The sequence below is a fragment of the Oncorhynchus nerka genome, linkage group LG2 (genome assembly GCF_034236695.1).
Source record: "Oncorhynchus nerka isolate Pitt River linkage group LG2, Oner_Uvic_2.0, whole genome shotgun sequence".
NCBI classification, from domain to species: domain Eukaryota; kingdom Metazoa; phylum Chordata; class Actinopteri; order Salmoniformes; family Salmonidae; genus Oncorhynchus; species Oncorhynchus nerka.
The window spans coordinates 46,134,937-46,279,115 of NC_088397.1; the positions used below are offsets into that span (position 1 = coordinate 46,134,937).

Sequence of the window (144,179 nt, forward strand, 5' to 3'; positions counted from 1 at the left end):
ACAGTATGGCCAAGTGTCTGTAGGAGCGAACCCTTTTCAGGAATTGGGCGGTGACCTAATAAACTGGCCACCGAGTGTACACTGTTTTAACCAGCTTCATCACAGTTGCAGATTGCAGTTTTGCTCAATGACAGCACATTTCTGGTGGCCTTCTTCCGTTACGCACAGTTGTTCGGAGCATGCTAGATCGCTAATTATCACAGGTGGTCCCTCAGTCTTCCGTCTGTCTTCCACAAACAAAAACGATGCGTGTAGGCCAGTGACAAACTATTTAAATGTAAAGCCTTTTTAAATTCAGGCTGTAACACAACAACATCTGGAAGAAGTCAAGGGGTGTGAAAACTTTCTGAAGGCACTGTACCATGCAATCACCTTATCATGGAAATGTTGTATTCATGAGTTGTTACTGATTGTGTGTTTTGTCTGTTTCTCTGCTCAAGATGGCAGGTAATTTTAAGGCAAGCCGGAACACAGAGTGAGTCGCCATGGCGGCAGGAGTGGCTGCATGGCTTCCCTTTGCACGGGCAGCAGCTATTGGCTGGATGCCTGTGGCCAACTGCCCCATGCCCATTGCTCCTAGAGACCACAGAAAGAGACATGACGAGCTGATCATCCTGAACGTGAGTGGACGACGCTTCCAGACCTGGAGGACCACACTGGACCGCTACCCAGACACCCTGCTGGGAAGCTCAGAGAAACAGTTTTTTTACGATGAGGAGACAAAGGAGTATTTCTTCGACCGGGACCCAGACTCCTTCCGCAGCATTCTCAACTTCTACCGGACGGGAAAGTTACACTATCCTCGCTACGAGTGCATCTCGGCCTATGACGAAGAGCTAACTTTCTTCGGCATCATTCCGGAGATCATCGGCGACTGCTGCTACGAAGAGTACAAGGACCGGAAGCGGGAGAACGCGGAGCGTCTCCAGGATGACCAGGATGACAACAAGGACTGCAAGCTGCCCAACATGACATACAGAGAGACCATGTGGAGGGCCTTTGAGAACCCTCACACCTCCACCATGGCCCTTGTGTTCTACTATGTCACCGGCTTCTTCATCGCCATCTCAGTCCTCACCAACGTGATAGAGACGGTACCTTGTGGTGCCACGCCTTCACAGAAGGACATGCCATGTGGCGAGCGCTATACCATCGCCTTCTTCTGCATGGACACAGCCTGCGTCCTCATCTTCACCGTGGAGTACCTCATGAGACTGTTCGCTGCGCCCAGCCGCTACCAATTTATGCGCAGTGTGATGAGCATCATAGACGTGGTAGCCATCTTTCCCTACTACATCGGCCTGGTGATGACAGACAATGAGGATGTGAGCGGGGCCTTCGTCACGCTCAGAGTGTTCCGTGTGTTCCGCATCTTCAAGTTCTCCCGCCACTCGCAGGGCCTCAGGATCCTGGGGTACACGCTGAAGAGCTGCGCCTCCGAGCTGGGCTTCCTCCTCTTCTCCCTCACCATGGCCATCATCATCTTCGCCACGGTCATGTTCTACGCAGAGAAGGGGTCGTCGTCGACCAAGTTCACCAGCATTCCAGCCTCCTTCTGGTACACCATTGTCACAATGACCACGTTGGGGTAAGTCCTCCCTATTTCCCTCTTTCTCTCTCTCTCTCCCTGTCTCACTTCCATTCTCTTTCTCTCCCTGTCTCACTTCCATTCTCTCTCTCTCTCTCTCTCTTTCTCCTACTCTCTCTCTCTCTTTCTCCTACTCTCTCTCTCTTTCTCCTACTCTCTCTCTCTCTCTTTCTCCTACTCTCTTTCTCCTACTCTCCTACTCTCTCTCTTTCTCCTACTCTCTCTCTCTCTCTTTCTCCTACTCTCTCTCTCTTTCTACTACTCTATCTCTCTTTCTCCTACTCTCTCTCTCTTTCTCCTACTCTCCTACTCTCTTTCTCCTACTCTCTCTCTCTTTCTCCTACTCTCTCTCTCTCTCTCTCTCTTTCTCCTACTCTCTCTCTTTCTCCTACTCTCTCTCTCCCTGTCTCACTTCCATTCTCTTTCTCCTACTCTCTCTCTCTCACCGTCTCACTTCCATTCTCTCTCTCTCTCTCTTTCTCCTACTCTCTCTCTCTCTCTCTCTCGCGTTCTCTTCCTCGCTTTTTATCTTTCTTCCAATCTCTTTGTTTTTTTCCTCGCTCTCTCTCCCTCTCATTCTCTCAGCAGTTTGGGTTCTCTCTCTCTCCACTTGTGTGGTTCATAAAACAAATTGTGTGTTCTGCATTGGAATGATGCATGCTGTCCCCAAGAGATCTCAAGATGGTTCACAAATGTTATCTTCAAATCAGGAGCTCTCAAAAAACCTTATTTGGCATCACCAAATCACAAATATTGATTCATGTTGGGAGTTTTGGTATTCTATAAAAGTTAAGAAGTCAACCATCCAAGGTTGAATTCAAACAACAAATGTCTTCTGAAGAGGCTTTAGTTAGTTATACAACTATAATTCACTTCAACATGATGAATGCACCTTAAAAAGTTGATTAGCAGATTTGATCTGGTGCCAAAATGCTTGCCTGTGTTCTACTGCAAATGTGATACCTTGGTCTATTGTTTGGATGTCCTGGATATGTTTTCTGCTGTGTGGTGGAAAATGGAATATGGATAAATGCCAACAGCTTCCTCACTTCTTCAATAGACTAGTGGGTGTATGTATGATGCTGCTGCCCATTTGAGTAATGGTGGAGAGCCACCACTACATTTACAGTACCTACCTGACCTACTAGTATAAACTCTAATGGCAAAGTGTTTACCTCACTGTGGGCTGGCCGAATGCAGTAGCTCCTGGGAAAGTGTGTGTGTGTGTGTGTGTGTGTGTGTAAGCACGCACGTGCCTGTGCTCCTGCGGGCATTTGTCCATGTGTGTGCGCTTGCCTGAATGTTTTGCGAGGGTAGAAGGAGATTTGTGTGTTCCTTTTATGTCTTTGTCTAGTGGGTGTTTTGTGTCTAGTGTCATTTAAAAAATGCCCGTAATCTAGTATGCTCTGGGACACATAATCACAGAAAACAATTATTGTAATAAGAATTGGGATATTGAATGCCAGTGAAAGGGTTTTTGTTTTTCTCACTAGATTAACGATTGGTTTTAATTTGTTCTAAAAAAATAACTGTACATTCTTTTCAAATGTTACATCTATAGGTATGTACAGTATGTAGATGTAATACTTTTTACAACTATTTTCCTTCTATTTATACTTTATCTGTTTCTGCCAGCTTCTCTTTGGGCTTTGTCTATCTCCACATTCTGTTAGTCATTGAGAATGACCTCTGACAACCAATGTCTCCCTGGTAGACTGGTGCTGTTAGAGACATTACTGTGCAGCCGTCTGATTCTTCACTGGCCAGCTAATACAGTGACCTTGACGCTTGATCGCCAAGCAGCCAGGAAGTCTCTCTCCAGGAAATAGTGCCAGGGGAAATAGCCGTTCAACCCTGTTCCTGTTCTGTTCTCTTCTGTACCCACCAGTTGCTTCATGAGTGATTCCTCAAGAAATAAGGTCACATGCGCCGAATACGATAGGTGTAGACCTTACAGTGAAATGCTTACTTACAAGCCCTTAACCAAAAATGCAGTTTTAAGAAAAATACCTAAAAAGAAAAAAGTAACAAATAATAATAAATAACTAACGTTTCCGTCCCGGAGCAAGCACCAACTAGCCTGGGGCTAGCCCATGCTAGACCCATCTCCCGGCTAGGGCTCCTGGGCTACTCCTGAAGCCCTCTCCTCGGTTACAATATCTAGACCCCTTCTACTGTCGGTACGGGGCACGGAACCCCGCCGATCCTTCACGACTGGAATACCGACATAATCTGCCCGAGGATCCCAACAGACCCCTCAGGCGCGACGTCCCCTGAAGGCCCATTCTGCTAACCACGGCCTGCTAGCTATCTATAGCATATTGGACTGTTAGCTGATCCACTGGCCAGTTTCTTGCGACTACTATACCCATTTTGCCAACTGGACTTGGACCCCTCTGCTACTTGGAACCCTACTACTTCCACGACTGGTCTATCGATGTCACAGCACGAGGAGACAAAAACAGACTTTTCCCCCATCCCTCTAAGGCCCTTATGTTAGCTTACTAGACCCGGCCTGCTAGCTTGCTAGCACAAGCCTGCTAACTGTCTGAATCGCCGCGTAACCAGCCAGCCCAACCACCACTGGACCTATATGATCACTTGGCTACGCATGCCTCTTCCTAATATCAATATGCCTTGTCCATTACTGTCCTGGTTAGTGACTACTGTCTTATTTCACTGTAGAGCCTATAGCCCTGCTCAATATGCCTTAACCAACCATGTTGTTCCACCTCCCACATATGCGATGACATCACCTGGTTTAAACGTCTCTATATATCTCTCTCTCTACATTACTCAATGCCTAGGTTTACCTCCAATGTAGTCTCTTCCTACCATACCTTTGGCTGTACATTATGCCTTGAATCTATGCTATCGTGCCCAGAAACCTGCTCCCTTTACTCTCTGTTCCGAACGTGCTAGACGGCCAGTTCTTATAGCCTTTATCCGTACCCTTATCCTACTTCTCCTCTGTTCTTCTGGTGATGTAGAGGTTAATCTAGGAACTGCAGTGCCTAGCTCCACTCCTACTCCCCAGGTGCTCTCATTTGTTGACTTCAGTAACCAAAAAAGCCTTGGTTTCATGCATGTTAACATAAGAAGCCTACTCCCTAAGTTTGCTTTATTCAATGCTTTAGCACATTCTGCCAACCCGGATGTCTTAGCCGTGTCTGAATCCTGGCTTAGGAAAACCACCAAAACCCCAGAAAATTCCATCCCTAACTATAACATTTTCCACTAAGATAGAACTGCCAAAGTGGGTGGTGTTGCAATCTACTGCAGAGATAGCCTGCAGAGTTCTATCCTACTATCCAGGTCTGTACCAAAACAATTCAAGCTTCTACTTCTAAAAATGCACCTTTCCAGAAACAAGTCTCTCACCATTGCCGCTTGCTATTGACCACCCTCTGCCCCCAGCTGTGCCCTGGACACCATATGTGAATTGATTGCCCCCCATCTATCTTCTGAGCTTGTGCTGCTAGGTGACCTAAACTGGGACATGCTTAACACCTTGGCCATCCTACAATCTAAGCTTGTTGCCCTCAATCTCACACAAATGATCAATGAACCTACCAGGTACAACCCCAAATCCATAAAACAAGGGCAACCTCATAGATATCATCCTAACTAATACACCTTTGCTGTTTTTAACCAAGATCTGAGAGATCACTGCCTCATTGCCTGCATCCGTAATGGGTCTGCGGTCAAATGACCACCCCTCATCACTGTCAAACGCTCCCTAAAACACTTCTGCAAACAGGCCTTTCTAATTGACCTGGCCGGGGTATCCTGGAATGACATTGACCTCATCCCGTCAGTAGAAGATGCCTGGTTATACTTTAAACGTGCCTTCCTCACCATCTTAAATAAGCATGCTCCATTAAAAAAATGTAGATCTAGGAATAGATATAGCCCTTGGTTCACTCCAGACCTGTCTGCCCTTGACCAGCACAAAAACATCCTGTGGCGTTCTGCATTAGCATCGAATAGCCCCCGTGATATGCAACTTTTTAAAGCAGTTAAAATATACACAGGCAGTTAGGAAAGCTAAGGCTAGCTTTTTCAAACAGAAATTTGCATCCTGTAGTACAAACTCAAAAAAGTTCTGGGACACTGTAAAGTCTATGGAGAATAAGAGCACCTCCTGAGCACTGAGAGAGCACTGAGGCTAGGAAACACTGTCACTACTGATAAATCCACAATAATTGAGAATTTCAACATGCATTTTTCTACGGCTGGCCATGCTTTCCACCTGGCTACCCCTATTCCGGTCAACAGCTCTGCGCTCCCCACAGCAACTCGCCCAAACCTCCCCACTACTCCTTCACCCAAATCCAGATAGCTGATGTTCTGAAAGAGCTGCAAAATATGGACCCTTACATATCAACCGGGCTAGACAATCTGGACCCTCTCTTTCTAAAATGATCTGCCGAAATTATTGCAACCCCTATTACTAGCATGTTCATCCTCTCTTTTGTATCGTCTGAGATTCCCAAAGATTGGAAAGCTGCCGCGGTCATCCCCCTCTTCAAAGGGGGATACACTCTGGACCCAAACTGCTACAGACCTATATCTATTCTACCCTGCCTTTCTAAGGTCTTTGAAAGCCAAGTTAACAAACAGATTACCGACCATTTCGAATCTCACCGTACCTTCTTCGCTATGCAATCTGGTTTCAGAGTAGGTCATGGGTGCACCTCAGCCATGCTCAAGGTCCTAAACGATATCATAACCGCCATTGATAAGAGACATTACTGTGCAGCCGTATTCATCGACCTGGCCAACGCTTTTGACTCTGTCAATCACAACATTCTTATTGGCAGACTCAACAGCCTTGGTTTCTCAAAAGATTGTCTCGCTTGGTTCACCAACTACTTCTCCGATAGAGTTCAGTATGTCATATTGGAGGGTCTGTTGTCCGGACCTGTGGGTGCCACAGGGTTAAATTCTCGGCCCGAATCTCTTCTCTGTATACATCAATGATGTCGCTCTCGCTGCTGGTGATTCTTTGATCCACCTCTATGCAGACGACACCATTCTGTATACCTCTGGCCCTTTGTTGGGCACTGTGTTAACTAACCTCCAAATGAGCTTCAATGCCATACAACTCTCCTCCGTGGCCTCCAACTGCTCTTAATTATATGCAAGTAAAAGTAAATGTATGCTCTTCAACCTATCACTGCCCGCCCGCCCGCCCGTCCAGCATCACTACTCCGGACGGTTCTGACGTAGAATATGTGGACTACTACAAATACCTAGGTGTCTGGTTAGACTGTAAACTCTCCTTCCAGACTGACATTAAACATCTCCAATCCAAAATGTAATCTAGAATCGGATTCCTATTTCGCAAAAAAAGCATCCTTCACTCATGCTGCCAAACATACCCTCTTAAAACTGACCATCCTACCAATCCTCGACTTCGGCGATGTCGTTTACAAAATAGCCTCCAACACTCTACTCAACCAATTGGAAGCAGTCTATCACAGTGCCATCCGTTTTATCACCAAAGCCCCATATTCTACCCACCACTGCGACCTGTATGATCTCGTTGGCTGGCCCTCGCTTCATACTCGTTGCCAAACCCACTGGCTCCAGGTCATCTACAAGTCTCTGCTAGGTAAAGCCCCACCTTATCTCAGCTCACTGGTCACTATAGCAGCACCCACCCGTAGCACACGCTCCAGCAAGCATATCTCACTGGTCACCCCCAAGCCAATTCTTCCTTTGGCGGCCTCTCCTTCCAGTTCTCTGCTGCCAATAACTGGAATGAACTGCAAAAATCTCTGAAGCTGGAGTCTCTTACCTCCATCACTAGTTTTAAGCACCAGCTGTCAGAGCAGCTCACAGATCACTGCACCTGTACATAGCTCATCTGTAAATAGCCCATCCAATCTACCTCATCCCCATACTGTATTTATTTATTTATTTGCACATTCATCTTCTGCACATCCTACTATTCCAGTGTTTAATTGCTATAATGTAATTACTTTACCACCATGGCCTATTTATTGCCTTTACCTCCCTTATCTTACCTCATTTGCACATGCTGTATATATCTTTTCCTACTGTATTATTGACTGTATGTTTGTTTATTCCATGTGTAACTCTATGTTGTTGTACAGTGCCTTGCGAAAGTATTCGGCCCCCTTGAACTTTGCGACCTTTTGCCACATTTCAGGCTTCAAACATAAAGATATAAAACTGGGACACAATCATGAAGTGGAACGACATTTATTGGATATTTCAAACTTTTTTAACAAATCAAAAACTGAAAAATTGGGCGTGCAAAATTATTCAGCCCCCTTAAGTTAATACTTTGTAGCGCCACCTTTTGCTGCGATTACAGCTGTAAGTCGCTTGGGGTATGTCTCTATCAGTTTTGCACATCGAGAGACTTTTTTCCCATTCCTCCTTGCAAAACAGCTCGAGCTCAGTGAGGTTGGATGGAGAGCATTTGTGAACAGCAGTTTTCAGTTCTTTCCACAGATTCTCGATTGGATTCAGGTCTGGACTTTGACTTGGCCATTCTAACACCTGGAAATGTTTATTTTTGAACCATTCCATTGTAGATGTTGCTTTATGTTTTGGATCATTGTCTTGTTGGAAGACAAATCTCCGTCCCAGTCTCAGGTCTTTTGCAGACTCCATCAGGTTTTCTTCCAGAATGGTCCTGTATTTGGCTCCATCCATCTTCCCATCAATTTTAACCATCTTCCCTGTCCCTGCTGAAGAAAAGCAGGCCCAAACCATGATGCTGCCACCACCATGTTTGACAGTGGGAATGGTGTGTTCAGGGTGATGAGCTGTGTTGCTTTTACGCCAAACATAACGTTTTGCATTGTTGCCAAAAAGTTTAATTTTGGTTTCATCTGACCAGAGCACCTTCTTCCACATGTTTGGTGTGTCTCCCAGGTGGCTTGTGGCAAACTTTAAACGACACTTTTTATGGATATCTTTAAGAAATGGCTTTCTTGCCACTCTTCCATAAAGGCCAGATTTGTGCAATATACGACGGCCAGGTCTTGGTAGATTTGCAGTGGTCTGATACTCCTTCCATTTCAATATTATCACTTGCACAGTGCTCCTTGGGATGTTTAAAGCTTGGGAAATCTTTTTGTATCCAAATCCAGCTTTAAACTTCTTCACAACAGTATCTCGGACCTGCCTGGTGTGTTCCTTGTTCTTCATGATGCCCTCTGCGCTTTTAACGGACCTCTGAGACTATCACAGTGCAGGTGCATTTATACGGAGACTTGATTACACACAGATGGATTGTATTTATCATCATTAGTCATTTAGGTCAACATTGGATCATTCAGAGATCCTCACTGAACTTCTGGAGAGAGTTTGCTGCACTGAAAGTAAAGGGGCTGAATAATTTTGCACGCCCAATATTTCAGTTTTTGATTTGTTAAAAAAGTTTGAAATATCCAATAAATGTCGTTCCACTTCATGATTGTGTCCCACTTGTTGATTCTTCACAAAAAATACAGTTTTATATCTTTATGTTTGAAGCCTGAAATGTGGCAAAAGGTCGCAAAGTTCAAGGGGGCCGAATACTTTCGCAAGGCACTGTATGTGTCAAACTGCTTTGCTTTATCGTGGCCAGGTCGCAGTTGCAAATGAGAACTTGTTCTCAACTAGCCTACCTGGTTAAATAAAGGTGAAATAAATTAAACAGTTTTAAAAAAGCAGCAGTAAAATAACAATAGTGAGGCTATGTACAAGGGGTACTGGTACAGAGTCCATGTGCAGGGGCACCGGTTAGTCGAGGTAATTGAGGTAATATATACAAGTAGGTAGAGTTACTGTCTATGCATAGATAATACACAGAGAGTAGCAGCAGCATAAAAGAGGGGGGCAATGCAAATAGTCTGGGTAGCCATTTGGCGCTCCAGTACCGCTTTCCGTACGGTAGCAGAGAGAACACTCTATGACTAGCGTGGCTGGAGTCTTTGACAATTTTTAGGGCCTTCCTCTGACACCGCCTGGTATAGAGGTCCTGGATGGCAGGAAGCTTGGCCCCAGTGATGTACTGGGCAGTACGCACTACCCTCTTGAGTACCTTGCGGTCGTACACCGACTGTTGCCATACCAGGCAGTGATGCAACTAGTCAGGATGCTCTCTCTGGTGCAGCTGTAGAACCTTTTGAGGATCTGAGGACCCATGGCAAATCTTTACAGTCTCCTGAGGGGGAATAGGTTTTGTCTTGCCCTCTTCACGACAGTCTTGGTGTGCTTGGACCATGTTAGTTTGTTGGTGATGTGGACACCAAGGAACTTGAAACTCTCAACCTGTTCCACCACAGCCCTGTCAATGAGAATGGGGGCATGCTCGATCCTCCTTTTCTTGTAGTCCACAATCATCTCCTTTGTCTTGAGCACGTTGAGGGAGAGGTTGTTGTCCTGGAACCACACTGTCAGGTCTCTGACCTCCTCCCTATAGGCTGTCTCGTTGTTTTTGGTGATCAGGCCTACCACTGTTGTGTCATCGGCAAACTTAATGGTGTTGGAGTCGTACCTGGCTGTGCAGCCATGAGTGAACAGTGTGTACTGGAGGGGACTGAGCACACACCCCTGAGGGGTGAGAGACGCACACTCTAGGAGTTCAGATGCAATAATTTAACAACCAACGTTTTGACAGACAAGCTGTCTTCATCAGGGTATACCCTTACCACCTGGGGGCGGCCCGTCAGGAATTCCAGTATCCAGTAGCAGAGGGAGGTGTTTAGTCCCAGAGTCTTTAGATTAGTGATGAGCTTTGAGGGCACTATGGTGTTGAATGCTGAGCTGTAGTCAATGAACAGCATTCTCACATAGGTGTTCCTTTTGTCCAGGTGTGAAAGGGCAGTGTGGAGTGCAATAGAGATTGCATCAACTGTGGATCTGTTGGGGTGGTATGCAAATTGGTGTGGTCTAGGGTTTCTGGGATAATGGTGTTGATGTGAGCCATGACCAGCCTTTCAAAGCACTTCATGGCTACAGACGTGAGTGTTACGGGTCGGTAGTCATTTATGCAGGTTACCTTAGTGTTCTTGGACACAGGGACTATGGTGGTCTGCTTGAAACCTGTTGGTATTACAGACTCAGACAGGGAGAGGTTGAAAATGCCAGTGAAGACACTTGCCAGTTGGTCAGCGCATGCTCGGAGTACACGTCCTGGTAATCCGTCTGGCCCTGCAGTCTTGTGAATGTTGACCTGTTTAAAGGTCTTACTCACATTGGCTGCGGAGAGCGTAATCACACAGTTGTCCGGAACAGCTGATGCTCTCATGCATGTTTTAGTGTTACTTGCCCCGAAGTGAGCATAAAAGTAATTTAGCTCATCTGGTAGGCTCGTATCACTGGGCAGCTCGCGACTGTGCTTCTCTTTGTAGTCTGTAATAGTTTGCAAGCCCTGCCACATCCGACAAGCGTCGGAGCCGGTGTAGTTATTGTTATTGTTTTTCTTATTGTGTTACTTTTTCTTATTATTTAGCTCAGTGCAGATGTTGCCTGTAATCCATGGCTTCTGGTTGGAGTATTACGTACTAGAGGTCGACCGATTATTATTTTTCAACGCCGATACTGATACCGATGATTGGAGGACCAAAAAAAGCTGATACCGATTAATCGGACGATATTTGTATTTATATATATATATATATATTTGTAATAAATGACAATTACAACAATGCTGAATGAACTAGAGGTCGACCGTTTAATCGGAATGGCCGATTAATTAGGGCCGATTTCAAGTTTTCATAACAATCGGAAATCGGTATTTTTGGGTGCCGATTTGCCGATTTATTTACACCTTTATTTAATATTTATTTACCAGGCAAGTCAGTTAAGAACACATTCTTATTTTTAATGACGGCCTAGGAACGGTGGGTTAACTGCCTCGTTCAGGGGCAGAACAACAGATTTTTACCTTGTCAGCTCGGGGGATCCAATCTTGCATCCTTACTGTTAACTAGTCCAACGCAATAACGACCTGCCTCTCTCTCGTTGCACTCCACAAGGAGACTGCCTGTTACGCAAATGCAGTAAGCCAAGGTAAGTTGCTAGCTAGCATTAAACTACTCTTATAAAAACAATCAATCATAATCACTAGTTAACTACACGTGGTTGATGATATTACTAGATATTATCTAGTGTGTCCTGTGTTGCATATAATCTGACTGATCATACAAGCATACAAGTATCTAAGTATCTGACTGAGCGGTGGTAGGCAGAAGCAGGCGTGTAAACATTCATTCAAACAGCACTTTGGTGGGTTTTGCCAGCAGCTCTTCATTGTGCGTCAAGCATTGCGCTGTTTATGACTTCAAACCTATCAACTCCCGAGATGAGGCTGGTGTGACCGAAGTGAAATGGCTGGCTAGTTAGCGCGTGCTAATAGCGTTTCAAACTTCACTCGCTCTGAGCCTTGGGGTGGTTGTTTCCCTTGCTCTGCATGGGAAACGCTGCTTCGATGTGGTGGCTGTTGTCGCTGTGTTGTTGGTACGAGCCCAAGGAGGAGCGAGGAGAGGAACGGAAGCTATACTGTTACACTGGCAATATTAAAGTGCCTATAAGAACATCCAATAGTCAAAGGTTAATGAAATACAAATGGTATAGAGGGAAATAGTCTTATAATAACTACAACTTAAAACTTCTTACCTGGGAATATTGAAGACTCATGTTAAAAGGAACCATTCGCTGTGATTCGATGATAAATTAACAGGCACCGCATTGATTATATGCAACGCAGTGATTATGTGAAGCTTGATTGTTTTTTATGAGAAGTTTAATGCTAGCTAGCAACTTACCTTGGCTCCTTGCAGCCACAAGGTCCTTTTGATGCTGCACTTGTGTAACAGGTGGTCAGCCTGCCACGCAGTCTCCTCGTGGATTGCAATGTAATCATCTGTAATCAGATTACAGATTGTTATGAAAACTTGTAATCGGCCATGTCTACCTCTACGTACGTACAGTCACTGTGGGGACGACGTCACCGATGCACTTATGAAGCCAGTGACCGATGTGGTTTACTCCTCAATGCCATCGGAAGAATCCTGGAACATATTCCAGTCTGTGCTAGCAAAACAGTCCTGTAGCTTAGCATCTGCTTCATCTTTTTTACTGACTGAGTTAGTGGTGCTTCCTGCTTTAATTTTTGCTTGTAATCAGGAATCAGGAGAATAGAATTATGGTCAGATTTGCCAAATGGAGGGCGAGGGAGAGCTTTATACGTGTCTCTGTGTGTGGAGTAAAGGTGGTCTTGAGTTTTTTTCCCTCTGGTCGCACATTCAACATGCTTGTAGAAATGAAGTAAAACAGATTTAAGTGCCATCATCAATTTGTGGTGGTAAATAGACAACTACGAAGAATATATATGAAAACTCTCTTGGTAGATAGTGTGGTCTACAGCTTATCATGAGATACTCTACCTCAGGCGAGCAAAACCTCAAGACTTCCTTAGATATCGTGCACCAGCTGTTGTTTACAAATATACATAGACCGTCACCGTTTGTCTTACCAGAGGCTGCTGTTCGTCTTTCAGCCACGACTCGGGGAAACATAAGATATTACAGTTTTTAATGTCCCGTTGGTAGGATATACGTGCTTGTAGTTCGTCCACTTTATTATCCAGCGATTGTACGTTGGCCAATAGTACTGACGGCAAAGGCAGATCAGCCATTCATCGCCAGATCCTTACAAAGCACCCTGATCTCCTTCCGCGATATCTCCATCTTTTTCTCCTACGAATGCCTGGGATGAGAGCCCCGTCAGTTGTCTGGAGTAAATCCCTCTCGTTCGACTCAAAGAAAAATTATTTGTCCAGTTTAAGGTGAGTAATCGCTGTTCTGATGTCCAGAAGCTCTTTTCGGTCATAAGAGACGGTAACAGCAACATTATGTACAAAATAAGTAACAAACAACGCGAAAAAACAAACAAAATAGTACGGTTGGTTAAGAGCCCATAAAATGGCAGCCACCCCTCCTCCTCCATTTCTTGTTTGTTTTCCCATTTGCTCTGTTGCTAATGCTTACAATTGGAGCATAACTCTAAATTGCAACAATACCACTCTGGATGAACTTGTGGATACCATTTTTATGTCTCTGTGTCCAGTATGAAGGAAGTTTGAGGTAGTTTCGCAAGCCAATGCTAACTAGTGTTAGTGCAATGATTGGAAGTCTATGGGTATCCGCTAGCATACTATTTTTGCCAAAATCCCGAAGTATCCCTTTAAAGTTACACTTTTTTGGGGATATATGGTATTTGAGTTGCCTCTCTAACAAATCCATTTGCTCCCCTCCAAATGTTTTTTAAATGAAAGTTAATTGATGCACACAATCTTCTATAATTTACTCTAAGTGAGCCTTCCCATTATTACAGAATGGATCACCACAGAAACTCAGTAGTCATTCAACCATCTTGTTCCGACACAGCGTTTCTAAAGCCTGCCACTTTGCTCACCTGCTGAAGGGGCATATGCTCAGGTGATGAGGTCACCCATTTCCCATCTGTCTTTTTATGTAAGAACCATGGATGCAAACCAAGCAACCATCTACCCCCCAAACACAAGTCACCAGTAAATCTTCCAATTTAGGTGTTCAGATTAAGATTTGTGGAAGTAGAGATAGTGTTGTCTTTTTAATTTATTTCCCTTATCTTGGAATTACATGTACAAAGAATGTATATGCGGTCATTCTCTGGCAAGCTAAAATCAGGGCCTGTCAGTAGGCTATGCTGGAGGACCCCATCGGCATACCATCAGCTGTGGTAATATAGTATACTGTATGTGTGGTAAATATTCCTCCCCTTCCCAACTCCGTTATCAATACCAGAAAGACCTTTACCGGGCAAACATGACTCTATTAGTGTCTACAGTTTAAGGTTTAAGGTTGAATTTATTTACACCAAATCAAATAAGTGATAAACAACGACACTGATAAAAACAAATAAATAAATAAATAAAAGCGGTGTGCAGGTGTGGTTGGAAGCCCAAGGGCTTACATAAAAACCACACCACAAAAAAAAACGACATACAAAACATAAGTAAAAAATATCAGAAAGGTTTGTTAAAACAGATTTTTTTTAAACACTAATCATAAAAGTACAAATGAATCGATCAGCAAACACAAAGAACTGAAAAACTGTATATATGTTAATTAAACGTGTGTGTGCATGTGTGGATGTGAGTGTGTGAGAGTTGGGCTATAAGGAGGAGATTACTGAGTTGACATTGAGGGATGATGAGGTTTTGCCAATGTGAAGATATGAATTCCAGAGTACGTTACCTCTGTGTCTGATTAGAGAATTGACTATGTGAGGTGTGACAGAGGGGAGGCTAGAGGTTATCGCAGTGTCTTGTGTTATATAGATGGATTTCAGAATTAGCCTGGAAGAATCCATTGAAGGGTTTAGGTAAACTGTCTGGGAGGTATGAGCATTTGTAGATGATAATGCATAATTGGTGTACATTAATGTTGTAAATAGACAAGATATTGTTTCTTAAACAAAGGTGTAGATGGAGCCAGGTAATTAGAGGAGATGGCTAGTCTTGCAAATGTCTTTTGTATGATGAGTAATTTGTGGAGGTAAGAGGCGTGTGTACTGGCCCAGACAATATTACAGTAAATTAGATTTAGGTAAATTAAGCTACAGAATAGAGTTAGGAAGCAAGCCTGATAAACCACACCGCAAATCTTTCTGATGATACCAACAGATTTCATCACTTTGCTGCAGACAAATTGAATGATCTTTCCAGTATCATTTTTCAGCAATTAGAACTCAGAGGAATCTAGTGGATGAGACTTGTGACTTTAAAAAAAAAAAAATGTGGATACAATAAAGATTTTACATGAAAGATAATTTGTTTATCTGGAACCAATCATACAATTTGTCCATGCCTGGGTTGGCTTCATTAATTAGTCAATCAAAATAATTTTATGATAAAATCAAATTGGTGTCATCAGCAAGAGAATGGGAAGAATGGTAGAAGACACAGCAGCAAGGTCATTGATATAGAGATAACAAAGGTCACATTATCCAACCCTGTTAGACACCACAGGATATCTTGACCCTGGTAGATGCACAGACATTTGCATAAACAAATTGTTGTCTATCATAAATATAACTATATAACCAATTATATCGTATAATCATGAAAAAGAAATATCAGAAAGTCATATTTCATGATCAACCGTGTCAAACACTTTGGATAAATCTAAAAAGATGCCAAGAGCGTGTTCATTGTTGTTAAGGGCTGTAAATATGTGACCCACATGTTGCAAAAGAGACATGTCTGTGGAGTAGTTTTTACGAAAACCTATTAGTGCTCATATAGAATACAGTGTTGATTTTAAATGTTTCAACATTCTCTTATACACTAATTTTTCTAGTATTTTAGAAGAATACCAGTTTGCATAGATTTGGTGAAAATATACATTTTGAGGCTCAGTGATCGAGGAAGACACTGATTTCACTAGAGGCACCAATCTCATCATGACCTCCTGCTCCTGCTGTTACCAATTACCTCCATCACATGGGCTCCTGAGTGGCGCAGCGATCTAAGGCACTGCATTTCAGTGATAAGAGGCATTACTACAGACCCTGGTTTGATTCCAGGCTGTGTTACAAACGTCCGTGATTGGGAGTCCCATAGGGTGGCGCACAATTGGCCCAGCGTTGTCCGGGTTAGGGTTTGGTCGGGGAAGGCCGTCATTGTAAATAGGAATTTGTTAACTGACTTGCTTAGTTCAATAAAGGTGAAATAAAAAAACATCAGGACGATCAAACTGGAGAAGAGAACGGAAATGTCCCTTAACGTAATCCAAGGGATTTCCATCAGTTTCCTCAATTCAAAAACGTTATGAAATAACACCAGGATCACTATAGTTCTTATTTCCAACAATATATTGAGATGGGATAGTTGTAGATCCCTTTTTCCTATTCAACAGTTGATTGATGATTTTGTCTATATTATTTAAGGATTCTGGAATTTCTATTATTAAAATATATTTTTGGGGATCTCCCCGAATATAAGTGTGTACATTTGTTCTTATACTTTTTGTAATTTGCAGAATTCAGAGGAAAGGGATTTGGGAGAAACTTTTTATAACTGAGGGTTTTTTAAACCAAGGTTTCCAGAACCCTTCTGCTGCTCTCTTTTAACTAAGGGAACGCAATGGTGAAGTACAGAGTTGATCAACATCTTAAAGCGCTCACAATGACTTTTCTTAAATATTTGTACATGTAATGCTACTAATCATTCCCACCTGTTCATTCCCAGCTGCCAACGAGAAGTGGAAAATTGTAAAGTAGGTCAGAAATGTCAGTATAAAGTATACCTGCATTAGGCACATTATTCAAAGAATTTGTAAAAAATATGATCAATAAGGGTGGCACATGAATTGGTCACTCTTGTGGGCTTATATATGAGGGAATACAGATAGATGGAGTATAAAGCATTCAACAAGTCAGATATCAGTGAGTGATTCTCACTTTTAAATACATTTATGTTTCAATCACCCAATAGAAAACATTGCACCATCATTATCAATCAAATCCAAGGTTCATGCAAGGATATCAATGAAACTACCAAATGTCAGAATCGGCTAGCCGATAGATGCATCCAATGACCACTTTCTTACCGCAAGAAAAGGAATAGGAGTGCCTTTCTATGAAAGGAGATTCAACACCAATGTCATCAGGTGTGAGTGTGAGGTCCCTCTCTCACAAAGAGTTGAAAATGTTTACGATCAAAAATGGACACTCCTCCTCCCACTCACAAAGTCCTACAGTGGTGAACAGCATGATAAGGAAACATGTCATAAAGCGAGGTTGTCTCTTCAGTCAACCATGTTTCTGAACGGGCAACAATGGGAAATTCACGACTGAGAGAAGATTTTTTAGGAAGACTGCGGACGTTCAAATGAAAGGTCGAAAACAAGCTTGTCCTGGAATGAGATACTGCTATACAGGTTGTTCAGTTGCGTAACACTACAGCAATCACAAGTGATAGAATTATTTCTAGTAAGTTTCAGGAAATGTGAATCTGGATCAACACAATCATTATTTATCGTTCGCTTCATTAATATCTAACGGGTTAAAGATCTCATTATCAGGGTTTGACATCTTCCCAACTAAGAGAGATATACAGCCGGGAATTGTATATACAGTCGGAACTGAAACATTGAAATGCGTGCCTCCCATACAGCCATACATTTGTGTTAGTTTTATCAATAGGGGTGCACTTCCTATGGAATGCACAGTCCACGTAACACCACTGCGGACTTCAGAGGGTTATGCCATGTAGAGCAATGTGTGTTTTTTGGTCATGAGGTTAGGGGAAACAGATGAACAAATAGAGTAAATATGCATGTATGGTTGTGAGTCCAATCAATGTACTATAGCTGAGTCACTTGCCATATACCTACGAGAGGGAGGGTGAACGACCAGCTGATCGTACTTCAGGTACGCGATATTGCCTTTCTTTTGTTCTTCAATTAGTCGTGGCAGCAGTTTCTTTCTTCTTAGACGTACTTTTTTTCTGAGAAGTCTTCATTGATGAAGATTTTGGTTCCCTTCAGGCACTTGGCTCTCCTGAGAATCTCCTCATCTTTGAACCTGAGCAGTTTCACCACTAGTATGGATCCCAGATTGGACCCAGATTTTCTAATGAAGGAGAAGTTTTTTATTTTTTAACAACCAAATCTCTATTTATGATGTAAATGGTTTGTTATAGAAGGGTCCAGACACCTTTTGGGGGATTTCCCTTCTTTTCTCATCCTCGTTGTGCAGTATGTTGGCCAAGAAAAAAACATGAACAACGGCTCCAAAAACATCAAAATACGTCCTTTTAGAACTGGCAAAATCTCCCAGTATAATGATGCAGGTCTTTTGATGTTGTACACATGAAATTGTGTCATTCCAAACTTTATCCGCAGCGTTATATTACATTGATTTGTGTCTTGAGTGATACTTCGCCGTCCATTCTACAGGTAGTTCCAAAATAAAGGAGTTGATGAGCGATACAAAGTATATTGAAAGCAGGTGCTTCCACACACAGGTTCCATACTCATGTAGAATCTATGCCAAGGCGCATTGAAGCTGTTCTGGGAACTCGTGGTGGCCCAACGCTCTATTAAGACACTTAATATTGACGTTTCCTCTATTTTGGCCTGTAGCAGCAGGTGACACGGAGTATGGAACAGCTGGATAGGGGAAGCGGTTCGAGTCGCACAAAAGAGAATATACTGCTGCGGGTAAAGTTTGGAATGGCACAATTTCATGTTTACAACATCTAAAGACCTGCCTCACAATACTGAGAGCTTTTGCCATTTCTAAAAGGACATAATTGGGTGTTTTTGGAGCGTTTTTCAGGACCCCCATACTGCACAATGAAGATAAGGAAGTGATTCCGCTGTTTTTGGGTGTTGATCAAGTGAAATCACAAAAAAGTGTTATATATATATGCATAACATCCCATTTACATACAAAATTTAGATGTGGTTGTATAAAAGAAAACTTTGCCTTTTAAAGAAGCAATTTGTGTGTGTACTTGTGCGTGTGAGTTGTGTGATGTGTGTGTGTGTTGTGTGGTGTGAGTGTGAGAGAGGGAGATTGCGGAGCCTGACTCCTACGACAGCGATGGAGGGCTCTGTTCTACAGTGTGTGAATGGAACCATTACATCACTGAGTAGGAAGGAGCCCAGTCTGGTTAATAATGCATTGTGTTTTATCATAGAAGACAGTAGCTGTAACATTTTTTCAAAAACATACGGCATTCCTGTCACTGATACCCTCTCTGACACCATTAATGGAAGACGTAGTAGGCGATGTGTGATTATCATATTTACCAACCAGACTGTATTACGTTTGTCTCTCCATTTTGCTCTGTTCAGTTTCCTACACTGTGAACGGGTTAATATACATACAGTGCATTCTGGACGTATTCAACCTTAAGTCTTCTTGGGTGTGACGCACACCTGTATTTGGGGAGTTTCTCCCATTCTTCTCTGCAGATCATCTCAAGCTCTGTCAGGTTGGATGGGGAACATTGCTGCACAGCTATTTTCAGGTCTCTCCAGAGATGTTCGATTGGGTTCAAGTCCGGGCTCTGGCTGGACCACTCAAGGACATACAGAGACTTGGCCCGAAGCCACTCCTGCATTGTCTTGGCTGTGTGCTTAGGGTCATTGTCCTGTTGGAAGGTTAACCTTTGCCCCAGGTCGTGAGCACTCTGGAGCAGGTTTTCAACAATACTCTCTCTGTACTTTGCTCTGTTCATCTTTCCCTTGATCCTAGTCTTCCTATCCCTGCCGCTGAAAAACATCACCACAGGATGATGCTACCACCACCATGCTTCACCGTAGGGATGGTGCCAGGTTTCCTCCAGACGTGATGCTTGGCATTCAGGCCAACGAGTTCAATCTTTTTTTCATCAGACCAGGGAATCTTGTTTCTCATGGTCTGAGAGTCCTTTAGGAGCCTTTCAGCAAACTCCAAGCAGGCTGCCATGTGCCTTTTACTGAGGAGTGGCTTCCATCTGGCCACTCTACCATAAAGGCCTGATTGGTGGAGTGCTGCAGAAATGGAAGGTTCTCCCATCTCCACAGAGGAACTCTGGAGCTCTGTCAGAGTGACCATCGGGTTCTTGGTCACCTCCCTGACCAAGGCCCTTCTCCCCCGATTGCTCAGTTTGGCCGGGCAGCCAGCTCTAGGAAGAGTCTTGGTGGTTCCAAACTTCTTCCATTTAAGAATGATGGAGGCCACTGTGTTCTTGGGGACCTTCAATGCTGCAGAAATGTTTTGGAACCCTTCCCCAGATCTGTGTCTTGACACAATCCTCTCTCGGAGCTCTATGGACAATTCTTTCGACCTCATGGCTTGGTTTTTGCTCTGATATGCACTGTCAACTGTGGGACCTTGTATAAACATGTGTGTGCATTTCTAAATCATGTCCAATCAATTGAATTTACTACAGGTGGACTCCAATCAAGTTGGAAACAAGGATGCACCTGAGCTCAATTCCGAGTCTCATAGCAAAGGGTCTGAATACTTATGTAAATAATGTATTTCTGTTTTTACTTTTAATACATTTGCAAAAAATGTCTAATAACCTATTTTCACTTTGTCATTATGGGATATTGTGTGTAGATTGAAACATTTAATTTAATCCATTTTAGAATAAGGCTGTAATGTAACAACATTTTGAAACAGTCAAGGGGTCTGAATACTTTCGAATGCACTGTATATAACCTTCCTCAGACTCTCAAACCCCTCCAAGGACAGACTATCCACTTTCCATCTCAGACCCTCCCTATTCAGGAAAATACCTGTCCAACTACATCCATGCAACCCTTTTTGGCAACCACTTTTGATCCTGTCTGTTCTCTGTTGCTGACTGCCACCCTCCTCCGTCCCTGTCAGAGAGAAGACAGCGCAGCCATTTCTGGGTAATGGGATGTACAGGGGGCTAGTGATGGGGGAAGGATGTGAGGGAAGGTAAGGCTGGATAAACACACCTCGGCTTCAGAGGAACAGGGCTGTTAAATCAACTTCAGGTGGCTGATAAAAGGATCTCAATTGAATCCCAGCAAGAGCTGCTCCCAGCTGCCTGCCGGATAGATAGATTCCCAGGCATTGGCAGCCAGCAGCAGCAGCAACGGGACTGGACCCAAAAGATTGATGGGGATGGAGGAAGCCCTTTCTCTTCTCTTCCCCCTCTCTCCCATCCCCAAGTGGTTCCCAGGGGGGAGTGTGGCTTTTTTGGGCCCATCAACAGTGTGATATCTGTTTAAAAATGCAATCTGATGGACCCGCGAGTGGAGTGGGGAGCAATCGTTTTACCTGAGCACAGATGACGAGGCACAGGCAGGCCAAGCACAAGCGGTTCACTGGGTTGTGTCATTGACTCCCCAAAACAATAACCCAATAATGAGTGCTATATTAATAATAAGGTGTGCTGTGAACTACACCATGACTCTGGTGTTATAATTAGCCTGATTCTCCCAGTTGTAAAGTCCTGAACCAACGTACTCTGTGGCAGAGCATCGGAAGTGAGAGGAATGTTGTTATGCATGTAGGTCATGTTCCCATCTGCCTTAATCACTGGCTATATATAATCTGCTTCAGAGAGACGTTTAGCCCTCTCTCCTGTGTTGAGTGTCTTTCTGAGACATTTAAAGCAATAAGGTATCACGTCTCACTTCTTCAGCATTCAACATTTGTCCAGGGGGAGGATAAATGCAAAATTTTGACAGTTAAGTTTGTGCATTCATTGCGACTGGTTAAGGTAAGGTTTATGGTTCGGGATAGGGTTAAACCAGAAAACAATTAAATCAGTGCCTGATCAGTGCCTGATTTAATTGGGACTGAATCTGCAATCCTCAGAGCCGGATCCCACTTGATGGTAGTAGAGCCCAACAGTGGAGGTGTCATAATACCCATAAAACCTAGCGGTCAAACAGGGAAATGGTTCTAATTGTTTTTCCACCCTTCATTTTCCCCATAGGGAATTTTATAAACACTTAAAGTTAGGGCTGTGTTTCTTGTAGGCTTACCCTGGCGTGGAGTTTTGATAACCATGTAAATCTCTCTGGTGACTATTATCAATATACAGTATGCGGCTCTATTTATTCTCAGATTCGAAAATGCTAATTAGCATCAAAGTAGACATCATGCAAGAATACAAATCCCTGCCAGCTTCTGCACATCATCTCAATCGGACGCCTTCGCTAACAAGTATTGTGTTAATTTAAAACTTGCAGAAGACAGTTTCACAGAATTGTCCATTTAAAGACATTTAGCCAATTTATTCATTACAAAATTTAGCTCACATTAGATATTTAATCCAGAGATTCTTACCTTTGCCTCAAATTCGGCAGTCTCGTCCAGATCATCATGGCGTTTGTAGTTCTTTATGACACAAAAGCTGAAGAACGTACGCACATCCAGGTACTTTCCACAGGTGCTGGGGTTGTAGGCCAAACTCATGGAAAACAGGAAGGAAACCGCTGCACACTGCTCCTCATGCTCACATGTGATATTTATTTACAACAACGTTTTTGACCCTTATGTCTTCATCAGGCATCCATATACCAGGTGGGGGTGGAATGTCCTATATGTAGGGGCAGTTCAGTGACATCACTTCCTGAAACAGGAGGTTAAAAAGGTATGACATAGGTTTCACTATATGAGCATACACAAGGAATGTAATATACATGCACATACAATATTCAATTAGGATTTTTTTTTAAAGAAAAAAAAGATTTGGACATATTGAAACTATAAAAAAGGTTTCAAGTCAAACTCCTCGTTAAGGCCAAGAGGAGACAGTGTGTTGAGCCTGTGGATCCAGAAGAAGTTTCCTCTCAATGTCCCCTCCACTGCTTGATCTCTTGACCATTTCTATTCCAATGTATCTCAGAGAACTAATAGGATGTCCAGCTTGTACAACATGAACAGCAACCGGATGTGTTGTCTCACCTGTCTGTACATTGCTGCGGTGCTCACTGATCCGTGTCTTAAGGCTTCTATGGGTTTTCCCTACGTAAGCCCGACCACAACGACATTTCAACATGTAAATAACATTGGCGGACATGCAGGTAAAATTATATTAAATCTTTGTCCTGTGTGGGGGGGTTGTGGGTCAATTAGTTGCACTTATACGTGAATTGAGCATATTGGCCACATTTGTAATTACCCTCCGTAAGTTTCCCTTTTCTCTGGTGGGTAATCAGATTTAACCACAATGTCTCTCACGTTTGGGGGTCTTTTAAAGATCATATGTGGGGGATGTTTAAAAATGGGTTTAAATTGTGGGTCAGTATCAATAATGTACCAGTGCTTCCTGATAATGATCTTAAATGCCTTCCCCAATGGTGAGTATTGGGTGAAGCATGATGGGACATGATCTGCTTTTTCTTTAACTTTTGGTTGAAGGCCTTCCAACTGTGTTAGTCTTTCAAAACGATCATTGGCATGTTTTACCCAATTGTCTTTGTATCCCCTTTCCTTAAACCTTTGTGTGAGGTCCGTGGTCTGTTTCTAATAAGAAGCATCAGAGCTGCATATTCTTCTGATGCGACTGAATTGACTTATAGGGAGACTTTTAATGTGGATGTGGATGAAAGCTGTCATCTCTACGGAGGTTATTCTTGTCCGTAGGTTTCCTAAAGAGATCTGTAGAGAGGGAGGTTTTGTCCTTAATAACTATCACTTCAAGAAAACTGATTTGTGATAGGTCATAGTTAATGGTGAAATGAAGGTGTTCATTCATAGCGTTTAGATAAGCATGGAATTCTAAAAGTTGTGTCCCTGGATAGATCATGAAAATGTCAAATATATCAGAGTTAGGAGAATATTGGAGAGAAAAGGGTTAAGGTCTGAATTCAGCACCACCTGTTTTTCAAACATTCCTAGATATAGGTTAGCATAATTAGGAGCCTTAGAGCTCCCCATCGCTGCCCCTTTGGTCTGGAGGAAAAAGTCTCCTCTGAAGAGAAAATAGTTGGAGGTTAGTACCAGTTCAGCCATGTCCACAATACAATTGGTGCTGGGTAGAGCATTAGGGGGACGCTCATTGAGGTAGAACATGAGGGCCTCTAGGCCTCCCTGATGGGGGATGTTAGTAACATAGACTGGTAACATCAAAAGTACACCGAATACAATTTTCAGGTAACTGGTCCACAGATTTCAAAAGATTAATCAAATAAGTAGAGACTCTATTAGAGGTCGACCGATTATGATTTTTCTGCGCCGATAGCGATACCGATTATTGGAGGACCAATAAAGCCGATACCGATTAATCGGATGATTTTTTATTTATTTTTATTTGTAATAATGACAATTACAACAATACTGAATTAACACTTATTTTAACTTAATATAATACAGAAAATCATATTAATCATAAAATCAATTTAGCCTCAAGTAAATGTAAATAAATTTAGCCTCAAGTAAATGAAACATGTTCAATTTGGTTTAAATAATGCAAAAACAAAGTGTTGGAGAAGAAAGTAAAAGTGCAATATGTGCTATGTAAGAAAGCTAACGTTTCAGTTCCTTGCTCAGAACATGAGAACATATGAAAGCTGGTGGTTCCTTTTAACATGAGTCTTCAATATTCCCAGGTAAGAAGTTTTAGGTTGTAGTTATTATAGTAATTATAGGACTATTTCCCTCTACACCATTTGTATTTCATATACTTTTGACTATTGGATGTTCTTATAGGCACTTTAGTATTGCCAGTGTAACAGTATAGCTTCCGTCCCTCTCCTCGCTCCTCCCTGGGCTCGAACCAGCAACAGAACGACAACAGCCACCATCGAAGCAGCGTTACCCATGCAGAGCAAGGGGAACAATTACTAGAAGGCTCAGAGCGAGTGAAGTTTGAAACGCTATTAGCGCGCGCTAACTAGCTAGCCATTTCACTTCGGTTACACCAGCCTCATCTCGGGAGTTGACAGGCTTGAAGTCATAAACAGCGCAATGCTTGATGCACAACGAAGAGCTGCTGGCAAAACGCACGAAAGTGCTGTTTGAATGAATGTTTACGCGCCTGCTTCTGCCTACCACCGCTCAGTCAGATACTAGATAATTGTATGCTTGTATGCTCAGTCGGATTATATGCATCGCAGGACACGCTAGATAATATCTAGTAATATCATCAACCATGTGTAGTTAACTAGTGATTATGATTGATTGTTTTTTTATAAAATACGTTTAATGCTAGTTAGCAACTTACCTTGGCTTACTGCATTCGCGTAACAGGCAGTCTCCTTGTGGAGTGCAACGAGAGGGAGAGAGGCAGGTCGTTATTGCGTTGCACTAGTTAACTGTAAGGTTGCAAGATTGGATCCCTGAGCTGACAAGGTGAAAATCTGTCGTTCTGCCCCTGAACGAGGCAGTTAACCCGCCGTTCCCAGGCCATCATTGAAAATAAGAATGTGTTCTTAACTGACTTGCCTAGTTAAATAAAGGTCTAAAAAATACCGATTTCCGATTATTATGAAAACTTGAAATCGGCCCTAATTAATCGGCCATTCCGATTAATCGGTCGACCTCTAGTCTCTAGTATACGTGGGGAGGGAGATCGCCCAGGGTTTCACAAAATGGTCTACAAAGGTAGAGATATTCTCTGTCAGAGATCCGTTACTACACACAATGGGCCTGCCTGGCATAGGTGGTGTCATGCTCTTGTGAATTTTGGGTAGAGCGTATATGACAGGTGTGGTTGGGCAGTCAACTTTCATATACTCATATTCTGTCTTTGTAATTTCCCCATCATTCAAAGCTTTAGACAAGTTGTCATGGATCAGAGACTTGAATTGATTAGTAGGGTCCTTTGGGAGTCTTTTGTAAAATGCATCATCGCTAAGTTGTCTCAGAATTTCCTGTTCATAGTCTGCTGCATTTAGTATCACTAATGCACCTCCTTTGTCTGCAGGTTTTATAATGATACTGGAGTCATTTTTACGTTACATAAGAGATTCTTTCAATGCTTTGGACATATTGTGGCATACCTTGTATTCTTATTTCTTAGCCAGGAGATTATGTACATCTTTCTCAAATAGGCGGCAATATGTTTCAAGAGAGAGATTTCGTTTGGGTGGTAAAAATGTGTTTTTCCTCTTAAAATATGTATGTTCACTTGTCCTGTCCTCAGGGCGACAGTCAGGTTCATTGTCATTCAGGTTATCAATGGGAAACACATGAGCACTATTTCCTGTCTAGTTATTAATGTTGTTCAATATATGAACATTTTTCACCATATTTTGCAAATAAATTCATAAAAAATCCTACAATGTGATTTTCTGGATTTTTTTCCCTCATTTTGTCTATCATAGTTGAAGTGTACCTATGATGAAAATTACAGGCCTCTCTCATCTTTTTAAGTGGGAGAACTTGCACAATTGGTGGCTGACTAAATACTTTTTTGCCCCACTGTAAGATCTTATGTTATCTCTAGTGGACTGTATTGAAGGCATCTCCCGACGTCCTGGGGACCTGGACAAACGTTGAATACTGAAGTTGATCTGGTGTGATCTGGCTGAATTAAAGATGGGATTGGATGGTTGTGGATGACAGAGAGAAAGGCCAAGAGAGAAGGAAAGGGAGAGAGAGAGAAAGAGAGCGAGAGTGGACCGCTCATGTGCTCTGTTAACATTGCACAGGCCCCTTGATTGTTATTGTGAGTCCCCTAACCAATGAGGGATCTAATAGTCCAAAGACACACACACACGCACACACACACACACACTTTCTAACCTCTGTGTTTTTCCCTACCAAGTCTCAGTAACACCCACAGTGTACCTTAAACCATAAAGAGTGTTTCCTCCCGAGTGGCGCAGCGGTCTAAGGCACTGTGTTGCGGTTTCACTACAGCCAGCCAGCCGGCTGTGACCGGGAATCCCATAGGGCGGGAGTGTTTGGCCGGGGGGGGGCTAGTGACTCCTTGTGGCGGGTTGGGCGCCTGCAAGCTGAATTCGGTTGTCAGATTGCAATTGGAAATCATGAAAAGGGAAGTAAAATAAAAAACCTTAAAAAAGACAAGTGGCATGCTGCGTCTGTCTGAGTTCTACGTTGGTCGTAGATGTTTTGTTTATGGAAATGAGGTGAATTGCCTTTTTGACCATTGATCCCCACGGCACTGAGACACTGCGCTGAGCGAACGTGACAGCCTTTAGCCAGGGGTGGGGAAAGAAAAGCAATCATCTCATGGTTAGTTATGATGAAAGCTAATGTGGCTAGGGCATGAATGAAGAGGAATCAAAGGGAATGAGTGATTGGAAATAGAAGGTGGAAGGTGTGGATTGGTCAAAAGCAATCTGTGAATGGCTTTATTTCTTTCATGTCTTCTTGAACGGCATACACCATTGGTAAATGATTCAGTGTATCAATAGCTAGATGAAACACAATGTTTAATAAGCACAAGGAAGAAGTTTCACCTTGATCATTAGGGGGACGGGACAAAGCTAAATGATCCGCGATGGCAACCTGCCTTCAAATGGAATTAATGGTGCGTTTTGCTGCCTTACAGCCTCGCGGATCAGAATGAGCAAGCCTAGTAGGAAATTAGAAGTATCCCCTTTATCTGGCCAAGAAACTTGGAGCCAATTTCCCAACACAGGGCTCTTTAATGGGGACCTTTCTAACGATGGCTGTGGAATTTAATTTAGCTCAGTCGGCGGTTCATTTAGCACCTAAACTCATTTTAAAATAATTATACATACCGACGGTAGCTGTGTCTGACTGGAATCTTTAACGACCTGTGGCCTGCTGCTCTCCATTTTCTCCTCACTCAGGCTTGGCGCTATGGACCTACAACTTGTAAACCTTACCATACACACATACACATGCACACACACCTGCCATCCCCTCTGTCACCATACGGTCAGCTGGTCAAAGAAGAGGTCGGCAATTTCTATTAACACGCCAGGACATTTTCATAGTTGGAAGGTCAACATGATATAGTATTCTACGGTCACAGAATACATCTTGACCATAGTCAGCTGGTAGGTAATACAGTTCATATGCATTGATGTACTTCACAAATATATAATACCTGTGGTACCAACTGTATATGGAAAAAGCACCAGCAGGTTGGCCTCCTTAGCTACCTCCTCCACCCATTTACAGTGTCTGAGTCTGTGAGAGACAAGATGGGGTTAATGTATTCAGATTGCTGCTGGAGGTAATGAGGGTTTGCTTTGTGTTGCATGCAAAATTGGGCCAGTGACCGATGGATTTTCAGACCTTCGGTGGGAATGAATGGGCAACGTTTCCCACCTCCTCAAAAGTATATCTGCCATTGTGAATGTTAGACTCCACTCTGTGAGGCACATCAATCTGCTGGTTGACCTAGGTAAAACCAAAATATCTGTGTACGCTATCCCTGATGCAGTAAAACATTTGAAACATTGAATAATGAAGTAAGCTTTATGCGACATTTTTTGAGTGCCAACCCATTGCATCTCTTTGTTTGATTGAATGTAAGATCAGCTGTGCTCTCACTAGATGCTTGTTGGCTTGGTGAGACAGGCAGAGGTCATGCCAGAGACTGGGATGAAGGGAGTTAACTATACTGTAAACAGCCAGATGGGGACCAATTATATCCCCATTCAGTCAGTTCAGAGAGATACATTGAAATCCAATGAACTGATATTCAATTTATCAATTGAAATCACCCATTCTTTTTCTGTGTGGACTGTTCAATTCATGAAGAACTTCCTTGAGTTTAAATTGAATTGAGCCCAACCCTGGCTTTTTCCCTTCAAGATGTTGACGTTATAGCATCAAGCACCTTGAATTTCAGGCTTTGCCCAAAATAGACAGACTATTTTCAGTTGGAGCCTTATCTTTCCAAACAGCTGGCAGGGGTCAGCCCAGGTACAGAGAAGGTAGAAACCTGGTAACCTCCCATCTGCTACAGTATGGATAAGCATAAGGACTGAGCTAGTGAGCTAGTCTAAAGGAAGGAACCTTCAGGTTTCATAAAGATATTGTTGTCAGGTAAACTGAAATAAACTAGATGTTTTGTTGTTTATAGTAAGGATGATAACTGTGTCATGAGATTTATCAATGTGAAGTGGTAATGAAAAGGACTGATCGTCCTCATAACTGTTGGGTCTCTTTTCATCTCTCAGGGCCAAATCCTAATTTGAGAAACGCATGCGCAACACACATATTTGTGCACATCTTTGTGCAATTTGTACAAGTTTTGTGAGCATTTTTAAAGTTATGATTTCACTCTCAGATAGATAAAATTCCTATTCAACACAGCACACCCGATAAACCAAAATTCATCTTTCCACAGCCAGCACCTTGAAGAGAACAAATATGCATTGCTATGCACTAGGGCTATTTTCATTTTCCCCCTGTAGATTGAACTATATCAGTGTAATGCATTATGTATATTCATAAATCTAATTGCCCAATTTACAAGATTTTTAATACAGTTCCAAAACTCATCCATCCCAAGGGTACATTACATGGATAGGTGATTGTAGTGTGCGCAATTACTTATTGCTTCTCTGCTCAGTCTTGTTTGTGTGTTTACCTCTGCCCCTGGGGCATATGCCTACCTGATGTTATTATATGCTGCCGTCATGTTTATTCATGGTGAGCTTATGGCTTTTCGTTACCATCATAAATACAGCCAGAGATTCATAAGTCCTCTTCATCGGAGTTGGGGTCAAATATCAATTTATATGCAGAATTTTGCATATGTAAAATGTCTTGTTTTTTCCCTCTATCATTCAAATAAAGTGATTTTCTTTTATGGCCAAATGGATATGATGTTGTGGCTCGGTCTCATTCGACCATTCATGGTCAAGCGTTAAGATCTGTGAACAGTAATGGCCTTTCTGATTGGATCAGACTAGTGTGCTTGGCCAATCACCATTATTTGCGTCCACTCCTGAACACACATTTGAATTGATAGATTTCTCTATAGTAAACAAAGACCACAATATCTGCCATCTGTCAGTTGGCGCCGGAGATTTTGACTATTATAATTAGCCAATTAAGTTGTTTTGGATGTGTCTGGTGGTATATTAGTATCCATAGCTATTGCAGTTCAAGTGTTTACAAACGTATTGGATAAGTGCTTGCAGCTAAATTTCAGGTCGCTTCCTAACAACAAGCATTTTAGATGGTGAAAGTAGTCGGAGGCTAGAATTCCATCAAACATGCGCTGAGAGAAACCGAGAAAGCAGAGAAAAAAAATGAAGATCAGTATTTACATCACATAGACAGGTTCCTACCGTCCAGGGCCACACGAAGCCTCAATCTGCCATCTCAATATTCTCCACAGTACATTGAAGTAAATCAGCAGCATTTGTTAATCTATATGCCAATTATATAGATATTTCCAGTATGAAACTGTGACCCTTGTGTCTGTGAGGATCACTGAGGCTCTCTATTTTCTCAGGCGAGTTATTCCTCCAGAAGATACTGCTTGGTGGCTTTGTTTGTCACGACACAGTCCTGTGAAGACGCTGTAACAATACCGCTAGCTAGTGCCGCGTGGCTAATGGGTGTCTGGCAGGATCGCTCTGCTGATTAGATCAATCTCCATACAACAGATGAGACGAGAGACGTTCGATTTTTCATCCATGTCGACATTTCTCTGTCTAAGTTTGTTGCCGTAGCCCACAAAAGACTGGCTCATTACTGGGTATGCTCTTCTATCTTTTTTTGTAATGTGGAATATCGAAAAAGATAGTTTGTCTCGCATTAGGAAGCTAAGAAAGCCCGACACATGAAGGTACGTCCAATTTTCTATATGAAATCTTGAAAGCTCAATTTCTTTCACATTCTCCCTCGCCCAAATTAAAGGTATCATTTGACAAAGTTAATTTGCTGGGCTCCATCCATTCTCATGACTGCTTCAGGGAGCCTGAAGCATGAATTTCTTAGACTACATCTTCTTTGTTTAAAATCACAACTTAGTGGCATTTGCTGCTGTGGGAATGGATAAGCATTTCGCTACACTCGCATTAACATCTGCTAACCATGTGTGTGTGACCAATAAAATAAAATTTGATTTGATATGTTAATATAAATATGAATTGCTATTGAGGAGGACACAGGTCTCACTGTCATCTTACGCCGCCTGAAGCTTCGATGCTTTCAGTCTTAACTAGTTGGCTGTTATACTAGATGGCCGCTCATCTGGCAAGCCTGATGGATGAAAAACTGGGCCATAGACGGCAACCTGAAATTCGCTGGTTATTATTTTTTGCTTAATCACAATCTATTTACGTAGGTGGGTAAATCCAATAAAGGTTTGAACGGAGAAGGTCGACACAAAACAATTATGGCACACTGAGGCCCATCACGTTTCCTTATGGCATTGTAGTTTTTGAAAAACAAATCTAAATCTAAGGCAGCAATGGAAGAGAGACAGACATTGCTTGTAATTTGCCTGTTCTTTATAATAGACTTGCAATTCTGTTTTAGTAAATACTTTCCCCACTCAACCCAATTAGTTACATGACCTAAGTATGGGATCCATGCAGCATGTGGAATGTCCATGAGATGGTCTAAAACCTCAGCTGCCCATTTCCAGCAGTGACGGAGACAAATCTCCCTCTCATCTGTGCTCTCATCAGCTGAGCAGTTTCCCTCAATGTCAAAAGTATTGCCACGGACAACCACCTCAGGAAACTATTTGCATGTACTCATAAGGATGAAACCAATTTGTGTGTTCCAGTATTGAGTCATGGTGTCTAGACCTGGGCAGAAAATAGTTGTATTTTTCAGTTTATTTGAAAATACACAAATACTTGTGTAACGGTAACCGTTGCATGAAGAAGGTGTGAACCAAAGCGCAGTGTGGTATGTGTTCATGATTTTTATTTGACTGAACACTAAAACACAAAACATGAATAAACAAAATCGAAACAGTCCTGTAAGGTGCAGAAAACACTAAACAGACAACTACCCACAAGACACAGGTGGGAAAAGGCTACCCAAGTATGGTTCTCAATCAGATACAATGATAGACAGCTGCCTCTGATTGATAGACAGCTGCCTCTGATTGAGAACCACACCCGGCCAAACACACAGAAATAGAAAACATATTACAAAAAAACAGAATGCCCACCTCACCTCACGCCCTGACCAAACCAAAATAGAGCCATAAAAAGGATCTAAGGTCAGGACGTGACAACTTGCAGTAGTCGAATATAGTTTATATAGAGTTTCAACTAAAAGCAAACTATTTTCATTGATATTCAAATATAGGTCTCAGAAAAACAAATCATTTTTGAAAATATTTTGAAACCAAGTAATATTTGAAAGTATTTGAATATATGCAAGTTATAAAAAATATATATACAAAAAAAGTTTGCTGGCTAGCAAATATTTGATGAAGAACCAAAAACTACAACAGTTAGTTGAATTAGTCTAAACATATGATAATAAGCACATGGTTTTGAGGGCTTTTAGATGTGAATCTTAATATAGTCTATAGTAGAGGTCGACCGATTAATCGGAATGGCCGATTAATTAGGGCCGATTTCAAGTTTTCATAACAATCGGAAATTGATATTTTTGGACGCCGATTTGTCGTTTTTTTTTCTTCGTTCTTTTTTTTACACCTTTATTTAATCTTTATTTTACTAGGCAAGTCAGTTAAGAACACATTCTTATTTTCAATGACGGCCTAGGAACGGTGGGTTAACTGCCTCGTTCAGGGGCAGAAAGACAGATTTTCACCTTGTCAGCTCAGGGGATCCAATCTTGCAACCTTACAGTTAACTAGTGCAACGCAATAACGACCTACCTCTCTCTCTCGTTGCACTCCACAAGGAGACTGCCTGTTACGCGAATGCAGTAAGCCAAGGTAAGTTGCTAGCTAGCATTAAACTTATCTTATAAAAAACAATCAATCATAATCACTAGTTAACTACACATGGTTGATGATATTACTAGACATTATCTAGCGTGTCCTGTGTTGCATATAATCTGACTGGGCATACAAGCATACAAATATCTAACTATCTGACTGAGCGGTGGTAGGCAGAAGCAGGTGCGTAAACATTCATTCAAACAGCACTTTGGTGCGTTTTGCCAGCAGATCTTCGTTGTGCGTCAAGCATTGCGCTGTTTATGACTTCAAACCTATAAACTCCCGAGATGAGGCTGGTGTGACCGAAGTGAAATGGCTGGCTAGTTAGCGCACGCTAAAAGCGTTTCAAACTTCACTCGCTCTGAGCCTTTGGGTGATTGTTTCCCTTGCTCTGCATGGGTAACGATGCTTCGATGGTGGCTGTTGTCTTTGTGTTGCTGGTTCGAGCCCAGGGAGGAGCGAGAGGAGGGACGGAAGCTATACTGTTACACTGGCAATACTAAAGTGCCTATAAGAACATCCAATAGTCAAAGGTTAAGGAAATACAAATGGTATAGAGGGAAATAGTCCTATAATAACTACAACCTAAAACTTCTTACCTGGGAATATTGAAGACTCATGTTAAAAGGAACCACCAGCTTTCATATGTTCTCATGTTCTGAGCTAGGAACTGAAACATTAGCTTTCTTACATAGCACATATTGTACTTTTACATTCTTCTCCAACACTTTGTTTTTGCATTATTTAAACCAAATTGAACATGTTTCTGTAAGGGATTTCCTCCTCTTCGTCCGAAGAGGAGAGGCGAGAAAGATCGGAGGACCAATATGCGGCATGGTAAGTGTCCATGGTTCTTTTAATAAGAAATTGTACACATGAACAACTGAATACAATAACCGTGGAATGAACGAAACCCAAAACAGTACCGTGTGGTGAAAAAACACAGACACGGAAACAAACGCACAGCGACACCCAGGCTACCTAAGTATAATTCTCAATCAGAGACAACTAATGACACCTGCCTCTGATTGAGAACCATACTAGGCCGAAACATAGAAATCCCCAAATCATAGAACAACAAACATAGACTGCCCACCCCTGACCATACTAAATAATGACAAAACAAAGGAAATAAAGGTCAGAACGTGACAGTTTCATTATCTACTTGAGGCTAAATTGATTTTATTGATGTATTATATCAAATTAAAATAAGTGTTAATTCAGTATTGTTGTAATTGTCATTATTACAAATACATTTTTTTTAAATCGGCCGATTAATCGACATCGGCGGGTTTTTGGTCCTCCAATAATCGGTATCGGTATCGGTGTTGAAAAATCATAATCGGTCGATCCTCTAGTCTATAGGCTAGAATTAAATGGAGGCGGACATGGAATTTCCTCAACATTAGAGTAGACCCCTTTTGCAGCTTCAAAATGAATAACAAATATGTTTTCAGAATGAGTGAGACATAAGGTTATACAGTAACACTTGACATCAAGTTATTTTACATATGTAGTATACTTATTTATATTTATCTGTACAAAGTATCATTGGTTTTTGGTTTGACTTGATAATATGCACCTGGGGCAATGGACATTTACAGAATGTTCAGGTAGAAATGTATTGTGGAGATCAAATATGATTGTCAGATATATTGGAATAGTATAGACGGTTGTGTGTGCTCTATTCATTCTATTTCTATCTTCAACATGCAGTTCCAGATTCAGCCCTGCCAGTAGTTGAAGGCAACCAATCCAATAGTTTCTGAAAAGTAGTCACTTCCTGAGATCTGCATTAAAATATTCGTTTTTAAGTAGTTGCTTTCTCAGATCTCTATTAAAACAGTTGAGAAAAGTAGTTACTTAACTTTTTTTGTTCCCAATTTTTTAAAATGTACTTTCCACAAAGCATTGTTAAATCCATAGTTATCCCAGGTCTGATAGGTATGGCTATACCGTATCACTGGAAACATGCTCGTTACACAGATGTCCTAATTGTAAGAAAAAGATCAGCTATGTATGTGTCCGTTCTGTCTTGGTCATACCCCAGCCGGAGCCCTTCCCCAGCCACTCGTTCCCAAAAGGGAAGGTAGAGCCAGCAAATACCTGACTGTGTGAACCAAGCACAGGTAGGAATGGGATGAGAAAAAGAACGTCAGAGCGTAGTGGACTTGGGGTGTACCAAATAGCTGTTTGGGCTGGGCTCTGTTAAGCCCCCCTTTTTACCTCGGATCAAGTAAAGGAATACTGTACTGACTGTCCTATAGCTCGATAGAATGAGTTCTATATTAATAGAGCTATGTTGCCATAAGATTGCCAACAAAAAGATCCAGAGAAACCCAGTGGGTTACTGTGGTCTTCAGAGGGAACCCCTGGAAAATCTGTTTCCTTGTTTATCGTTATGAAAACGGGGCATTGTGTCAGCTCTCTTCCCTGCCTTGCTCACGTAAAGTGATAGACCTCCTGGTGGCAGTACCAAGGAGTTGCCCACGTGAGCCAGTTTTTACTGTTACTCACGCAATGGACAATTATAGTAGACATGGCCGTAAGGCAAGGGAAAGGGGCAATCTGTCATCCAGCTCCGTACGTCAGAAGAGACCGGAGGGAAAGCTGACATGCTGACTTCCATCCCTGGCTAGAACCTGAGAAGGTTTAGAGGGGAGAGTCCAAGGGGGGATGGCACTTGGAGGTAAGAGTGCATATCTTCCATCTTCCCATATGAAAAATGTCATGAAAGTGTTATTTGTCTGTTTAGCTCCAGGTTTGCCTCTTCAAGAGCTAAGCCTGGGTATTGGCAGTATGCTGTGTCACTGAGAGTTTTTGGCCCCCAAGGCCAGCTTGTTGCCCCCTCCCAACTGTGAGGCTGGGGCAAGTTGCAGTGACTAACGGGCTGCCATAGGGCCTGGGTTTGCCTGGCAGGCAGAAGCCAAACTTGTCGTGTTAGCTAGCCTGTTTCAAGCCATCTCGTGGACCGGATCATCGCATAATGGTGCCGGCTCAATTATTAAGACCTGGAGACCTGGGACCTCTTTCTTCTTTAAGGTCGCTGCCCCTATCATTGCCTAGCCTTTCTCTGACCTTTTTAACCTGTCTTTCCTATTTGGCGAGGTTACCATTGCTTGGAAGTCACCCACGGTGCATCCTTTATTTAAAGGGGGCTATCAAGCTGATCCTAACTGTTATAGGCCAAGTTCTATTTTGCCCTGTTCATCAAAAGTGTTGGAAAAACTTTCTTGATGTCTATAGTATTCTCTTGGCTATGAAATCTGGGTTCCACTCAGGTTATGGATGTTTCATTGCAACATTAAAAGTCCTAAATGATGTCACCAATGCCCTTGATTGTAAGCAATGTTGTGCTGATATTTTTATTGACTTGGCAAAAGCTTTTGACACGGTAGACCATTCCATTCTTGTGGGCCGTCTAAGGAGTATTGGAGTCTCTGAGGGATCTTTGGCCTGGTTTGCTAACTACCTCTCTCAAAGAGTGCAGTGCATAAAGCCAGAACATCTGCTGTCATAGCCACTGCCTGTCATAGCCACTGCCTGGGAGTACCCCAAGGCTTGATCATAGGCCCCACGATCTTCTCAATTTACATCAACAACATAACTCAAGCAGTAGGAAGCTCTCTTATCCATTTACATGCAGATGATACAGTCTTATACTCAGCTGGCCCCTCCCCGGATTTTGTTTTAAACACTCTACAACAAAGCTTCCTTAGTGTCCAACAAGCTTTGTCTGCCCTTAACCTTGTTCTGAACACCTCCAAAACAAAGGTTATGTGGTTTGGTAAGAAGAATGCCCCTCTCCCCACCGGTGTGATTACTACCTCTGAGGGTTTAGATCTTGAGGTAGTGACCTCATACAAGTACTTGGGAGTATGGATAGATGGTACACTGTCCTTCTCTCAGCACATATCAAAGCTGCAGGCTAAGGTTTAATCTAGACTTGGTTTCCTCTATCATAATCACTCCTCTTTCGTCCCAGCTGCCAAACTAACCCTGATTCAGATGACCATCCTACCCATGCTAGATTACGGAGATGTATTTATTTATTTCATTTTTAGGTCGGCAGATAAGGATGCTCTCGAGTGGCTAGACATCCTTTACCATTCGGCCATCAGATTTGCCACCAATGCTCCTTATAGGACACATCACTGCACTCTATACTACTCTGAAAACTGGTCATATCTGTATTAACTGGTCATATCTGTATTCCCGTCGCAAGACCCACTGGTTGATGCTTATTTATAAAACCCTCTTAGGCCTCACTCCCCCCTATCTGAGATACCTAGTGCAGCCCTCATCCTCCACATACAACACCCGTTTTGCCAGTCACATTCTGTTAAAGGTCCCCAAAGCACACCCATTCCTGGGTCGCTCCTCTTTTCAGTTCGCTGCAGCTATCAACTGGAACGAGCTGCAAAAAGCACTCAAACTGGACTGTTTTATCTCCATCTCTTCATTCAAAGACTCAATCATGGACACTTACTGACAGTTGTGGCTGCTTCTCTACCTTCTTGCCCTTTGTGCTGTTGTCTGTGCCCAATAATGTTTGTTCCATGTTTTGTGCTGCTAACATGTTGTGCTGCTACCATGTGGTTGTTATGTTGTGTTGCTACCATGCTATGTTTTCATGCGCTGCTGCCATGCTATGTTGTTGTCTTATGTCTCTCTTTATGTAGTGTTATGGTCTCTCTTGTCGTGATGTGTGTTTTGTCCCATATTCTTATTTAATTTTTAATTTTTAATCCTAACCCCCAGCAGGTGTCTTTTTGCCTTTTGGTAGACCGTCACTGTAAATAAGAATTTGTTAAAACCTGTTAAAGCGAGGGGTCCCTCTCAGGGAATGCCCCCCCCCCCCCCGTTCAGCTGAAACGGTGGCGCAGGGGATGCAAAAATATTCTTAGAAATATTTAACCTCCACACATTAACAAGTCCAATACCTCAAATGAAAGATAAACACCTTGTTCATCTACCCAGCATGTCAGATTTTTTAAATGTTTTCCCGCGAAAACACAGCACATATTTATATTAGACCACCACCGAAACAAAGACAAGAGGCAGCCATTTTGTCCCAGAAAATATACAATTATAAAAGCAGGATTAAAAAATAAATCATTGACTAACCTTTTGAAAATCTTCATCAGATGACAGTCATATGACATGTTACACAGTACATTTATGTTTTGTTCAATACTATGCATTTTATATCCATAAATCACGGTTTACATTGACGCCATGTTCATAAAATTATCAAAAATGTCCGGAGAAATTATAGAAAGCTACGCCAGATAACAGAAATACTCATCATAAACTTTGACTAAAGATACATGTTTTACATATAGTTAGAAAGATACACTGGTTCTTAATGCAACCGCTGTGTCAGATTTGTTTTTAACGTTACATAATTAGTTGACTATGCAATAACCTGAGACGGTGCTCAGACGTAACAATATTTCTCCGCTATGTTGGAGTCAACAGAAATAGAAAATTACAACATAAATATTCCCTTACCTTTGATGGTCTTCGATCAGAATCTAGTGGAAGGAGTCATACTTACCCAATAGATCGTTTTGTTTCAATTCTAGTGTCCATGTAGTAGCATATGCTACCACTTTCAGCTCAAATGCCCAAAAAATGACTTCTGGTCCAGAATAATTGCCCATCAAAACTTCCAAATTACATATTATAGGTTGACTAAACTGGTGAAACTAAGTGCAGAATCAAGCTTTAGGATGTTATAAACGTACAAAACGAATGGCATTCCACCCGGACAATCCTAGGTCATCTAGGGCTAGCTGGAACAAAGGAAGCTCTGTGCCCAATACGCGCCCTAACGCACATGGAAATCCTCGCGACACTCAAAGTTTTACGCCTCATTGGGTCAAAGTTCACAGCATTTGCACAATTACGCTCTACTGAATGAGGACATCTAGTGGAAGACATAGGAAGTCTTTCCAGATCCATAACTTGTTGGGAAGGGAGGGGGCGATGACGTCAAAGTTGCCCCAACTTTCAGGATCTCAAAACTAATTTGGAAGATTGCCTGCCCTGTGAGTTCTGTTATACTCACAGACATAATTCAAACGGTTTTAGAAGCTTCAGAGTGTTTTCTATCCAATAATAATAATCATTTGCATATATTAGCAATTTAGGACAGATTTTTATGCAGTTTACTATGGGCACGCAATTCATCCAAAGGGGAAATATCGCCCCCCTATCCTGGTAGACCGTCACTGTAAATAAGAATTTGTTCTTAACTGACTTGTCTAGTTAAATAAAGGTTAAATAAAAAATTTATTAAATTAAGCACAAAGCACTCAATGCTAGGTAAACTAAATACAAGAGCTAAGCTAGCAATATCCAGAATGGTTAGCTAGCTGGGGTTAGCCGTGAGGACTAGCAGCACTCCTTAGACTTAGCACAGGCCGGGTACTCTGTAAAACCTTACAACACTCTTAGGACTGGTTCGAGAGCTGCATGCGCATGTTAGTTTCCCATTGAATGGTCCATAATACTCCCATGGGAGGCTTTTGGTGTTAACTAGCTAGTGTTTACTTAGTTGGCTAATAGCTTATCTAGCAAGTACTAGCTGAAGACAACCGTGTGAATAGCACCATGAGGTGTAGCTGGTCAGTTTAGCCAATGAAATGATTGAACATTAGGTGTACTAAACGAGAGAAGCAAGCTAGCCAGTAGTACCTGAATTTCCAATATTGCTGTGAATTTGCTTTCACAGGTGTGTGCCAGCTCATTCGATGCAGGCAATGGCTAGCTGAAGTGAGCACTGTGTATGAAATTTCCTTTTCAGACATTGTTAGTGTGTATTGTTTATGTTCAGGAATTATTTTCAAATGAGTAACACTTTAGTGTGTTTGATTTGTTTTTTGGGGAAATAGTTTTTATTTTATTTTTGTCTCTGTGGCTCTTGATACATGAGCAGCTACCTGTTGAGCCGGTGGCCTGTGGATGTTTCTGCTCCTCTCATATCTTGAAATATCTTTCTCTTCCTCAGCGGCATTCAGTCTTCTTATCCTGGAATATCCTTGACATCCTTTTTATGAGGTTACTTGATAGCTTCAAACTGCTCTATATATAGTTGATCCCATAATGATGAATCGGTTGGACTGACAGAACTAAATTAGATAAAACAGCATTTTCGACAGGACCACATGCTCACCAGAGGTGTCCATTGAAGGGATGAATATAGACAGATCTCTTTCATTAAAAAACTTCCGCAGCACCTACTTACCCCCTATCGGTTTATAGCACAAGCTACAGTATCACTGAGGAGACCTAGTTTCACTGCAGAATAACAGACAGGGAAAGATTGACACAAAGACATTTATTTTTCTTAGATAACTCCCTAAGATACGCTGTTTACTGTTCCAATAACTCATGTTGATCCTAAAAGAGCCCGTGTCTGTCGTCTGTGGCTCTGTGTGTTTAGACTGCAGCGTCCCAGCTGGACTGAGGGGTCGTCATGGAGACACAGGGCTGTGCACAGACCTTTTAGGGGGCAGGTGCTAAAAAACAACTACAACAAAAAACGACTTTAATCATTCGTATTATCAAAATTCCTAACAATTTTAGGTCACACTTTATAATATTGTAATGGATTTGTAAATAGTTTGTTGCTAATTGATGATTTATTTATCCATTCATTATATAGGTCCTTATAAAGCATTCACTAATTATTAGTTAATTATTTTTTGCATAGCCTCATCTAAAGTGTGGGCTGTTTATACTTTCTAAATGGTTTGAGTGACCAGTGTAATTTCCCACAAAAAGATGGACGCACCTGATACTCATTCGTGTCTCAAAATAGCCTAGAACATATCAATGCTAAAAGAATAAGCATACCACACAAAGGAAATATTTTATTCACAAAAGCTGTTGTAAAACAACCATTGCAAAGACTTGAGGAAGAGTTGTAATGTAAACGTTTTGCTAATGTTGTCAACCTAATCATAAAACAGGGAGATGGAACCTAGGTGCAGTTAATACAGGTAATGAGTGGAGAACAGGAGGGCTTGTTAAAGAAAAACGAATAGGTCTGTGAGAGCCGGAATTCTTACTGGTTGGTAGGTGATCAAATACGTATGTCATGCAATAAAATGCTAATTAATTACTTAAAAATCATACAATATTATTTTCTGGATTTTTGTTTTAGATTCCGTCTCTCACAGTTGAAGTGTACCTATGATAAGGAAAACCTGCAAAATCAGTGTATCAAATACTTGTTCTCCCCTCTGTACATGTAGGTTGTTTCGCTCTAGGATGCCCACAGGCCTAAAAAGACATGTCTGAAGGTCACCCGGTATCAATAGAAAATATTTATGGAAGTATATTGGGAGACAGTTTAGTGCCAAAAATAAGGGATTAATATACATGTAAAAACAATTTTTAAAATATGTTTCCTGATCTTTCTTATATCTCTCAGGACAGACACTTCAGAACAAACTTCCTTTAGATTTTGTTCCATGTAGTGACTCTGTAATTCAATGTGTTTGTATGGGTTAATAGTAGTAAGGCCAAATACACATTTTCATCAAATCATTTTGTAAGATTGTTTTTGATACTTCGAGGGGTCTTCAAATTCAAAATCAAATGGCAAAATTATCCTTGGTATGACCTTCTTAAAACAATTCCATATAGCTTAGTAGAACCCCCTCCCCCGGTTTAGGTAGCGCTTAGACTGTTAAGGGCCAAAAGGAAGTGGTTAAATAAATGTACTTTTTTAATGTTTCCTGATCTTTCTTATATCTCTCAGATAGGACAGATGCTTCAGAACAAACTTCCTTTTTTTAGCATAGGCCTATTTATTTCTGCAACAACACACTTGTCACAAATTGTAAGAAGCTAGTTACAGTGCCTCCTAAAGACATGATTGGGGAATGGGGAAAAGAGAGTAAGCTATCAGCTTCTCATTGATGTTGATGATTGAGGTAAATCTGCTAGTTAGCTAGCTTTATATATTGGATATATTCTACTAAAATATTCATAATCTTCTAACTCATGATATATTACTGTCTGGCTAGTGACTTGTGTAGATATTTTAGTATATGTGAACGACCGGCTCGATTCGATCTTATGTAGCAACATTTGAAATTGTGTTTTTTACATTGGATACAAATAGAGAGCTAGAAAAGTGTATATCATACACTACAGTTGAGGAACAATGGGAAAGCAATTCTGCTTCGAAAGTTGATAAACTTGTGACCTCACTTTTAAGAAAATGGCCCTTGAATATTTTGGTACCTACTGGAAAGCTCTTCTTTGTCTACACCCATTCAGCATCGTTCACACCGTATCAAGCTTTAGGATTCTCTTTAAGGATTCACATGTGAGCCTATGTACTAACCAATCAAAGAGTTCTAGACTAAAGGCTGGCTTATACTACGTGTGTGTTACATTTGATCTGCAGTGCTAGAGTGTGCTCTGGGCGTTCGTATACTCAGAGCGTTGTCAGATTGGCCGTTTGTAAATTCAGAGCGTATCGCTCATGGCGCTTCAGAGCGCAATCTGGACGCTCTGGCCGAAAAGTAGGCTTGATCCGAATGTTCTGGCCTAACAACAGCAGTCAAGCACCCAATCTAACCGGCTAATGTTGGCTAGCTTGCTAGCTACTTCCAGACACAAATGAGAGAACAGCTCACTCTGACCATTTTACTCGCCCTAGCAGAGCTGGTTAGGCTGTTTTTATGTTATCCAGAGCGTTGGTGACTGCAATTGTGCTTCTGGCAACAATTTAATTACGCTTTTTTTTGCCAACGTTTACTGACACCCTGGACATATTCAACGGTTGTCGAGTGTTTGTAAATTCGTCAGTTATTCTGCGCTCTGGCACACTCAGATAAGAGTGCTCTGAAATCGGATTAGATAGCCAGAGCAAATTTAGCAGCTATCGACAGATGTCACAGTGACATCATTAACATTCTATTGAAATAGTTACTCTGGAACCATCAGGCACATTCCGAAATCGCCGTGTCTTTTTTCTCCTGTCAGGAAAGATGCACAATGCAATTTTCCTTTCGCTGTTGTTTATGTCATTGGTCATTGTCACTTTTCCCTATTTTTTCCATGTCGTTTCCCTATTTTCCATGTCTTTGTAATTTCCATGTCGTTTATACATTTCATACATGCTTGTTAATAAATTACTGTGGTTCTAAAGTAAGTGGTCTCTTTAGACAGTGAGATGATGTCATTGATTCTACCTGTAACCTCGACCCCACCTCTCTACAGTATGTATCCATATAGTGAGGTTTAGTAACCATCTGTTTCCACTGTCTCCAAACATACCTATTTAATGCATGGCTACACAGAGCAAACATATAGCCAGGATATAGCCAAATAAGCAGAAAGCCAGACGGGCATTGATGGCTAATCCTGGAACCTCTCAATGGGTGAGTCATCATGTAACATGGCCACTCAATATGTGCTCATCCACTCAACCATTGATGCACCTGGCTTGCAGCGGATCTGCCGACTCCATTTTGTTCTCCATTTACCCATAGATCAATGTCAACCCATCATCTCTCTCAGGAAGTAAGCCTTGCTGAGTAGCACAGCTAAATGCTAGAGTGAAGACAGGCGACCTTAGCATCTTCCGATAGTGTGAGAGTAATGATGCCGCATTGTGATTTAAGAGGCCTGCTTATTGAAAACATGAAAAATATCTCTAACTCTGACATGCTCTCAACGGTGACTGAAATCATGGATTGGAGCATGCTTTATCAGTTTTGCAGACTTTTGTCAAGCAGTTAAACCAGTGGGATGTGCATGCATTTTCTCCTTCCAGAAGTCTACAAATCCAGAGAGGGAGCAGACACCTGCAGAGGTTCAACAGTGCATAAAAAGTTCAAATAGGGTGTGCTTATATTTGTCCTGTTTCACACATTTACAAGTGTGTAACCTGTACAGTGGGTGGTGTGAAATGTAAATGTTTGTTTTGCATATCCCCCTCCCCCTGAGAACAATCTTAGGAGAGTGGGGTCAAGGCCAGGGATCAGCCATTATTGACAGAAACCAACGGCGTGTCCAGAACATTTTGAATGGGGTGGCCAAGGTAGGGCACAGATCCAGTTTAGGGGGTCCATAACATTTTGAAGCTTGATCAATGCACAGCGTATTTTTTAAATATAATTATGATGGTTCAACGCATTAAATTCTTCAGCTTAGGTTTGGTACATTTCCCTGATAAAATAAATCATAAATCAATTCAAAAAGTATTGTTACAGTGTTTGCAGTCAAGGTCATGATTTTATATAATAGTACTAGCATACAGCTTGAAAGTGACACCCAGAGTGCGAATTATACCGTGACATTCGGGGGGGGTATACATTTTTTTACGGGACCTCCTATGTCTCCACGCTTCTGAGCATGCACAAACATTTGTTATGGTGTTTGTAGTAAAGACGTAGATTAATTGTAAAAATATATAACTTTTTAATGTGTCATGAAGACTTTTTCCATCGGACTGCCAGATGGTGAAGAGTGATTCATCACTCCAGAGAACACATTTGCACTGCTCCAGAGTCCAATTGAGTCGAGCTATTCACCACTCCAGCCGATGCTTGGCATTGCGCATGGTAATCTTAGGCTTGTGTGTGGCTGCTCGGCCATGGAAACCCATTTCATGAAGCTCCCAATTAACAGTTATTGTATTGACTTTGCTTTCAAGGGCAGTTTGGAACTCAGTAGTGAGTGTTGCAACCGAGGACAGATGATTTTTTACACGGTACGTGTTTCAGCACTCACCACACTGAGCTTGTGTGGCCTACCACGTCGCGGCTGAGCCGTTGTTGCTCCTTGCTGTACTTCATCATAACAGCACTTACAGTTGACCAGGGCAGCTCAAGCAGGGTAGAAATTTGGAAAAGTGACTTCTTGGAAATGTGGCATCCTATGACGGTGCCATGTTGAAAGTCACTGAGCTTTTTAGTAAGGCCATTCTACTGCCAATGGTTGTCTATGGAGATTGCTTGGCTGTGTGCTAGATTGTATACACCTGTCAGTAACGGGTGTGGCTGAAATAGCCAAATCCACTCATTTGAAGGGGTGTCCACATACTTTTTGTATATATAGTGTATTACAAACACCATAAGCGTAATGACATTCCTCCTAGTGGTGTGTATTCATCGAGGTCAAGGAAAGCCAGGCTTACCTAAAAATGTGAATAAAACAAACTTTTTACAATTATTTATCATTTGTGTCTATCCGTGTTTCATAATTTTACTTCAGTTTGCAAGAGGCTGAATCTATTTCACCAGAGAAAGCATTCGAGTGAGACAAACAGCTCCCCTCTGTCTTAATATCTGTAGCCCATGTATCTGAGGGTGTCTGGACACAAATACTATGAAATGCCATTGATGAGTCTTGCTGTCGGTGTGCTTCTATTCAGAGACAACCAATCACATCTTAACATTTGGGATGGACACACCAATGACGGTGAACCCTGGAGTAATTAGGGTTGTGCCTTACTCAAGGACAGATCAACAGATATTTAACTAGTCGGCTCTGGGATTCAAACTAGCAACCTTTAGGTTATTGGCCCAACACTCTAACTGCTAGGCTACCTGCTGCCCCATCCATAGTCATAAACTAGAGCAGAGCTAATTAGCCATGTGACCTTTAGGGACGTCTAGACTATCATACTGACTGGTCTGTGAACTTTTATTGCTGAGCGCCAGTCTGTTTGAACGGTCATAATTAAGGCCAGCAGTTTCCCCTGACCATGTAATATTAAGGCTGTTTAGTATATGGTGGTTACACAGGAGGACGGGCTCATGGTAATGGCTGGAGCAGAATTAGTGCAATGGTATTAAATACATCAAACACATGGAGATAGAAACGCACAGTGGTGAGATATTCTGTAGCTAAAGGTAACGTATCAGCCTATTAATTATGAAAATATAATGCCCTATTACTTGGCTATTCAAAATCAAATACACTATAATTGTATGCTATCTCTGTAAGCTGCCCTGCACATTCAATGAACCAACATCATAGCCTAGGCCAGTGTTCACCAACTGGTCGATCTTCAAGGAATTCGTAGTCGATCACCATACATTTCTGTAGAAAATGTGTTGCGCTATTGGGAGTACGTGCACTTGATTCAGAAGCACTGCGCACCGGGTAGGTAAAGTGTTCCCATTTTGAACCATTTAGATTTGGCTTAAAATAAAAATTCTGCCAATCCGTGTTAAATGTTGATGAGTGTCATGAGGTGCTGGTGCACTTGACGATGGTGACAGGTGTGCGGGATAATCAGCAGCCTGATGACCTAGAGGCCGGAGAGGGAGTATACGTGACCGGTATGAAGACCAAAACATTCAACGTTGTGAGATGATACCTCCTCCACTGTTTCACCCACTAAAGGTTTTACTGTTACAATTTCACACCAGAGCGTTCACCATATTTGGACTATCACAGAGAAGTGGTAAGTGTGTTGATATAATCTGAGAAGTGGTAATATGTTAGGAATGATGATTGATTAATGACCTGGATGTATATTTGGCCAGGGCATCAGGGTTTCAAAGGTGGGTCAAGACACATCATTAAACCAACCTATTCTGTTCTTAGGACAGAGCACCCAAAAGTGAGAAAATAACTATTGTTCAACTGTGCAACCATTGAAAATATGATGTCAATGTGTTCATACCGGTTAGCTGAGGTAATATGTACATGTGGATAGAGTTATTAAAGTGACTATGCATAGATGATAACAACAGAGCGTAGCAGCAGTGAAAAAGAGGGGGGCAATGCTAATAGTCTGGGTAGCCATTTGACTAGGTGTTCAGGAGTCTTCTAGCTTGGAGGTAGAAGTTGTTTAGAAGCCTCTTGGACCTAGACTTGGTGCTCCGGTACCGCTTGCCATGCGGTAGCAGAGAGAACAGTCCATGACTAGGGTGGCTGGAGTCATTGACATTTTTTAGGGTCTTCCTCTGACATCGCCTGGTATAGAGGTCCTGGATGGCAGGAAGCTTGGCCTCAGTGATGTACTGGGCCGTTCGCACTACCCTCTGTAGTGCCTTGCGGTCGGAGGCTGAGCATTTGCCATACCAGGCAGTGACGCAACCAGTCAGGATGCTCTCGATGGTGAGCTGTAGAACCTTTTGCAGATCTGAGGACCCATGCCAAATCTTTTCAGTCTCTTGAGGGGGAATAGGATTTGTCATGCCCTCTGCACGACTGTCTTGGTGTGCTTGGACCATGTTAGTTTGTTGGTGATGTGGACACCAAGGAACTTGAAGCTCTCAACCTGCTCCACTGCAGCCCCGTCGCTGAGAATGGGGGCGTGTTCGGTCCTCTTTTTCCTGTAGTCCATGAAATATCCTTTGTCTTGATCACGTTGAGGGAGAAGTTGTTGTCCTGGCACCACACGGCCAGGTCTGTGACCTCTTCTCTATAGGCTGTCTCATCGTTGTCAGTGATCAGGCCTACCACTGTTGTGTCATCGGCAAACTTAATGATGGTGTTGGAGTCGTGCCTGGCCGTGCAGTCATGAGTGAACAGGGAGTACAGGAGCGGACTGAGCACGCACCCCTGAGGGGCCCCTGTGTTGAGGATCAGTGTGGCGGATGTGTTGTTACATACCCTTACCACCTGGGGGTGGCCCGTCAGGAAGTCCAGGATCCAGTTGCAGAGGGAGGTGTGCTGTCCTTAGTGCTAAAACATTGTATTGCAATTTGCATCCGACTGGCAATTTGTTTTCCTTTTTTATGTCTTTCAATGCACACATGTCTGGCAAAGTGATACTATATCTCTCTGTATGTTTTATTGGACAAAGGCTTGCATGGCTCAATATGAGATGATGACTAATTTGCGTTTATGATAGGCCATATCAGCTATCCTTTAAAAAAAAAATGATTTGGTCATGAAGGCCCCTCGCGCCGCACCTGCATTTCGCACTCACTCACGTACTGACGCCACACACAACCACATTATCACACATGTACACATACACCTACCATATGCGCTGCTGCTTTTTATTCTTATTTCTATATATCCTGATCCCTTTTCACCTTACCCCTGCTTACATGTATATATCTACCTCGATTGCCATGTATCCCTTACACATTGATATGGTATTGGTACTCCTTGTATATAGCTTCATTCTTGTGTGTTTTATTTCTCACGTGTTCTCCTTTTTCTTATTTAAAGAGCTTGTAAGTAAGCATTTCTCCTCTTGATTTCGGCGCATGTGACCAATACAATTGTATCTTATTTTATTTGCCATGCCACTAGAGCAAAGGGACGACAATAGATTCTTCATGCTGCTTTTCCAAACACACATCGACTTAGTATCAGGACCACAGTGAATCTGGTGGCTCCTCTTCTTTGAATGGTAGGTTCAATGGCAATTGATGAGCTATCTTCTGTTATTTGCATGAATTATTAGTCTTGCCTTGCAGCAATATAATGTACATGCCCAATTAAGCTATTAAAGGCTGTTTCTATCATGTTATTCTTAAACAACACAATCAGTTTTTCTTTTTCTTTGCTTCAATTAACGTCCCAATAGATTAAAGTGAACTCAAGCAGTTGTAAGCAAATCGGTTAAACGGAGCGCTTAGTTTTTCCTGCATGCGGGGGGAGACACAGCGATTAAAATGGCTTGCTAATTGTATGTGTTAAAAATAGTACTCAGAAAGCAGTTGTGTTTATGTGGGGGATGGATGGGTCCTGTTTCATAGGTGTAGATGGACACATTTGACAATTATTCTCACATACTGTATACTGACAAACGAAGTGAACTGATAAATGGTTGCTATTTACATTTCTTACAAATCAGCAATGTGATAAGTGTTTTTTTAATGTGTGGGACTACAGACCATAGACCTGGGTTCAAGTACTTTGTTTAATTTCAAATACTCTGAGCGCTTGATTGATTGAGTCTGCATGGAATGCCAGATATAAACAGGATTTGTAATTTTGGGAATATTCCATTGGTTCGCTACCACCAGGCAAGCTCAATCAAGCACAGCTAAAGTATTTGAAAGAAAGCAAACACTATTTGAACCCAGATGTGGTATGACTAGACTGTGCTAGGATGATTGGTAGATAGATCATGTGTCTGGGGAGAAGCTGCACTTCTTATGGAGTGAAAAGCACATTTTCAATTAGCGACAGGCAGAGTCTGAAGGACACCGAGTAACATAATAGATAATGTATGCAGATTGAAAAGATTACAATGTGTTGATGGAGGAGCCGAGATTAGAGTGGTGGAAATTTGAACGCATGAATGTAGCTCCTGATAGACCTCTGTTTTTGCTCCCCCACCCCTTTGTTGACTGCTAAGTAGGCAGACACTGTAGTATCGGAATCATCTAGTCTAACGACGTGGTGTTTTTCAGACAAAGCCATGTCAATTAGCTCTTCTGTATATTGTGCTCGGGTTTCTTGTGTGAAATCAATTTCACTGTCAAATCCCATGAACTTTGATTCTTAATATCTCTGTCAGATTACCTGAATGGAGCACATTTACTCTTCTATATATGACTCATGGACGGCCGTTTGGTCTTATTTCAGTAACAGTGAATTATTACAGGTGCAACATGCACAATATGGAAAACATGAGTCATAGAGAATAAGTGTTTTTAGAGATGTCTTTGAATGTCGCCCAGAGGTGTTTCACCACTGTGAGGTACAGAATACAGAAATACCTTTTACATCTCATCTAACCTACATAAGACATGGATGGTAGGACATGGGACGGAGTGGCATATCTACCTCACAACCTCCTAGGCATACAACCTAGTAGGGCTGTGACAATACCGGTATTGCAATATTTCTTCCATGGCAAAAATGAAAACAGGAAGCAGACCAAACTCTTTGGTCCTTTAAAAACCTGCTGTATGTAAAAAAATGGTGTGCTATAGCTTAGAAAATAAATACATATGACTCTGCATAACAACATAATGATGTTTGTTTCCAACATTAGGGCAATATTAGGGCCCTGTAGGGCTAAATAAGTTAAATCCGCTTTCTGTTTTGTTTCCTTGCCACGATACAACTGAGTATTGCAATACTGGTATCGTCCCAGCCCTCCAACCTAGCCCAGCACACCTCATCAGTTCAGACAGTGGAGTCAGTCTTTGTTCACCAGGAGTTAACTCATCCCTGGGTCCCCCCTGGGCCTGCAGCCACACAGCCAGATGAGGACTTGATCTGAAGCAGCTGCTCGCTTTTGCTTGATGGACCATATTGAACACTTATTGAACCCAGTCGTGTATTTTTAGATAATGAGCATTGAAATAATGTGTATGCATTGAGGATGGACTATAAAAAAGCTGGATGTTATTGTCATGGAACACGTTATTGTAGAGATATAGCATAGGTGTTACCTGCGCACATATTGGAACCTAGGTCTAATACTTTGCATTACTGGCTTGGGACTTAGCATGACTATATCACTAGGTAATATGTTTTGAGTTTGATTGAATCGAGTCGGACCTTGATAGATTTGATCTAAATCTAAGGCGAGTGATCATATGGTAGCCTACACAACGTTCTAATGAAATGCCTTTGCCCTTGTACCTGGCCTCTCTAGTCTAATTGGAAACCGCTCTGACTGAGGATTGGTTCTATTCCATTTTACATGACTTACGTTACTGAAAATATATTTTATTTATGTCAGAGAGAAGAAGCAAATTGGATTTTCACCAAGAAAACAGAAGATGCTTTATCTGATTGTATCCGAGTACAAATGAACAAAAACGAATCCAGCTTCAAAACTGGAGCCATTATGCACTGGTTTGAGAGGTACGTTTGAGAGGTACCTGGATAATGAGTTTGAGGCTCTCTGTCAGAACATCGGCCCTGCTAGACTTGGTTAAATCTGTTCAATCTACCAATTGCTCCAGTACATCTGTGCCCTTGACCCTGGTCATCACCACTGGCCTCCTCCTATCTCTAATGGACATCCCATGGAGACTGGCTGGTCCCCCCGAGTAATAGGAAAGCTCACTGGTGTTTCTCAGTTCACAGCCATTTCCATCTCTCCATGCATCTCCAGCTCTTTCCTCTCTCTACTACACAATGTAGCACCACATGCTGTACCAAGAGCCAATATATGTACGTGCAATTGGTATGTAGAGCTTGGACTGTACCAACAAGCTAGCCAAACTAACCATGTTAGCCAGGGTTCTTTAAGTTGTTCAGTCCCGGTAGTTGAAAAATGTATTTAGCTGGTTGTGGATTTCCGTGTTCTGGCTTCAGATCAGTGCAGCTTTGTTTCAGTGCTAGCCAGCATCCCAGTAATTGCGCGGCCATATAACATCAGTCAGTAACTAAAGCAATTTAAACTGATGCTGTGCAATGCCCATTAAATGACATTACTCAAGCTGACCTCACCTATCATTGGGTTTGTCACATTGCATTAGCGCTAACAGTCTTGTGTTTTGTTGTTAATCATTTTCATCAGAAAGGCCGGAGAAATACACACATGAAATGGAATGGCCCTCAGCTGCCTGTAAACCAAGATTGAATAAAAAAATAAATGAACAGCTGTGTATAATTTAATAGCACTATGTTTGATGATTAGTTGTTAAAGCAGAAGGAGATGGGTTGACAGAGTGCCTGACAGGCCTGGGTAGTATTAAACTAAAAAGGCCAGGGGTTCCCAAACTCTTATTTGCGTTGTGACCCACCAATCAGTATCTTTGCCCAGTTTTGTTCCTCAACACGAGGACCTGCTGCAACACCTCATTAGACGTCATGCAGAATAAAGATTTTTATTCATTTTGAAATTGTACATATAAAGTTTATTTTTTAAAGATGTGACCGTGTAGATATTTTTTGCTTGATTCTAACTCAACTTAATTGTATTTTTAAGTCCCCGCCATAAGGGTTGAGCGGTGGAAAAAAAACAGATCAAAGAATAAGTACATAATATCATTGCAGTTTCAAAGAAAATATGCTGCAATTCAACACATCCTGCCATGGAGCTGAGAGAACATTTAGCAGTTTTTAAGCCAATTTCCTGCAGTTCTAAACATTTTGCCATGGAGCTGAGAGAACATTTAGTCATTTTTAAGCTAATTTACTACAATTCTACATATTTTGACATGGCTAATGCTATGTTCTTACGCTCAAACATAACAAAATCAATGGAGGCTTTAGGTTTTATTTAGTTGATTGTACATTTTCAAAGATGATGGGCTATTATAGAACAGGGCTCCGGGCAGCCGAGCGGAAATGGAGGAAAACTCGCCTCCCTGCGGACCTGGCATCCTTTCACTCCCTCCTCTCTACATTTTCCTCTTCTGTCTCTGCTGCTAAAGCGACTTTCTACCACTCTAAATTCCAAGCATCTGCCTCTAACCCTAGGAAGCTCTTTGCCACCTTCTCCTCCCTCCTGAATCCTCCTCCCCCTCCCCCCCCCTCCTCCCTCTCTGCAGATGACTTCGTCAACCATTTTGGAAAGAAGGTCGACGACATCCGATCCTCGTTTTAAGTCAAACGACACCGCTGGTTCTGCTCACACTGCCCTACCCTGTGCTCTGACCTCTTTCTCCCCTCTCTCTCCAGATGAAATCTCGCGTCTTGTGACGGCCGGCCGCCCAACAACCTGCCCGCTTGACCCTATTCCCTCCTCTCTTCTCCAGACCATTTCCGGAGACCTTCTCCCTTACCTCACCTCGCTCATCAACTCATCCCTGACCGCTGGCTACGTCCCTTCTGTCTTCAAGAGAGCGAGAGTTGCACCTCTTCTGAAAAAACCTACACTCGATCCCTCCGATGTCAACAACTACAGACCAGTATCCCTTCTTTCTTTTCTCTCCAAAACTCTTGAACGTGCCGTCCTTGGCCAGCTCTCCCGCTATCTCTCTCAGAATGACCTTCTTGATCCAAATCAGTCAGGTTTCAAGACTAGTCATTCAACTGAGACTGCTCTTCTCTGTATCACGGAGGCCCTCCGCACTGCTAAAGCTAACTCTCTCTCCTCTGCTCTCATCCTTCTAGACCTATCGGCTGCCTTCGATACTGTGAACCATCAGATCCTCCTCTCCACCCTCTCCGAGTTGGGCATCTCCGGCGCGGCCCACGCTTGGATTGCGTCCTACCTGACAGGTCGCTCCTACCAGGTGGCGTGGCGAGAATCTGTCTCCTCACCACGCGCTCTCACCACTGGCGTCCCCAGGGCTCTGTTCTAGGCCCTCTCCTATTCTCGCTATACACCAAGTCACTTGGCTCTGTCATAACCTCACATGGTCTCTCCTATCATTGCTATGCAGACGACACACAATTAATCTTCTCCTTTCCCCCTTCTGATGACCAGGTGGCGAATCGCATCTCTGCATGTCTGGCAGACATATCAGTGTGGATGACGGATCACCACCTCAAGCTGAACCTCGGCAAGACGGAGCTGCTCTTCCTCCCGGGAAGGACTGCCCGTTCCATGATCTCGCCATCACGGTTGACAACTCCATTGTGTCCTCCTCCCAGAGCGCTAAGAACCTTGGCGTGATCCTGGACAACACCCTGTCGTTCTCAACTAACATCAAGGCGGTGGCCCGTTCTTGTAGGTTCATGCTCTACAACATCCGCAGAGTACGACCCTGCCTCACACAGGAAGCAGCGCAGGTCCTAATCCAGGCACTTGTCATCTCCCGTCTGGATTACAACTCGCTGTTGGCTGGGCTCCCTGCCTGTGCCATAAAACCCCTACAACTCATCCAGAACGCCGCAGCCCGTCTGGTGTTCAACCTTCCCAAGTTCTCTCACGTCACCCCGCTCCTCCGCTCTCTCCACTGGCTTCCAGTTGAAGCTCGCATCCGCTACAAGACCATGGTGCTTGCCTACGGAGCTGTGAGGGGAACGGCACCTCAGTACCTCCAGGCTCTGATCAGGCCCTACACCCAAACAAGGGCACTGCGTTCATCCACCTCTGGCCTGCTCGCCTCCCTACCACTGAGGAAGTACAGTTCCCGCGCAGCCCAGTCAAAACTGTTCGCTGCTCTGGCCCCCCAATGGTGGAACAAACTCCCTCACGACGCCAGGACAGCGGAGTCAATCACCACCTTCCGGAGACACCTGAAACCCCACCTCTTTCAGGAATACCTAGGATAGGATAAAGTAATCCTTCTCACCCTCCCCCCCTTAAAAGATTTAGATGCACTATTGTAAAGTGGCTGTTCCACTGGATGTCTTAAGGTGAATGCACCAATTTGTAAGTCGCTCTGGATAAGAGCGTCTGCTAAATGACTTAAATGTAAAATGTAAATGTAATGTAATATTATTGAAAAATATATTATCATTTTAAGAATGTGAAATATCAGAATAATAGTAGAGAGTGATTTATTTCAGCTTTTCTTTCGTTCATCACATTCCCAGTGGGTCAGAAGTTTACATACACTCAAAATACTTTCTATTTCGTTTAAGTTTACACTGAAAGCGTTTTTCCATCACGAAAATGTATTTACATTTATTTTGCAATGCACTAATAATGTCATCTCGCTAACCACCTGTACCCATGCCGCGACCCACAAGTAGGTCCTAACCCACCGTTTTGGAACCACTGGCCTAGGCAACCAAATCGATGCGGTATTATTTGTGTATTGCTTGTTTTAAATCATTCAATCTCAGAAGGGGGAATGTTAAGTGTCTCTCTGCTCTCGCTCTCTCTCTTTCATACAGTTGTAGGATCTTAACTTGATCACCCCTTTGTTGCTCAGAATTGTTCTGCACTGCAGGTAATGCAGATGAGCTTCATGGTTGTATTAACAGTATTGCACTTTTCATGCATCCACATTTTGGCCAGCTAATAGCCTTACAACCGATCAAGCAACATTATGGACTAAACAACAATACTGGTCAAATTAAGATTTCACAGAGACTAGTCAAACATTGACCGCTTCAGCTTTCTTAATGATTACATTTTGTCTACTGCTTCTTGGCCCCTTGTATATCATTGTGGAGGCTGTTATTTAATCAACGACACATGGCACTATGCAGAGAGAGAGACCTTCAGACATTTTTCATTCTGCTAGAAATCTGTTTTGTGAAAGAGAACAAAAAGAAACACAGATGTTTTAAATTAAGTTAATACGTTCCAACCACAACACCACAGGCACCTTGTGTCTCAGGTTGGGATGAATTAAATGTTTATATGTTTTATTAATCCTCCACATATAGGATTGCAAAGCTACAGGTAATTTACGACGCAATTACCGGAATCTTCTTTAATTTAGGTAATTAACCGGTAATCTATGGTAACTTTGGTCATTTTTACTTGAGTAACTTAAAACAATTTATTCATACATAGTATTCATTTTTTAAATATGTGGCCATATTGTCCATGAGTTTCTAGTGGATAGACCATATGGTTCAAGAGAAAAAAAAGTCTAATTTATGAAAAAAGCATCTAGTCAGTGATGGCATTATTTTGAATTAATTCTGCACGTCTTTTTTCACAACTGCCACCAAAACATTTACAACAAAGACACATTGACATAGTACAATAAACAAGTGTGTAGAAAAAAGATAGTTGAAGCCAAATACATTTAAACTCAGTTTTTCACAATTCCTGACATTTAATCCTAGTACAAATTCCCTGTCTTAGGTCAGTTAGGATCACCACTTAATTTTAAGAATGTTTAATATCAGAATAATAGTAGAGAGAATGATTTATTTCAGCTTTTCTTTTCACATTCCCAGTGGGTCAGAAGTTTACATACACTCAATTAGTATTTGGTAGCATTGCCTTTAAATTGTTTAACTTGGGTCGAACGTTTCGGGTAGCCTTCCACAAGCTTCCCACAATAAGTTGGGTGAATTTTGGCCCATTCCTCCTGACAGAGCTGGTGTAACCGAGTCAGGTTTGTAGGGCTCCTTGCTCTCACACACTTTTTCAGTTCTGCCCACAAATGTTCTATATGATTGACGTCAGGGCTTTGTGATGGCCACTCCAATACTTTGACTTTGTTGTCCTTAAGCCATTTTGCCACAACTTTGGAAGTATGCTTGGGGTCATTGTCCATTTGGAAGGCCCATTTGCAACCAAGCTTTAACTTCCTGACTGATGTCTTGAGATGTTGCTTCAATATATCCACATAATTTTCCTACCTCATGATACCGTCTATTTTGTGAAGTGCCTCCTGCAGCAAAGCACCCCCACAACATCATGCTGCCACCCCTGTGCTTCACGGTAGGGATGGTGTTCTTCGACTTGCAAGCCTCCACCTTTTCCCTCCAAACATAATGATGGTCATTATGGCCAAACAGTTATATTTTTGATTCATCAGACCAGAGGACATTTCTCCAAAAACTACGATCTTTGTCCCCATGTGCAGTTGCAAACCGTAGTCCGGCTTTTTATGGCAGTTTTGGAGCAGAGGCTTCTTCCTTGCTGAGCGGCCTTTCAGGTTATGTCGATATAGGACTCGTTTTACTGTGGGTATAGATACTTTTGTACCTGTTTCCTCCAGCATCTTCAAAATGTATTTTGCTGTTGTTCTGGGATTGATTTGCACTTTTCGCACCAAAGTACGTTCATCTCTAGGAAACAGAACGCGTCTCCTTCCTGAGCGGTATGACGGCTGCGTGGTTCCATGGTGTTTATACTTGCGTACTATTGTTTGTACAGATGAGCATGGTACCTTCAGGCGTTTGGAAATTGCTCCCAAGGATGAACCAGACTTGTGGAGGTCTACAATTGTTTTTCTGAGGTCTTGGCTGATTTCTCTTGATTTTCCCATGATGTCAAGCAAAGAGGCACTGAGTTTGAAGGTAGGCCTTGAAATCCATCCACAGGTACACCTCCAATTGACTCAAATGATGTCAATTAGCCTATCAGAAGCTTCTAAAGCCATGACATCATTTTCTGGAATTTTCCAAACTGTTTTAAGGAACAGTCAACTTAGTATATGTAAACTTCTGACCCACTGGAATTGTGATACAGTGAAATAATCTGTCTGTAAACAATTGTTGGAAAAATTCAGTGTCATGCACAAAGTAGATGTCGTAACCAACTTGCCAAAACTATAGTTTGTTAACAAGAAATTTGTGGAGTGGTTGAAAACAAATTTTAATAACTCCAACATAAGTGTATTTAAACTTCCTCATATTAAACTCAATTGGTACATTATTCACTAATATTATGGCTAATATTTAGGATAACATTTTACAGCTTTGTCATTCTATTTTTTATTTTAAATAATCTTATCAGATGTTTATATATTTTACATATGATAAAGCCACACAGAGGGACAGAGATAATTACAGACACCTGTGATAATATGAAGTACCTAAAAAGGCCACTAGATATCATCTGATCAAATTATATATATTCCTTGAAAGTACAAAAATTCTGGTAGTTTACTGGTAAACTTTTTTGAGGGGAACTCAGTCGGGGTCTCAACTTACTGTTCAGAGTTAGAATAGTAGAATACACCAGCTGCAATTTCTTAATTTGTTTGTGAATAAGCAGTTCTTCTCTTGTTATGTCAGTCACTGACAGTCACTTACTGTAATTAGCCTACATTTTTTTTATTGGTAAATTAATCTAAGCAGCTACAGTATCTAAACTTGTAGTAATCATGGGTGAATTGCCGACCAGGGATCCAATTGATTTTGTTAGTCACTCTCAAACCGATATCATATTGAAAACTGATCAACAAAATTTCACTTAGGGCCCCCAAAAGGCTTTAGGGCCAGCTCTTACTGCATGTGTTGGTATGGATAAGGGTATGCAGACCTGCAAGCCACTGCGGCCCCTCATGATGAGTTCAGATTTTTTGTAGTTGTCACACCCATCAAAGTTGCCTATCCCTGATTTAGAGACTGCTTGTTAAAAACCTGTTGTTGAGCCTTGGTCCTGACTGTTGCTCTAACGTTTTTCATGTATCGGTAGAGGAGGTGTAAAGCCTCTCAAAGTGGCCTGATGTAATTGTGGAATCTGCTATGGCTCTCCTCTCACCCTGTCTGTTTGCAGTAAGCAAATGGTTGCGCAGAGATCGGAACAGCTGGAAACTGCAAGCAGCCAGAGCCCAGACAGGAAAACAAAGGTGATTCACAGATTATATTGCCACTCTTCAGGTAAATTTCAGTCAATGCAATGGAGAGTGGATAGGTTGACTGGCTGATTTGATTTCATTGAACGCACACAATTCAAAAGAGCATAACATAATATCTGTAGTTCCAGTTCTCTTTATTTGTTGCCACCGCTGGTTGACACCGAAATGACCTTGCACATTTAACAAACCTTTTAACTTTGTAACAGGCACACAAAAGCTAAATCTCATTGAATGAATATGTATTGGAGCCTACATCAAAGCCCTTAGAACCATAGAAATAGAATCTCTATATAGATTCTATTTCTATGCTCAGAAAAGTGCTTTAGAATAGATCTATTTTGTTCTCTGCGTCATTCCTTTACCAGTAGTAAAAGGATCTCAATGTCTCTTCATTAAAAACAGAAGTTGAACATTTCACAAGCACGATCTGTCTGTGTCTCTCTTGCCACTGGAATACAGAACATCAGGTTCACAGAGAATTTAATTTATTGGACCCTTCAATTGCAAACCAGAAATGCAGTTCAAGAAGCTTTTACCAAGCCCTCTCTCCTCTGAAGAAAGGAAACACTTCGGTGAAAGTACAGAGATTAAGACAGCTAGTCTCTCCTCCTGTCTGTATGTGGAAAAGGTCGGGCCAGGCATGAAAGGGGCCGGAGTGAGGCCTCAAAGCCAGGGTGGGATCGGGGCCAGGTGGGGCAAGGCTGGCTGCAGACTCCCCTGCTGGGGTGGGCAAAGAGCTGTGAATAGTATGCATTTCTTTTTATCTACCTCTGAACTGAGTGGGATGAAATGAGGAAAAGAGGGAAAGGAGTGATGAAGGGGTTGAGAGAGAGAGAGAGGGGAGTCCGTACTCTTCTGAACAGTTCTGCCCCCTCCAAATTGTATACTCTGGAACCCACTGTAAAATACAGTTTAATACAAATATTCCTATACTGTCTGGCAATGTAATGTTTATTTGTGAGAAGAGAAGGCACTCTCACTACCACACAAATGTAATAGGAAATGTAATGTTTTAAGGCCAGGAACTGCGGCTACAGTGCATTCGGAAAGTATTCAGACCCCTTGACTTTTTCAACATTTTGTTACGTTACAGCCTTATTCTAAAATGTATTAAATGTATTTTTTACTCATCAATCTACACACAATACTCCATAATGACAAAGTGAGAACAGATATTTATACATTTTTCAGAAAAAAAACATAAGTATTCAGACACTTTGCTATAAGACTTGACATTGAACTCAGGTGCATCCTGTTTCCATTGATCATCCTTGATGTTTCTACAACTGAATTGTAGTCCACCTGTGGTGAATTTAATTGATTGGACATGATTTGGAAGGCACACATGCCTGTCTATATAATGTCCCACAGTTGACCGTGCATGTCAGAGCAAAAGCAAAAACCAAGCCATGAGGTCGAAGGAATTGACTGTATAGCTCAGAGACAGGAATGTGTCAAGGCACAGATCTGCGGATGGGTACCAAAACATTTCTGCAGCATTGTTTGTCCCCAAGAACACCGGGGCCTCCATCATTCTTAAATGGAAGAAGTTTGGAAGCACCAAGACTCTTCCTAGAACTGGCCGCCCAGCCAAACAGCAATCGGGGGAGAAGGGCCTTGGTCAGGGAGGTGACCAAGAACCTGATGGTCACTCTGACAGAGCTCCAGAGTTCCTCTGTGGAGATGGGAGAACCTTCCAAGGACAACCATAGTTTCAGCACTCCACCATCAGGCGTTTATGGTAGAGTGTCCAGATGGAAGCCAATCCTTAGTAAAAGGAACATTACAGCCCTCTGGGAGCTTGCCAAAAGGTACCTAAAGGACTCTGACCATGAGAAACAAGATTCTCTGGTCTGATGAAACCATGATTGAACTCTTTGGCCTGAATGCCAAGCGTCACATCTGGAGGAAACCTGGCACCATCGCTACGGTGAAGCATGGTGGTGGCAGCATCAAGCTGTGGGGATGTTTTTCAGAGGCAGAGACTGGGTGACTAGCCAGGATCGAGGGAAAGATGAACGGAGCAAAGTACAGAGATTCTTGTTGAAAACCTGCTCCAGAGCTCTCAGGATCTCAGACTGGGGCAAAGGTTTACCTTCCAACAGGACAACAACCCAAAGCACACAGCCAATACAATGCAGAAGTTTCTGAATGTCCTTGAGTGGTCCAGCCAGAGCCCAAACCCGATCGAACATCTCTGGAGTGACCGGAAAATAGCTGTTCAGTGACGGTCCCCATCCAACCTGACAGAGCTTGAGAGGATCTGCAGAGAAGAATGAGAGAAACTCCCCAAATACAGGTGTGCCAGGCTTGTTGCGTCATACCCAAGAAGACTCGAGGCTGTAAGCGCTGCCAAAGGTGCTTCAACAAAGTACTGAGTAAATACTTATGTAAATGTTATATTTCCGTTTTTTATTTGTAGTAAATGTGCAAACATTTCTAAATGTTTTTTGCTTTGTTATTATGGGTTATTGTGTGTAGACTGATGAGTGTAAAAAACGATTGAATCAATTTTAGAATAAGGCTGTAACATAATAAAATGTGAAAAAAGTCAAGGGGTCTGAATATTTTCTGAATGCACTGTATCACAAAGCTGAACTGAACCTGAAGGCAAACACTTCAATTCAGAACCATCTCCTGATAAATGCCACAGGATCAGCTCTTGAGTCTCGCTTTGTCTTTAGGTTAGAATTCCTCTCAGGGATGAGAGCTAACACTTTGTCCCAATCCCTACATTATCCAGGATTATCTCTGCCATCACAAAGAAGATTTCCTTTCTGATGAGCCAAAGAGCCTTTCTCAGGAGGTTGCTGTTTTTTGTTCTTTCTCAATTATGTGTTTGTTTTCTATTCTTGTTCGCTCTTCTCCCTGTAGGTTTAACAGACGAGCGCCACCCCTTAGCTGCAACCCTTCTAATTTAGTGTACCCTACGCGCACAACCCATGTGGAATTCTTGGTCTCCAGCAGCATTTGGAACTGCCAATCTGCGGTCCAGAAGATTGAGTTAATTTCAGCCTATGCTGCCCCTTTGTTTGTACACTTTTTGGCCCTCACAGAGGCATGGATTACCCCAGAGAGAACTGCTACTCCAGCTGCTCTCGCGTCGTCTGACTACATGTTCTCTCATAGATCGAGAGCATCTGAGACATGGATTACCCCAGAGAACACTGCTACTCCAGCTGCTCTCTCATCATCTGACTACATGTTCTCTCATAGTTCGAGAGCATCTGAGACATGGATTACCCCAGAGAACACTGCTACTCCAGCTGCTCTCTCGTCATCTGACTACATGTTATTTTATAGTAAATGCCATTTAGCAGATGCTTTTATCCAAAGTGACTTACAGTCATACGTGCATATATTTTCTACGTATGGGTGGTCCCGGAAATCGAACCCACTATACTGTATATGCATTGCAAGAGCCATGGTTCACCAACTGAGCTACAGAACGTCTGAGAGTTTCTGGCCATTGTGGTGCTGACACGGGGCTACCATTTCTCTAAGTGTATTTTTTATATTTTCCCATACGTGAAAATTTAATTTGTGGTCTCACGTGAAAAACTTTCACATGTGAAAATCGAGCTTTCACACGTGGAACTGCATTTTTACATGTAAAAAACTTGAGCATAATGTCACAAACCATGATGAGCTAGCCAGTTAAGTTTAATTCTGAAATAAGATATTAGTTCAGATAGACTTGAAATTGGCAAGCTAACGGTAGCTAGCTAGCTAGCTGTTAATTTGACAAAAAAATGTGGGGTAGGGGTAACAAAATACAGTGTTGCAAATTGGGTAGCCATAGAGCCATGCTTTTTGTTGTTGTCCTACCAGGTCCGCGAGAGGGTACTAGGTAGTGTATCCCCTCTGTTCTTCAAATGTTGTGGGATGTCTAGTTTATTAGGTCCCAGGCTCCCAATGACTGTTATGATTATTTATTTACCATTGCAATTCTCTCTTTAGCGCCATCTGTTGAGTACCTGATAAAGCCAATTCTAGAAGCTCTGGGTGCTCCTTTTTAGCGCCTGAGGACGTTCCCGTTTACTTTGTGCTGTGACCAGAAGCACATCCATTTAATTGGTGCGCCTGACAATATGCTACCTGTCCCCATTGTCTTCCGACAAATGGCGTCACTCCTACACGACACTCTTCCCTCAACCGACCTGTCTTGTAGAACGTGGAACTCATATTCAAATATACATATTTGTAATATTCCGGAGCATCCGCCATTCAACAATGAGAACACAGTTTCTCATTTTTTACGTCACTGCGCTCTCGTAAGACTCTCCATGAAATAGACAAAGTAACTTGCCAAATTATTACAAATATTGTGACGGTAAATTTTTCTACACTTCCGGGTTGGAGCGAGCAGTCGCATCCGCACTTCGGTCTGCACTTCGGTCTGCAGGTAGTATAACTTTTCATTACATTTCATTATAGTACAACGGTTTGATTTGTCTAATCTTAGCAATTTCTTCTTAGCTAGCTACATAGCCGTCTTTGTATCAAAGATAATTGCGTAATTATCGTATTTCGTCGTCCTAACGTATCTGCCCAGCAGCTAGCCAGCTAGCTAACGCCCACCGTCTACATAGCTAGCTACATAGCCGTCTCTGTATCAAAGATAATTGTGTAGATAATTGTGTAGTCTAGAGCGATTTTCTAGGTTACCTAGCCAGCTATTGTCGTTCTTTTAACGCAACGTAACGTAATCAACACTGCTAGCTAGCTAGCCAGCTAGCCCCTGAATCAACAACGCAGCCAGCTATTTGTCGTCCTTAACGTAGGAGACACTGCTAGCTAGCTAACAGCTAGCCAACGTCTACCGATTAGAACTCAACAACCCGGTCGCATTCCGCCTCGCTCCACAGGTAGTATCACATTTTCATTTAATTTCATTACAGTACAACGGTTTGATTTGTTTGATCGTAGCTAGCTACATAGCTAGCTACATAGCCGTCTCTGTATCAAAGATAATTGTGTAGTCTAGAGCGATTTTCTAGGTTACCTAGCCAGCTATTGTCGTTCTTTTAACGCAACGTAACGTAATCAACAACGCAGCCACTGCCAGCTAGCCTACAAAGTCAACAACGCAGCCACTGCCACCTAGCCTACTTCAGCAGTACTGTATCATTTTTAATCATTTTAGTCAATAAGATTCTTGCTACGTAAGCTCAACTTTCTGAACATTCGAGACATGTAGTCCACTTGTCATTCCAATCTCCTTTGCATTAGCGTAGCCTCTTCTGTAGCCTGTCAACTATGTGTCTGTCTATCCCTGTTCTCTCCTCTCTGCACAGACCATACAAACGCTCCACACCGCGTGGCCGCGGCCACCTAATCTGGTGGTCCCAGCGCGCACGACCCACGTGGAGTTCCAGGTCTCCGGTAGCCTCTGGAACTGCCGATCTGCGGCCAACAAGGCAGAGTTCATCTCAGCCTATGCCTCCCTCCAGTCCCTCGACTTCTTGGCACTGACGGAAACATGGATCACCACAGATAACACTGCTACTCCTACTGCTCTCTCTTCGTCCGCCCACGTGTTCTCGCACACCCCGAGAGCTTCTGGTCAGCGGGGTGGTGGCACCGGGATCCTCATCTCTCCCAAGTGGTCATTCTCTCTTTCTCCCCTTACCCATCTGTCTATCGCCTCCTTTGAATTCCATGCTGTCACAGTTACCAGCCCTTTCAAGCTTAACATCCTTATCATTTATCGCCCTCCAGGTTCCCTCGGAGAGTTCATCAATGAGCTTGATGCCTTGATAAGCTCCTTTCCTGAGGACGGCTCACCTCTCACAGTTCTGGGCGACTTTAACCTCCCCACGTCTACCTTTGACTCATTCCTCTCTGCCTCCTTCTTTCCACTCCTCTCCTCTTTTGACCTCACCCTCTCACCTTCCCCCTCTACTCACAAAGCAGGCAATACGCTCGACCTCATCTTTACTAGATGCTGTTCTTCCACTAACCTCACTGCAACTCCCTCCAAGTCTCCGACCACTACCTTGTATCCTTTTCCCTCTTGCTCTCATCCAACACTTCCCACACTGCCCCTACTCGGATGGTATCGCGCCGTCCCAATCTTCGCTCTCTCTCCCCCGCTACTCTCTCCTCTTCCATCCTATCATCTCTTCCCTCTGCTCAAACCTTCTCCAACCTATCTCCTGATTCTGCCTCCTCAACCCTCCTCTCCTCCCTTTCTGCATCCCTTGATTCTCTATGTCCCCTATCCTCCAGGCCGGCTCGGTCCTCCCCTCCCGCTCCGTGGCTCGACGACTCATTGCGAGCTCACAGAACAGGGCTCCGGGCAGCCGAGCGGAAATGGAGGAAAACTCGCCTCCCTGCGGACCTGGCATCCTTTCACTCCCTCCTCTCTACATTTTCCTCTTCTGTCGCTGCTGCTAAAGCCACTTTCTACCACTCTAAATTCCAAGCATCTGCCTCTAACCCTAGGAAGCTCTTTGCCACCTTCTCCTCCCTCCTGAATCCCCCTCCCCCTCCCCCTCCTCCCTCTCTGCAGATGACTTCGTCAACCATTTTGAAAAGAAGGTCGACGACATCCGATCCTCGTTTGCTAAGTCAAACGACACCGCTGGTTCTGCTCACACTGCCCTACCCTGTGCTCTGACCTCTTTCTCCCCTCTCTCTCCAGATTAAATCTCGCGTCTTGTGACGGCCGGCCGCCCAACAACCTGCCAGCTTGACCCTATCCCCTCTCTTCTCCAGACCATTTCCGGAGACCTTCTCCCTTACCTCACCTCGCTCATCAACTCATCCCTGACCGCTGGCTACGTCCCTTCCGTCTTCAAGAGAGTGAGAGTTGCACCCCTTCTGAAAAAACCTACACTCGATCCCTCCGATGTCAACAACTACAGACCAGTATCCCTTCTTTCTTTTCTCTCCAAAACCCTTGAACGTGCCGTCCTTGGCCAGCTCTCCCGCTATCTCTCTCAGAATGACCTTCTTGATCCAAATCAGTCAGGTTTCAAGACTAGTCATTCAACTGAGACTGCTCTTCTCTGTATCACGGAGGCGCTCCGCACTGCTAAAGCTAACTCTCTCTCCTCTGCTCTCATCCTTCTAGACCTATCGGCTGCCTTCGATACTGTGAACCATCAGATCCTCCTCTCCACCCTCTCCGAGTTGGGCATCTCCGGCGCGGCCCACGCTTGGATTGCGTCCTACCTGACAGGTCGCTCCTACCAGGTGGCGTGGCGAGAATCCGTCTCCTCACCACGTGCTCTCACCACTGGTGTCCCCCAGGGCTCTGTTCTAGGCCCTCTCCTATTCTCGCTATACACCAAGTCACTTGGCTCTGTCATAACCTCACATGGTCTCTCCTATCATTGCTATGCAGACGACACACAATTAATCTTCTCCTTTCCCCCTTCTGATGACCAGGTGGCGAATCGCATCTCTGCATGTCTGGCAGACATATCAGTGTGGATGACGGATCACCACCTCAAGCTGAACCTTGGCAAGACGGAGCTGCTCTTCCTCCCGGGGAAGGACTGCCCGTTCCATGATCTCGCCATCACGGTTGACAACTCCACTGTGTCCTCCTCCCAGAGCGCTAAGAACCTTGGCGTGATCCTGGACAACACCCTGTCGTTCTCAACTAACATCAAGGCGGTGGCCCGTTCCTGTAGGTTCATGCTCTACAACATCCGCAGTGTACGACCCTGCCTCACACAGGAAGCGGCGCAGGTCCTAATCCAGGCACTTGTCATCTCCCGTCTGGATTACTGCAACTCGCTGTTGGCTGGGCTCCCTGCCTGTGCCATTAAACCCCTACAACTCATCCAGAACGCCGCAGCCCGTCTGGTGTTCAACCTTCCCAAGTTCTCTCACGTCACCCCGCTCCTCCGCTCTCTCCACTGGCTTCCAGTTGAAGCTCGCATCCGCTACAAGACCATGGTGCTTGCCTACGGAGCTGTGAGGGGAACGGCACCTCAGTACCTCCAGGCTCTGATCAGGCCCTACACCCAAACAAGGGCACTGCGTTCATCCACCTCTGGCCTGCTCGCCTCCCTACCACTGAGGAAGTACAGTTCCCGCTCAGCCCAGTCAAAACTGTTCGCTGCTCTGGCCCCCCAATGGTGGAACAAACTCCCTCACGACGCCAGGACAGCGGAGTCAATCACCACCTTCCGGAGACACCTGAAACCCCACCTCTTTAAGGAATACCTAGGATAGGATAAAGTAATCCTTCTCACCCCCCTTAAAAGATTTAGATGCACTATTGTAAAGTGGCTGCTCCACTGGATGTCATAAGGTGAATGCACCAATTTGTAAGTCGCTCTGGATAAGAGCGTCTGCTAAATGACTTAAATGTAAATGTAAATGATTTTTATTTAGTTTGCAATTGTGAGAAAATCAAATCAAAACAGTGACTATCTCCTGCAAATTCTGTGCAAGGACGTTGGTCACCAAGTGCACTGACTTGATCAGTTGCTTAGCTCTAACTGTTGCAGCTAGCTGACTGACATAGTTAAAGAAGTTTCATTTTTTACAACCAAATATCTATTTTTATGTAAATGGAAAGTTCTAGAAGGGTCCATACAGCTTTTGTCATTTCACATGCTTTTGAGAAACTTACCCCAAAAAGGAAATCCCTTCCTCATCCTCGTTGTGTAGTATGGTGGCCCTGAAAAAAAACATAAACAAAGGCTAAAAAAAAAAAAAAAAATGTCCCTTTAGAAATGGCAAAGCTCTCAGTAAAGTGATGCAGGCCTTAAGATGCTGTACACATGACATTGTGTCATTCCGAGCTTTATCCTCAATATTATATTACATTTTGTTGTAACTCGAGCGATACCTCGCCGCCCAGTCTACCTGCAACCGCCAAAATAAAGTAAACACTTGAGGAAACGAGGGACACAAAGTATATTAAAAGCATGGGGTGCTTCCACATAGGAAGTTTCAGACACTTGTAGAATCTATGCCACGGTGCATTGAAGCTGTTCTGGCGGCTCGTGGTGATCCAACACCCTATTAAGACACTATGTTGGTGTTTGCTTTATTTTGGCAGTTACATGTAGCAGCAGGCTACAGGGAAAATGGCTGGAGTCACTCAGAAGGGAATATAACCTTGCAGAGGGAGTTCGGAATGAGACAATTTCAAAAAAGGAAAAGGAAAGGAAACGTGTCCTTTTATTATGTCAGATGCCACATATGGTGCACTGTCACCATTAGTGAAGTGTCTCTCTGGCTCTGCCCGGCGAGTGGGGGAGAAATGGCAAAGTGCTACATTGCCTTTCCTCTACGACAGAAGAGTCTGTCTTTATTTTCCACTGGCCAAAGCATTTTGCCCACATCCCCTGCTTCTCTTCATTCATGTTCTGTGAGGAAATCAAATAACATTTTATTTTATTTGCCACATGCGCCGAATACAACAGGTGTATCCGTGAAATGCTTACAAGCCTTTAACCAATAATTCAGTTTAAAGAAAATAAGAGTTAAGAAAATATTTACTAAAGTTAAATAAATATATTTTTAAAAGGAACTAGTAAGAAAACAATACTGTTTTTATGGCCAGCCCAAAGGTGGCAATTAGATCCATTTAGTAATTACAACTGGAGCAGATTCTTTTTTTTTTAAAGAACTTGCTTTTATTTTGCTGTAGCACTGACCTGCATCTACTGTATCACCACCTTCAGTAAAATGTCAGCTATAATTTATTCAGGGAATATTGAGCAGCTTGTGAATCCTAATGCCTAATACTTAAAACGTATTTCTGCTGTGTAGCTGGTCGCTGAGGGAAATGGCAAAACAAATTATGTTTGTTTTAATGACATTTCCAACCAGATGGTAATGACGAGGAATTACCTCAACATGTGTCTTTTGGGGCACCAGCGACAAAATCCTTGGTTTTGTGAAACCTTTTATGTAACTAATTCAGGCTTTACCACTTTCAAATGCCACTGTCACTCAGCACAGCAGCAATATATATTTTTTTACTCCTCATTGATTTCCTTGTCTAGTCGTTTACAGCTGAACACTACTGATACATACAGTTGAAGTCGGAAGTTTACATACACCTTAGCCAAATACATTTAGACTCAGTTTTTCACAATTCCTGACATTTAATCCTAGTAAAAATTCCCTGTCTTAGGTCAGTTAGGATCACCACTTTATTTTAAGAATATGAAATGTCAGAATAATAGTAGAGAGAAGGGTTTATTTCTTTCATCACATTCCCAGTGGGTCAGAAGTTTACATACACTCAATTAGTATTTGCTAGCATTGCCTTTAAATTGTTTAACTTGGGTCAAAGTTTCAGGTACCCTTCCACAAGCTTCCCACAATAAGTTGGGTGAATTCTGGCCCATTCCTCCTGACAGAGCTTGTGTAACTGAGTCAGGTTTGTAGGCCTCCTTGCTCGCACATGCTTTTTCAGTTCTGCCCACAAATGTTCTATAGGATTGAGGTCAGGGCTTTGTGATGTCCACTCCAATACCTTGACTTTGTTGTCCTGAAGCCATTTTGCCACAACTTTGGAAGGATGCTTGGGGTCTTTGTCCATTTGGAAGACCCATTTGTGACCAAGCTTTAACTTCCTGACTGATGTCTTAAGATGTTGCTTCAATATATCCACATCATTTTCCTCCCTCATGAAGCCATCTATTTTGTGAAGTGCACCAGTCCCTCCTGCAGCAAAGCACCCCCACAACATCATGCTGCCACCCCTGTGCTTCACGGCTACCCCTTTTCCTCCAAACATAATGATGGTCATTATGGCTAAACAGTTCTATTTTTGTTTCATCAGACCAAAGGACATTTCTCCAACAAGTACGATCTTTGTCCTCATGTGCAGTTCCAAACCGTAGTCTGGCTTTTTATGGTAGTTTTGGAGCAGTGGCTTCTTTGCACTTTTCACACCAAAGTACTTTTATCTCTAGGAGACAGAACGTGTCTCCTTCCTGAGCGGTAAGACGGCTCCATGGTCCCATGGTGTTTATACTTGCGTACTATTGTTTGTACAGATAAACATGGTACCTTCAGGCATTTGAAAATTGCTCCCAAGGATGAACCATACTTTTTTTTCTTTTTCTGAGGTCTTGGCTGATTTTTCTTGATTTTCCCATGATGTCAAGCAAAGAGGCACTGAGTTTGAAGGTAGGCCTTGAAATACATCCACAAGTACACCTCCAATTGACTCCAATGATGTCAATTAGCCTATCAGAAGCCTCTAAAGGCATGACATCCTTTTCTGGATTTTTCCAAGCTGTTTAAAGGCACGGTCAACTTAGTGCATGTGAACTTTGGACTCACTGGAATTGTGATACAGTGAATTATAAGTGAAATTATCTGTCTGTAAACAATTGTTGGAAAAATGACTTGTGTCATGCACGAAGTAGATGTCCTAACCGACTTGCCAAAACTATAGTTTGTTAACAAGAAATTAGAAAAACGAGTTTTAGTCACTCCAACATAAGTGTATGTAAACTTCTGACAACTGTATCAGATTCACTGTCATCTTACACGGTGTAATGTGTTACAGGTTTTATCTGAGCTTTTTTAATGTTTTAATGTCAATCAGGCTATGTCGTTGCAGGTATGTGGGAACAATGCAATAACTCTGCACACTGCTCTTGCTCGTATAATTAATTTTATTCAGAATGTGCGTGTCAGCCTTTTGGTCGTTGTCAGAGCTTTCGGGTGAAAAGTGAAGGCCATAAGGCTGGCGCATACATTTGAATAAAATAAGTGATACGAGGAGCAGTGTATAGGTTTCTCTTTCCTTTGATGTTAGCTACCTCAAGACGCACTTTGTAAAGGATTTGATTAATGTCGCTTTATAAAGATGTTCCATTATACTGACATATTAATTGAAACAAAACATCCATTATTTCACCACAAGTGGTATTGTAGTCTAACATTGTTTGTACATATCTTGGTTGTTATTGAATCCACATACACTGTTCAAAGAATTACATTCTCGCTGTGTCGTTTCTAAAGAACTAGCAGGGATTAGTGAATGAGCTTGATGGCACAGTTTACTGAAACACCGAGCCTGGAGCTGTGTCTCTCTCTTCAATGGAAATACACCACAGAGTCTTAATGAAAGTGGTTTAGAAGTACTAATTGGGAAGCCCTGACTCTAGAGAATAGTTGCTACAGTGATTGAGCAATATGCATGCCTGCTGGCTATTCCAAAATGCAGAATTCAGACAACTAAATGATACTGTGGCAAAAGTGTATGTTCTTCATTTGCATGGCAAGTACTAGCCAAGCAAGCACAGGGTTGTCGTAGTGCCATTCACCTATTAAAAAGGAGATATGAAACATATATCGCATATGACAAGACTTGGAAAATAATGGCAACGTTTTGCGTTGCCACCATGGCAACCATAGGTAATATCAGGTATACAATAAAATGCTAATTCATTACTTAAAAATCATACAATGTGATTTTTCTGGATTTTTGTTTTAGATTCCGTCTCTCACAGTTGAAGTGTGCCTATGATTTAAACAATACAGACCTCTACATGCTTTGTAAGTAGGAAACTCTGCCGATTTTGCAGGTTATCAAATACTTGTTCTCCCCACTGTATGTTGACTCATATATCATGTTGCCCCCAGAACTACTGTATGCTCAGTGGTTTATTATTAGGTACACCTATCTTTTGCCTCCAGAACAGCCTGAATTCTTCAGGGCATGGAAACATTGCTCAATTTGTATCAATGGACCTAACGTGTGCCAGGAAAACATTGCCCACACCATTACACCACCGCCACCAGCCTGCACCGTTGACACTATGCAGGATGGAGCCATGGAATCACGCTGCTTACACCAAAATCCTGACCTGGATTCGGTGGACCAGGCAATGTTTTTCCACTCCTCAATTGTCCCGTGTTGGTGATCATGTGTCCACTGGAGCCCCTTCTTCTTGTTTTTAGCTGATAGGAGTGGAATCCGGTGTGGTCATCTGCTGCAATAGCACATCTGTGACAATAACCAACGAATTGTGCATTCCGAGATGCCGCTCTGCACACCACTGTTGTGCTGTGCCAATATTTGCCTGTTTGTGGCCCGCGTATTAGCTTGAACAATTCTTGCCATTCTCCTTCGACCTCTCATCAATGAGCTGCCGCTAACTGGACTGCCGCTAACTGGATCTTTTTTGTTTGTCCCACCATTCTCGGTAAACCCTAGACACTGCCGTGTGTGAAAATCCCAGGAGGCCGGCCGTTTCTAAGATACTGGAACCGGCGCGAATAGCATCGACGATCATACCACACTCAAAGTCACTTAGAATGGGCAAAACTAGTGACCTAACATTCAATCAAACAGTAACTGAATGTCTCGATGCCTGTCTGCCTGTTTTATATAGCACGCCACAGCCACGTGACTCACTGGCTATAGGAGCGAAACATTTTTGTGAACGAGGTGGTGTACCTAATAAACTGGCCACACGGGGTGTATATATCAGTAAGTCCTTTAATAAACCTACATGACGATAATATTGTTGTTTGAAATACAGGTTTTGCCACAGATGTTGAATTACTCTCCATTAGGCAATCCGTTTCATTTGCAGGGAAAGAGATATATGGAAAGTGACTTAGAAAGGGAGAATTTATTTTTCTTCCTTTTTACACTGATATGATCACATTGTGGGCTCTTTAACAAACCTAACACAATGGTAAATCTTAGCGATTGCTGTAGCGTTAGAGGTTAAAGGGTGTTTCCGATGTGGTTTGGCAATTTTCACAACTGTAATTATGGGCGCCGTAGTGGTGGTGGTGCAAAATGGTTGGGTTTTGATGAATAAATAAGTTGTGGGTGTATCGAGGCTAGGCCCCTCACCTGCCAATCCGAACTTGCTCCGGGGCTAAATACAGTGTGTTCAGAAAGTATTCACACCCCTTGACTTTTTCCACATTTTGTTGTGTTACAAAGTGGGATTCAAATTTATATAAATTGTAATTTTTTTGTCAACGATTTACACAAACTACTCTAATGTCAAAGTGGAAGAAAAATGTTACAACTTGTAAAGAATTATAAATTGAAAAATAAAACACTAATATACTCTACATTTATTAGATAAGTATTCAAACTCCTGAGTCAATACATGTTAGAATCACATTTGACAGCGATTACAGCTGTGAGTCTTTCTGGGTAAGTCTCTAAGAGCTTTCTACAACTGGATTGTGCATCATTTGCCCATTATTCTTTTCAAAATTCTTCAAGCTCTCTCTAGGTGTCGGGATCATTGCTAGACAACCATTTTCAGGTCTTGACATAGTTTTTAATTAAATCTGCTAAAAAAATCTAACTCAGCCACATTCACTGTCTTCTTGGTAAGCAACCCCAGTGTAGATTTGGTCTTGTGCTTTAGGTTATTGTCCTGCTGAAAGGTGAATTCATCTCCCAGTGTCTGGTGAAAAGCAGACTGAACCAAGTTTTCCTCTAGGATTTTGCCTGTGCTTAGTTCTATTCCATTACTTTTTTATCCTGAAAAACTCTCCAGTCCTTAACTATTGCAAGCATACCTATAACATGATGCAGCCACCACTATGCTAAAAAATATGGAGAGTTGTATTCAGTAATGTGTTGTATTGGATACAGGATACAAGTTTTAGAATATTTGTATTCTCTATAGGTTTCCTTCTTTCCCCTCTGTCAATTAGGTTAGTATTGTGGAGTAACTACAAACCTCAGTTTTCTCCCATCACAGTCATTAAACTCTAACTGTTTTAAAGTCACCATTGGCGTCCCAATCCCTGAGCGGTTTCCTTCCTCTCCAGCAACTGAGTTAGGAAGGACGCCTGTATCTTTTGTAGTGACTGGGTGTATTGATACACCATCCAAAGTGTTATTAATAACTTTACCATGCTCAAAGGGATATTCAATGTCTGCTTTGTTTACCCATCTACCAACCGGTGCCCTTCTTTGAGAGGCATTGGAAAACCTCCCTGGTCTTTGTGGTTGAAGCTGTGCTATAAATTCACTGAGGGACCTTACAATTACTTATATGTGTGGGGTTCAGAAATGAGGTAGTCATTCAAAAATCATGTTAGCTCTATTATTGCACACCGTCCATGCAACTTATTATATGACTTTTTTTAAACAAATCTACTCCTGAACTTGTTTAGGCATGACATAACAAAGGGGTTGAAGACATTTCAGATTTTCATTTTTATTAATTTGTAAAAATGTATAAAAACATAATTCTACTTTGACATTATGGGGTATTGTGTGTTGGCCAGTGATAAAACAAATCTAAATATAATCCATTTTAAATTCAGGCTGTAACACAACATAATGTGGTAAAGGTCAAGGGGTGTGAACATTTTCTGAAGGCACTGTATGTGATTGCTTCAAGTTGTGTATTTACAGTATTTTATGAATTTTGTCATCAACTCCAATTTGAATGTTAGTTTGTTAAATAGCCAGCTTCATATTTGCTAAATATTTCGAACATGTTTCCAGTCCACATTGTTCTAATTGTATTGCTTCAATATGGAAATACATTGTTAAACATAGGCTATAGCATTCACACTGATTTAGGGGCTAGATCTACTGTAAATTGCAGTCTGGACATGTCAAACGTAGTCCTTAAACAGGATTATACTCACTAGACTATTGATAAGGAATGAAAAGACAGTGTATAATTATAATCAAATTCTAATATAAATTAAACAACTTGTTTTAAATAGGCTTTCTCTAAATGCAGGTTGACGTTTGTTGGGAGTCTTGTCCTTGAGGCCGAACTGAGCGATTTCCGCTAGATGGGCCAGCTGCAAAGTCAAAATTGAATATATTGTAAAAATACATGAAAACAAAAATGAGCTTTTTATTCTTAATTTAAAATTAGGGTTAGGCATTAGGTTTAACAGTGTGGTTAATCTTAGGGTTAAGGTTAGGGTTACATTTCAAATCAGATTTTATGACTTTGTGGATGTGTTAGCTAGTGACCATTCTGCAGAGCTGCCTCCAGAACAAGATTCATGATGAAAAACGCTAACCTTCTGTCTAAATACAGTTCCAGGCACCATAATTGCTCCCTATGGGCGTATAATACAGACAGGGCAACTTAGACTATGGAGGGTTTTACGCACATCCCAAACTTTTCTCTCCAGCTGGATAAAGATCTAATATGACGAGAAAGGGTGAATGTCCACTCACTGTTATACTGCTCCCAAATGTAAGGTCTTATAAACATCATGGAACCATTTTACAGATCATATTTGCACTCCAGAAATAGCAGATGAAATTGCATTGCATTTGAGCGATGTACGTTCTCGTCATAAACCCATGGACGGTGAATCTTTCTAATAAGTTAGATTTTTTTATATTGTTTTTAAATCAAATTAAATGAAAGACAATTTGTTTTTCAAACCAACGACAATATGTATAAATAGGATCGGGTCAGAAGCATAATATCATAAATTGCTTTTCTCGTTCCATGGCACTGTGTGCAAACGTAGGCCTAAATGTCTTTACGCGGAACTTCGCGGAACACCCATCCGTAGCACGCGCTCCAGCAGGTGTATCTCACTGATCATCCCTAAAGCCAACACCTCATTTGCCCACCTTTCGTTCCAGTTCTCTGCTGCCTGTGACTGGAACGAATTGCAGAAATCGCTGAAGTTGGAGACTTTTATCTCCCTCACCAACTTCAAACATCTATCTGAGCAGCTAACCGATCGCTGCAGCTGTACATAGTCTATCGGTAAATAGCCCACCCATTTTTACCTACCTCATCCCCATACTGTTTTTATTTATTTACTTTTCTGCTCTTTTGCACACCAATATCTCTACCTGTACATGACCATCTGATCATTTATCACTCGTGTTAATCTGCAAAATTGTAATTATTCGCCTACCTCCTCATGCCTTTTGCACACAATGTATATAGACTCCCCTTTTTTTCTACTGTGTTATTGACTTGTTAATTGTTTACTCCATGTGTAACTCTGTGTTGTCTGTTCACACTGCTATGCTTTATCTTGGCCAGGTCGCAGTTGCAAATGAGAACTTGTTCTCAACTAGCCTACCTGGTTAAATAAAGGTGAAATAAAATTAAAATAAAAACTTCACATTAGCACTTCATGAACTTGTCACTTTTGCACTTATTTTTAAGGACACACCTAAAGTATTGCCACCCTTCCCACCTCAGCGCAAGCGAGGTGTTGTTAGACAAGTAAATTGCCGAACCTAGCGTTAGGGACAGAGTAAACTTGACAACATTGCAAACTAACGTGCGTTTTACACTTGCGCCGCCTTAGCGCCAGACAAAAATAGAGCCCTCAGTCTCACTGCTCTTGTATCTAGAGCTGTCAGAAAATGATATATGTAATTTTACAGATAATGACCAGAGGTCACTCAGTTTGGGGTCCCTCAGAGACAAGCCTAACATTGGTTATTCATGCCCAACTTACTCATTAAAACTTTTTCAAACCTTTCTCACTGTCTCCCTTACTCATTTAAAAACCCAGTGGAAAACATGAATCTGGAGTCTCTTTTCATGGAGGGGGCAGATGTTAACGTATTGAGTTGGAAGATGGAAGATGGGGAAGATAGGAGTACTCCCACACATATTTCCTTTTTGTCCCCTATACCAAGGGCTCCCAAACTTTTTTGCTTCGTGACGCACCAATTGAATTGTCTTTTGAGTCACGAACCCCCATAGGGTTTTAGCAGTGAAAAAACATACACAGACCAAAGAATAAGTAAAAAATATCATCCTGGCAGCAGAGAGAACAGCTTGCCGTTTCAAAACTAATCTCCTGCAATTCCACACATCCTGCCATGGAGCTGATTTAAAAAAAAAATAAATGTATTATTATTATTTTTTTCAAAGCAAATTTCATGCCATTCTATTAATTTTGCCTTAGAGCTGAGATTTAAAAAAAAAAAATGTTTTTAAGCTAATTTATTACAATTCTACACATTCTGACATGGCTAATGCTGTGTTCTTGTGCTCAAACATTATAACAACATCAATGGGGGCCTGATTGTCTAGCTTTTATTTTGTTGATTGTAAAAGTTCTCAAAGATTATAGGCTATTATTGAAACATTCTGTACATTGGTCCATTATCGGTTCTAAATACTTTCTAAGTTTACACTGAAAGTGTTTTTCTTGAAAATGTATATTTTCTTTTTTTTTGTTGCAATGCACTAATAATAATATCAACCCGCGACCCACCTGGACCCCTTCCGCGACCCACAAGTGGTGTACTATAAACTCCCATGCCAAATCGGACTCCTCTCCTCCCCTTTATAGTGGTATAATCCACACTTATTGTGATGTGCATCCCCAGCCAGGCGTTTTGTAGAAAGAGAGGGACTTGTTTTGATCTGTTTATCACACGAGCATGAAGTGTTGGCAGACCGTCTTGTGACAAAGTTGTTTTAGGCCCTGTATCGTTAAAAGCAAGAGGCTTTGATATGTTGCCATGAGAAGCTAGATGATTTGGCCCAATGCCTTTTAGGGCTCATGCCAGTCGCCCCTCATGCCAGTCAGCCCATCCCGGCTTCTGCTCTGGCAGACTAGCACTGCTGAACACTGTGGCTCTTCACTGTTCGCATGGTTTGCCAAGCATGGTTTGCTCTAGTCTATTAAAATCTGTACACTGCACAACAGCCATGGACTGTATATTTTGTATTCTGTTTTGACAGGCAACCAATCTCTTTGTGATATAACATGCATTGGATGTTGCAATTAGTAAACCCACAAGAGATTATCATAAAAGGGTATGGGACCGGGATTGTTAAATTGGAGTTGAGATTGACTAGGTGTTACAACCAGAAGCAGTCAGGGACCAATCAGAATCTTGCCGTTGCTATGCACGGTACTACAGACATGGAGCTTTGAAGCTCCTTTATTGTTTGTGTTTTTCCCCCATCAGATTCTGAAATTTAGTCTGCTCTCCAGCACAATTAATGACTTAAAAAAAAATTTTTTTAAACAATCACAGTATCTGTGAACCTGGTTTGTCTGAAGACAAGCCAAGACAAGGGAAGTGGTTATCATTTGATGAGCTTTGTTCTATCTCAAGACTTCAATCAAGGGATTGGATTACAACATCTCTCTATCGGTTTGTTCTTGGCCTCACGTTTACTGCATTGGTGGCTATTGCTTAACTTGTTTAACAATTGGCTAATCTAAAAGGGGTTCAGCAGGCAGCAGAGTGAAATGTACAGTGTAGTTGGACAGGTCACATTGACCCTCATCGGGCCCCAGAGGGTTTCCTGCGGGTCAAGATGTTGTGTGACATACTGGGTGTCGAACACAGGTCTTATGCGCGCCACAAGAGTGCTGAACCTGCTGAGCTAAAAACCTAGGCCTTAGCTCAGGGAGCAAACACAAGTATTCCCATCTCAGACAAAGTTACTCGTCACGTGAGTGTGGTTCAACCGATCCACCTGTTACCGTGGACCGTACCTACCACATTCTACAGTATATCCTAACGACCATGTCTGAGTGAACCTGCATGAAACACATCTTCTCTTTCATCCAACAACAACAGCTTAGTTTACAGTATACTGCATCACACAGCACCTCTCTCTCTATCTGGTTCCCTCCTTGTCAACTCCTGAAGTGGGATGGGGGCCCTCTGGAGTGGTACAACAGTAGCTCCTCACGTCTCCTGAGCCTCGCTGGCAGCCTACTTTTGCCTGTAACCTAGTTTAGAAGCTTTTTTAAAAGGCCAGCATGGGAACCCAGGGAAGCTGTTCATCTCTTTTCTCCTCGTTCACCGAGATGAGGGGAGGTGGGAGGTTGAAGAGAGCATTTTTAATTCAAACTGAAATTGTGGTAGAGGGGGGTGGGGAGGGACAGGTGACTGGACAAGCCAGGTGTGGATTGGACAGCGGTCTGTCTCACCCCTGGACAAAGGGGGACATGACATGGGTCACTAATACTAGAGTACACTAAAGTAAATAACAATTGCATCGTCCCAGTCACTGCCTCCGCACTGTGGCTCCCTTCGGATTGTCTCATTTAGTATTCGCTCACTCCAGACACTCACCGGCACAATGTAGATTATTAAGGTGACTTTTATCACATTTTGTTACCTTACAGCCTTATTCTATAATTGATTTAATTGTTGTTTCTTTCACCAAACTACACGCAATACCCATAATGACAAAGCAAAAACAGGTTTTAGAAATTGTTGAATATTTGTAAGATAAAACAGAAATGTAACATTTTTAAATAGTTATTCAGACCCTTTACTCAGTACTTTGTTGAAGCACCTTTGGCAGCGATTACAGCTTCGAGTCTTCTTGGGTATGACGCGACAAACTTGGCACACCTGTATTTGGGGAGTGCTCCCATTCATCTCTGCAGATCCTCTCAAGCTCTGTCAGATTGGATGGGGAGCGTCGCTGCACAGGTGAACCTTGGCCCCAGTCTGAAGTCCTGAGTGCTCTGGAGCAGGTTTTCATCAAGGATCTCTCTGTACTTTGCTCTGTTCATTTTTCCCTCGATCCTGACAAGTCTCCCAGTCCCTGCAGCTGAAAACATCCCCACAGCATGATGCTGCCACCAACATGCTTCACCGTGGGGATAGTGCCAGGTTTCCTCCAGACGTAACGCTTGGCATTCAGGCCAAATAGTTCAATCTTGGTTTCATTAGACCAGGGAATCTTGTTTCTCATGGTATGAGTCTTTAGGTACTTTTTGGCAAACTCCAAGTGGACCTTACTGAGGAGTGGCTTCCATCTGGCTACTCTACCATAAAGGCCTGATTGGTGAAGTGCTGCAGAGATGGTTGTCCTTCTGGAAAGTATTCCCATCTCCACAGAGGAACTCTGGAGCTTTGTCAGAGTGACCATCGGGTTCTTGGTCACCTCCCTGACCAAGGCCCTTCTCCCCCGATTTGCTCAGTTTGGTCGGGCGGTCAGCTCTAGGAAGAGTCTTGGTGGTTCCGAACTTCTTCCATTTCAGAATGATGGAGGCCACTGTCTTCTTTGGGACCTTCAATGCTGCAAGTATTTGTTGGTACCCTTCCCCAGATCTGTGCCTCAACACGATTGCTCTACGGACAATTCCTTCAACCTCATGGCTTGGTTTTTGCTTGGGACCTTTTATAGACAGGTGTGTGCCTTTCCCAATCATGTCCAATCAATTGAATTTACCACAGGTGGACTCCAATCAAGTTGTAAAATTACTCAAGGATGATCAGTGGAAACAAGATGCACCTGAGCTCAGTTTCGAGTCTCATAGCAAAGGGTTTGAATACTTATGTAAATAGGGTATTTATTTATTGTATTTTTATGTTTGCAATAATTTCGAAAAACCTGTTTTCCGCTTTGTCATTATGAGGTATTGTGTGTAGATTGATGAGGACATTATTTTAGTAAATACATTTTAGAATAAGGCTGTAACGTACACCAGAACACCATGGCCCATTCTTGTTAGTATCCGTCTGCCCCACCATCTGCAGCAGACACAGGACCCTGATCTCTGACCTGCATTCTCGACAGCCACCTGCCTCAAACCTCTATCTACATCTAACAGCTCCCTGTCCCAAACACCTACCTGCAACTTTACCCAGGTTCCTATCCACTGTCCCAGCCCACGTCTCTGGATGCCGGTGGACTGAGGTGACCTAAAACTTCCAGTTGTAGGAAGTTAAACAAGTTTTGCCCCCTTCTATTTCAAATTCTGGAGATGGTTTCTCAGAGAGATGTTTGTACTAGTCAAGAGACATTCTTGTGAGTGAGTCTGGATCAGAGGGTCCAAACTGATATTGGTGGTGTCATCCTCTTACAACATGATTCATTTCCCTTTTCAAGTGAGCAGGTAAAGACGTCATCTTTAAATGTCTGGGTGGAGTATCCCGTCTAATAGTTCAATGGGGACACTATTTATCAGCACAGTGTGTGGCCAAGCCAGGTCAAGCTGCTAGATTATCCCATTAGACAGAGAAAGGCAGAACAGGACAAGCTGTCTCTTAATTGCCATGTTTTCATTTCTCCCCTTACTTCCCCTGACACAACTCTGACTGAGGAAAGTCCCCCGTTTTTAATTACTTATGGTTCACTGTCCCATCGTGTTTCGGAGAGATTCAAACTGTCGTCGATTTGTATGGTACAAGTCTTTCGATAAAAGATAAAGATTAGAACCCGGGGAGGAAAGAAGAGAAACGGAGAAGAGAAACTAATTAGTTATGAGTTCAATCATCTGGAGCAATTAGGAGTTGTCTTGTTCAGTATTAGTCCCACCAGATAATACACTGATTAAGTGAGATGTACCACACTGACTTAGTCCCATTAGATATCCAGGGTAAATCAGTGCAGTGCGCTAAGTCCGAGGAAGAGTGTCCTTTGACAGTCTAATGAATTATCATTGGGATAATGTGTGTTTTCTGTAGGCCTTTAGATGGGCATGTACATGAATGAGGATGATAAAAGAATGGTATATGGAGATTGACATGTTAGGCTCTTTGTGGTTGAAAGTTATAAGGATTCTGAGGTAACAAGTGATTAAAGAGGAGACAGACGATGTTTTTCACAAGCCAAAATTATGGCACATATGCCAATAATCTAAGTAAATAGAAGCAGGTGCATGATGATGTATCAAGTAGCCAGGCATTCTGCCAATAGCCCAGCTAATGTTTAAAATGGTAATGAGCTAGATGTTTCTGGCTGTGTGTGGATCCTGTGACCTGCACAGCGCCATGAGATGACTGACAATGATGAAGAATTCGTATTCAAATCCAAATTAGCCAAACCTTTTTTGTTCTTCTATTGAGCCATTGTCCTGCCTCAAGGGGCTACACCGCACTGCCTTGTGGGACAGTAGTTGCTATGCATTGATGATAAATGCATCCCATTTATAGTCAGTGAAACATTTGATAGTGTATAATGCTTTTCCTTGATACTGTTATACATAGCCATTACACCAACAGACAAACTCAGCAAAAAAAGAAATGTCCATTTTTCAGGACCATGTCTTTCAAAGATAATTCGTAAAAATCCAAATAACTTCACAGATCTTCATTGTAAAGGGTTTAAACACTGGTTTCCATGCTTGTTCAATGAACCATAAACAATTTATGAACATGCACCTGTGGAATGGTCGTTAAGACACTAACAGCTGACAGATGGTAGACAATTAAGGTCACAGTTATGAAAACTTAGGACACTAAAGAGGCCTTTCTACTGACTCTGGAAAAACACCGAAAGAAAGATGCCCAGGGTCCCTGCTCATCTGTGTGAAGGGAGACAGGATGGACAGCTGATCGTCCTTGCAGTGGCAGACCACGTGTAACAACACCTGCACAGGATCGGTACATCTGAACATCACACAACAACTGCCCGAGTTAGACCAGGAATGCACAATCCCTCCATCAGTGCTCAGACTGTCCGCTATAGGCTGAAAGAGGCTGGACTGAGAGCTTGTAGGCCTGTTGTTAGGCAGATCCTCACCAGACATCACCGGCAACAATGTCTTCTATGGGCACAAACCCACCGTCGATGGACCAGACAGGACTGGCAAAAGGTGCTCTTCGCTGATGAGTCACGTTTTCGTCTCACCAGGGGTGATGGTTGGATTCGCGTTTATGGTTGAAGGAATGAGCGTTACACTGAGGCCTGTACTCTGGAGCTGGATGGATTTGGAGGTGGAGGGTCTGTCATGGTCTGGGGCGGTGTGTCATAGCATCATCGGACTGAGCTTGTTGTTATTGCAGGCAATCTCAACGCTGTGCATTACAGGGAAGACATCCTCCTCCCTCCTGTGGTACCCTTCCTGCAGGCTCATCCTGACATGACCCTACGGCATGACAGTGCTACCAGCCATACAGGAATGTCAGTGTTCTGCCATGGCCAGTGAAGAGCCCGGATCTCCGGCCACACCAGATACTGACTGTTACCTTTGATTTTGAACTCCCCCCCCCCCCCCCCCCCCTTGTACAGAGACACATTATTCCATTTCCGTTAGTCACATCTGTGAAACTTGTTCAGTTTGTCTCAGTTGTTGAATCTTGTTATGTTCATACAAATATTTACTCATGTTAAGTTTTCAGAAAATAAACGCAGTTGACAGTGAGAGGACGTTTCTTTTTTTGCTGAGTTTACTATAGTTCAGTCCACCACCCAGTCATGTCATTCCATTGCATTAAGAGAAGGCAGTCGCACCAATAGTGCATGGTTCAGCACCGACACGCATTGCTCCTGGGTGTACCCTGGCACAGCATTTCTGTAGCACTGCTCAGAGTAAAACAAAAGACAAATATACATTTCCATCACATTCTCTGAAAACCATGTTCCATTACCTTGGCTGATTGCATAGCTGACAATGTCAATGAATACAGTGTGACAGCATGCCTTCCAATTTGATGGGGGGGGGAACTCAGTTAAGGAGCTGGTGCAGCATTGGTATTGGATTGGAATAGGACAGAGAATAAGCTTTAGCTCAGCAAGCCGACAGAGTCTTGTGGTAAGTTAACAACCCAGGATTGATACCCGGTTGTTTCTGTAGTGCCCTTGGCCTTGACTCATACAGTTGATGTTTGTTAGCTTTTGGGACATAGAGAGGGAGGTCAAACAGAACTAGAAAACTTGTGTTGACTTCTATAGCTAAAACCTATAGGATTCAGCTTTAGCTTAGCTCTTGGGACACACCAATGACCTGTGTTTGATACCTGGTTGGTTACAATACACAGACCTCCAGTGTCTCTTGCTTTACCCTACAGCGGAGCTGTCCTTGGTGCTCACTGCTGACCCACGCACAGCTGTGTTACATTGGCCACTAATTTAGCAAGGCTGTTTTTGGAGCCCACTTAGGTTGTGATGAATGAGTCTGCCTCCCAAAGGTGAAAGAGTTGCACACATCCTAATATCCCCCACATGATGCAATAATAGATACACACAAGGTCCTGTTCTGTGTGTTTTTCCTCTGTTTGCTGTTCTCATCCATCCCCTCATCCCTCTCCTCCTCCTCTGCTGAATTGAAAGGAGAGATTTTACGGTGGGATGGAGACTATTAGCACAGAAGGTCGTGTAACCTGTAATTCCCCTAGGGTCGTCTTTCACTTATAGCTTGTTCACTTTGTTGATAGTCGTTTAGTGGACTAGATTGGTTTCTGTGTTGGCAGTACCTTGAGGAGTGAAAAAGGAACCAATAAGAAAAACGCTGTGGGGGAGTTTTGTTTGACCTGTTCTAGGCTACTCTGGGGTGGAGCTTCAATTTGAGGGGTCCCCAAGAACGTTTATCATACCATTGGGAGAAAAAAAAGTGTCACAAGCAGAATAAAATTAGATTATACATTTAATGTTGTTGATTGCTATATTTCATTTCGAAAATAGGTATTTTGGCATTGATAAGTGATTTATTTCTGCATATGTTTAACACTAGACAAGCCTGGCCACAACGGACCCCCATTAAAGCTAATGAGACTTTTGGATTGTCAACATTCTAACAGTCTAATAAATCCAATTCATATTTGCTATTGCAAACATAATAATTTAATTGTGTTTATGAAGGTCTTAGGTAACATCAGACTATGAAAGAAAATGTATGTTAAAGAACACAGTAGCATAGTTTATGTAACTGTAGTCCAGTTGTCACCAACCTTTTCTGAGTAAAGGTCACTTTCGCAGTAAAAAGGCAAGCCGAGATCTACCCCTCAGATTCTTTTACCTAATAAAAAACAGTTCTGTATGAATAGTTTTTTTTGTGCAGTAGGCAGGCCTAATACATTATCCCAGTATATTGGCTACTGTATTTGTGTCATGACTGTCCTGTGAGGATCCAAATGGGTCAGATCAGCTTGGCAATGGATGACTTCAACCAGACCCTCTCTCACCCACAGCAGGGAAGGAGGGAGGGGGAAGGGACTGGTGGGGGGGTTGACAGCTCACACCCTGTTGTAAATCAAGGAATAAGCATCCCTGTCCAAAATTAACACAGGAATGTGCCTTTGTCTTACACAGACATTTTCCTGCCCAAACTCTAACATGTTCTAAAGCGAATACTGGAACAATATTTCTAACATAGAACGTGGGGACTGGGCAGAGGTGACCTAAAATAACACTAATGTCATATGGGTTGTTATTTTGTGGTGTCATTAAAAATGTTTTAAAGGAAATGCTTGAAAAGTATACCCACTACATGTATTTAGTTTCCATCCTATACGTTGTGTATGAAATATGAATGATTATGAAAGTGGGGGGAGGGACTGGTGGGGGGGTTGACAGCTCACACCCTGTTGTTGTTGTGATCTTAGAAACTATCAGAGGAAATTGTTTCTATAACTTTGTACAAGTAAGTAGTCACCGCCCCCTTGAGTAAGGTCAGAGAGCGTGTCAGCCTCACGAATCCCCCCTTTTGAAGAACTGCATAAAATGATGGTTTAAGAATTAACATATAAGTCCAGAAAGGTGTCGAGCTGCAGCTCACGTCCAAAGTGGTTTGAACTCTGAAATCTCAACACAAGATAGAGATGATAATCACCTCCCGGACAATCACTGGTATGGCTGATTAGCTGTCCTAAGTAAAGTACAGTGCCTTGCGAAAGTATTCGGCCCCCTTGAACTTTGCGACCTTTTGCCACATTTCAGGCTTCAAACATAAAGATATAAAACTGTATTTTTTTGTGAAGAATCAACAACAAGTGGGACACAATCATGAAGTGGAACGACATTTATTGGATATTTCAAACTTTTTTAACAAATCAAAAACTGAATAATTGGGCGTGCAAAATTATTCGGCCCCCTTAAGTTAATACTTTGTAGCGCCACCTTTTGCTGCGATTACAGCTGTAAGTCGCTTGGGGTATGTCTATCAGATTTGCACATCGAGAGACTGAAATGTTTTCCCATTCCTCCTTGCAAAACAGCTCGAGCTCAGTGAGGTTGGATGGAGAGCATTTGTGAACAGCAGTTTTCAGTTATTTCCACAGATTCTCGATTGGATTCAGGTCTGGACTTTGACTTGGCCATTCTAACACCTGGATATGTTTATTTTTGAACCATTCCATTGTAGATTTTGCTTTATGTTTTGGATCATTGTCTTGTTGGAAGACAAATCTCCGTCCCAGTCTCAGGTCTTTTGCAGACTCCATCAGGTTTTCTTCCAGAATGGTCCTGTATTTGGCTCCATCCATCTTCCCATCAATTTTAACCATCTTCCCTGTCCCTGCTGAAGAAAAGCAGGCCCAAACCATGATGCTGCCACCACCATGTTTGACAGTGGGGATGGTGTATTCAGGGTGATGAGCTGTGTTGCTTTTACGCCAAACATAACGTTTTGCATTGTTGCCAAAAAGTTCAATTTTGGTTTCATCTGACCAGAGCACCTTCTTCCACATGTTTGGTGTGTCTCCCAGGTGGCTTGTGGCAAACTTTAAACAACACTTTTTATGGATATCTTTAAGAAATGGCTTTCTTCTTGCCACTCTTCCATAAAGGCCAGATTTGTGCAATATACGACTGATTGTTGTCCTATGGACAGAGTCTCCCACCTCAGCTGTAGATCTCTGCAGTTCATCCAGAGTGATCATGGGCCTCTTGGCTGCATCTCTGATCAGTCTTCTCCTTGTATGAGCTGAAAGTTTAGAGGGACGGCCAGGTCTTGGTAGATTTGCAGTGGTCTGATACTCCTTCCATTTCAATATTATCGCTTGCACAGTGCTCCTTGGGGTGTTTAAAGCTTGGGAAATCTTTTTGTATCCAAATCCGGCTTTAAACTTCTTCACAACAGTATCTCGGACCTGCCTGGTGTGTTCCTTGTTCTTCATGATGCTCTCTGCGCTTTTAACGGACCTCTGAGACTATCACAGTGCAGGTGCATTTATACGGAGACTTGATTACACACAGGTGGATTGTATTTATCATCATTAGTCATTTAGGTCAACATTGGATCATTCAGAGATCCTCACTGAACTTCTGGAGAGAGTTTGCTGCACTGAAAGTAAAGGGGCTGAATAATTTTGCACGCCCAATTTTTCAGTTTTTGATTTGTTAAAAAAGTTTGAAATATCCAATAAATGTCGTTCCACTTAATGATTGTGTCCCACTTGTTGTTGATTCTTCACAAAAGAATACAGTTTTATATCTTTATGTTTGAAGCCTGAAATGTGGCAAAAGGTCGCAAAGTTCAAGGGGGCCGAATACTTTCGCAGAAAACACCCTTCACTCATCAACCCAGACTTGCCTTGTCATCATTACACACACCTGGTTCCAATCCCCACTCTATCACTGTATATATATACTCCCGCTGTCATTGGTCTTTGATGGTCATTGTAAATGTTGCTTGTTTTCCTGAGAGGAATCTCTCCTACTATTTCCTGAGTACTATTATTATTAGTACTAGTATTATTTTGCACTTTGGGTTTCGTCCAACTTTTGTATATATAGTCCTTTAATAAACTCATGCACCCGATGCATTGTCCCGGGTGCATGACACAGAGGATCGGAGGGAGAAAGTGACACCCATTATTCCCCTGTCCCGCATTGTGGCTGTCGTGTGGAATGTGGATGCTGACATCCGTCGAGCACTGAGACAGGAGGCCTCATCTGCCCACTGTCCCAAGGGGCATACCTACTTGCCCTCTGATGTGCGGGACCGTGGGCATACCTACGTGCCCTCTGTGGGACTGTCTCCTCGCCTGGGCACAAACAACACCTGTGTCGGGGCCCCCGGGTATAGCCCGTACTATCGACTGTCTCTCCGCCAGTACTGTTGGCCCACCTTGGCCCAGGACATCCGGGTTTATGTCTCTCCCTGCTCCACCTGCGCACAGAGCAAGACACCGAGACACCTCCCCTATGGCAAACTCCACCCGCTGCCAGTTCCACAACAACCCTGTTCCCATCTCTCTGTGAACTTTGTCACAGACGTTCCCCCCTCAGCGGGGCACACCACCATCCTGGTCGTTGTGGACCGGTTTTCCTCTGCCTGGTCTCCCTACTGCTATGCAGACCGCGGAGGCTCTCTTCTCTCACATCTTCCGGCACTACAGGATCCCGGAAGACATCGTGTCTGACCGTGGTCCTTAGTTCAGCGCCTGTGTCTGGAAGGCCTTCATGGAATGACTGGGGGCTCACGGTCAGCCTCACCTCCGGTACCGTCCCCAATCAAATGGGCAGGTGGAAAGGGTAAACCAGGAACTTCCACAGGCGTTGTCCCGACCGACCCGCACTGCAGCTTCGGGGTCGTCCCCAAGGTCGGCGGTGCCCCACTGCTGAAGCAGCGCATCATGGTGAGGGTACTGTCACACCAGCCTTTGCTTTGGCTCTCCTCCTGTCCAGCACAGGCGTTCGGCGTTGCCGGCCTGCTGCCGAACCTGCTGCTGGCAAGCGCCCTTCACTCATCAACCCCAGACTTGTCTCGTCATTACACACACCTGGTTCCAATCCCCACTCTATGACTTTATATATATACTCCCTCTGTCATTTGTCTTTGTCGGTAATCGTAAATGTTGCTCTTTTTCCTGAGAGGAATCTCTCCTACTATTTCCTGAGTACTTTATCATTTAGCATTTTGGGTTTCGTCCTGTTTTTGTATATATAGTGCTTTAATAATCTCAGTAGTTCTAAACCTATGACTACCTCCTGCCTACTCCTCTCTACACTTGTGACATGAGAGTAGTTTCTAAATGTCCCAAAGTATTATGTCTCTGTCCCTCTCTGCCCCCCCCATCATCTCCTTTGTAACAAGCCGCCATATTGTGTCAGTACGCTAGGGACCTGTTTTAATGTATTACGTTTGTATGTTTATCCTGTGTTACTATTTAGTTAGCTAGTAAATAAATAATTAAACCAATTTGTGTAGTACTGAATCATAAGTAAGGCTGGGTTTTTTGCAGATGCAGGAGGTTACGACTGTTCAGAATGATATGATACGAGGTTATGATTAAAACGTTGACTGTTTTATGGATGTGATAGGCAAAGACCTTTCAGAGTTTAATTCAGATGGTAACTCTTTAAACAACAACTGTCGTTTTGCCCCAATTCCTAATGTGTTAATTGTTACATGATTCATTTAAATCGGGTAACAATTAAACATAGTTAGTTTATTAGATAAATAACAGTCGTCAGATTAATGAAAGCAAAGTCACCACATATGCTTGGCCTGCCAATATTGTTCTTCTCGGGCCAACATTATATTTCAAAACTCAAGCTTTGATATCAAAATAGGTCATCAGTTGGTGTAGCACTTGCAAGGCACAGCTGAGTATAATTTGCAAATACTTATCTTTTTATTTTTACAAGACTGATGGTACCTGCATTTGATGGTCATGGTGTTCAGGTCAGAAAGTTGGGGTTCTAGAAAAATGCCAGCGTTTCCGACTTGGAATTCCGTGTTGGATGACCGTTCAAAACTGTTTTTCCCAGTCGGATCTCGTTTTTGTTGCGAGTTCCCAGTTGTCTTGAACGCACTGAAGTCAGAGATGTCAGAGTTCCTAGTTCCCAATTGTTTTGAACACTGCATTAGTCTCAGCCGACGGAGAGAGCAGGAGAGACAGTCTCTCCCTGCTCTCTCCTTCCTTTCCTCCGGTGAGACTGACCAGAGAGAGGGGGCATCGTCTTCCACTTGATGGCGAAACTTGAGCCTCACTGCATCCGCATCTGCATCAAACACAAATTCATGTTGTTCCTTTGACCAGAGAAAGTGGAATATTCCTGAATATTAAAATAGACATGACGAGCTGCTATGTTTGGTGATTGACTAGGAATGCCTTGAAGATCGCGATCGACCGGTTGGTGACCACTGTTGTAGGCTCTATGTACAAACGAAAAAACACTAAACCTCAGAATTCAAGAATTGCATCACAAAGATCATTCATTATTAATTCATTAAGGGCAGGTCTTAAGGAACATTATGATTTTAAGAAAATGCATTTCAAAAGAATGGAATGGTGTATTTGGAGTTTAAATATACTGTATTACTGTGCTTTGAGTGTAGCGAGTGCAGGTGCATGCAGCACATGGAATTATTGTAATTCTGCCAAAAAGTTAGATTTTGAAATAGAGCTCAAGGGGTCATTTTTAAGAGGTGATTGGCAAGTATAGGCGATTTGCCTTTGTGTCAATTCCAAGCTGCGCTGTTCATCAGGTTCTTCATATAGGTCTACAATTTAACAATTGCTAATATTATCATCAGACTGTCAATTTAATCTTGTCTTCAGGCTAACGCATGTTACCGCTGTGCGGGAGCTTCGTGAGTTTTTTGTTGTTAGAAGCAGGCCTACAGTGGGTATCGTAAGTATTCAACCCCCGTGGATTTCTTCCCATTTCATTGTGCTACTAAGTGGGATTCAAATTGATTTAACAGGCCCTTTTATCAACGATCTACAGAAAAAGGTTGCAGGCACCAAAGGCAAATGCTATCCTGCTTCTCGTAGGCCCGTGAAACTCAACAAATGGTGGGAATGTGTGGATTTCTCAATTCCCTTCTCTGGCCCATTGTATTGACCAGTTCAATGGGGAGAAATGTCAGTCCCTGGAAAAAAAACTTTGCGCTATCCAGGAGCATGAGTACAGGACACCAATAAGCTGCTCCCAAAAATGTTAAACCAGCATCAGGAAATTGAGTCTACCATAGTACATGTGGGATTCAGATGAAGAGAGAGCAGCAGTGTTCTCTGGGGGGGGGATCCAAGTCACCATCGGGGCCAAAAAGTATAGGGACAGTAGGGCAACATAGGCTGAGATGAACTCTGCGTTCTTAACCGCAGATCGGCAGTTCCAAACACTGCCGGAGAACATGAATTCCACAGGGGTTGAGCGCGCAGGTTACACTAAATTAGAAGGGTTGCAGCCAAGGGTTGGGGAGCGTCTGTAAAGCCTACAGGGAGAGGAGCGAACAGTTATAAAGAAACACACAGATTTCAAAGTTACAAAAGATCATCTGAAACTAACTAGGTAAGATACTCAACAGAGAGTGGTCTGGAGCCTTCCTCGAACTCGACAGAACAACTTGACAGAACAGTCTTTGTTTCTGCGACGAGACCGCCAGTGACATGACCACCGATGAAAAAACGGGAGACTGAAGTACTAACACTAATTGCTAATTGTCTAGCAGAGGTGAAGAGCACACCGCCAGGTACTAATTGCTGATTGCCTCGGAGAGGAAAAACTCCCCCTCTAATACAGCCACTGATTGCCAAAACAGCAGTCACAAAATGCCCTTTCCCTTAATCCTGGTTCATGTGTCAACAATCAACTGCAAGGTATGAGCAGTCAGCAGATCACACAACAAGTAGGTTACTCAGAAGACAGTCAGCACTTAAAGTATATGGCCCTAGCTAGCAAAAAAACAGTACTAGATAACAACAGATTAAGACTAATTATACTTATCAGGAGTCCTCTAGCTATAGATTGAAGCACACTGAGATGGAGCCAACCTGCCCTTCTTAAGGCTTTTCGAGAAAAAAAAAGTATTATCTTTGACATATAAGTGGGGGCTTTCTCCTTGAGGAAACCTACTGGACAAATACTAAAAGCATTTTTTTCATAACCTGTAGGTAGGTATGACTAATCTGAATGGATAGTTTAGAGTTGCTGCTTTTTTTTCTATAACCTGTAGGGAACACAATATGTGGTCTATACTTGGAATGTAGGTTTCTCACTCATGGGTGACATAAATTGGAGTGGTATTAAATGTAATACTGTAGTATTACTATCATTAAAAAATGCTAGTGTTTTAGCGACACTCGTTTTTTGCGGAAATTACTGTAGTATTTACTGCAGTGTTTTTTTGCAGATAAAACTGTAGTATTTACTACAATATTCTATAATAAATACTACACATGATCATGATTTCTTTGTGGGTAAACTATGTCACAAAGGTCAAGAACAGACAGTGATAATTTCTTCACCCGCACATTTGGATTATATCTTTGCTTTGTCGGAGGTACATTCTTATTATTTCAATCCTTTCACATGTTCCAATTCTTTAACGATGTCACGACTTCCGCCGAAGTACCTTTTGTGGGAGGACATTATGAACACATTCTTAAATTCCCATCCCTAGCGAGAAAAACTGAAGCCAGAGAGTTAGAGCAACATAATATTCAGTGCTGTCTAATTTGAGTATAATGCAGCCTGTTTCTTTTGGGATGTTTTCTGTCCTCTGATACAGAGAGCTGTAAACCCCTATCTGCAGATGAAGAGGTCACAATGAATGTTCCAAGAGAACAAGGGTACATGGATTATATGTGTAGCTACATTTTGTGAACAAAAAAAACAAGGTTTAAAAGTAACACACAATGTATAAACCTATTACAACTGGAGCAGACCAACCCTGCTGGGTGTCCAGGCTTCTGTTCCAGCCCAGCACTAACACAACTGATTCAATGTAACAAACCTAATTAGTTAGTAATCAAGTGCGCTATTGCTGGGCTGGAACAGAAGTCTCCCCCCCCCCCCTCCCGTAGTGCAGGAATCAGTGGAGCGAGGTGGGCCACCTTTTGTTTTTGACTTTTTTTTGTTCACCTGAAATGATCCATTAGTAATAATAGGCTTGTTAGTCAAATGTCTAACCTTTTACATACGAGTTAGCTTACTTTTACACTTTGGAAATGATGTGAAAGTGTTGATTCTTTGAAGTGTTTTAACTTGTTTTAATTGTGAACTATTATTCAAGATGAGCTTGTGTCGATGTTGATTAATCACAGATCACAATCCTGCAATAAAGAGAGGAAGGGAATCTGTCTCTAATTTGTCGGTTTCTGTGATGTATTCTCAAATGAACATGACCTTTTTGTTCAGTCATAAGCTCTCCAATTAGTGTTATTTGATTGTCACTATTTTTCAGGCTATCAGCCATGTGAACCCATTTTGCAGCTGATGCAGCCATAGGCCTACAGCAGTGGGTCCCAACTCCAGTCCTTGTGTACCCCCAACAGCACACATTTTAGTTGTAGCCCCGGATAAACAGACCTGATTCAACTCAGAGGGCCTAATGATTAGTTGGTAAGTTGATTCAGGTGTGTTTGTCCGGTGCTACAATAAACTGTAATGTTGGGGGTACTCGAGGACCGGAGTTGGGAACCACTGGCCTACAATATGATGGCATTAGGCTTATGGACATTTGCAATGCAGCCTTGACATTGTGCATCTGAAGCAGAGAATAGCTTAACTCACATTGTTCACATAGTGTTCAGCTATATGTTCTCAATTTTAAAAACGATACCAGCAGATAATGTATATGAGGCTAATCCTTATACTGGATTTTGTACATGCCTTGTGTTGACATGAAAGGATTTAGTGCAAATCCAATCCTTGTAATCTAGGTGGTGAAATGTATGGAAGCAAGAGATGACGGAATCCTTATCTTAAAATATACACACAACTACTACCACCAAGTTCAATACCAGATATTTTTCTCCCAAAAGGTCTGATTGGTACTTGGATGTGCTCCTGTAATAATGAAGATGGTTTGCCTCAGACTACCACAACAATGACATCGTCTATGTTAAATGTGTTTAAATTGTAAAAGAAAGAAAATAGTTGGGCTATAAAAAAAAATACAGCTTTTTCGATGGAGCTAGGCAAGGCAGAGATGACAAAATACTTTTCTTTTCACCGTACAACAATATAGCATAGTATTAAAGTACAGTATGTTTACAACATCATAAACAATAGTATTTTACACATTCCAAAATTACATTTGATATATTCATATGGTTTAAAAGGGGCATTTTTGTCACGGCGAGAAGGTGAAGGTGCTCTCTACACAAATGACACAACAGAATCATTTAGGTTGACCAAGGCACAGCATACAGTATGAAAACCAAATTGTACAACTGAGGGATGTCTCCTTTCATATCTGGAAAAGGACGAAGTAGAAGTAGAAAGTGATGCTGTGGCAGCATTGCTCATCTTCACAGTGGGAATCCAGTCGACATGGATGTCTTGATAAGAGGTCAGCTGGTTGAACCTACAGTAGGACATAAAACAAATGAAAAACACTCCTGATGTTAGAACATCACTTCCTCAGGTCACCTATACTATCAGGGAACTTAAGTGTTCAGTTGTGTTTCATTTCATTCATTCATTCATTCACATAAAGATTACATCTAGGTTAAGGTTAGGAAAAGGGTTCGGGTTATCTAAGATGCAATTTTAAAAAAAATACTTTTTACGTTAATTTGACAAGCTTGATCCCGTTTAGCCAGGACCCCTTCTCGGGCCTAGATTACATGGTTGGATTCAAGACAAGGTCTTCCTGTGCAATGGAAAGAAACTTCTCTGATATGGCCTACGCAACTACACGCTTATTAATAGCCTATATTATCACAATCCAATCTACTCATTACATTAGGAATAGTAGGCTTACATTAGTCTGCAAATGGGATGATAGAGGCATGCAATCCTTTGTTTGTCATAATATAAAGGGGCATTTTTATGGTGATAAGATAGCTTTCCCTAAACTTGCGACACATGCTAATCGCTAGACTACAAGCTAACTTACTGTAGTGTTTTTTTTTAACACCTGGTTAGCATAACAGCTAAACTAAACTCTAAAGAGAAAAATTCTGATTTGATTTACCAGTGATGAAATGGTCATAGCAGACCCTGTACTGACAGCTGTCTGGGTAGAGTTCTAGGCAGAGTTGCAAAGAAAAAGCCATATCTCTGTCCAGTGTCTGTGTGCTTTTGCCCATCCTAATATTTTATTTTATTGGCCAGTCTGAGATATGGCTTTTTCTTTGCAACTCTGCTTAGAAGGCCAGCATCCCGGGGTCGTCTCTTCACTGTTGACGTTGAGACTAGTGTTTTGCGGGTACTATTTAATGAAGCTACCAGTTGAGGACCCATGAGGCATCTGTTTCTCAAACTAGACACTCTAATGTACTTGTCCTCTTGCTCAGTTGTGCACCGGGGCCTCCCACTACTCTTTTAATTCTGGTTAGAGCCAGTTTGCACTGTTCTGTGAAGAGAGTGGTACACAGCGTTGTACGAGATCTTCAGTTTCTTGGCAATTTCTTGCATGGAATCGCCTTCATTTCTCAGAACAAGAATAGACTTGAAGAAAGTACTTTGTTTCAGGCCATTTTGAGCCTGTAATCGAACCCACAAATGCTGATGCTCCAGATACTCAACTAGTCTAATGAAGGCCAATTTTATTGCTTCTTTAATCAGGACAACAGTTTTCAGCTGTGAAATTGCAAAAGGGTTTTCTTAGCCTTATAAAATGATAAACTTGGATTAGTTAACACAACGTGCCATTGGAACACCGATGTAATGGTTGCTGATATAGGGGCCTATGTACCCCTATGTAGATATTTCATAAATAAATCTGCCGTTTCCAGCTACAATAGTCATTTACAACATTAACAATGTCTACACTGTGTTACTGATCAATTTGATGTTATTTTAAATGGACAAAAAAGTAGCTTTTCAAAAGAAGAACATTTCCAAGTGACCCAAAACATTTGAAAGGTAGTGTATGTTATAATAACTTGCATGCTAGTCTGTTATAACTCTCTTGGTAGTATATATTATAACTCTTTTTATTTTATCTAACCTCTTATTTAACTAGGCAACTATTATGCTAGTCTGTTATAACTCTCTTGGTAGTCTGTTATAACTCATAGTCTATGCTATAACTATCATGCTAGTAACTATGTTATAATAACTTGCATGCTAGTCTGTTATAACTCTTGGTGGTCCATGTTATACCTCATGGTAGTCTGTTAAAACTCTCTTGGTAGTCTGTTAGTCTATGGTAGTGCTAGTCTATGGTAGTCTGTTATAACTCATGTTAGTCTATGTTAACCTCTAGCGTCGAGCAATCCCGTATCCGGGAGCGTAATTATAGCCTCAAGCTCATTACCATAACGCAACGTTAACTATTCATGAAAATCGCAAATGAAATGAAAGAAATATATTCACTCACAAGCTTCGACTTTTGTTAACAACACTGTCATCTCAGATTTTCAAAATATGCTTTTCAACCATAGCTACACAAGCATTTGTGTAAGAGTATTGATAGCTAGCATAGCATTAAGCCTAGCATTCAGCAGGCAACATTTTCACAAAAACAAGAAAAGCATTCAAATAAAATCATTTACCTTTGAAGAACTTCGGATGTTTTAAATGAGGAGACTCTCAGTTAGATAGCAAATGTTCAGTTTTTCCAAAAAGATTACTTGAGTAGGAGAAATCGCTCGTTTTGTTCATCACGTTTGGCTAAGAAAAAAATCTGAAAATGCAGTCTCTACAACGCCAAACTTTTTACCAAATTAACTCCATAATATCGACAGAAACATGGCAAATGTTGTTTAGAATCAATCCTCAAGGTGTTTTTCACATATCTATTCGATGATAAATCATTCGTGGCAGCTGTGTTTCTCCTCGAAGCAAATGAAAAATACACGCAGCTGGAGATTACGCAATAATTGCAACGGAGGACACCAACCGGCCACCTGGTAGATGTAGTCTCTTAAGGTCAATCTTGCAATGATTTGCCTACAAATACGTCACAATGCTGTCGACACCTTGGGGAAACGACAGAAAGTCTAAGCTCATCCGTGACCCATACACAGCCATATAAGGAGACATTGGAACACAGCGCATTGACAATCTGGGGCACTTCCTGTATGAAATTTCATCTTGGTTTCGCCTGTAGCATTAGTTCTGTGGCACTCACAGACAATATCTTTGCAGTTTTGGAAACGTCAGAGTGTTTTCTTTCCAAAGCTGTCAATTATATGCATAGTCGAGCATCTTTTTGTGACAAAATATATTGTTTAAAACGGGAACGTTTTTTTTATCCATAAATTAGAAGCGCGCCCCCTATATCCAAGAAGTTAAACCTGTCATGATATTCTATAACTATCATGCTAGTCTATGTTATCATAACTCTAATGCTAGTCCATGTTATAACACCTATGCTATAGTCTGTTATAACAGACAGATGAGATTTATAACTCTCATGCTAGTCTATGTTATAATAACTCCCATGGTAGTCTGTTGTAACTCTCATGCTAGTCTGTTGTAACTCTCATGCTAGTCTGTTGTAACTCTCATGGTATGTGAAGATGTATGATTACTTGTCACAGTAGTTGAAATCCCAATGACACACTCATGCCTTGGATAGGTGTCCGGATTGGCTACTGATGGCAACAGAGTTTTGATTAGTGATGCTCCAGAGCAGTTTAGAATTCCAGCTAGTAGTTTTGAAAGTAGTGTTCACGAGGAAAAACGAGTCCCTGAAAATTTTGCACATTTGTGTCCTACTTCATCCAATATGTTACGAATTTGTTAGTTCTTAAGATCCCAGACTGCATCTTTAAGCACATCACAGCGGTAACTATGTTTGACAGATCTCCACTGCTTTCATTCGGTCCCCAAACAAATCAGTGAGTTAAATGGATTGTTTTGGTTGTGCGGTTTCTTTTGGAAATGCTGTGACCTATTCAATTTAGATAATTTAATGTTCGTCAGAATACAATCAAGGGGAACCCACTTTAAACTATTTCAATTTTGACGTGGAAACAATTGCCGACGTTTCTTTAATGAAGACCAAGAAATTGGACGGATAAAATTCGGACACAGACCGAATACATTTCTTCACAATTCACTTCCTTGTCCCCATCATCCTCATCTCATTCCTCTGTAAAGATAATACAATACAAAATACCAATATGGATCATCCCACAATGCCAATATAATGTCCGAAGAAGCTCATTCGCTCAAATCTTAACCATAGACCATTTGCCCTGCCACATGTTCACTTTATTGACCTGTATGAGTTGGATAAATTAGCATGTTCAAATGTCTAATTTTCTGCTAACTTCCTGATGAATTATAATCACTTGATTATAATGAGGTTCCATTCCAGTGACATTCACAATGTGGTTTAGGAGCTCTCTTTCTCCCTCTTTCTCTCAGTGTAGCTGTTTGTTTATCTCTCTCCTAATTCCTTCTGTCATCTTCCATGGTTGTGTCGAATGGATGCTAGTTCATGTATTTGTGTCTGAAAATCACACTGTAGTTCAGTCAAATTGCTTCACAGTTCCCTTGAACTACTTTAGCCCTGAGTTCCAAGCCACCTCCAATATAATTGTTGCCGTTTTGTAAATTGTTGGTTCGTAAAGTCTAAAAGAAGTCTAAAAGTAAAGAAATTAAACTGACCCGATCAGAACTGCCAGGAATGTTCAAAATGCCTACTTTTCTTTCACTAAACCCAGAGAGGGAGAGAGAACAACTATTCGTGAGGGGTTATTTTTTTCACATTTCTGTCTGACTGTAGAGATGTCATGCAGAGACAGAGCCGAGGGGGTGTCATCAATAATAGAGTGACAGACAGAAAGACAGAGAGCACGGACTGAGAGATCCACCACTTGACAGCCAAGACACAACACAACATGCCCGTCTCGATGCTTCAGAGATGCTGCAGCTCTGAGACTCCATTCTGACAGCTGAGAGATTGATGAGAAAGGATTCTATGACTCTGGGCTGCATTTCAAATTACACCATATTCTGGATATTTTACTTTAGCCCTGAGCCCATAAATTGCACATAGACAGACCTCTGGTCAAAGGTAGTGGGCTATATGGAAAGGTGGTAGGCGGCAGATAGCCTGGCGGCTGAGAGCCCTTAAAAGGTTTGACTTAAACGCTTGACTCTGAAAAAGGAGCACAAGACAGAAAGTAGAAGAAAGCTGTCTTTTTTAGGAGTACCTGTTGGTTATTATTAAAGCATACCATTTGCCATCCATTTAGCTCAGAGAAAAGGGAGAATGTCAACTTCAAATACTGCAGGAAGGGATAGGAAGGATTTGAGGGAACATCACTTTTGCTCACACACATTTCTACAGCTGGCAGAATTGTGTTTCTATTTTCCAGAGGTTGGAAGTCGGTGGGCGGTTAACAGTGAGAGTGGTAGGCAGGGGGAGTCTGCAGATGACAGGCCATACGAGATATTTGGAAATGGAGAGGGCGTGTGATGCCAGCGCTCACATCAGTGGTGTTCCTTCAGGCCCGGAGAGTCCCCTGAGGGGCAGTGAAGTCAACAGCCTATGGGCTATCTGTTAGGAGTCCAATCTCTGCAGGAAGCAGTGGGGAGGAAAGTTTAAAGGCCCAGTGCACTTCATCTTACCAAAACAAGCAGACATTTCAGGTAGTCTTTTCAAACAGCTCTTACACTAAAACGGCATTATCATAATTTTCACAGTATTATTCCAACCTCAGAGCGTTTTGACAAGACTACCTGAAATTTGGTAAGATGGAGTTTTGGGCTGCTTGGTGGCATCACCAGGCGGTAAATTAGCTAGTTTTCAGTTTTCCCCTCCGGACTCAGACCACTTTGCTAAATTCTTGCTTGAGAAATTGATCTTTGCCAAGAAGCTATTTTTGTTTATTTTTGACCATTTTAACTGAAAACAATCATAGCAACATACTTAATTGTTACCCAGAAGTTATTTGATATTGATATAAAAATGGCTGTTTTGGACCTTTAAGTCAACGGATGTGTCTGGCATGAGTACTCTAGTAAAATAGTGAGAGGATGAAAGTCAAACCAAGTGTAATGTACCTGGTCTGTGTCTGTGTGTCTCTGCAGCCATTCTCCCAACTCTACAACTGGTTTTTGCATTACAGGGCTTTTCCTGGTTTATTGATTCTGAATAGGTCTGCCAACACTCAACGCCCTAACCCCCCTAAACACACACACACACACACACACCCCCGATATGGCTTGCCTTCACGAGAGCTTGTACCTGAAGTGCCCATTGATAAAGTGATTTGTTCCCCTGTGCTCACATCAGGGGACCTGCACTGGCACCTCCCTGGCACGTTGCCCGCTGGCATGACTTTGTTGTGCCCTGCCTGAGCAGCCCAGATAGCGCCTCTATCTCGCTGCCTCTCGCCACCTCTTACTGAGCCTGCCTGTCACTGCTTCCTCCACCTGTGTAATCAAATTAGCCCCAGCCTAGGAAACTGAGAGAGCAACATGTAATTGCATAGAAAGAAACAAAACGGAAGGCTGGGAATGAAAGAGGGAGTTGCTGATATGGGTTTATCCCCCTGGCCAAACGGTAGAGAGCATCTCAACACACAGGCACACACACACACACAGATGCTAACCCTTTGGATGGCCACACGTACGGTGTGAGAACTGTAGACTGCATTTTAAATGTATCCAATACAGTATTTCATCTTTCCCTACTTCCCTCTCTTATCCCCCCCTTTCCCTCTCTCTTTCTCTCTCGCTGTAGTTACGGGGACATGGTGCCCAAGACGATCGCGGGGAAGATCTTTGGTTCTATCTGTTCTCTGAGCGGGGTGCTGGTAATCGCCCTGCCTGTTCCCGTCATCGTGTCCAACTTTAGCCGAATCTATCACCAGAACCAGAGAGCTGACAAACGGCGTGCGCAGAAGGTACAGGTGAACACCATTCACTTATTAGAGGACCCGCTTCCGGCTGTAGGGAGGCGAGGTGTGTGTGTGCATGTGTGTGTGTGGATATGACACCCCTCGCCCCCCTGACTTCGGACACTCCACTAACCTCTGGCATGCGCTGCAGACAGAGGTGAGCGGTTCCATACTGGAAACTGTTGGGGTCGCAGAATGGATCGGCATGCCCATGGTCCAGCATCACACAATCAAACCACCATTAATGCAAAACATCATTAGTTTAATGGCGAAGGCAAAGAAGTACTTTAATACTTACCATCAGACTGTACACACCCTGCTGTTTTTCTCAGTCCCTTGAGAACCCTCCACAGGGCTGTCCCCAGTGTTGTAGTACTGGAGACCACATATCTAGTGTCTCGATCTTGTCTTGGTGTCAGATACATTTGTACTCTGTCGGACAGTGAGGACTCTTAATATCTTCCTCTGACAGGCTGAGTAAAAAAAACTCCGCTTCCATCCAGTCAGTGCGTGAAACCGCTTCGCGGTCGACTGAAACGTTAACGTCTTAATAACAGCCTTAAGCGAACCTATAGGCCTTCACTGTATGACAGGTTCTGAAAGAATTCTGAAAGGACAGCAACCGTAATATCGCCACACTCATGTAGGTGAGTGCACTTTTTGTACAACACAAAGGGCCAGTGGTGTAGTGGAGGGTATACATACGCAGGTATAAACCGTACTCACTTCTTAATCCCTTCTGATGCATATCAAAGTAGTGTAGTGGAGGTATAGGACTTATCAAGTATGTAGTACAACAGAGAAATCATGCACAAAGTAGCCTGCACAATCACAAAGCACGTGAATACTTCACTTGCGCGCCACACACATACTGTAGCCTTGTTTCAAAGGAATATCTGCAGGCAGCAAGAGCATGCAGCTCTCAACTGGTTTTGGCATGGAGCAGAACACAGAAGAATGACATCAGTAGCCGGTAGGATAGGAAAGACGTTTCAACGTATGATATTTACCAGTAAATGGCAACAATGGGTATGCTAATCAGTTATACAAAATGTTTAGTCTTAAGTGTTGGTTAGTAGGCTATTTGTGATGCGCAATTGTCATCATGAGCTGTTTGCATCAGGGGCGTAGACATGGATGGACCTGGGTGAACACAGGCCCACCCATTGGGGAGCCAGGCCCTGAAAGGCCCACCCAATCAGATTGATGTGGTTTAAGCATTCTTTAATTTAAAAGAAATTATAATTTAAGTGTGGTTTTGATAGTAAAAATCTGAAAAATTTACAGAAACATTTAGGATTTGGGGCCTCCCGAGTGACGCAGTGGTCTAAAACACTGCATCGCAGTGCTAGCTATGCCACTAGAGATTCTGGGTTCAAATCCAGGCTCTGTTGCAGCCGGCCGCAACGGGGAGGCCGATGGGGCGGCGCACAATTGGCCCAGCATTGTCCGGGATAGGGGAGGGTTTGGCCAACAGTGATGTCCTCGTCCCATCGTGCACCAGTGACTCCTGTGGCGGGCTGGGCACAGTGCACACTGACACGGTCGCCAGGTGTACGGTGTTTCCTCCGACACATTGGTGTGGCTGGCTTCCGGGTTAAGTGGGCATTGTGTCAAGAAGCAGTGCGGCTTGGTTGGGTTGTGTTACGGAGGACGCGGCTCTCAACCATCGCATCTCCCGAGTCCATACGGGAGTTGCAGTGATGAGACAAGACTGTAACTACCAATTGGATACCATGAAATTGGGGGGTAAAAAATGTTAAGCAGTCACACAGAGCATGATGTTAAAGGATAAGCAGTCCATAAATATGTACATAAGCCAGGTCCCAATCATAAGAATACAAAAACACAACCAATGGAAATGTACAAGTATTACTTCCCATTGCAAATAACATGTCATGTTTAAGCACAAAGTAACCGGTGACCTAAAGTTTAAAGTGGAACTAACAGTGTTTTAAATACTTTGCCGATATGGAACAAGCAGACAATCATAATATCAAATTCCTAGTTTATGCTACATAACCAACTCTATGAGTTCACCCTGCATACCACTGCTGGCTTGCTTCTGAAGCTATGCAGCGTTGGTCCTGGTCAGTCCCTGGATGGGAGACCAGATGCTGCTGGAAGTGGTGTTGGAGGGCCAGTAGGAGGCACTCTTTCCTCTGGTCTAAAAAATATATCAATTCCCCAGGGCAGTGTAGGGTGCTGTCTTTCAGATGGGATGTTAAACGGGTGTCCTGACTCTCTGAGGTCATTAAAGATCCTATTGTACTTATCGTACGAGTAGAGGTGTTAACCCTGGTGTCCTGGCTAAATTCCCAATCTGGCCCTCAAACCATCACGGTCACCTAATTATCCCCAGTTTACAATTTGCTCATTCATTCTCCTCTCCCCTGTAACTATTCCCCAGGTTGATGCTGTAAATGAAAATGTGTTCTCAGTCAACTTACCTGGTAAAATAATGGAGAAATACGTTGTTTTTTATTTAAAAAATTAGGTTATAAAAATAGGTTATATTTGACTCAATGTTCCATGGCGTACACTAAGGCATAGATGGATGCAGTTCAATGCATGATTAATATGATTCACCAATACATTTGTTGGTAGTCCAAAAAATATTGCCACCAGGTTGTAAATCACAGCTGGCCTGTTTGCTGCCTCCATTTGGGATGCACAGTTTCAATGTTTCAACTTTCAACTGTTTCACAGTTTCAATGACTCAATATTCTGGACAAAAACGGACGAATGTAACTATGGCTGGGAATGTCAATACAATCAAACTAGCAAGGGCAATGACAAGTCAGTCATAAGGCTAGCATATCTATTTATGTAGCGAGCTAAAAACACAGAGCCTAACGTTAGGTAGATAGCTGGCTAGCTGCTAGCAGGATGCCATGCCCATTGGAGGAATGGGTGAGTGACTGACTTTTTCCCCTCAAATCATTTTTCGGTGACTATAGTCACAGCTAGAGATGCAGATGTCATGTGGTTAGCTAGCCAGAACTTGAACGACTGTTATCCAGTTAGCATATCTCTTGCGTTCGGGAAGATTCACTCTGGCTATGTACCACTCAACTCCGATTTCAGAGCACTCTCGTCTGAGTGTACTAGAGTGCAGAACAACTGATTAATTTACAAACATGCAACACCCGCTGAATATGACCGGTGTCAGTAAACGTAGGCAAAAAGTAATAGTTAGTCAATAACGCTCTAGATAACATGTAAACAGCCTAACCAGCTCTGTTTAGGGTGAGTAAAATGGTCAGGGTGAGGTGTTCTCTCGTTTGTGTCTGGAAGTAGCTAGCTAGCTTGTGTGCTTGGTTGGGACATGCTTGCATTGGCAGGCAAGCTGCAGAAGGATGAGGAGGCTACAATTCCCCAGTGCAATGTTACAATTTTATCAGTGCAATGTTGACAGCCAACTAGCTGAACAAGATTGAGAGGGTTTGTCTAATGTTCCTTCGTTAGATTTTTAGCTCATCTTGCTCTGGCTAGGATTAGTTGTTGTTGTTGTTGATGTGCATAACTGAGGGAGAGAGAGCCTACCTTTTCATGGTTGTTTGATCAATAGGACTGTCAAGTTCCCAAATGTATGAGCACTCCCGTGGTGTTTGCATATTTTCAGAAATCCATTCGGGTGTATTTTGTGGCTTTTGGCAAATGCGTTTTAATGCTATAAAGTCGTGCTGTTGCAACTGCCTGTAAACACACATTCCAGTTCAAAGTGAATGATGGCAGGCCATGTGGCAAATGGCTTGTTTGTATAAAGGCCTACAGTAGTTCTGTTTGGCTATAGCGCACCGGTCTGTGTGGACTCCAGTCCTGGACAAGACAGATGTTTATATTTCGTTTTATTTACTACAGTGTCTTAATTGTCCAACGCACAGCTGCTTTGCCACTCTATTGCTGTAGAACATTCACAACTGCCTTAAGTATACGTAATTCCCCAAAATTGTAAGAAAAAATGTGAAAATGACCATATCTAAGTGGTCGCTTGTCAGAAAATGTTTTAAAAGGAGTCATATTCTTCCTGGGGGTGTAAATGAAACCGATTTTAATAAGATTTCATTTAGCTAAAATGCTGTCAGTTCCACTTGAAATGCAACAATGTTTCACACACACAACTTCTTTTCAAAGAGCTGGCTAACAACAGCAAGAGCGCTGCAATAAAAAAACAGTTGCACTCACCAGATAATTTTAAACTTAACTTCTTGTTGAAAGTTATTATTGAAAAGGGAGAAGCTAACCAATTAGCCAACAGACCTGCTGCAGCCGCTGCAAACTAGCCGACATCAACGCTAGCTCTCTATTGCCCAGCGACCTGGCCTTCAAGAAAGCAGACGTTTCCATAAGCTTTTGTAAAAACGGTCCCACCCATTCAGTCAAAATGTGATTGGTTGATTCCAATGTCACTCCCAAATTTTGCCCTAATACAGTTGAATGGCAGATGCCTTTATTAGCTTCTGATGGCCTAGCCAATGGCTGACTTAGCTAGCTAGATGTATCTCCCCAAAGACCAGCAAAGAAAAATCCTGATTGGATTTAATGTGTGTCTAAACAGACTTTGTTCACTTGCTGTTTGAGGTGAAGAAAAAATACTTTGAGAAGCTCCACAGCGCATTAGTGGTGGTGAGTTAAGATAATCCAAAATATTATCAGACATCCCTAAATGGGCACCTTTTACACATTTGTGCGCAGGCCAGATAGCCTGCTTCTATACGTAATCAGGTGTGTGTCCCTACTCAACATGGACAGGAGCACTCCAAACAAAATACAATGGAATTCAATCGTTGATTCTCACAAGTGTAGCATAGGTTACGAGCTCTGCAAACAAGTGTCCACTCTGACAATGATAACGGTAAACGACTGTATTAATAATATATTGAATGCATTAACAGAAATGACTGTAACACGAAATAAACATTGTTGATAAAAATGGTGGGAATTAACGGTAAATGTACAACTGGTGATGTACTTACTGTATGTAATGGTGAATTCATAGACGCTAACAATCAAAGGGCAAACAATTCACACAATGAAGTTATGAAACAACGAATGCACACAAAGTGATGGTAGAGAGCGCATTTTGGAGAGAGACGCACCTTGTGCATCATAGCCACACTCCCCTTCTTAACTCGACATTTTAAATTATACCCAAGACGCATTGTCTTCACACGTACTGTAGTTCTAAGGAATACTGTCACAAATGCATTAGGTCCAAAGCAATAGCAATTTAGGGGAAACTAATGCAGTTTCGAAACAAATGCAATTTCACTTATTTTATCAAATACCCTTGCAGCACTCGTGTCTTAGGTTGTCGATACCTGTCTTGGGCCGTGCCGTCCCTGCGGCCTCCGCAAGGAATCAGACAGGTGTCTTGTGTGCCACAACATGTTGTGTTGTTGTGACTGCTCAACTAAAGAAAATCTTGGTCGACCAACAGCCTATCGACCAAGAAATCCACCAGTCGACTAAATGTGGTCAGTCCTAACACTCACACAAACACACACACCAAGTATTTAGTGGTGGCTAACTACTCTCACTACAGCCTCCGTGGGGTTGACCTTTCCTAAGAAGGATAAGAGTCCATCAAGGCAGAGTCCAGGAAGAGGCATGGAGACTGAGAAACAGACTCCTTTCATTCGATGCCCTCTCCCTCTTTAGATACCTGTCCTTAGAATGACCTTGTGGGAGTAAGGGCAGATTAAAGAAAAAAAGTAGATGCAGATGAGCTTTTATGGTCACTCCTGAGGTCAACTGTTAAGGCAAATTGCTAGTGTACACTTTCCTCTGTTCTTCTACAGTGAGTAACATGATGATTTATATTATGTTAATTGCAGTGGAAACCTGTCAAGAGTTCTAACGCTGCAGTGGTTAATCTCTAATTTCCTGGTGCCCCTCATGGCCCTTACCCCCTATCTGCGAACAGTTATTACTCACTTATACCAGGCTGCTGAAACGGAGACAGGAGGGGAGGTGCACTGCATGCACCTTGCTCCACGTGCGCTGACGAGCCAGAGCGGGTGTCTCTCAAATTAGCCATGTTCACCCCTCCCTCCCCCTCATCCATCTTCATTTCACTCTAATAGTGGGCTGCTCCAGGCTCCCAGTACAATTAGCTGGCCATCTGGGGCCAAAGCTGGGAAAAAAAATAGCTTCTCATGTATCCTATCCTATCTCCCTCGTCCTCGTACAGACATTTAAATATACGTCTATCAGATATGTGCTTCCCGCACAGAGATAGGCTGGTAGTCCTTCTATTGTCATAGAAAAGTACAATAATATGTGAGAAGGGTATCAAGAAGAATGTGCGGCAGTCTCCCCTAATGCAACCTCCCCTTTGCTTTAACTGAGGGTCACCTCTAGCCTGGACAGCCCCTGGTGACGTGCTACCGAAGTCCAGAGTCACGGCGGCTGAGGTTTTATTGTAGTGTAACACAAATCACACATCTTATTTGCTAGACTAATTGGGAGGGCTCTCACCAGGAGCACAGCGGGCTCTGAATGGTCTGGGGTCACAGTGTTAATGAAATGGCAAAGTCAGGTGGAGCCACACAGAGAGAAACAGTGTGCCGTCAGAGGCAGAGAGACGAGGGAGTCCAGGGGAGAAGGAAAACTTCAAGCACAGAACGGAGAATGGCTTCCCTTCAGAGAAACTCCTGGAACTTTATCCTGTGTCATTTGTGGATGGCTGCAGTCCAGCTGCCTGTCTGATTGGACAGAAATGATGCTGGCTCCATTAGATCAGATTAGACACACTACTCAGAGGTTACTATTATTTTACTCCTGGGCTATGGCTGCAGCATGGCCACAGCTGAATCGGTGAACCATCCACTCGTCAGACAGCACAGAGTGAAGTGATACTGAAGGAAGTTGAACAGGATTAAGTTTGAAAGTTTATTCTCTTATTTTTTACAAAACCATCAGCACACGTCAACCAACATTTTCAAAGACTCCTCTCAGTTAGCTACTGCTCCAGTCTTTCATTTGAGTTTTTTATTTAATTCTTTCATGCGATGAACGAAGCCTTTGATCAACATGTCAAGTAAAGCAGATGTCATGAGCCTGCTCATTTAAATTAAAAGTTTTATTTTATTTCCCACTGGTGTCAGGCAGAGAGGGTAGCAGCAGCATAGAGGAGCTAGCTTGAACCCATATTGGTTTGTGCTGTCTTGTCAATTACATAGGAGTTGGCAAGACAGCACAAACCAATCTGGGACCAGGCTATAGGTGCTAGCTCAGTCGCAACATAGCATGGCGCCCTAGAATCTCCAAGGACAACATAGCTTGTCTCACAGGTTGAATCACCAAACCTCTAAACCCTAACATGTCAAGAGTCTTTGCAAAGGCAATGCTACTCTTTTTGGGGATATCTAAAAATGTGTTTGTGCAAAGCAATCACCCGGACCAAGGTTAAAGAAAGTACTCTCGCCTTGAACGATTGAAAAGCACTTTAGTCTGTTGTCTCAGAGTAGACACTTGAATCTCCTCTTTAATATCACTCTTAGATGTCCCCTGGGATCTCAGTGTAGTCTTTTTTTTTACCAATAACTTCACTTATAATTCAGTCCTAGAAGGTGAAGAAAGAATCATGACGGCTGAGAGAAATGGATAGGATTTAAAGAGGCTATATAATAGACATGCTGCTTTCGCTGTGGGTAAGACTAAGACTGATGGATAGCTTGATACCTTATGATATAAACAGGATTTAAAAGTGATCACCACCACAATGTTTACATGGTGAGCCCACTCTAGCCTGACAAATCCATGGTGACACACTTACATCATCCAGGGAAGGGGTGATGACGAGGCTGCAAATTCTCACCACTAGATGATGATAAGACATATCTCGTCCCTGCCTGGGTTTGACATGTAAACCTCTCCCTACGCAGAAAGCCAGACTGGCCCGGATAAGACTAGCCCAGACGGGCAGCTCCTGCACGGGCTTCCTCCAGAGCAAACGCAACGACCTCCTCAACGAACTGCTGGAGCTCACGGTAAGGTTGCCCTTTAGACCTCTGAAGGCCCAATCCTAGTTTGAGATATGCACGCAGGTGGTGCGTACCAAAAGGTTGAGTTAGCCCGCTGAGCTGAAACTCAAGCATTAGCTCGCGGGGGTGGGGGGGGGGGATAATGCAAGTTTTCAGATCTCAGGCCGAACAGCAGTGATTCGATTCATTGAGGCACCATGTGGCTGTAATGTCTTTGGCTCGACTGATCATTGTGATTGTCTGGACCAGACAGTACCTCCTCTCTCTTTACTAAATGTCTTGGCTTGCTCCCATTTCCACCTGCTGTGTGTTTTCGTTCTCTCCTTTGTGTTGTCTTGTTTCAGTTCACAAGTCTGTTGTGTCTCGTTCTACAGGTCATTAAGCTGAGCCAGGCATTTATCTTCTCTATAGCCTAATTAAACATGGTTGAAAATGGAGATGGAAAACTGTTATTGTGTTCTGAGTGCCACAGTCACGCTTGTGTTGCTTTTGTATGTGTTACGCTTTGTTTTTGACCATGATTGTGCCGGCCGCTACATTGAAATATTCCATTAGCAAATGGCTCAAAACGACCCTATCAATTATCAGGCATTAGTATTCATGTTGTGGGATGAATTAAGAGATGGGGCGCGTCAGAGCAGGTGTTCATGGACAGACCTCCCATATCTCTTCACGTCTTCTCCATTAAGGTAGTGGTGGATGGATTACAATAACAAATTGCACACATCCATACAAACTAACACAACTGACATGCTCACAAGCAACACTCTGTTAAACTGCGGCAAAAGCTGAAATCCATTCACATCTCCTCTGTAAATGACTTGGGAGCTGAGCGTCCACGGGAGTTTTGGAAGTGTCAAAATTATCATAAAAATGGTAACGCTTTCAGAGGCTTAATTTAGTCAGTGGTTTTACCAGGGCTGTGATGAGTCACAGCGCTCTGGCACTTATAATTATGTTCATGTCACTGCAGCCAGCCAGCCAGGGCTGCGTGGGTCCACACATCTGACAGAAGAACTGCACTGTAAAAAAAAATATGATTTTGATTCAACGTACAATTGTAAGGCAACCAGTTGCAATAGATCTGTGAGTTTTGGACATAGAGCTGAACCAACATACATTCTCAAGTTGAATTGTATCTTCAATGAACTTTACATTTTTGGTTGAGTGAACATACAATTCAACTTGAGAATTAATTTAACCTTATTTGCATATTTACCAGAGTGCTTTGCCTATCGAGTGAATGGTAGTTACAACCCATGACTGTTTGTTAGCAACATGGGTGTTGTATTCCTTGGTGTTTAGTACTGTAGCCTACACCAAGTGAGTGTCTAAGTGAGTATGTTATCTTTAAATTAAAGTCTTTATGACAATACATATACAGTTGAAGTCGGAAATTTACATACACCTAAGCCAAATACATTTAAAGTCAGTTTTTCACAATTCCTGACATGTAATCATAGTAAATATTTCCTGTCTTAGTTCAGTTAGGATCACCACTTTACTTTAAGAGTGTGAAATGTCAGAATAATAGTAGAGATAATTATTTATTTCAGCCTTTATTTCTTTCATCACATTCCCAGTTGGTCAGAAGTTTACATACACTCAATTAATATTTGGTAGCCTTGCCTTAAACAATTTAAACTTGGGTCAAACGTTTCGGGTAGCCTTCCACAAGCTTCCCACAATAAGTTGGGTGAATTTTGTCCCTTTCCTCCTGACAGAGCTGGTGTAACTGAGTCAGGTTTGTAGGCCTCCTTGCTCGCACATACTTTTTCAGTTCTGCCCACACATTTTCTATAGGATTGAGGTCAGGGCTTTGTGATGGCCACTCCAATACCTTGACTTTGTTGTCCTGAAGCCATTTTGCCACAACTTTGGAAGTATGCTTGGGGTTTGGAAGACCCATTTGCGTCCAAGCTTTAACTGTTGTCTTGAGATGTTGCTTCAATATATCCACTTAATTTTCCGTCCTCATGAATCCATCTACTTTGTGAAGGGCAACAGTCCCTCCTGCAGCATAGCACCCCCACAACATAGCACCCCCACACGGTTGGGATGGTGTTCTTCGGCTTGCAAGCCTCCCCCTTTTTCCTCCGATGGTCATTATGGCCAAACAGTCCGATTTTTTTATTCATCAGACCAGAGGACATTTCTCCAAAAAGTAAGATCTTTGTCCCCATGTGTAGTTGCAAACCATAGTCTAGCTTTTTATGGCGGTTTTGGAGTAGTGGCTGCTTCCTTGCTGAGCGGCCTTTCAGGTTATGTCGATATAGGACTTGTTTTACTGTGGATATAGATACTTTTGTTTCCTCCAGCATCTTCACAAAGTCCTTTGCTGTTGTTCTGGGATTGATTTGCACTTTTTGCACCAAAGTACATTCATCTCTAGGAAACAGAACGTGTCTCCTTCCTGAGCGGTATGACGGCTGCATGGTCCCATGGTGTTTATACTTGCGTGCTATTGTTTGTACAGATGAATGTGGTACCTTCAGGCATTTGGAAATTGCTCCCAAAGATGAACCAGACTTGTGGAGGTCTTTAAAAAAAATCTGAGGTCTTGGCTGATTTCTTTAGATTTTCCCATGATGTCAAGCAAAGAGGCACTGAGTTTGAAGGTAGGCCTTGAAATACAGGTACACCTCCAATTGACTCAAATGATGTCAATTAGCCTATCAGAAGCTTCTAAAGCCATGACATCATTTTCTTCAATTGTCCAAGCTGTTTAAAGGCACAGTCAACTTAGTGTATGTAAAATTCTGACCCACTGGAATTGTGACACAGTGAATTATGAGTGAAATAATCGGTCTGTAAACAATTGTTGGAAAAATGACTTGTGTCATGCACAAACTAGATGTCCTAACCGACTTGCCAAAACTATCATTTGTTAACAAGAAATTTGTGGAGTGGTTGAAAAACTATTTTTAATGACGCCAACCTAAGTGTATGTAAACTTCCGACTTCAACTGTATCATAAAACCTTTCTTTGGGGGCCTAGTTACACCCTAACACAGTGGTCTGAAACTTCTGGTTTACAGGCCAGATCAAGCCTGCAAGTCACAATTTGCTGCTTTACAAAGTGATAATTGTAATTGGAATCCAACCAGAGTGAGGATATCCAAAAATTGGAACTTTTAATCACCCGCAACCATTCAGAATGATTGCAGGGGAAGATTGATTATTGAGACTACCTAAATCATATAAACTGGAACAGCCATCTCAGTAACAGGTGCAATAAGTCCAACTACTAACAGATTGGATTAGTAAAACATTTATTTTTTTAAGTATGTTATTTATGTTTGGGTAGAATAAGATTGAAACAAACAATTCTGAAAAATCAACCTGCACCAGAGCATAAGCTGTAACGAAATTCGTCCTCTTCTGATGAGGAGTATGAGAGATCGGACCAATGTTTTTAATTTTTTTATTTCACCTTTATTTAACCAGGTAAGCAAGTTGAGAACAAGTTCTCATTTACAATTGCAATGTGCAGCGTGGTAAGTGTTCATATTTTTAATAAAACAACTGAACAAAACAACAAAGCGACAAACGAACAGTCCTGCAAGGTGACGAAAAACACAAAACAGAAAATAATCACCCACAACTAAAATGGGGAAAACAGGCTACCTAAGTATGATTCTCAATCAGAGACAACGAACAACACCTGCCTCTGATTGAGAACCATACCAGGCCAAACACATAAACACAACATAGAAAAAAGAACATAGACTACCCACCCCAACTCACGCCCTGACCAAACTAACACAAAGGCATAATAAAGGAACTAAGGTCAGAACGTGACAGTAGGTGCGGACTCCGTCTGCAAAACCTGAACCTATAGGAGAGGGTCTGTGTAGGCGTCTGTCCACGGTTGCGGCTCTGGCGCGGGACGTGGACCCCACTCCACCATAGTCTCGGCCCACTTAAGTGGCGCCTTGGGAGCGGTGACCCTCGCCGCCGACCTCGGACTGGGGACCCTTGCCTCGGGTCCCGAATGGACGGGAGATTCCGGCAGCACCGGACAGGCAGGAGACTCCGGCAGCTCTGGAGTGAAGGGCGATTCCGGCAGCACCTGAGTGAAGGGTGGCTCCTGACTGACGGGTGGCTCTGGCGGCTCCTGACTGACAGGCGGCTCTGGCGGCTCCTGACTGGCGGGCGGCTCTGGCGGCTCCTGACTGGCGGGCGGCTCTGGCGGCTCCTGACTGACGGGCGGCTCTGGCAGCTCCTGACTGACGGGCGGCTCTGGCAGCTCCTGACTGACGGGCGGCTCTGGCAGCTCAGGACAGACGGGCGGCTCTGGCAGCTCAGGACAGACGGGCGGCTCTGGCAGCTCAGGACAGACGGGCGAACCTGGAGGGAGGAGACGGAGAGACAGCCTGCACAGAGCCCTAACCTCAACCCCATCAAACACCTTTGGAATAAATTTTAATGCAGGGTGCCCAACCTCACTAATGCTCTTGTGGCTGAATGGAAGCAAGTCCCTGTAGCAATGATCCAACATCTAGTGGAAAGCCTTCCCAGAAGAGTGGAGGCTGTTCTAGCAGCAAAGGGGGGACCAACTCCATATTATTGGCCTTGATTTTGGAATGAGATTTTCGACGAGCAGGTGTCCACATATTTTTGGTCTTGTAGTGTATCCCTGTCACAGGAGCTAGGCTATACTTCCAGATGAATTCATACAACTGAGAAAACTTCAAAGAGTATCATTCAGAGACATCAAACGCTGTGTTACTGTCCACCATTGTACTTACTGTGTGTGTAGTTTGATTGACAGTAAATGGAACAGATCACTGTTGATGGAGACTCGAGTATTTCCAGCTGTTGTCCGATGTTGTGCCTAGCCGCATTTGTTGCAAACAGGAGGTGTGTCGGCATATTGTTTTTTTAAAATGTGTTTTAACATGATTGTTATTGAAAGAGGTTAAAAATGTTTAACTGATAGATACAACAACAAAAAAATCCATTGAAATTGAATCAAGTCCAGTCATTTTTGTGAGACTAGGATGAGTCATTCACAAAAGAAATGTAAAGAATTATCCAGATGAGTAAAAAGCACTTTCTGCCTTTTTGTTTCTTTCTGTCTGTCTATTCTATATTTTTCAACTCTCTGAAGCAACAACCTTACAAGCAAAACAATATCCACGAGGTATTTAAATCAGCCATCACGATGTTACAATGAAATTCTACACATGCATTATTCTCTAGGCGCTTGATTCTGCCAGAAAAGACTGTACGTGCCACTGATGTTTCAGTCTTAACTGTTTGTTTGGTAGCCATGTTAATAATGAAACAAAATACCTGGAGCTCAAATATTAACAATGTTTGTTTGCATTGTATGTTTTTTTTCTCTGTGTTTCTGTGTGTTTTCTGTTTGTCCACCAAGGGATCAGAGGAAGAGGAACAGCAGCTCAACAAGGGCATGTCGTTATTAGAGAGCCAACACCACCACCTATTGCACTGTCTGGAGAAGACCACTGTGAGTCTCTAGTCCAACCATACTCTACAGATGTAGGATATTCATTTGATCGCCCTGTTGCAGGAGAACTGTCCTGCAGTGCTGGAAATGTACAACTTTTTAACTTGAGGTTTAAAAAGGCCTCTGAAGTATGTAATTTCCACTTTGAAACTTGATTTTACCTTAGGATAAATGTATCAACCCAATCCACGTAATAATTCGCATTTCCTGTTGCTGTGGGATTATTTTCCTGCTGTAGCAAACACTCTTAAATTAAGAGCCTACATCTGTATGAATAGAAAACCATACTCTAACCATAGTGTACCATCCTCAATAAATAGAAAACCATACTCTGACCATACTCTACCATACTCACCAAATAGAAAACCATACTCAATAAATAGAAAACCATACACTAACCATACTCTACCATACTCAATAAATAGAAAACCGCACTCTGACCATACTCTACCATACTCAATAAATAGAAAACCATACTCTAACCATACTCTACCATACTCAATAAATTGAAAACCATACTCTAACCATACTCACCAAATAGAACTCCATACTCTGACCATACTCTAGCATACTCAATAAATAGAAACCACACTCTTGCCATACTCTACCATACTCAATAAATAGACAAACCTACTCTACCATACTCAATGACTAGAAAACCATACTCAATGACTAGAAAATTAGGGCTCCTCTGAAAAAAAAAATATATATATTCTAATAATGGAGACATGTTTGTATTTGTATTTATTATGAATCCCCATTCATCTACTCTTCCTGGGTTCCAGAAGAATTAAGGCAGTTATACATTTTTTTAAACATTACAATACATTCACAACAGATTTCACAACATATTAAGTGTGTGCCCTCAGACCTCACAGTCCCCGCTGTTCCATAAGGTGTATTTTTATCATTTTTTTTAAAAAATCAGATTTTACTGCTTGCATGAGTTACTTGATGTGGAATAAAGTTCCATGTAGTCATGGCTCTATGTAGTACTGTGCGCCTCCCATAGTCTGTTCTGGACTTGCGGACTGTGAAGAGACCTTTGGTGGCATGGCTTGTGGGGTATGCATGGGTGCCCGAGCTGCGTGCCAAAAGTTCAAACAGACAGCTCGGTGCAATCAAAAAGTCAATACCTCTCACAAATACAAGTAGTGATGACGTCAATCTCTCCTCCACTTTGAGCCAGGAGAGATTCATATGCATATTATTAATGCTAGCTCTCTGTGTACATCCAAGGGCCAGCCGTGCTGCCCTGTTCTGAGGCAATTGAAATTTTCCTAAATCCCTCTTTGTGGCAGCTGACCACACAACTGAACAGTAGGTGCGAAAAAACTAGGGCTTGTAAGAATTGCTATGTTGATAGTGCTGTTAAGAATGCAGAGTAGCCCTTTATTACGGACAGAATTCTACCCCATCCTAGCTACTGTTGTATCAATAGTAGACAGTTTACAATCTCATTAACTTACTCAATTACCACCTTATTCATTACAATATTTAGTTGAGGTTTAGGGTTTAGTGAATGATTTGTCCCAAATACAATGCTTTTAGTTTTTGAAATATTTAGGACTAAATTATTCCTTGCCTCCCATTCTGAAATGAACTGCAGCTCTTTGTTAAGTGTTGCAGTCATTTCAGTCGCTGTGGTAGCTGATGTGTATAGGGTTGAGTCATCCGCATACATTTACTCAAAGCCAGTGGCATGTCGTTAGTAGAGATTGAAAAAGTAAGGGGCCTAGAAAGCTGCCCTGGGGAATTCCTGATTCTACCTGGATTTTGTTGGAGAGGCTTCCATTAAAGAACACCATCTGTGTTCTGTTAGACAGGTAACTCTTTATATAGCAGATGGTAAATCCTCCTTATAATACAAGCTTTGTTTCCAGAAGGTATCAAAATTGTAAATAAATGTTAAACTCACAGAGCTGCAATAGCCTCGTAGACAGTTATGGAGGGCAGAGGGCCAGATATTTGTTGGTGTCAAGTAGTGACCCAATCAGTTCTTTTAAATCCATCTTCAGCTGTTGTGAATTGCCCTTCATAATGTCATTCGACCCCCACATGAACCATGACAGTATCACCCCCCGGTGACTGACACACAGCCTCAGGAAGCAATCTGGTGATATCCTGAACATTTGCCTCAGTAAAACACAAAGTCTTTGCCCCAGGTACAGATCTATGCCTCACCATTGAACTCCCTATCACAATAGCTAGAAGGATCCGGCCTCTGACGTGTCTCGAAGTTGATTGCGAGGCCAGACCCACATAACGCACCTGTGAAGAGGGATGCTGAGACGCCGGCTGCGTGCAGGCCACAACAGCCAAAGGGAAAGAGCTCTGATCGAGAGAGCACGGCCCAGCGGAGGGGGGCCGCGGTGGTCCATTCTGTGCCCAGGCAGTTGATTGACTAGGACAGGGAGAGGTAGCTGGAGGGGCATCCACAGCCATGGAGAGAACACCCAAGTACCCGGCAAAAGATAGCTGGTACAGGAGCTCAAAGCGATTTCAAAGTCTTAAGTCCGGATGCGGGGGAAGAAGGCAGGCGTGTGGAGAACAATTCCTCTTCTTCTTTCTGGTTCCGAGACAAATCCATTTACACTCACCTGGAGTCGAACAATGAGCAGCTATTTTCTGGTTCAAGCTTGTAGAGGCGTGCAGTGACGGAAATTGATCATAGTCCAGGAAGGTCCCATTATGATCTTCTTGGATGTTTTGATAGGAAGCATTTGAAGATGCCGATAGGATCATGGAATTCTTATTCAGTTCAAGGCGCTTGATCAAATGTTTTATTTGTTCATGAAGATTAATAATCCTTTCTTTAGCTGCATCAAGTTCAATACATTTTTCACAAATGGACCTTTCCCCGTGACAGCTATGAACATGTCGCAGATGATACACTTAATAGCACGCGAGTCCCCAGCAGATTCAAAGGAACTTTCACTGCTGAATGCCGACAGTCCAAGAGAACAAACATTTCCCGGCGCTGCCAGGGACTTAGATGCTCCCTCTATGGCCGCGCCCCTACCAGCGCCTCGCACAACTGTGATGTTGTCGGTCTCTTTGAATGTGAAGAGTGAGAGAGAAGTGCAGGGGGTCGGGGGATGGCTGAGTCTGTTGTCAGTGGCAGGTCGCCGACTGTTCCTTGCTACGCACCGGACCGGCTGTGTGTTAGTGTTTGGTGCAGCCTCTCAGAGCTGTGTCGGGCGTGTCCCCAGTGTCTAGTCGTGGGGGATATAAAACATACAATTATAGCAGGTACTGGCCAACAATTGGAGTCACACTCACACGCTGGAAATAAGCACTGTCCTTTAGTAGTTCCATAGAGAGCGTTGTAGGAGTTGAGCTCTTGGGAGCCTGGCTCTTGGAGGCGAGGGAGTAAATAACTAAGACGTTAGATGTGTTACTTGCAGAGTTTTGATTAAACAGTTATTCAAAGTAAAAAAAACAAAGTTTGGCAGGTAGCCAAGTTGCAACAAACAGCACAGCAGCAGCACGTACCCCCCCCCCCCCCCCCGAAAATAGTTTTTAAGATGACTAAAACCAAATATAGTGTATGTAGAGAAGATAATGAAACCTATATGTTTTTAAATAAGATCATCTTTGAGAATAATCCCCAAAATAAAAACTCTACAGCAGGGAGAATCTAAAATGTCCAAAATGTCATGGCTTGGGGGCCATCAATTTTGTTATAATGTTTGAGTCACTCAGATAGCATAAGCACACGGCATAAGCACACGGCAAACTGCGTAGAATTGCAGAACATTTTATTTAAAACAGATTTTTGTTTCTCAGCCCCATGGCAAAATGTGTAAAATTGCTGGAAACTAGCTTTAAACCCGTAAAATGTTCTCTCCCCCCAGCAAAAGGATGCCCCCGGAGCACCCCACCAATGCTAACTTTACCACCGCTGCTGAAAACAATCCTAGGGGAAACACTGGTTGACCTGTTACCCAGCATGGCACACATCCTCTGAGGTCTGATTTTATATAGTGATAACATCTATTATATCACTATATAAACCTTATATATTCACTTATATAGTGTGAATATATAATCAACCCGGCAGCAGCTGTCTTTTGATCCCTCTCCTCCTTCGCAGGCCCATGAGTTTGTGGATGAGCAGCTGTATGAGCAGAACTGCCTGGAGACCACGATCCAGAGCTACACCTCCCGCAGCCCCTCCTTCTCCAGCCAGGACGGGCCCATAGGCACCTGCTGCACCCGCCGGGGGAAGATGAACTCCCCACTACCTAACTCCAGCCTGCCCCTCCAGCCCAGCCATCAGCAGGGCTCACTACAGGAGCTCAGCGCCCTGCACATCCAGTGTGGGGATAAGCTGCCCCATACCACCAGGTTAGAGACCGCAGGCAGCCAGGCACATGGACACAGGTTGGAGTTGACTCCTTAGGCACAAATCTGCAATAAACTTATGAAGGAAATCCCTTACCATTAATATACTAAACTGATCTTAGATCAGTGTCTTAGGGCAACTTCATCATACTCAGCACAGATGTGCTGAGTCCCCATAGAGTACACTAGAGGGCACTGTAGGATCGTCTATCACTTTTGTTACAACAAGTTGTTGGGCCGTTTGTAAAATAACTGCACTTTTACAGTATTTTTCCTCCCCCTTTGTCTGTCTGTCTGTCTCATTACTCTCTCATTCTTCTCTCTCACTCTCTCTTTCTCTCAGTCGCTCCAGTCTCAACATGAAGACAGACGATGTGGGCCTGATCAACTGCAAGGGCAGTCAGATCACCACTGCGATCATCAGCATCCCCACGGCCCCCTCCGACACCACTGACGGGGGCGGTCTCCACGGACCCCCCCAGCGCAGACCCCCCCCACCCCCCACCGGCCCACAGGTCCCCAGCATCAATACCACCGCCAGCTCCAATGTCATCAAAGTATCCGCTCTGTGACTGTGTGACGAACCCAATCAACAGACTGACTGAGCAGGAGGAGAGGTGAAGGGACTTTCACTTGCACTCTGCCTTGAAGGACCCTGTCACCTGTTTAGAGGAAGAGAAATGGGAGGGAACTCCCATTTTCCAAGGAATGTACTTGGCCTTTTGAGAAACCAGGGGATAGGCTACTGTATACTGAGAGAAATGTTGAAACGCAAGTCAGCTGATGGTAGGCTACTGTGTGCCCATTTCCCAAAAACGGGCCAGTACGTTTGAATTGCGGGAATCGACAGGACAAAGGAAGTCACTGTGTCTTTGTGCACTTCGCACCTACTCTTTATTTTCTTGATCTGGCTACAGCTCAACCCTAAATGTGTAAAAGATATTCTTCTTACACTTACAAGGTTCAAAGGAGGATGAAGACAACGATCAATGTTTTAACTCGAGTTTGGTTGGTCTTCTTTGCGTTTTCTGTTTGTCGTATCTAGTTTCACCTTGATTGATACAGTTTTGGAGTTTTTTCACTTCTCCAGTGGACGAGGTGTGTCGGTTAATATGATTGTGGTGATTTTTGTTTGTTTGTGTATGTACGTGTGTGATGATACTTTTATGAAATGTTAATATTTTAGTGTTTTTTTTTAAACCTGATTAGATTTTCATCAGTCCACAATACCCTTAAAGAGCGACTGCCCCTAAAAAGCCATTTCTCGTTTTGAAAATGGCCTATAGTGGGATCGATATGAGTCAGACATTTATTCTACTGTCAAAATCGAATACAAAATGTAAATAGGATCATTTGGGTCATAAATTTAGTCTCATACAGATTTGTGAGATGTCAGGAAAAAAATGTATGTTCTGGAATGAAGGGTACCATAACAGTTTTCCTTGGGTTTGGTAATGCCCATGGTCAGTTTTGTTTGACATTCGATATCCCTATGGGGCTTGTTAAGGACCACAACATTCTGAAGGTGAATAGCTCCAAATTTCAATAAATTTAAAAACCTCAAACCAATTATACACTGCTCAAAAAAATAAAGGGAACACTTAAACAACACAATATAACTCCAAGTCAATCACACTTCTGTGAAATCAAACTGTCCACTTAGGAAGCAACACTGATTGACAATACATTTCACATGCTGTTGTGCAAATGGAATAGACAACAAGTGGAAATTATAGGCAATTAGCAAGACACCCCCAATAAAGGAGTGTTTCTGCAGGTGGTGACCACAGACCACTTCTCAGTTCCTATGCTTCCTGGCTGATGTTTTGGTCACTTTTGAATGCTGGTGGTGCTTTCACTCTAGTGGTAGCATGAGATGGAGTCTACAATCCACACAAGTGGCTCAGGTAGTGCAGCTCGTCCAGGATGGGACATCAATGCGAGCTGTGGCAAGAAGGTATGCTGTGTCTGTCAGCGTAGTGTCCAGAGCATGGAGGCGCTACCAGGAGACAGGCCAGTACATCAGGAGACGTGGAGGAGGCCGTAGGAGGGCAACAACCCAGCAGCAGGACCGCTATCTCCGCCTTTGTGCAAGGAGGAGCACTGCCAGAGCCCTGCGAAATGACCTCCAGCAGGCCACAAATGTGCATGTGTCTGCTCAAACGGTCAGAAACAGACTCCATGAGGGTGGTATGAGGGCCCGACGTCCAGAGGTGGGGGTTATGCTTACAGCCCAACACCGTGCAGGACGTTTGGCATTTGCCAGAGAACACCAAGATTGGCAAATTCGCCACTGGCGCCCTGTGCTCTTCACAGATGAAAGCAGGTTCACACTGAGCACATGTGACAGGCGTGACAGAGTCTGGAGACGCCGTGGAGAACGCTCTGCTGCCTGCAACATCCTCCAGCATGACCGGTTTGGCGGTGGGTCAGTCATGGTGTGGGGTGGCATTCATGGTGTGAGACCATATGCTGGTGCGGTTGGCCCTGGGTTCCTCCTAATGCAAGACAATGCTAGACTTCATGTGGCTGGAGTTTGTCAGCAGTTCCTGCAAGAGGAAGGCATTGATGCTATGGACTGGCCTGCCCGTTCCCCAGACCTGAATCCAATTGAGCACATCTGGGACATCATGTCTCGCTCCATCCACCAATGCCACGTTGCACCACAGACTGTCCAGGAGTTGGCGGATGCTTTAGTCCAGGTCTGGGAGATCCCTCAGGAGACCATCCGCCACCTCATCAGGAGCATGCCCAGGCGTTGTAGGGAGGTCATACAGGCACGTGGAGTCCACACACACTACTGAGCCTCATTTTGACTTGTCTTAAGGAGATTACATCAAAGTTGGATCAGCCTGTAGTGTGGTTCCACTTTAATTTTGAGTGTGACTCCAAATCCAGACCTCCATGGGTTGATAAATTTGATTTCCATTGATCATTTTTTAATGGTTTTGTTGTCAGCACATTCAACTATGTAAAGAAAAAAGTATTTAAGAATATTTCATTCATTCTGATCTAGGATGTGTTATTTTAGTGTTCCCTTTATTTTTTTGAGCAGTGTAAATTGTAGAAATTCATATACAAATATTGAAAGCATTTAATGAGATAACTAAAATATGGGCAACATGCAAATATTGTCCCATTTATATTTTGTATTTAATTGACGGTCCCTAACTATCCCCAGAGATAGGCTATCCAAAGTCAAACCAACTTTGCCACAGTCAAACACTAGTCTGCTGAAACTAATTACCAAGATAATTTGTCTAACTCTTTCCCCCTGCAAACAAACACTAGCGACACCCACAACAAACCACAACCTGAAACCAACTGACGTTTGAGTTCAGTCATGGCCGCTAGCATTTCTTAATGAACCAAATCTAAAACAAGGCCAAAGCAGGAAGTGCAGTCGCCCTTTAAAATCAAAGGAACATAAATTACTACTCAGACAAATATTTTATGGGCTAACTATTTTTTTGCTAGAATATTTTATCAGACACACTACAGTACCATTGCTGTTACTCGGTCTCTGTCTCTCCCTTGCTCTCTCACTTTCTCCCATGCTCTCTATCTCTGTCTTTCTCTCTCTCCCAGAATGTCCTAATTTTAAGACTTTAGAATAGCAGTTTAGTAGTTGTTTTTTCAGCTCAGTGGAAGACAGTATAATCACCATGGTCCCATGCAACCATGGATGTCATTAGCTAGGTTTCCATCTAATTGGCGACAGAGTTTCATGCGAATATTCAAAAATCTGCATCAAGAAAATATGCGCATTTCCCCATCAGTGGTGTGTTTCTACCAAACAGACTTGTTACGGATAAAAATCAGGGCGTGATGACGTAGTGCACACACAAAGTCATGTACCGAATAAAAATCTGACGTTCAATCGGTTTCCATCGCATTTTGCACTCTACCGATAGTATTGTTAGTGCGGGTAGGCTAGTTTACATGATGAGATTATTATGGATAAGAGCAAGAATTTTTTGTTGTTGTCAAACAGCAGTCAAGCATTGATCATCATGTCACCGGAATAAGACCCTCGATATTTGCTGGAAAGGAGAATCAAGCTCATCACCTTGTGAAGTTCATCATAAATCGTAGTGGGAGGACCACACAACATGACTCCAAGTTTACTTCGATATGATGGCTATTATATATATATATATAAAAGCGTTTCCACTGACATTTCTCGCATTGTTAACTTTACCGGCACAAAAAGATCCCACCTTGTCGAGCATATTTTGTTTTGTTGACATTTAGAAAGTTTACCCCAAAATTTTTATCCGACGTGTACTTTATTTGCAGAAAAAGGTTGGATTGAAACCTGGTTCGTGCCCTACTAGGATGTGACCAGGCCTCCTCTACATGTTACATTAACTGTTGTCAATGCTGTAGGTGCCTGGCGTTTGGAATAGCTTGTGACAACTGCAGTAAAATTTTAACAGATAAACAAGTCTTTTGTTTGGTTCTTTACGTGTAAAATGATTATTCCACGCTGTAGGCATTTGAGGAATCGGTATGTTTTTGTATTGACTTTTGTGCTCTCATCCATGTACTAAACAGAGGTTAGGACATTCAGTTATACTAGTCCATGGTGGTGAGCCTATGTGTAATTATTAAAAAGAGCTAGTTAACTTGTTGCTGACCATGTCACGAGAAAGATTAGTTAAAATCATATCAATACTATACTAACCCTATATACACACAGAGCGTACAAAACATTAGGAACACCTCCCTAATATTGAGTTGCACCCCCTTTTGTCCTCAGAACAGACTCAATTCGTCAGGACGTGGACTCTACAAGGTGTCGAAAGCGTTCCACAGGGATGCAGGCCCATGTTGACTCCAATGCTTCTCACAGTTGTGTCAAGTTGGCTGGAAGTCCTTTGGGTAGTGGACCATTCTTGATACACAGGGTAAACTTAAGTGTGGAAAAACCCAGCAGCGTTGCAGTTCTTGACACATTTAAACCGGTGTGCCTGGCACTTACCCTATTCAAAGGCACTTAAATCTTTTGTCTTGCCCATTCACCCTCTGAATGGCAGACATATGTCTCAATTGTCTCAAGGGTTAAAAATCATTATTTAACCTGTCTCCTCCCCTTCATCTATATTGATTGAAGTGACTCCAAGTTTACTTTGATATGATGGTTAATATATCAATGTTTACGCATAAACGCGTTTCCACCGCCTTTTCTCGCATTATTAATTTTACTAACCCAAAAAGATCCCACCTTGTCTAGCGTTTTTCGTTTTGTCGACATTCGGAAAGTTTACCAACAAATGTTCTGCTTCCATCAGGCCTGTCATGACATTTTGTACTTTACTCGCATAAAAAGGTTGGATTGAAACTTGGTTAGTGCCCTATATGATGTGAACAGGCCTCCTCTACATGTTACATTGACTGGATTCACCTGGTCAGTCTGTCATGGTGTTCCTAATGTTTTGTACACTCAGTGTATTTGGAGGGGGGAGTCTCAACGATGCTCATTTTGTCCCCATGCAGGTTAAGGCCTTGTCACATTAACCATACCCTTTAATAAAGAATGCTGCCTGAATATATATACTGTAAGCTGACCAGGGTTCATACTCAAGGGTTCACATTATAGTCTATGGCCTGGAGCATATAGTGCCTTCAGAAAGTATTTATACCCCTTGACTTATTCCACATGTTGTTGTGTTACAGCCTGAATTCAACATGATTTCAAAGAAAATAAAACATCTCACCCATCTACACACAGTCCTCCATAATCACAAAATAATGTATTGAAAATGGAATAGAAAGAAAATAGAAAACAGAAATATCTCATTTGCATATGCATTCACACCCCTGAGTCAATACTTTGTAGATGCACCTTTGGCAGCGATACAGCTGTGAGTCTTTCTGGTTAAGAGCTTTCCAAACCTGGATCATGCAACATATCATTTGAAAGGAAACACTTTGAAGTTTGTGGAAATGTGAAATGAATGTAGGAGAATATAAATCATTAGAACTGGTTAAAGATAATACAAAGAAAAAAACATGCGTTTTTTAAATTTATTTTTTGTTCCATCATCTTTGAAATGCAAAATAAAGGTCACAATGTATTATTCCAGTTTAGGCGCAATTTAGATTATGGCAGCAGTGTATGTGCAATGTTTTAGACTGATCCAATGAACCATTGCAAAATGTTGTATCAAGTCTGCCCAAATGTGCCTAATTGGTTTATTTATACATTTTCAAGTTCATAACTATGCACTCTCCTCAAACAATAGCATGATATTCGTTCAATGTAATAGCTACTGTAAATCAGGCAGTTCAGTTAGATTAACAACAATTTAAGCTTTCTGCCCATATCAAATATGTCTATGTCCTGGAAAATGTCCTTGTTACTTACAACCTCAAGCTAATCACATTAGCACACGTTAGACCCCCCTCGTCCCGTCCCCCCGTCCCGTCCCGTGGGGGGATCACAAATCCCGCTTAAGTCAAAACTGTCACTCCGCCACTCAGGAACATTCACTGTTTTCTTAGTAAGCAAATCCAGTGTACATTTGGCCTTGTGTTTGAGGTTATTGCCCTGCTTAAAGGTGAATTCATCTCCCAGTGTCTGGTGGAAAGCAGACTGAACCAGGTTTTCCTCTAGGATTTTGCCTGTGTTCCTTTTTTATCCTGAAAAACTCCACAGTCCTTAACAATAACAAGCATACCCATAACATGATGCAGCCACCACTATGCTTGAAAATATGGAGAGTGGTTCTCAGTCATGTTTTGTATTGGATTTGCCCCAAACATAACACTTTGTATTTACGACAAAGTATTTAATACAACACTTTGCAGTATTACTTTAGTGTCTTGTTTGCAAACAGGATGCATGTTTTGTTCATGTTTGTAGTCTGTACAGGCTTCCTTCTTTTCACTCTGTCAGTTAGGTTAGTATTGTGGAGTAAGTGCAATGTTGTTGCTCCATCCTCCGTTTTCTCCTATCACAGCCATTATACTATTAACTGTTTTAAAGTCACCATTGGTATCATGGTGAAACCCCTAAGTGGATTCCTTCCTCTCCGGGCAACTGAGTTAGGAAGGACACCTGTTTCTTTGTAGTGACTGGGTGTATTGATACACCATCCAAAGCCTCATTACTAACTTCACCATGCTGAAAGGGATATTCAATGGCTGCTTTTTATATTTTTACCCATCTACCAATATGTGCCCTTCTTTGCGAGACATTGGAAACCTCCCTGGTCTTTATGGTTGAATCAGTGTTTGAAATTCACTGCTCGACTGAGGGATCTTACAATTATCTGTATGTGTGGGGTACAGAGATGAGGTAGTCATTCAAAAATCATGTCAAACACAGAGTGAGTACATGGAACTTATTATGTGACTTGTTAAGCACATTTTTACGGCTGAACTTTAGGCTTGCATAACAAAGGGGTTGAATACTTATTGACTCAAGACATTTCAGCTTTTCATATTTTATTCATTTGTAAATATATCTTTTTTTTTATATTCCACTTTGACATTATGGGGTATTGTATTTAGGCCATTGACAACAAAAAAATCTCAATTGAATCTATTTTAAATTCAGGCTGTAACACAACAAAATGTGGAATAAGTCAAGGGGTATGAATAATTTCTGAAGGCACTGTATATAAAAACATGGCCAAAAGTTTTGAGAATGACACAAATATTAATTTCCACGAAGTTTGCTGCTTCAGTGTCTTTAAATATGTTTGTCATGTTACTATGGAGCATTTCATAAGTGTCAACGGCTTTTATTGACAATTACATAAAGTCAATATTTGCAGTGTTGACCATTCTTTTTGAAGACCTCTGCAATCCGCCCTGGCATGCTGTCAATGAACATCTGGGCCACATCCTGACTGATGGCAGCCCATTCTTGCATAATCAATGCTTGGACTTTGTCAGAATTTGTGGGTTTTTGTTTGTCCACCCGCCTCTTGAGGATTGACCATAAATTCTCAATGGGATTAAGGTCTGGGGAGTTTCCTGGCCATGGATCCAAAATATCGATGTTTTGTTGCCCGAGCCACTTAGTTATCACTTTTTCCTTATGGCAAGGTGCTCCATCATGCTTGAAAAGGCATTGTTCATCACCAAACTGTTCCTGGATGGTTGGGAGAAGTTGCTCTTGGAGGATGTGTTGCTACCATTATTTATTCATGGCTGTGTACTTAGGCAAAATTGTGAGTGAGTGAGCTCCCAAGGCTGAGAAGCAAACCCACACATGAATGGTCTCAGGATCCTTTACTGTTGGCATGACACAGGACTGATGGTAGCGCTCACCTTGCCCCAAACAATCGGAAAGGGGATTCATCAGAGAAAATGACTTTACCCCAGTCCTCAGCAGTCCAATCCCTGTACCTTTTGCAGAATATCAGTCTGTCCCTGATGTTTTTCCTGGAGAGAAGTGGCTTCTTTGCTGCCCTTCTTGACACCAGGCCATCCTCCAAAAGTCTTTGCTTCACTGTGCGTGCAGATGCACTCACACCTGCCTGCTGCCATTCCTGAGCAAGCTCTGTACTGGTGGTGCCCCGATCCCGCAGCTGAATCAACTTTAGGAGACGGTCCTTGCACTTGCTGGACTTTTTGGGTGCCCTGAATCCTTCTTCATAACAATTGAACCACTCTCCTTGAAGTTCTTGATGAGCCGATAAATGGTTGATTTAGGTACAATCTTACTGGCAGCAATATCCTTGCCTGTGAAGCCCTTTTTGTGCAAAGCAATGATGACAGCATGTGTTTCCTTGCCGGTAACCATGGTTGACAGAGGAAGAACAATGATTCCAAGCACCACCCTCCTTTTGAAGCTTCCAGTCTGTTATTCACACTCAATCAGCATAACAGATCATGATCTCCAGCCTTGTCTTCGTCAACACTCACACCTGTGTTAACGAGAGTATCACTGACATGATGTCAGCTGGTCCTTTTGTGGCAGGGCTGAAATGCAGTGGAAATGTTTTTGGGGGATTCAGTTCATTTGCATGGCAAAGAGGGACTTTGCAATTAATTGCAATTCATCAGATCACTCTTCATAACATTCTGGAGTATATGCAAATTGTCATCATACAAACTGAGGCAGCAGACTTTGTGAAAATTCTCAAAACTTTTGGCCACGACTGTACTGTATGGCCTGGAGTTTTTATTTTGCCCCTAGTAATGTGATTTGAACAGTAGGCCTATTACTCATTCTCTCTACTGTTTCATGCTTAGCGAAGCCATTAGACAAGGCTAACCTCTACAGTAAACACTGATGTGGTCTTATTACTGTTATGTTGGAAGGCTAATGGATGCATTTATCCATTTGAGAAGTAATGGAAAAGGTCACTTGTCAAAGTGTTTGTTTCTTTGTTTCTTACCTTTCGCCTCCTTAGGTTTGGTTCTTTTTTAATTGGGCTTTTCTGTCTGCTCCGTATTCTCTGTCCGATGATGTTTATCATGTGACTTTGTATTGTGTCTTAATGACTATAAACTAGTGTCAGATAAAGATTTACATCTGCCACCCAAACCTGGCTTGTGTCATAATGACTATAAACTAGTGTCGTGTCTTTTGCGTCATGAAAAGTGAAGACTTTTATTTTAGCAAATCAATTCTCTGTAATTATTATTACGTGACTAAACTAATCATGTAAATGTCATTTACTAGGATGTCAGGGCACCATGGAAAATCTTTGGATTACAAAGTTATAATTTTTCCGAATATAACTCTTCAGATATTTTAATGATTTAAAATTATCTGTATGTGTATTCTATTCTATTAATGAATTATTCTTTACCTCATGTCAGTCTCATTGTAAAACGTCGTAAATGGTTGGTTATCTGCACGAACCCAGCCTTTACTCTGAATCACCCATACACCAATTGGCTTAATCATTTATTTACTAACTCACTAAATAATCACAGAAATGCATAAACAAACTAACAGTAGATATATGGTACTAAGAAGGATAGGGAAGATTCCCTAGTGGGCTAAGCCGATATGACGGCTTGGTGGACAAAGGGAAGTGGGTGTGGACGGAGCAAGAGCTGGAAAGAAAAAAGGGGTTACTACCCACAGTTGATAATTATATTAATTGAAATGCTAATCCTTTGCACAAGAAGGCTCACTCATTCGGGAAAAATTGCAATCAATATATATTTACGCCCATGTGTCGTGATCTTTCTGTTGGAATCGGGTCCGTTTGCTGGAGAGTCAGTTCATCCGCATCTCTTTCTCTCTCTCTCTCTCTGTTTCCCTGAAGATCAAAGTCTCTCATGGTTAGAACGGATACTTCAGAGTTACCATTCAGAAATGTTCTCATAGAATAGCTGTTTCGGCAGTTGTTGGTATTCGCATCCCAGGTTCACATCATTTCTAGCTGCAGACTAGTAATTAGTATCTAAGATTTGCTCTTAGGGATTGATAGTGTCGTAGCTTAACCATTTCCAGCCGTGTAGCCAATGCTCTACGTGGTATGGTTAGGAATTCTATAACTATTCACAATCACAGCTCACGCTGTGGGTTTGCTTAGTCTAAACTCAAACCTGTGCCCCCTCAGTTTACACCGATGTACGCGTGGTCTCAAGAGGATTTGCTCAGGGGGGTCTTTTATTTGTAACAGCAGAAAAGGCGGGTCTATGACGCCTGATCATGTCTGTGCTCACGGGGGCGGGCCAATGACTTAGTTAAACAATTATTTCACATTATTTCACATTAAATGTTTAAATCACATTACATACTTTCACAAATAGTTTCATCTTGACTCATTACTTTTATACAAGAATTAGATGCAAACCCCATAATTGAGAAATGTACACATTCAGAGATATAGTTATTGTCACACCCTGGCCTTAGTTATCTTTGTTTTCTTTATTATTTTGGTTAGGCCAGGGTGTGACATGGGTGATTTATTGTGTTTGTCTTGTCTAGCTAGTGGTTTATTAGATTAATGGGGTTGTGTTCAGTTTAGTTGTCTAGGTAAGTCTATGGTTGCCTAGAGTGGTTCTCAATCAGAGGCAGGTGTTTATCGTTGTCTCTGATTGGGAACCATATTTAGGCAGCCATATTCTTTGGGTATTTTGTGGGTGATTGTTTCCTGTCTTTGTGTTTTATGCACCAGTTAGGACTGTTACGGTTTTCATGGTTATTGTTTTTGTAGTTTGTTCATGTTTGAGTCTTCCTGATTTAAAGAACCATGAACTATAACCGCGCTGTGTTTTGGTCCACCTCTCCTTCCCAGGAAGAAAGCCGTGACAGTTATGTGTGTTTCCTGTCCTCTCTGAGGTCACCAAATGAAACGCACTCATCATACCCATCCCTTAAGTGTCCACGGACCGTTCCCACCTTCTCACAAGTGGACATTTTGCTTCATTTTCCCATTTGGGGGATTTAGGAGTTCGGCCACGTGAAATCCTTTGTTTTCTCTGTGTCTTTTTCTCTGCATGACCAGGGGGAGAACGTCTCCGCCAGGAATGTATGGCCTTAGATAACAGAACCTGGGTGTAGGAGAGAGAGAGAGAGGGGGAAGCCACGATCTATACCCAGAAAGGGCCACACCATGACACTAGTGTCAGATAAAGATTGACATCTGCCAGCCAAACCTGGCTTGTGAGCTTCTTTTGCTCAAACTAGTGTTGCTTTATAGCCCTAATAAAACATGGTAGATTGGTCCTACTGCTGCTCAAATGTAAAACAAAATGTATTTTGATTTTAGCCGTACACATCAACAACCGTCGTTTTATAGAATGCACCAGAAAGATATGCGCCCCACTATCACATACACTTGTATCTGCTGCTGTAGGCCTACACATAATTTGTGCCTACCAACACTCGCAGATCAGCTCCACAGTATGAGTAAATCTATAAATAGATTCGTACACTTTGCAAGCATGTGTGAGACACAATGAACTCTGCCTCCACGAGTTCAGTTCTGGTTAGATTCAACAGGCCTTCAGGTGCTAGTGGCAAGGGTAAGAGGTGCGGGTGCTGGTTGTGATGTTACCCTCGTGATCCTGGTGCTAAGCCCTGGCTGTTCTCGATCTCGTTGGTCAGCAGGTGGCATGGGGGATGGGTGGATATTAGATTTGCTTCTAGGCTCCTAAACTTCGGTGATTGAGCCTACAGGCTGGTCGGTGAGCTTGGCATCCCTTGGTGGTTTTTCCTCTTGGCGGTGCCCAGCCATGTTCGGATATCTATGCTGATCAAAGCTTAGCCAACTATCTATAATTATTCAGCTAGCCGCTACCAAAACTTAACAATGCTAGTAGCTACTAGGTAGCCTATAGCTGTAGCTGTCTGCAAAAGTGAACTTTCCCCCTCTCTAACCAGGTTTCCATCCAAACATTTCATGCTGATGAATGACCTGACTCATGAAAACAGTCTGGGTTGATGGAAACAGGATATGCTTTGCAATTTATGCCAACAGACAATTTGTTAATTCAACATGCAGTATGTGGTATCTTTTTTGTGTCGATAAAATGTATCATGTGAGAAATGGCGTGTAAACTTTTTTTAATGTGCAAATATTGATATAATAACCGTCATGTCGAAGTAAACTCGGTGGCACCCGATGATATGTTGTGTGGTTCTCCCACTACTTTTAAATGTTTTATTTTTCTTTAGACAGGGAGGTCACCATTGAGGCCAGGGTCTCATTCTTAACGGAGCGCTGTGAACACGAACACACAATTCAATACAACATAAAGCAACATAACAACAACAACACAATACAATAAATACCCGCAAGATTCATCAAAACAAACAACTATCACATATTATCTCCCTCAAAATGTATCTAAACTGTCCAATGGAGACCAGCTAATCTAGCTTCAAGGTGGCCTGAAGGCTATTCTATGAGCTGGGGGCATAAAATCTAAAAGCATTTTTTTCCCCCAGCTCAGTGGAGACCCACCGGACCCCCAGAATAAGTCAGTCCAGAGAGCGGGACTGAACATTTCTGGATCACCAATTAATAAGTGAGCTGAGGTAGTGGAGGAGTCTCAGAAGAACCACTTTATATTCAAAAAGTAACCAATGATGGGCCCTTCAGGTAGTCAGAGACTCCTAAACCAACAGAACTATACAATGTCGGGGGGAAAAATGTAATTACAAGCCTGATGGAAACAGATTTTTTTTCGGTAAACTTTGCAAATGTCGACAAAACAAAATACGCTAGACAAAGTGGGAACTTTTTGTGTTGGAAAAAATGAAAGATGCGAGAAATGTTGGTGGAAATGCTTTTATGTGCAAATATTGATATAATAACCATCATATCAAAGTAAACTTGGAGTCACATGATGACGTGTTATGTGGTTCTCCTACTATGACTCGTCAGGGACGCATACAGTTTATTAGGCAACAGAAAAGATAAATGATGATGAAATTCACAGGATGGTGAAAGTGCACCGTGATGAGCTTGATGCTCATTTCCAATAATTATCTTATGCTGGTGTAATGATGACCGATGCTTGGCCCAGATGCACTGTGTTTGCGAACTGTTGGCTAGAGCACACGTGCCAAGACTAGTAGTTGCCTTTGCTATAATATAACACAACAGTTTTTGTGACAAAAAAACATAATTTGTGTTGAAAATTAGCTGGAAAACCATTTAACTTGTATTTTTCATTCGGTACATGGAAAACCGCAAATGTTGTTTTTATATGCCCTATGTCATCACGCACAGACCTTCATTCACAATAAATCAGTTTGATGGAAACTCTTCTCTGGTGGGTAAATGTGGATATTTTAGAATATTTGCATGAAAATCTGTTGCAAATTGGATGGAATCCTAGTTTGTGTGAGAGAAAAAAATGCCTTGGGACCCAATGAGCTTCCTAAACAAGGTAATGAAAGCGGTGCCTTATGACATTGCATGGCTAGGTGCCCAATCAACAGTGGTGGAAAAAGTACCCAATTGTCATACTTGAGTAAAAGTAAAGATACATTAATAGAAAATGAGTCAAGTAAAGTGAAAGTCAGCCAGTAAAATACTACTTGAGTAAAAGTCTAAAAGAATTTGGTTTTAAATATACTTAAGTACCAAAAGTAAATGAAATTGCTAAAATATACTTAGGTATCAAAAGTAAAAGTACGAATCATTTAACTATTTTCTTGTTTTTTTAATGTAAGTCAGGGTCACATTCCAACACTCAGACATAATTTGCTAAACAAAGCATTTGTGTTTAGTGAGTCCGCCAAGATCAGAGGAATAAGGGATAACCATGGATGTCCTCATGATAAGTGTGTGAATTAGAACATTTTCTGTCCTGCTAAGCATTCAAAATGTAACAAGTACTATTGGGTGTCAGGTAAAATGTATGGAGTAAAAAGTACATTATTTTCTATAGGAATGTGGTGAAGTAAAAGTAAAAGTTGTCAAAAATATAAATAGTAAAGAAGTGCAGATACCCCAAAAAACTACTTAAGTAGTACTTTAAAGTATTTTTATTTAAGTACTTTACACCACTGCCAATCAGAATGCATTTTTGGATTTTAACTACTAAATATTATTACATCCCCACCTCCTCAGATAATGAGCACACACGACATATAGCCTCTACTGGCAGGCCCAGCAGCGCTACATTGGCAAAACCAGGCAAGGTAATTCATATACCATTTGTTAAGTTCATGGGGGCACAAATTCCATCTGGGGGTTCCATGCTCGGCTTTGCCACCCGTAGAACCGGCCATGCAGTCATTGCATATCTCCAACTCTATGTGGTCAGATTGTGGCTAACTTGACAGTGTGACCACACAACTACTGATCAGTTTGTTAAGTATATAAGAGAGAAAACTGAAGAGAATTCAATGAAAACCACAAGTTCAGAGGCAATGATTATAAATGATTACTAGTGGAGAGACATATGAAGATATTTTGCATGTGTTTTTCCTCTTTGTGGTTTAAATGATTCATTTCATGGTTGAAATGGTTAGAATTGTCGTTCAATGTGAAATAGTGTTATCAATCTCAAACTGTGTTATTCCCATTATAGCCACAAGGGGTCAGGCTTGTCTTCAACCATTGCGCCAACGTTCCTACATTTTACATAGAAAGTTGTTTGTGGAGATCCTATTCATTTCAAAACAAGATAACATCTGATCAGTCCCTATCAATTTGCTTAATCCAGGAACAGTCAATGATGATGAGGAGAAACTGTGCAAGACTATGATGGCGCATAGGGCCAATTTAGCTCAAACTGGGTGAGCATGCACTCCAACGTAAAATGATGACAATCTGGCTCCTGGTTCTAGCTCACACAACAGTTCAGCACAGAGCACATGAATTGAAAAAGAGTCACAGGCTACTACTGCAATGCGTCACAAATGAATGCTAACTAAGCAGCATGCTGATATCTGGGCACAAACTGTTGACTAAGTGTGACCCTCAACTCGCCAAACGGGGAGTGGCTGATGCAGTGACCCATTTAATACCAGAAAGACGAGTACATGGAACTGGGTTTGAAGCAGGTGGTTGGCAAGAAACTGAAGACACTGCACTTCCCAATACTCAACTCAATTAACGCTATATAAAAGCATGCTCTTTGGCTTTGCAGTGGGATAGTGTATGGAGAACAGTTGCTGCTGCTGAATGTGTCTGCGGTAGTGTGTGCTGTGTGGTCTGGCACTGGATAAGTTTCCACAGACGGCATAGTCCTGGGGACAGCTGGGGGGAAGTGGGGACATGCAGGAGGGCAGCTGCAGGTCAGGGTCAGGGATGGGTTCACATTCTTCATTAAAAGAAAGCCAGGTTGTCATATTTAACATACATCTCATTACACTACGCTGCTGGGCAAGAAACTCTGCATAAAGACATAAACCCAACAAGAGTAACAGAGCTTCTCCTTGCACACGAATGAATGCAAACATATTTGCATAATACTGTAATAACAACAGTGGGAAATCAAGCTGTCTAATAAAAAGAGACAGCGTGTTGAAGGCAGCCTCTCTTCTTCTCCCTAAAGTACACCGATGTTTCAGATGATTTATTTATACATCCAGCCCCCTTTCCTTGCTTTTGGAATTGAAGTCAGAGCTACTTCCTCCTCTCATCCATCTGGGAAAGCCCAACATGTGGCAGATACAAGACGATAACAGTACTAATTTAGATGGAATCAGGTCATACACAAGGAGCTCTGGAGCTCCGAAATCCAAGTTCCATTTCTGAAGTCTGGTCCAAGTGTCTCAATTCTGCAAGAGAAGGATATTTACAGGATCAAACCCCCTCATTCCTCCAATGAGTAATTGTATCTTATACTTTGCCCTCCTGAGATAAGCGACAGTATGTGCGGCTCCTTTTAGCAGACCCTTTGAGGTTCTAGTCATATAGCAGAGCAACTTACAGGAGCGATTGGGGTTAAGCGCCTTTCTCAAGGGCACATCAACAGATTTTACACCTAGTCAGCCTGGGGATTCGAATCCACATCTTTTTGGTTACTGGCCCAATGCTCTTAACCGCTAGGCCACTACCTACCTACCTTCCTACCTTTTTGCAGTGCATACAATGACTAGGAAATGTTGTGTGTATGACTTGAGTGGCAGGACACCAGCACTGGTCATGTGAATTATGCATTTTTTTTGTTTATTTTTCTGAGGAACACCAATTCAATGCGTAACCCAACTCGCCTTTCAACCAATCATCATCTGTGTATCGAAAGTGGAGGCTTTGAGTTGTACACATTTTTGGTCCAGTGTTACATCCCGTCCTTGGAGAATATATACAATTCAGTGGAGGCTGCTAATGGGAGGACAGCTCATAATAATTGCTGGAATGGAGTAAACGGAATGGTATCAAATAAGTACTTTCCATGTGGATGATACCATTCCATTGACTCCATTCCAGCCATTATTATGAGCTGTCCTCCCCTCAGCAGTCTCCACTGATACAATTAAATGTCAATCATTTCAAACGAGCAGGTGTCGACACACCAGTGCAATTGCTAGTTCGTCCAGCCCCCTTTCCTAAAACACTGTCAACGCCTAACTACTTTATATTTCAAATTAAATGTAGATTCAGTTATTTGAATACCACATGGTCATAACTCATAAAGTCCATTGCAAATATATTCTCTTTTTTCATTACAGCTATAACGTCAGCACAGTGCCAAAGAAAAATAAACATCGCAATTTCATTGGAGGAAATTGAGTGGTCAACGTAAGCGCTCCCCGTGAATGAGAAGAAGAATAGGTTACAAAGCAGGGGATGACAAGTCAGAGATATCGACAGGCAATCGTGCAAACCTAAATAATCTTTAGGACTAAACAATCAATCATATTTGGAGTAAATATACCCAACACAGAGCGACAGATTCGAGAGTTTGTGCTTTTGGAATCCACATCCAAAACTAGACGAGGGCGCGCATTCCAGAACAAGCTTGGCGTTTTTAGAGCTTGTTCCATCATCATGACGCTGACAATTGAATAGCTTAGACTATGTGACTTTTGTGATAGGCATGCTTGAAATAATGAGCAAGTATTTTATTTGAAAAAGCCTACTTACGTTTACAAAAATGGAACGACAGCTTTACATGTCAGAGCGCAAAAATATGGATACTTGCTTGAGACGTCTGAAGCAGGAACTGGTATGTCATCTTATTTGAGTTTTCTGATTATACAATGTTTGTTTTCTGTTTCTACTTCAACTGTTGTTCTGATATCCAATTTTAGTATATGCATTCAGATGTAGCGTGTTTTGGACATTTTTAATGCCAATGCAACTGGGTCACAAAATAAGTAAACAGCTACGAAAATATAAATTATAATATTTAGTTATTCATATTTAGTTGTTATAATACGGCATAGTTCCATTTGACTTTTGTAAATAAGTTAACTCAAGCAAATCAAATGCTCAGTTCGAACATTCGATCCTATGAATCTTGCAGACCGTTGTTCATGCGTCTGGGATGGACGGGATGAAATGGTACAGTCTAATGAATGGTCAAGCAGTTTCCTGCTCTCTTTTCTTTCCATGAGATGCTCAGTGTTCTATGAAGACTATTTCCAAAACGCTATGGCCAACAATTTTCTGCAATAGTGTTTTTTAGTCAGACATGATTGCTTATGGGTACTTTCATGTGTGTGTAAAAAAATTACTGTTCTCAGATTTTTCATTCATAGATTTTTAGATGTGTATGACATGGGTTTTTTTTTGTGTGCAAAATACTATATATCCATTGTTTAGCTGGAATGGAATGTTTGTATCCTATATATTTGACTGTGATATGTGCTTGTCTCACGCTATCTTAAGATGAATGCCCTTACTGTAAGTCGCTCTGGATAAGAGCATCTGCTAAATGACTACAATGTCAAAGGTCAATGTTTTACATACAGATCTCATATTACTGTATTTCATTATTTTGCAAAACATTTTTTAAACGTTGATGTCACAAATATAGCATTTGTACAGTTCTTTAGTTATTTGTTACATTTGACTGTGTAAAACCAAGCAGTACTACTTCTTTATCTGAGAATGATGCGGATATATAGCATTTAGCAAGAAAACATAATTTTTTTGTCTCTCTGAAATGAAACCATCAAGTGATAGATTTTAAACAAATACATGTTGAACAACCCCATGTCATGATTAGATATCGAAAAAGCACACCGATCTTTCATAATTTCTTTAAACAATAAAAGCTCATTTATCAACATTTCTGAAAATGGATATATAGTGTTTTGGAATGAAACTTCATATATTCACCTGCTGCCTATATTAATGGTGCAATATGCAGAAATTGCCTGGTTGCAAAGATTCTAACAGTTTGCCTAATTTCAGTTTATGTGACAAAGCAAGTGTAGAGATTCATTGTACCATCTAAACCGCTGTGAAATATATTTTTCAATAATCAGAAATATTGTATTTTCAGCTGTTTGAAGCTGGTGTACCAACCCGAAAGTAAAAGACATAAAAAAACGAAACTTAACTAAAGGGAAGCATAGAAATAGCGCACATAGAACAGATCTACCGCTTCTTATACTTGCTTTCAATGAGAATGACAGTCTGTAAATCACATTGCTATGTGAATTTGGAGGTGTCGCCTAAAATGTAACACATTGCAGCTTTAACATTGCTTTATTAATACTCCTAACTTTCATACACAGAGGCATGTCTAGGCTATACACTCCCTTGACACTGTGATGGTTTTGAAGACAGTCTTCTGAAATAGATAGGCTATTGCTGTAAATCTATTCTGTTTTCATAGGGCCGTTGTTGGGGACTCTGTGATTAAAGATACCCAGGGGGGAAAAGCGGTATTCTCAGTTTGAAGTGTACGAACCACATTCTGGGTTCTCACTGCTCATGTTCCAGATCTTTTGGCAGATGCACACACAGCATTTTCAAAGCAGCATTAACTGGCACAACTCCTATTGGAACGCTCTTCAAACGGGTAGAATGTTCTTTAACCCACATGCCCAGGGCAAGGCATGCACGGTCTGTAACATGACACTTCTGTGGCTTCTGGGTTGTCTGCACTGAATTAGCTCCACGTCTGTCAACTGGCCTGGCACTCTGATCACAACAGGAGGGAGCCATGGTATGGCGTGTTGTGTGAAGTGATGGTTGCCATATCACAGTTTGCAAACCCAAAAGAAGAGGGAGTCTGTCATCCCTGTGATGAAGCAGAAACAGAGAGCAGATGCAAGTTTTTTTTTTTTTTTTTTACTCTCCCTGAGTCTGTCCACTCCTGTACCATGCAGAGCACAATCTGTTGGAGTGTCTTGTACCCCTAAGGTGTTGCCAAAGTTCCCACATGTCTGTCTGTGTCTGCCTACGCTGGTTCCCCTGAACCCCCATTTACCATTATACCAGTACAGAGAACAAGCAAGGGGGTGTGAATAAGAGCAATAGAAAATAATAGAATAGAAACTAATGGAATAGAATAAGGACTGTAGCTTAGCCTAATTATCTAAGTCTAATCATCTTATTGTGAATGTTATATGTATCATGCTATGGACTGTTTTATCATCAGCTTTCAACACCATAGTGCCCACAAAGCTCATCATTACGCTAAGGACTCTGGGACTAAACACCTCCCTCTGCAACTGAATCCTGGACTTCCTGACGGGCCGCCCCCAGGTGGTAAGGGTAGACAACATGTCTGCCATGCTTATCCTCAACACTGGGGCTCATCAGGGGTGTGTGCTTAGTCCCCTCCTGTACTCCCTGTTTTCCCACAACTGAGTGGCCAAACACGACTCCAACACCATCATTAAGTTTGCTGACGACACAACAGTGGTAGGCCTGATTACCGACAACGATGAGACGGCCTATAGGGAGAAGGTCAGAGACAAAAATGTAAGCAAGACAAAAGAGCTGATCGTGGACTACAGGAAAACATCAAAAACATTAACATTGACGGGGCTGTAGTGGAGCGGGTTGAGAGCTTCAAGTTTACATCACCAACGACCTACCATGGTCCAAACTCACCAAGACAGTCGTGAAGAGGGCACGACAACACCTTTTCCCTCTCAGGAGATTGAAGATTTGGCATGAGTCCACAGTTCCTCAAAAAGTTCTACAACTGAACCATCGAGAGCATCCTGAATGGTTGCATCACTGCCTGGTACGGCATCTGCTCTGCATCTGACCATAAGGCGCTACAGAGGGTAGTGCGTACGGCCCAGTACATCACTGGGGTCAAGCTTCCTGCCATCCAGGACCTATATTCTAGGCAGAGTCAGAGAAAAACCCAAAAAATGGTCAGATTTTCACCTAAGTTCATAGACTGTTCTGTCTGCTACCGCACGGCAAGCAGTACCGGTGTGCCAAGTCTAGGACCGAAAGGAGCCTCAACAGCTTCTACCCCCAAGCCATAAGACTGCTGAACAATGAATCAAATCATTATTTTTACTCTGCTGCTACTCGCTGTTTATTATCTATGCATAGTCACTTTACCCCTACCTACATGTACAAATTACCTCGACTAACCTGTACCCCTGCACATTGACTCGGTACTGGTACTGTATATAGCCTCATTATTGTTATTTTAATGTATTAATTTTTACTTTTGTTTATTTAGTAAATATTTTAACTTTTTTTAACTGCATTGTTGGTTAAGGGCTTGTAAGAATTTCACGGTAAGGTCTACACCTGTTCTATTGGGCGCATGTGACAAATTTAAGTTTGATTTGATTTCATGTGAAAGTCCTGTATGGCAAAACAAATTCTTGGGTGTATAACAATGCAACATTGCTAAGCACAACGGCGATGACACATCACGTGTCATGCAAAGATTCAGTCCTTTTCAAGGCAACTAATGCCTCCCCCCTCCCGAGTACCTCCTGAACATCTGCATGGTGACGTAACTTCAGCGCGTCAAAGGATATCAAAGCTTTTGACATCGATACTAACACTCATTTCACTTTTATGGTTCTTCTTTATCTTTTATTCGCCTCGAGACATTTCAAACATAACCATCTGTCAGCTTGGAATGCTATTCTAGGGAGGGTGTGTGTGAGCTGTGAGGTCATGGAACTTCTGAGAGAACAACTATGCCAATGCCGTTACGTCCTGAGGTGGTGAACTAAGCTACTGTGCTCACGGAGACTCTCCTTGTTCTCGGTTACCTTCAGGGCGTAGGGGTAGCGGTGGTACGGAGCAGTGGTCTCAGTTGGTTTGTTTGGAGCATCTCTTGTGGTTCCATTCTCCAGCCGGTTCCTTCCTTCCCCTTGGCTAAAATTGCCCGGGGTCACATTGGCAGGTGGTTTGCATGATGCGATCGTTGAGACCGGATGGAAGAGGTTCACAGTGAAAAATAAATTATTCAACCCCGAAAACATAAACAAGTTGCTCAAGACTTACATAACGAATGTCATGGTAGTAGGTCATTACTATTATCTTGAGCGTTTGCAGTACAATGATCGAGTAAAGTTTTCTATTTTTATTGTTAGGGATTTTGGTGAGCACTTGCACAGCACGCAACATCTACAGACTTCTGTTCAAGAACAATCTTTCAAAGATGTCGCTGATGTTCTCTAAGGCTTAAGTAACCCACTGCTCCCTTCCAGCTTTATCATTTAAGGCAGAAACAAGGTCTGCGAGGGCCAGGAAACTGCCCATTAGACCACCTCCCAGTGTTAAAGGGCCCCAGGAGGCTTGGCCTGGCTCACCCACCTCTGGTCTATGGGCAGCGTAGAGCCCTGGCTCACCCCACCACAGGGCTCTGCTATATGGGCAGTACAGAGGCATGGTCTGTATGCCCTGGATACAGATCCCAGTAGTGCCCTTGACCAATACAACCTACCATTCATACTCAATAAGAGGTGTGTGTTTGTGCGTGTGCACGTGTGTGCGTGTGTGTGTGTGAGAGATAAATGCCCTCTCTAATAGCCCAGGGTTTGATAACCTTTCCTTGGCTTCTCATTTCTCCTACCTCTGAACATCAACACTGAATGGCTCTCTTTTAAATTCATGACATGAAGTACATGTGTTTAGTTGACACTCCCTTATTAGGCTGAACTGCCACTTAAAGAAATGTGTTTGGGTGCTGTTTTATTTGTTCAATAAATCCAGTTAAACCGTATTAATAAGGCTTCTGTGTCCGTGTAGGGAGACAGATTTCTTTTTCATTTTTTTTCTTGTGATTTTTTTTATTTTTTAAAATCCTTTTTCTCCCCAATTTCGTGGTTTCCAATTGTTTTAGTAGCTACTATTTTGTCTCATCACTACAACTCCGGTACGGGCTCGGGAGAGACGAAGGTTGAAAGTCATGCGTCCTCCGATACACAAACCAACCAAGCCGCACTGCTTCTTAACACAGCGCGCATCCAACCCGGAAGCCAGCCGCACCAATGTGTCGGAGGAAACACCGTGCACCTGGCAACCTTGGTTAGCGCGCACTGCGCCCAGCCCGCCACAGGAGTCGCTGGTGCGCGATGAGACAAGGATTTCCCTACCGGCCAAACCCTCCTTAACCCGGGCGACGCTAGGCCAATTGTGCGTCGCCCCACGTACCTCCCGGTCACGGCCGGTTATGACAGAGCCTGGGCGCGAAACCAGAGTCTCTGGTGGCACTGCGCCACCCGGGAGGCCAGGGAGACAGATTTCACCATAACAAATGCGTCACGCTTGCTCACATTTTGTTTCCCCCTCAACTGAATGAGGAGAGCACACTCAAGAGCCGCGACCCTAATCTCAACCGAGTGCAAAGATAGTGTTCATTTATTTATGCTGGGTGGGACTTAATTCACATTCATGCATATTCAAAGACTAGCGCAAATGTTAACTGTGTGATAGTTGTTGAGCGCTCCTTTGCACACTTGATATGACGTGGCACCTCATAGCCTTTTTCAGAGACATAACTTTTAATGGGTAATCATCCAACATTAATTCCGGACTGCCAGTGATTACTCCCCACATTTGAAGCATTCAGAACTTAATTGCCAATTACGGTCCGTTTGCATCACTGCATTTGTTGCCTGAGGATGGCTGGATTGTCCTTAACCTGCACTTTTTACTTCCTAATACGTTTTCAGTCGCTATCCAACTGTCTACAGGTAGACCCTGACGGATCAAACTGCTGAAGTGATGCTAACACACTAACATTACAGAAAGCTGCTGACTTCGCTTCAGTATTTGAGATATGGCTTTAATAAGCTAATGGAACCAGAGAGACAGTGTTCGATGCCCTGCAGTCCCCCCCCCAAAAAAGGAACCATTTCCCTCTCCATTTGCTGAGTTTAAGATCTGTTATCAGCACATTTCTATGAACCACTGACTCAAGCCGTCTCTGCAACACAATACAGTAAACATTTGGGGTGGGAGAGTACACTGCCCTGGGGAGACAGTCAGTCCAAAAACAAAAAATATGACTTGATTTGATCCGGCAGAAAGCTGATTCCAGCTCGTCTGACCTATTTGGGCCGCAAAGTTTTGGGGTCATGTGAGGTCAATTAAGTGCCTTAGTTGGCACAGTGAAGTCAACAGTGGAGCTGAAGCCTTTGAGGACATTGTGAATCATTTAAGAGAGCCAAATGGAGTAAACGGCGTGTGCTTTTGGATAATTGGAGCGGATGAGTGTATTTGGGAGGGAAGAATGATTGCATGTTGAGGAGTAAGCATGCATGAACAAGTCAGCCAGATAGATTCCATGTGAATAGGAATGGTAGCATCTCCTAACAAGAGGTTGCAGTACAGCTGTAGAAGGGCAACTTCAGCCCCTTGTGATGTAATCTTTCGAATGATTCTGATGTAATGTTATTGACAATTCCACATGTTGTTTTATGGAGATAATCGGGAAAACCCAACCGTGTGCACCATGTGGCAATGCTGGTTGAACCTTGATGTGGTTTGAGGTAAACAGTAATTATATAAAGCCTGTTCACCAGCTTCTAAAGACTCCGGGCTAATTACACCTAATGAAGTCAGCCATATGTTTTAGCGCCTAGAACCGCAGGAGAACACAGGTATGACCTCATTGTTCCAATTACCTTCACCTTCTATAATGGCTACTCAGGAACACAGACTCCTTTTGTCTCTCTGCTGATGTTGCGTTTCATTTTTCGGTGGAAATGTCAGCTGAGCTGCGTATGGATTTTCGAGCTCTTCTGTGAGACCTTTTCAAGTGCTTCTTCGTGCATCATTTTCTTTGTTTGAATATGAAGGGATGAAAGGCTAGTTTAGGGTTGGTCAGTACAGTGGCTCTTGCCACTGTTGAACGATTGACCATGTTGTCTTATCAGTTCTAAACAAGAGTGTCTGCAAAATGTTGAATGATTTTTCAGGCAAATTATATTGATTTATTATTTTGGTGTAGGCCTGCAGGTTCTTTTGTAAATATGATTCACGAGGTCGCTCTTCGTGTTAAGCATTACAACATGTTATTAACATATTGTAAACATGTTGTGACGTCATACATCAGGACATACTGCAGATTATTATGTTCGCCTCTCACATCTCAATCACTTCTTGCTGATACTTTCCTGTCTGTCGTTTGCTATTGTGTTAGTTACTGAAGTTACTGATCCAATGCTTTCCCACTTGGCACTTATGTGTACCACAGTCAACAAGTACAATATCATTGACCTTGCTACTTATGATACCCATCCCCCCCTCCTGTTCTTCAATAATTGAATCCCTCTAGACATCTAAACATATGGCAAGGCCGCCATAACACCCCCCCCCCCAACACCAACTCACACTGCTGTTACCCCAAACACCACTTCCACTGCTGCTGACTCTCACCCAGTCTTTGTCAATTAATGCGTGCTCGAGTGAACCCACCCCCACGGTTAGGGATTAACGTCTAGACAGACACAACTGATTGGCTGCCAGGACAGAGACTGGCCCTGATTGGCAGGGGCTACATATAGGGGTTGGCAGGAAGGGCTGTTTGAAAGGTGAGAGTGGAGAGTAGAGACGGACTGACAGAGCAGCCAAGAGAGAGGAACAGACTTGTGTAAAAGTTCTAACAAGGTAAGATGATTTATTAGGATCTTAGACTGATGGATAGATTTAATATCTTGGACGTGTAGAGCGAGGTATAAAGTTGACGTTTTCTATATTTCATTTAATTGAACAGCATTTTATCCAACTTGTTCGGATGTTTGCAGTCTACTGTGAGTTGGAGCAATCTTATAGAGTGCACACAAATAATGTTACATTGTTGGTATGGTGGACCAATTGTATTACCCAGCTGTATTAGCTGTCCTTGAGTGAAGGCTGTCTCTATTCAGAGAGACAGTGAAAACAGTCAAAGCACAGTTGGTCAGACTACTGAAAATATGATCTGTTATTCCAATCCCTTATTCAAATGTTCAACTGCAAAATGGCATTCTCCAAATGATATCAACGTGGATTGAAATGCTTTTTTTGGTGTTCTATTTCTGTAACATCACACAGTTTTGCGTTTTTAAGGAGGAGCATTCACATCTGTGTATTCTTAATTCCCAAGACACATCTGTCATATCAACAGCCAAGTTCAAAGTAAGTCCGGGTGCATGGATTCATTTTTAAAGACACTCTATTGCCTCAGGGACTGCTTGGCTGCGGGGGAAACGGTTATAGCTTGGTCACATGACATAAGCTCAGTCCCACAGGATGCTGGAACAGAGAGAGAGAGAGTGGAACAGAGAGCGAGAGAGAGAGAGTAGTTTGAGAGAGAGAGAGAGAGTAGTTTGAGAGAGAGAAAGAGAGAGCGTGGGAGAGATGAAGCCAGAGCTACTCCTCCCTACAGCTGCTGAGCGACAGGGTCCTCTCACATACGCAAGCCATATGGGGGCCCTGTCATTCAAAACGGGTCATGTGACCGAACAAAAAAACATGAGTGGCCTCAAAACACAGAAGGGCTACGGTGCAGCGAGAGATAAACTGTAGAAACACCAATGGACATATGGAAAACAAATCATTATTGGTGAGGGGTAATTATGTTAGTACCATCTGTACATTTTGGTTTGTCTTTGAGTTCACTAATTTGTCCTAAGCGGTGCTGTGATCTAACAAAGTTCAACCGTAGATGGGCAATGTAAACACTGGTCAGTGTTTGACAGAGGGTTATAGATGTGTTATAGAAGTACTTGAATGGATGAGTTTTGCGGGTGACGCTAACTGGCCATTTCCCTGTTGTTTTTGTCTCCCCCTCTCCCTCATCCTCTCACTCTCTTTCCCTACAGGTGTCTATGAAGGAGGCAGGAGATGGCCTCCATGCTCAGATGAACTCCATGATGGGGGCTCTTCAGGAACTCAAGCTTCTACAAGTGCAGACAGTGCTGGAGCAACTAGACATCTCAGGGAGGCCCATCCAAAGGGCGGCCCCACCCGAAACAGCAGACACATGTGGCCCTTGCCCTATCCCCAGCCTCAAGCCTACCCTCGGCCCTGTCCACGATGAGACTCAGAGGCCCCCCTTGGACTGGACAACTGGTCGGGAGGAGCAGCAGCAGCAGAGCCGGGTGGGGCACCGGAGCAGCCTGGGCACCTCTCCTTCCTCCTCCAGCCTGGAGACATTGGAGACTGAGAGTGAGAGCCAGCCTCTCCCTCTCCCCCGCAGAGTGTCAGGATACACTGCCCCACAGGTGGAGTACTGTGGCCCACGTCTTAGCCAAGTGTTTCCAGAGCAGCATCAGCAGCCGGCTCACCCAGCCCAGGTGGTGGATCTGCCTGGCATCCTCTACAGCCTATCCAGGGAAGGCCCCTCGCTGGACAGCGACTACTCCCAGGACAGCATGGACGA

General features: G+C 42.5%; 2 protein-coding genes and 1 pseudogene across 3 annotated transcripts in view; 2 read left to right on the plus strand and 1 right to left on the minus strand.

The window, feature by feature from the left end:
- The first annotated feature begins 485 nt into the window (after nucleotides 1-485).
- LOC115136043 (potassium voltage-gated channel subfamily D member 3-like) lies at nucleotides 486-118,785 on the plus strand. The gene is made up of 7 exons (XM_065026782.1): nucleotides 486-1,588; nucleotides 99,068-99,236; nucleotides 107,117-107,221; nucleotides 112,329-112,361; nucleotides 112,599-112,691; nucleotides 116,788-117,041; nucleotides 117,382-118,785. Exons 1-7 carry the CDS (start codon nucleotides 486-488, stop codon nucleotides 117,608-117,610), a joined length of 1,986 nt encoding a protein of 661 aa, XP_064882854.1. The 3' UTR covers nucleotides 117,611-118,785.
- LOC115146424 (U7 small nuclear RNA) lies at nucleotides 90,301-90,349 on the minus strand (annotated as a pseudogene).
- Nucleotides 118,786-134,040: 15,255 nt separating the features above from the next.
- The window catches only part of LOC115136049 (PAK4-inhibitor INKA2-like), a 12,630-nt gene continuing 2,491 nt past the window's right edge, over nucleotides 134,041-144,179 (plus strand). The window contains exons 1-2 of one of the 2 annotated variants that reach the window (XM_029671413.2): nucleotides 134,041-134,591; nucleotides 143,620-144,179. The exon at nucleotides 143,620-144,179 is cut by the window's right edge and continues 2,491 nt beyond it. In XM_029671413.2, the coding sequence (XP_029527273.1) occupies nucleotides 134,520-134,591; nucleotides 143,620-144,179 (632 nt within the window). In that variant the 5' untranslated portion in view covers nucleotides 134,041-134,519. Of the gene's footprint in view, nucleotides 134,592-142,353; nucleotides 142,424-143,619 lie in introns of those variants that run through there. The other variant, XM_029671423.2, reaches the window with a different exon arrangement.

Coding starts and splice junctions, on each gene's coding strand:
- LOC115136043 (XM_065026782.1), top strand. CDS start 486: ATGGCGGCAGGAGTGGCTGCATGGCTTCCCTTTGCACGGGCAGCAGCT. Junction 107,222..112,328: donor ACGAACTGCTGGAGCTCACG/GTAAGGTTGCCC, acceptor AACTCTCTGAAG/CAACAACCTTACAAGCAAAA. Junction 112,362..112,598: donor AGCAAAACAATATCCACGAG/GTATTTAAATCA, acceptor TTGTCCACCAAG/GGATCAGAGGAAGAGGAACA.